The sequence below is a fragment of the Panthera pardus genome, unplaced genomic scaffold, assembly GCF_024362965.1.
Source record: "Panthera pardus isolate Hobbes unplaced genomic scaffold, ASM2436296v1 HiC_scaffold_26, whole genome shotgun sequence".
NCBI classification, from domain to species: Eukaryota; Metazoa; Chordata; class Mammalia; order Carnivora; family Felidae; genus Panthera; species Panthera pardus.
In genome coordinates this window covers 21216459-21345993 of record NW_026526832.1, presented here as the reverse complement: position 1 = coordinate 21345993, position 129535 = coordinate 21216459, and the positions used below count along the sequence as shown (strand labels likewise).

The 129535-nt window shown below is 47.2% G+C and overlaps 2 protein-coding genes across 4 annotated transcripts; one reads left to right on the top strand and one right to left on the bottom strand.

The window, feature by feature from the left end:
• The first annotated feature begins 33923 nt into the window (after positions 1-33923).
• EFR3B (EFR3 homolog B) lies at positions 33924-116904 on the top strand. Of its 3 annotated transcripts, none has more exons than XM_019450316.2 (23): positions 33924-34200; positions 69620-69696; positions 70698-70825; positions 78046-78196; positions 91837-91958; positions 92771-92920; positions 94183-94317; positions 94799-94877; positions 95631-95736; positions 95994-96155; positions 96912-97023; positions 97415-97466; positions 99449-99621; positions 99737-99812; positions 100449-100610; positions 101803-101934; positions 104142-104209; positions 104971-105098; positions 105863-105954; positions 108912-108960; positions 110480-110586; positions 111904-111953; positions 112350-116904. In XM_019450316.2, the coding sequence occupies exons 1-23, from the start codon at positions 34116-34118 to the stop codon at positions 112453-112455; spliced, it is 2502 nt and encodes an 833-aa protein (XP_019305861.1). In that variant the 5' UTR covers positions 33924-34115; the 3' UTR covers positions 112456-116904. The 3 variants fall into 3 exon arrangements, with proteins under 3 accessions (XP_019305861.1, XP_019305851.1, XP_019305842.1); XM_019450306.2 differs by having other exon boundaries at positions 95628-95736; XM_019450297.2 differs by having other exon boundaries at positions 95601-95736.
• A 2792-nt stretch (positions 116905-119696) lies between these two features.
• POMC (proopiomelanocortin) lies at positions 119697-122840 on the bottom strand. Its single transcript, XM_019441881.2, has 2 exons — positions 122720-122840; positions 119697-120623 (listed from the first exon to the last, which is right to left on the bottom strand). The coding sequence occupies exons 1-2, from the start codon at positions 122838-122840 to the stop codon at positions 119881-119883; spliced, it is 864 nt and encodes a 287-aa protein (XP_019297426.1). The 3' UTR covers positions 119697-119880.
• Positions 122841-129535: the final 6695 nt, after the last annotated feature.

The following is a 129535-nucleotide window of genomic DNA, read 5'->3' as shown; positions in this document are numbered from 1 at the left end:
TTCATGTCATACTTGCTTCATAAAAAACATTTGGAAATTTTGTCTCATTTTCCATGCTCTGGAATAATTTATGTGACAGAATTCATACACTTGCAATAGTAGAGAGAATAATGTAATCGGCGCTCCATGTATTCGCTTCCCAGCTTCAGCTACAGCAACAATATCAGTTGTTTTTAAGAAAGGGAGATTATCCTCCATGGGCCAGACCTAATCAAGTGAGTCCTTAAATGGACTGGCTTCTTCTGGCAAGAGATATTCAAAAGAGTAAGAGGGATTCAACATGAGGGGGGTTCTCCATTGCTGGCTTTGAAGACGGAAGGTGCCACACAGCAAGGACCTAAGAGTGGCCTCTCAGAGCTGAGAGTGACCCCTTAGCCAACAGCTAGCAAAAACATGGGCACCTCAATCCTAGGTAACTGAATTCAGCCAAAACCTACATGAGATGGGAAAGAGCTCCTGAGCCCCAGATGAGAACATAGCTCTCTGATATCTTGACGTGAGATTTCTGGCCTACGGAACCTGGCTATTCCACGCCTGGAACTGTGAGATGTTAAATGCCTGTTGTTTGAAGCTGTTAAATGTGTGGCAATTTGTTATATGGCAATAGAAAACTAATAATGAAAAATGAAACACTTTTATCTCCAGATTCCATTTCTTGAGAAGTTCTGCTCTGGTACGGCAACACAAGTCCTTATAGACCGACACTCCCACTGATAACTATAAACTCTGGGAAAAATGCAAAACAACTATCTGGAGCTTCTGAAGAGTGATAAAAATCAGATAGATGGTTGAGGGGGGAAGTAACAACCTTGGAAAAATGACTGGCATGGGATGAGTTTCTCCTGAGCAATATAAGGACCTGAGAACACACCAACTCTGATTGGCCCTTTCTGTCTTACCCATTAGTGTATAGGATTTTAGTTCTGAGCCTGCACTAGACCGTATCAAAGGACGTGGATATTAGGATACTACAAAGACTTCTACACGCTCATTCTACTACCATCCCGAGGACTGTGTGGCAGTTTGCATTTTCCAAATATGACTGAAACACTATCTACCATCCCATAGGATTTTTTTTTTACTTTGGTAAAATTAAAACATACATAGAATTTACCATTCTCACCATTTTTATGTGTACAGTTTGGTGGCATTAAGTATGTTCACACTGTCGTACAACCATTAGCACCATCCATCTCCAGAACCTTTTCATCTTCTCAAACTGAAACTCCATACTCATTCTAATTCCCCACCTTTCCTCCCCCTAGCTCATGGCAACTGCCATTTCACTTCTGTCTCTGTGTCTCATATGAGTGGAATCATACAGCTGTTTGTCCTCTTGTGACTGGCTTATTTCACTTAGCATGATGACTTCAAGGTTCCCACATGACATTCTTAACAATGGGACTGACATTCTTCCCCTTGATGGGGGTGTAAGGTCTATGTTCCCTCTCCCTTGAACCTGGGCAGTCCTGGAACTGGTGTAAGTGACATTACGACGCTTTGAAAACTAATACAAGATGATGCACATTCTAATTTTCTTGGAATGCTCACATTTCGAATTGAGACATCAACTGTAAAGAAGCCCCAGCAGTTCATAGAGAGGCCCGCATAGAGAGGAGCAGAGGCCCTCCACACCCACCCACAAGCACAGCTGAGTTCCCATATGCCAACCAGCACCAACTTGCCAGCCATGGGATTGAGCCATCTTGAAAGTGCCAAGGCAATGAAACAAGGATGCCGGCAAGAAGTGGAACGTAGCAATTAAGAAATATATAGCAGGTGATACTCAGTAATATAGACAGGTAGAAAATTGCCATTCATCCCCCGAAGGAATCTGAGCTCAGAGCAAGGTGCCAATTTTGGGGGAGACGTCCTGGGATACCAGGTGAATTAAAGAAAGAGCTCAAATGCCATCTTCCTTCCTTCTTGGAATGCCAAGTTCATTTGAACCCCCTTGGCCTTTATACTTAGTTTCCTTCTTCCTAAAATGTTCTTCCTCAGATCTCCAGGTGCTCTAGCCATACTGGTCTGGCTGCTCCCCAGGAAGGAGAGACTTTGGCACAAACCAATGTTTACACCTACATACCTAGATGCAGTTAATGGCACTCAATTGCCTAATAACAAGTTTAAGAAAGAAGGGAAGGGAATGACAAGAAATAGGAGCAAAGAAGGAAAGAAATCTCTAGGGCTATGCCATAGGACTCTGCTTTTTGCCGAGTTCTTGTTAGCAGTTCAGGTCAAGATATAGCAGAGAGGTTGACAAGACTTGTGGATAATCATAAAGAAATAGGAACTCTGCTGATTGTGTTGGAAAGGAAATCTTAAATGACCAATCTGCTACTGATTGGTCACGCATATCAGCAGCCTGATGTAATTTTAACATTTTGCAAAGTCCATCAAATTACTGATGTCCACATGTCTCTGGGACTGAATTGCTTTGTCACAGGGTAGATGTATTTTCAGCTTTGGTAGATGGTACCAAACAGTTTTTCAAAGTAGGCTTTATCAATTTATACTCACCAACAGTGAATGAGAGTTCCTGTTCTTCCAAATTCTCGTTGGCCTTCAATTTTATCAGTTCAAGTCTTGCCCCTCTTATAGGTTTGTATTAGTATCTAATTATAGTTGTAATTTGTCTATGCCTGATGACTAATGAGGTTGGGTGCCTTTTCAGCTGTTTACAGGCCATTTCCTTTTATATGAAGTGTCTGTTCAATCATCTTGTCCAATGTTTTATTGAGTTGTTTATTTTTTCTTATTGATTTTTAACTCTTTATATATTCTAGATATATATCCTCTATCAGGTATATACAGCTTGTACAAGAATATTTGTAGCAGTACCGTAAATAGTAGTTGAAACCTGGAAGCAACTCATTTGTCCAGCCATGGCAGAAAGGATACATAAATAGTGGTATATTCCTATAATGGAATGCTATACTATTGCTATGCAAACTATACTACTGGGAAACCTATACTATTACTATACAATACTACTGGTATGAATCTCGTAAATATAATATTGATTTCAAAAAGCTAAGCACAGGGGCGCTTGGGTGGCTTAGTCGGTGAAGCATCCAACTTCAGCTCAAGTCATGATCTCACGGTTCGTGTCAGCTGTGCTGACAGCTCAGAGCCTGGACCCTGCTTCAGATTCTGTGTCTCCCTCTCCCTCTGCCCCTCCCTCTGCTTGCACTCTCTCTCTCTCTTTCAAAAATAAATAAACATTAAAAAAAAAAACCTTTTCAAGAGGGTAAACACAAAAAAGTATTACTGGATGATCCATTTATATAAAATTCAAGAACAGATAAGACTTATCAGTGATACTAGGAGTCAGGATTCTGGTTATCTTTGGGCATAGTGAATGAAAAGGGGTGTAAAGAGGGTTTCTGGATGCTGGTCATGTTTCCTATCTTGATCTGGGTGGTAGTCACATAGGTGTGTACACATTGTGAAAATTCCCTGGGCTACACACTAGGCACTTTAGTATGTTACACTTCCATATAAAAAAAGTTTGCAAGAACAATTCTCGCCTAATTTTCAGAAGGGCCTAAGAGCTAAAAAAGCAGATCTGACCTGATGTTTTTCTCCGCTCAGAGTTTCTCATGGTGTTGCTGTGATAGATCTTGGTGTCCATGGAAACCAGAGTATGCAGTGGGGAACCAAGTAAGAAGGGATTTGAGCCTGGGGAAGAGGCACATGCGACAAAAGAACACTCTTGGCACCTCCCCCCACCCCCAACATACTTTCAAATCCCACTCAAGCTATGGCCAGTTCCCTGCTCATGCAACTATCTGTCTATGACAACTGTGACAAAGATTGCTTGTCTTAACTTACTGGGAATCCACCCCAGAACTAACTACGGCTCACCCTCTCCATGACCGGTTTCCATTTTACTTAACCCAGCAGGAGTGTTGGCCTGGCAGGGGCTTGAAATAGAAAAAGTCTTCTCTGGATGAGGCACATGCTAACACCTCCCTACTAGAGCTTGCTTATGGGGTGACCTCAGCTCCGAAGTGGAACAGAGTGTTGTTACAGAGTCAGTGCATTCACACATATGAAGTGTACTTACAGTAGAGTTCTTCTCTACTGCAAAGAGGTCTTTGCTCAGAGCTTATTAATTCTTATTTTAAACATAGTTCTATCACTTCATTATCTAAGTGTGTAAAAAGACAAATTAAAAGTGGGTGGGTGAAATTTTCCCCTAACGGTGCATGTGTATCTGGCTTTGTTAAGTTGGCAAATGATTGTGGATATATCTGGATATGCGTAAGTGTATCTGTGGAAGTCTATGTGTATACCAATGCGTTGGTTATGATGAACGTGTGTGAGAGAGCATGTGTAGATTTACACCGCGTGCGTCTGTCGGTTTTGTGTGTGTGTAGCGGGTGTGTGGTATGTGAGGACATTTGTGAATGAGCTTGTCACTTCGTGTTTTTATATACGTACATGTGATCAGATGTGGAATATGTAAATGAAAATTTACACTTATGGAAATCTGTAGGATGGATAAGAGAGCATTTGTGGGGCTGCTTTACAAGTTTGTGTCTTTGAGCTAAACTGTAAGTGTATATGATGGATTCGTGTAGGGATAGCTCTGGGCAAAGTTTTCAAGTCATATGGTTGGACCATAAGGAATTGCCATTTTTGTGGGTTTAAAAATGGTTAAATATTCAGTGATTTTTGTGTGATTCAACCTGATGTATGTATGCATTCCATACATACATAAATTCAAGCTAGCATGGCCTCTGTGCCACCTTAGTATTGCTATCAGAGCTAAGAAGAAGACGGCATCCATGGGTGTGAGACCTGGGGAAAAAATTAACATGCATCTTGAAGGAAAGAGAATATATAGAAGGAGTGATGACGAATGCACAGAAAGTTGCAATAGAGGTATATCAAGAAATGAGATTAAAAGTTCTTTACTCTGGGAAGCCTTCTCCAACACTTGTTCTTTTTTTCCCCCCCCCAACACTTGTTTTTTACCTACCCTCCCCAATTTCTCTGCCACGGACTTCTGCACCAGCTGTGAACTTCCTCTATGATAACGCTTGTCAACCTGAACTGTAATTGTTATCTGAAGTGGCTATCTTCCCTTCTAGACAGGAAGTTTGCTGAGGGCAAGAACTAGGTCTCTGTTGTTTGCTTATTTCCTAACACTTAGCACAAAGCTTGGTACAGAATAGAAACCCAATTAGTATTTGTTGAGGAATTGGAACACCAAAAGAGATAGGTATTCTGAGAAAGCTGTGAGTGTGTGACTTCTGTGTGGGCCAAGGTGCTTGCTTGGCTTTTGTTCTGTGCAACTGATAGACATTTTGGAGAGGGGATTCACATGCACAGATTACCATTTCAGAAATATTAATTTAGGAGTGGTGGAAAGCATAAAGAGAAGTAGGGATGGTCAGCAATTAGAAGCCCAGTAGTTACCCAGGTCTGTAGTAATAAAAAACCTAGACTCTAGTGACAGTGGGATGGACAGCAAGGGACAGATGGAAGAAGAGAAGTAGAAGAAGACGCAGTTTTAGAGCTGGAGTACTGAGATAATGATGATCATACTGTTAGAAAAAAGGGTAAGCAGTGTAGACATTGGGGAGCTCTGTTCTGAACATGTTGTAGATTTTCGATGTGTTGAGCATGAATTGAGGGTAACAAACAAAAGAACATCCTAATAAAGATGACCAACAGACAGTTGGATATGTAAGAGCCCAGGCAGGAGACCTAGGGTATAGATATTCAGTCATTTCCTCAACAACTGTTCAATCAGTACTTGTTAGGCGCCAGGCAATGGTCCAGGGCCTGGCCATTGAACAATGAACAAAACCAAATTTCTGCTACTTTTATAGCTCCCTTACCCCTGCAGATATTTCTCAGCCATTCCTTTATGCATTTAAATATGGTAAGCATATTATAATTATAGTAAGCATATTATATATAAATATATATAATTATAGTAAGCATATTATAACCTCTATCTAAAAGTTCTATGTCTGAAGTCCCTGCTGGTCTGTTTCCATTGTCTGCTGTTTCTGCTGGCCTCCCCTCATGCTGTCTTATTTCCCTTCATGTTTCATTATCTTTGACTTTGACTTGGAAACGTATTTGTAGAGATCTCCTGAGAATTAAAATGAAATCTCCTAAGAATTAAAAAAAAATTAAAAATATAAAGATGTCAGTTCTTCTTAATCTATAAAGTCAATGCCATTATTAGTACAATCCCAAAAGGAACCTGACAAGATCATTCTAAATTTTATAGGGAAAAGCAAAGGACCAATAACTGTGAAACTTGTTCTGCCAGATAGCAAGACATATTTTAGAGGCTCCAACATTAAGTATAAACTTACCATCCATGAATTCAGATTGTCCATAATTATGCCCCACATTATGAAACCTATCTCATAGTCCATCGCTCCTCAACATGAAATGTTCGTTCCAGTCTGTTTGATCTTCTCCCTATCTTCTAAGTTTGGGCTATTACCTCCCCTCTCTCTGCCTTTGCTCTTTCTGTTTTCCTTGCCTTTATTTTCTTTTTAGTTTTTATTTTTAAGTAATCTCTACACCCAGTGTGGGGCTTGAACTCACAACCTTGAGATCAAAAGTCAACCTGCACCACCAACAGAGCCAGCCAGGTGTCCTTGTTTTTCTTGCCGTTAATTCACAAATCCATCCTTATTACCAGCCCCTGGCCTGGCCCTGCTCAAATACTGTCTCCAAAATCTTCTTTTTTGTTTTTCTCTAGCTCATGTAAATTTCTTTCCTCCAAACTCTCATGCCCCCTATTGTTTCTGTCATTTATTTTGCTATTTTATCACATATAGCATAAAAACTATATGTGGGAAAAGGGGAGAAAAGGGAGAAAGGAACCTAGAGATGGGTATTCAGACTTGGCCATATGTAAGCCTGCTATCCCCCATCAGAAGGCGTACAGTCTCCTTGAGCAGGGATCCAAGATCTGACAGAAAGCCTGCCAAGAGTCATTAAACACTCACCAGCTGATCTGTGTGGGAGATGTCATAAAGGCCAATAAAACCTTACAGGATTGGTTGCAACCTTGGGGATGTTGTTGGTATTCAAGAGCTATTTTCACCTCTCTTCATCTGGCTAACAGTTTTGATCATGAAAACAAAGACTAAAAGATCAGAAACAATCCATATGTCCATTGGGAGGGGCTTCAGTTCTATTATGGTATGACCACAGGAAGCTAGGAAAAAGAACGAGGCAGCTTTGTGTCAGTGATATAAAATTCTCTCCAAGAGATAGATAAGGAAAAAGGTGCAAAGCAGTGCCACCATATATGTAGGTTTCCTGTTGGTCTGTTTGTTTGTATTAAGAATATGCACACCCAAGGTTTTGAACATGCAGAGAGACTGGCAGTTGTGGGGGCTGCGGGGAGGGGCTGAGGGTTGGGAAGTAAGAGCAGGAGACCTCACTGAATATCCCTTGGTATTTTTGTATTTGGTACCATGTGCATCTATTGACTATTCAAAAAATAAATGTTCAGGAGAAAATAATAAGAAGCAAGATATTGGAAACAAACAGCAAATTCGGTGGTGCCAAAGAAGAGAATTTGGGTTTTTTGTGTGCTACATCTTAGGAGGCCAAAAGGAATGTTAGCAAGAAACAGGATGCTCCTCATTAAGATGGAGATAGATGTGTTCAGGGCAGACCTTCTAACCTGAGCAAAACCTTTTGAAGTATGAAGCAGAGGAAGGACAGAGTCAAGCTGCAGATGCAAAATTAAATACCTCTGAAAAGATACTAGCATCAGAATTATGATTGGGAGAATGGGCTGCTTAGCACTGGCTATTTGGTTCCAGAAAGAGAACCACGTTAATAATCACACTAACTTGAGGAAACTGAGAAATGCCCCTGTGTAGTTGCAGACTGGATGCTAGTTTTTCACCTGCCTTCTGCTGCAAAGGGAGAGGAGATCTGTGACAGTTCAAGGCTTCTGCCCGACTCCACCCATGAAGACCAGATACCAGGTGTGGAATTTGCTCTCAAGTGGGCTTTGGAACTACTGGCTCAGGCTAATGATTACCAGAGATCCAAGAAATTTACAGGAGGGGCAAGGTCAGGGATCTGAGAAAAGTACTTGAGTCGTGGTCAACACATGCCAGGACACTGGTACTGGAGTGAAAAGCCCTGGGGGCTGAGAAATGCCACCAGCCAAGTGGCAATCTCCAGAGTCCCCTCCTGAGAAGGTGCTCATGGACTTCAAAAAACAGAAAAACTGAAATTTTGGTGTAAAGCTTCTTTATTCTCTAAAGAAAGAACAGCAAGGTGGATCAATAAATTTGGGGATCAAACTGTTAAATTTATGACCAGAAAGAAGAGGAAAACAGATTTACAATGTGTTCCTGCTGGAGTGGCATGAAATTCTCAAGAGTCCATGGAACAAGGTCTGGCAGATCAGGGCACTTGAATCAAGATAACGTAAGGATGATTGTATACTAGAAAATATGTAATCAAGATGTATCACAACCTCAAGGGTCACATTGAATTCTCAGTATTGGTGAATGGCTCAGGGCTGAATAAGCAAAAAAGCAACCAGGATCTCTCCTAGAAAAAGACAATGGATGAGGGTTTAGGGCCTCGAGCAGCAAAGGAAGTGGTGTAGCTGGGCCTCTGTCCCTTAAGTCAGAATCTGGCCAGTAAGTCTCAGTGCTTGTCAGTCAGCTGCCCTCCAAACCCAGTCAAGGGGCTCTGAGAGCCAACTGAACTCAGATAGGAGACTTCATGGCCTGATTTGTTTTCAGTGTGGTAGAGTGTGTCACAAGCAGTATCACTGTGAATACTTGGTCACTGATCCCTTGGTATTTTTTCGACCCCAAGTTATTGACCACAGTTGGAAGTTAGGCTGATGGGAGATGGGTCCATATTTGTTCCAGCTATGGCAAAGAGGAACAGCTAGTGGGAGCCTGCAATCTTGAGGGTTTTTACCCAGTGGACATATCCTTTCTTGCATATGATGAGGCAACTCCTCCTAGAGAAATTCTACATTCCTTAACCTTAAGGATCTCAGGCAGAAACTATGAATAACCAAGAATCTGGCAGCAGCTCTAGAAGCCTCCATTAAGATTTCACTCCCCCAACAGGGGGTTGGAGTATAAATTCAAAGAACGGTGGATGGCCTAAAAATGCTATGTATCACTCTGTGGGAAGCACAAATGTTGGGCTGGAGGGAAAGAAAAAGAATGGACAGTGGGGAAGGAGAGACATGAAGATCAGAGGAATGATAGAGAAGGAAATTTTTATGAAATATTACTGTAAGTTATGAATAAATGTTTACAAGTAGTCTTTAAAGGAGGCAAATAGAGATCGCAATTTCTTTTAAATACTTTTTGCTGCTAGACTCTGTTTGTTTGACTGTGACACCCTGCAGAGACTGGGGACTGTGGAGCTCAGGCTAACTTTTGGGTTACCCCAGTCTCCACCTTTCTTAGAAGCAGGGAGGAATATAAGTAAGAGACAGTATTTTATGCTTCACAAATATTTGTTGTTGAATAAATAAATGAGTCAATTAATGTGAAATTGCAGGTAGCAAAAAGAAGGGATGAAATATAAGAGGAATAAGCTGAAGAAGAGGTAAGGTTGTTACATAACAGTAGTGCAATAAATGGGCCAGTGGGGTCATTGTTCTTGGAGGAGGAGAGGCTGGACGAGAATTGAAATAAATAATAGGAGTGGTTGTGTGACTTAGAAAAGCTAAGTCCAGGCAGATGGAACTGGACATGGTTTTACACAGACACCAGGAAGGATGTTATTAAGACATTCACTAAAGGCATGGAAGTTCCATGTTGTTCTTGAATTCATTTACTCAGCAAACATGTGTCAAATGCTTACTTGTTTGGCAAGTATCATACTAAGTCCTGGAGGTTAATCATAAACAAGGCACAGCTCTGATTATATGAATCTTGCAGTCTAGTGTAAAGATCAGCAAACTACAGCCACATCCAGACTGTTTTTGTAAATAAAGTTTTATCGGCACACAGCCACACCCATTTGTCTACATGTTGTCTATGACTTTTTTTTTTCATTTTTATTTATCTTATTTTTTTTTAATGTTCATTTATTTTTTGAGAGAGAGATACAGTGTGAGCAGGGGAGGGGCAGAGAGAGAGGGAGACACAGAATCTGAAACAGGCTCCAGGCTCTGAGCTGTCGGCACAGCTGATGTGGGGCTCGAACTCCCAAACTGTGAGATCATGACCTGAGCTGAAGTCGGACACTTAACCGACTGAGCCACCCAGGCACCCCTATGACTGTTGTTGTTTTTTTTTTAAATAGCTTTATTGAGATATAATTTGCATACTGTAAGACTCACCTTTCAAAGTTTACAATTTAGTGGGTTTTGGTATATTCACAGAGTTGCAACCATCACCGTTATCTAATTTTAGAACATTTTCATTACTGCCCCTCCCCCCAAAAAACACATAGTCATTAACAGTCACTCCCCGTTCTCCCTCCCACCCAGCTCCTGGAAGCCACTAATCTACTTTCTGTCTTTATTGATTTACCTATTCTGAACATTTCATCTAAATGGAATCATACAGCCTCTCGTGTCTGTTTCTAGTGTGATGTTTCCAAGGTTCATCCTTGTGGCATGTGTCAGTGCTTCTTTATATTGCTCTGTGGAGGCTTTTGCACTATATTGGCAGAGTTACATAGTTGTGACAGACTGTATGGCCAGTGCAGCCTAAAATATTTACTAATATTTATTAAGCATTATAAAAAAAAGTTTTTGACACATGGTCTAAGGAGGAAAAAAGAGATCTTAGAATCCTGGTGTTGGTGAAAAGTGTGTAAGTCAGCAATTTCAATTTCTCACCTAATTCTGGAAACTCCTCGTTAGCATTCCTGCTGGAAGTCTTAGTCTGTGGAGAGGACATCTGATAGATTGTTGACTTGCCTTGCCAACAATCTATCAGGAAATACTGAGAAAGAACTGACTCCTAAGTCACGAGAAAGTGGAAGGAATGGGTGGGAATTTGGGACGTGGTAAGACCAGTACCTTAGATGTAAGAAAGCCAGATCCTTACAAAGAAAAGAGAATTTGATCCAATAGTTAAAAATTCACAAAGGGCATGGGACAAATGAGTGGAAAGACATCTGGTGTTCATGGATTGGAAGATTGAATATCATTACGAGATCAATACTACCCAAAGCGATCTACGGATTCGATGCAATTCCTGTCAAAATCCCAGTGACCTTTTTTTTGGAAGAAATAGAAAGACCCATCCTAAAATTCATATGGAATCTCAAGGAACTCTAAATAGCCAAAACAATCTTGAAAAAGAACAGTCTCCCTGGGAGGTGTTTGGAAATCCGTGGGTGCCATTTTGTTTGCGGCAACAATTGGAGAACCCCAGTGGCTTGCCATGCAGGGGCCGGAGATACACCCTGCAATGCATGGACAGGCCCACACAATGAAGGACTGTCCCGCAGCCCACACAAATTTCCAACGCTGCCAGAAATTCATGCAGGAGAAAACCTTCTTATACTTATCCAAACCTAGAGGCAGACTCCATTTTACATATGAAAACGCTCACACACAGACACACACACACTTTACATGGCTTTCCTATATAGTTTAACCAGTGCCGGTGCTGGTTAAATTGAGGGAATATTGCCTTTTGTTTTGTCGGGAACTTTACCAAGAGTTGCTCAAACGCTCAGAAAATCGTATCATTTATGGTAATGTTGCTCGTGGTATTTGAGTCAACACACCTGTATCAGCTTGCATTTGTGTCTGTCTAATCTATGGTGTTTTTATGGATACGTAGAAGCGTATTTGTTTAATCTTTACTTCTAAATGTTAACTAGAAAGATAAAAGATCAACAGTATTCAGATGAATGTCATCTTACTTAAATCCAAACTTATTCATTGCAAGCAGATGCCTGTTTTATAGTATTTTCTGGCTTAGCCGTGCCTGAGTACTTATGTATTAAAACACAAAGTGTTTCATTATAAATTACTTTCCTTTATTTCTCTTTACATCACAGGAATATGTCAATTTTAGGAAATGATGTGATTTTGTAGTCTATATTTCCTGTGAATTTCATTTCAAGACGTTACAAATATTTTTAATAAAAAGCTAATGTTAGGTCTTGTAGGATTGGAACAGTTAGGCTGCAATATAAAATGGACTTTTAAATATAGCTGTAGGGATGCCTGGATGGCTCAGTCGGTTGAGCCTCCAACTTCACCTCAGGTCATGATCTCACAGCTGGTGATTCGAGCCCCATGTCGGGCTCTGTGCTGGCAGCCCAGAGCCTGGAGCCTGCTTCAGATTCTGTCTCTCTCTCTCTCTCTCTCTCTCTCTCTCTCTCTCTCTGCCCCTCTCGCATTTGCTCTGTCTGTCTCTCAAAACTAAATAAAAACATTTAAAAATTAAAAAAAATAAATATAGCTGTAAAACTAGTTGACACACACACACACACACCCATGTGTCCATATATACTACACAAACATAGCAAATCCCTTCTTATAACATAGCTTGTTATTATTACAAGCATCAGATATAACACATGTCAAATGATATACCCCAGGACATAACAACTTCCTGTGGAAAAACTGAACCTAATTTGTCTTTAAATATACTTCCTGGCCAGACTTGCATCCTTGGAATGAGACCAAAGTAAAACAGTTTTAGTGTATGTTATTACTTTTCTAGCTTAAAAGGAGCTGTGGTTCTTGTCCTTAAGATTTCACAGTTGGTAGAACACTGTATTTGCCTATGCAGTATACATTATATATTTGCAAGTTACAGTTATTTCAATTATAGTAATATCTTTTCTAACATTAGTCCCCTCTTTCTTCCTAAGTGACATCGAACTGGACCTCTGGACTGTTGTGTGAAGATATTTTGTCTCACCATTTTGTACGTTAATGATCGCAGAGGCCATGGGGTAGAGCATCATTATAGATTCAGAGTTCCAAGGCCTTTGTTCCTTTGCTTTTTCTCTCCTTCCTCCCCGCCCTGCCTCTGTGTTTTCTTCCCTGTCCCTTCTCTCCCTCCCACTCTTTCTTCCATTTGCTGTGCCTCCACACAGTTTGAGTCACTGCCTCCCCTCCTGAAGGCGTGATCATTAGTCAGGGATGCAGGCACAGCTCTCCCCTGGTTTTCCCTTGCCAGGAGAGTCATGTGCAGCCGCTCTGTCTCTCTGCAGGCATCTGGGGAGACTACAGCTTGCACAGCCCTGGTTCCTCAGGAGTTGTGGCAGTGACGGCCACGGTGGCAACAGTGACCACGGGAGAATCAGTGCTGCGAGCTGATGGAGACTGCGCAGGGGAGGCCAGAGGGGCCGTGTGGCCAGAGACCCGGCAGGTGCACAGGTGGAATGGCAGATCGGGGCTCTCACCTGGCTGCCTGGAGAAACCTCCTCTGAATGTGATGCACGGTGCAGATATTAAGTGAATCATTGGCCTGTGGTGTCATTGTGCCCTGTGATAGGCACCCAGAGGAATAAGAGGCTACCCTCTGGTGTGCCAGCCCTTGGCCTTCCCTCTGCTTCCTCTGTGTCTCACTTCTGGTCCTTCTCTCACTCCCTCTGGGGAGACAGTGCTCATGGTGCTTCTGCATAGATGCTATGAGGTCATGCTTGGGAATCCTCGGGTACTTGAATTATATATATCAGAGGACCCTAAGGAAGTAAGTGTGCTCTCAGAATCCAGTCTTCTTTTCCTTCCTTTCCCTGAGCTCACCAAGTTGTTTTAGGGTTTGCTTTTTAAATTGGGTGCTGTTCTTTTGAAGCTTATGGTCATCACCCTTTAATGTCTTCTTCAGCTTAGAGTCCAGGGCAGAACGGGGTCCCCTGCTTTGTTGAGTAAAGGGGGACACAAATGCTGAAAATGCCTGGGGGTGTGGCTTCCGGCACCTCCAGGTCAGAGACGCACCTCCTGGGGGCCCAAGGGTCTCCCCACCCCATTGCTGGGGGATCACAGCAGCAGGTGTGAAGACATAAGCCCTGCTCCTCCCCATCCACCTTTCTTGTTCCAAGCAAGGTTTCTGCCTCTTGCCCCAGCATGAAATTTAGTAGCAATGGTCAGAAAAACTAAAGTCCATGATTGGAATAGATTCTTAGGGGATGAAGGTGGGGACGGCCATCTCCCTTTCCGCCATACCAAACTCAGGGACATAGCATCATGGACTCTTTTGCCATTTTTCACCCCTGCAAAATATGGGGTAGCCCAGCAGCTCTATTCTTAAGTGAAATTGCAGAGAAATTGTAGTTTATTGTTGGGTGTCCTCATTTTTTTTTTCCCTGTGCCTTTGTCTTTACATTGTTCTTTCCTCCCAATTTGCTTCTGTCCAGGGAATTATGTTCCCCATACTGCTCTATCCAGAAATGCCCCAGCCAGACCTCCTGGGGCAGCCATGCACACTGACTTCTCCTTTTCTCCTCTTCCACACTTCATCACAACTCTGGTCCCTTGAGGTGGTTTATCTTAGCCAGTAGTTAGGAGAAAAACATCTAATTAAGCTAATTCAAATTAAAGTCATGTAAATGCTCTTCTTAAAGAACTTGGCTATTTCTCTTACTCAGTAAAATAACTGCACAGGATACCCATTCGGGCTGATGTGAGGGGGTCTTCTTCAAACCAAGACTCTCCTCTTTCCCCCTTTGTAGTCAACAAGCTCTGCAGGCCACTTTCTAGAAGCCTTGCCTCTCTTATCTCCTCTCCTGCCTCACTGAGGAATTTTCCAGAAATGTAAGGTGGAAGCTAGAAAATATCCCCAGTGATGGTTTCCTCAAATGCATTTGACATTTTTAACTCAACAGGTCCTTGAGTGGATGTCAACAGCTCTGTGTCCAGGGGTAACCCTGATCCCTGCCCCTTTACCCTGGACTCCTTAAATCCCTCAGAAATCAAGAGCTTCCAGAAGCAGAATAGAGTGCTGTTGACCTCAAAAGCAAATTGATGCAATGCACCAATTATGACGAGGAAGAATTGAATAATCTGGAGCAGAAAATATGAAGATACCGGCCAACCTTTACTATTTGTGACATGTTTTCTTGGTCTGTTTTGCTTTTCTTGGAAGTGACTTAGAGGACAGGAACATGAGAATGAGGCTCCCCAATACATCTCAAATTCTTCTGAGGCAGGTGAGAAGCAACCTAGATAAAAGCTTTCTTCCTGGTTGTCATCGGCTATAGAAATGGTGCTGATCCAGAGATTTGTGGTAGTTAACTTTATGTGTCAGTGTGACTGGGCTAAAGGATGCCCAGAGAGCTGGTAAACTATTTTTTCTGGGTACATCTGCGAGGGTGTTTCTGAAAGAGATTAGCATTTGAATTGGTGGACTGAGTAAAGATCTGCCCTCCCCAATGTAGATAGGCATCATCCAATCCATCGAGGGCCCTAATAGGACATAAAAGCAGAGCAAGGGTGATTTACTGTCTTTGCTTGAGCTGAGACATCTATTTTTTCCTGCTTTTCCACATCCACACTCCTGGTTCTTAATGCCATTGACCCCTGATTCTCTAATTGGCCTTTGGACTCAGATTTACACCATTAGCTCCTATAGTTCACAGATCTTTCTTTCAACTAGGACTGACTTACACCACTGGCTGTCCAGGTTCTGTAGCATACAGTAGATCATGGGACTTCTCATGAGCCAATTCCTATAATAAATCTCCTTTCATAGATAACTATATAACTGTCTATCCTTTTGAGTTTTGTTTGTTTGTTTGTTTCTCTGGAGAAGCCTCATTAATACAGTATCTCTACATAATCTCCCCCAAATCAAGAAAGGATTAAATGGATGCTAGATTCTCATTCTTTATTTCAGTTTACCTGCTTGACCAAATGTGGGATGTCGTGGAATCAGCTCTTGTATATTTGTCATGATTTTGTCAACTTAAAAGGCAAAAAGAAGAGATTTGTTGATTCATGTACCAGGAAGTCCTAAATATAATTCTTCAGATCAGACTGGGTTTCGAGGTTTAAATAATGTCATTAGTTTTGTCTTCCCATCATTGACTTGTTTGCCTTGGAGTTAGCTTCCTAGCCAGGTAGGCTCTCCCCACCTGGTAGCAAAGATGGCCTCTGGAAGCAATAGCTATTACATTATTTTTCCTTCGTGTCTTCCTTGCTAGCTCCTTCAAAAGTCCCAAGGATGACTCTGATAGACTTGGCTTAGACCAAGAGAACCAATCATTGCAATCAGGAGAAGGAAGTCCTTTAATGGTTAGCTTACCTTATGAGCTCACCATGTGTGGGAAGACCAGGCAAGAGACTGGCCATCCTGTTGGGTAGAGGAGGAAAAATTCTCAAAAGGAACATAAAGTGGACAGGTAAAAGTAATGTATCAATACACTTTTATAAGTGTCAACCTACTTGCAAAATCCTAATTCAAATTAGCAGGGAATAGGGTGGGAGATGTGAACAATACAAAGATTTAGAAGATATGCTTTTTGTCCTTAAATAGCATATAATCTAGTTTGTTGTGAAGCTTATCACATTCCTTATTTAATAATTTGAGGAAATACGAATTACTTCATTGGAAAACATTTTCTGAGTGCTTACTTAATACCAGACATCATGCTAGATTTCTGTCATACAAAGGCTATTCTCACAAGGACCTTACAATCAGGTAGGCAAGACAAGCAAACCAGTAAAATTTTCCATGCGGGGCCACAAGAGCAATGATAGACAGGGACACAGGTGCCATCAGAGCCCTCAAAAGGCACCTATTTAACTCTAGGGTCAGAGGAGCTGATGCATGAGCCAAAGCTTGAAAAACAGGTGGGGGTCAGATGATGTTGGGGGGTGTGGAAGAGTCTTGCAGGCAGAGGGGCTCGTGGTGCAGGGGTTCAGGGGCATGAAACAAGGTACTATATTTGAAGAAGTATAGATAATTCGAATGGAGCACAGGAGGGGTGCAGGGAGAGAAAAGCTGAAGAAAGCCAGATCACAGAGCTCCACGCCAAGCTCACAGAATGGAGTTTACCCCTGAAGGATTCTAAACAGGGCAGGGATGTGTCCAGATTTGCAATTGAGCGTATGTTGCTCCTGGCAGCAGATGGAGTGAAGTGAGCCAGACTGGAGGCAGGAGGAGCAGTCAGAACACTGCCATGGGAGACACACAAGATATGAAGAAGACTTCTTTACCAAGAATGCCAGCTAATAAAATAGGAGAAGTGGCAAAATCACTATTTTGCGATCCCAGTTCAGGCAAGGACTATGATTATCCACAGATGCTAGGATAGCATGTTTCCAATGGAAAGATAGATCTTTCCAATGGAAAGATCTAGTGGCCATCACATGAACCTCGAGGTCAAACTTAGCACAAGGAAACAATTCAGTGTTCTTGCCTTCTGTTGTGATGCAGGAAGACACATAACACCTCTTATCCAGTATTCTTTCCAAAGATATTTAATCTGAATTTAATCATGAAAAACAGACAAATCCAGAATGTGGAAGATTGTCTAAGAAAAATGGTTGGAACTCTTAGAAAATGTGGCATATAGAAAACAGAAATACAAAACGTGAGGGGAATATTCTAAGTTGAAGGAGGTTATGGAGACCCAACAACCACGTACATATGGAATCCTTAATGAGATCTTTGATAAAAACCTTGAAACACCCATAAAAAACATTTTGGGGACAATTGGGGAAATTTGAGTATGAACCAAATATTAGATATTAGTTTTCTTAGTGTGATAATGACGTCATTCCTACATAGAATATCTTTATTCTTAGTTGATCTGGAGAATTGAAGAGTGAAGTGTCTTGATATTTTCAATCTACTTTCAAGTGGCTCCATAGAATGTGTGATGTATATATATGTACATATGTGTTATATATGAATGTTTAGGCATATATGATATATGTGTGATATGCATGGGTGCTCTTTCATATCTATGTCATATGTGTGTGTGTGAGAGAGAGAGAGTGCAATATGGCAAAATGTTAATAATTTATGTTTAGGTGGAGAATATATGAGTTCTTACACTATTCTTTCAAGGCTTTTGTAGGTTTAAACACTATGAGAAAGAATAAAAAGGAGAAGAAGAAGACCTAACGAGGGCTTGATCCAAGACAATGACGGCAGGTTTGGGGAGGAAGGTTGGAGTCCAGAGAAACACAGAACTCCCAGGAATCAGTTCCAATCTGGAATAATGGTAGGGGATTCACTTGGAGTGAAGTTATGGGAGTAGGCCCGGTCAGGAGTCCCAGCCCTGGCTAAAGGTTTAATGACGTACTGTCTTTTTTTTTTTTTTTTTTTAAGTTTTAAAACAGATTTTACTTTTTTTAAGAGCCATTTTAGATTTACAGCAAAGTTAAGTGGAAAGTACAGACAGTTCCCATAGATCTCCTCTCCCCGCCCTCCACAAAGCCTCCCCCACCATCACATTCCCCACAGGAGTGGGACATGTATTGCAACCCATGAACGTACATTGACACATCGTTCTCACCCAGAGTCTACAATAGGCTTAATGAGGTACTGTCATAATGCAAACAGTGGCAGCACCACAATAACAGCAACACTTAACTTACCCCACGGGGAAGCGGAGGGCAGTGACTAGGCATCGGGATCCTGGGTTCTAATCCCAGCTCTACCACTAAGCAGCTATGTGTGGATGAGTGTAGCTCTTCTGGGGCTCTTCCTGACAAGGAGAAGATTGGACCAGACATCCTCCGAGGTCCCCTTTAAGCTTCTGCAAGTACATAGTTGTACTTAGCCTTCCTTATTGATGTTACTCAGAGCCATCTGAGCTAAGCATTAGTGAAATTTTGTCATGCCTGCCATTTCATTCTTTCAGGCTTGATTTATTTCTCCAACCCTTTTGGCCACCCTCCTTTGAGAGCCTGCCCTTGGCTAGATGAGGTTCTCACTGAATACTGGTCCTGAAGAAAGCTTTCAGGAGCTGCCAGCTCCTGACCCCATCTGCCCCCTGACTTCACAGCAGGACTCCTTCCCAGACTCCTGGATATGGCTTTCTATTGACAGCTCTTCTGATTTTGTCTTTGTTACAAAGCTAATACACACTTATGATAGAAAATGCAGAAAATTTGGGAAACTATGTAGAAGAATATTTAAATTGTCCACAATTACATCATTTCACTGATAGTACTATTAATTGTTTTCTGAATGGATAGGAGTGGGTTTATATACGTGTGTTGCATAGCTGATCTCTTATATACGTATTTTTGTATTCTTATTTTTAACTGAATTGTATACATAATTTTTTTTATTTTTAAAGTTTTTATTTATTTTCATTTTAATTATTTTGATTATTTAAAAGTTGTATTTATTTTGAGAGAGAGAGAGAGAGAATGAGCAGGGGAGGGGCAGAGAGAAACAGAGAGATAGAATCCCAAGCAGGCTCCACACTGTTTAGCACAGAGCTCAGTGCGGAGCTCGAACTCACAACCTGAGCCTTTGTGGAGGGCGGGGGGAAGGGATCTATGGGAACTCTCTGTACCTTCCACTTAACTTTGCTGTAAATCTAAAATGGCTCATGACCTGAGCCAAAACCAAGAGTTGGATGCTCAACTGACTGAACCACCCAGGCATCCCTGATTTTTTCAAACTTAACATATCTTGGGCACTTTCCTGTGAGCAAATGACAGATTTCTTTTTCAGAATTTTACAAGCATGGGAGATCATTTTGGATCCTTATTATAATGAAACATATTGTATACTCAAGAATGAAATAAATGAAACATTTAAATGTTTCTTTATCCTTATTTGTATCTCTGTGTATAATAAAAAGATTCAACTGTTTTCATATAAGATATTTTCCAAATGATTTGACAACTCTTGGATGCTTTCTTCTTGTTCTGATATAAGGCTGGCCTGTTACATCATCAATGCAATACCAGGGAATACCAGGATAGAGAAAGGACAAGGAGAAAAAAAAGAATTTCTCAGTTTATGATACTCTATCATTAATGGTAGCCCCATATAACCACTTCTGGATAACAGTGGTGGGATTTGTAGGGGGTGTGTGTATAGTGAGTGAGTAGTCAGGGACAACCAGCTGAAGGGAATAAGGAAATGAATTAAATAGGATAGGGATAGGTGTGGGGACACATACAATAAGTACTTGGGAGATTTCTTCTCTTCTTTTCTTACTAATGCTAAATAATAAAGTTTAATTTTAATGTATTGTGTGTGTGTGTGTGATTGTGTGTGTGTGTGTGTGAGAGAGAGAGAGAGAGAGGAGTGGGAAAGACATTGAGGGGGGATGCATTCTAGAACTTTTTTTTAAAAAAAAACAGCACTGGGGCACCTGGGTGGCTCAGTTGGTTGAACATCCTACTCTTGATTTCAGCTCAGGTCATGATCCTAATGTCGTGGGATTGAGCCCCACGTCGGGTTGTGCACTGAGTGTAGAGCCTGCTTGGGATTCTCTCCCTCTCTCCCTTTTCCCCTCTCCCCCACTTGTACTCTCTTTTTTTAAAGTAAAACCTTTAAAAAAATCACTAATCATGAGCACTTTATAATGTCATTAAATTAATTTTAAAACATTCTAACAGTTGACAGATGGATATTGCTTACTATTTCCAAGGAAGAACCTGAACCATTCAACAGCCAAGCACTTAATATTTTGAGTCAAGAAGTTCAAACCACTTAATTTGTCTTCATGGCTTCCCTGGGAAACAAGGAAAAATAAGAAATTATTCTATACCCCCTCTTTTATATGCTATTTGTCTATAAATGCAGAAATTGTCATTATGTACTTCACAAAAAAGGAAATTCCATAAACAAGTGCATCTCTCTGAAATCACTTCTGACTCTCATAGAATATGTACATTGACCTGGCATTGTTTCCTACACACTCCCTGTAATCCTGCAACTTTCCAAATATATACATTTCTATGACCATCATGCTTATTATTTTAATGGCTATATAATATTCCATTTTATTGATTATGCCACAGTTTACTCAATTATCTTTATTGTGACATCTTTAGGGTCATTTCTAAATTATTTTAAGTATCATCAGTAGTGCTATGAATGCATCATTGTGCAAATGGTTTTTTTCCTTTTAGATTCTTGTCTCATTGATGTTGACTTTTATTATTTCATTTTTTCTAGGCTTGCAAGTATAATAGAACCTCTAAGATGTTTGATTTGTATTTATCTAATTCCTATTGGTGGTATAGGCCATAGTTTATATTTTCCTGTTTATGAAATTGTCTATTCTCATCCTTCTATACTCTGACCAGTTGCCACAGAGAAGCTAAAGATTAGCCATAAAAATTGTTATTAGATCTAGATTTTTTAGGAATCTAAGCTCCCACAAGTTATATTTGTCGTAAATCGTTTTTACATTCTGTGGTCTTTCTTTTTTAAACTTTGTTCAGTTACATTATTTAATTTGATGCATGAATAGATGTTAAGAAGAAACTGTAACAGGATTTGCTTACAGATTCGTTTCCGATGACTTCCCTTGCCCTTGGAGACCTGCGATTCCTAACACCTGAATCCTCTGGTCTCAGAGCAAGAAGAGAAACCAGCATTGGCTCAAGGTTGAAGTGGGGTCTGGGACATCCTAGGAACACGGCCTCCTCCATGTGGAACGTGCCTGAGAGCTGGGCTGTCCGTCCCCAGGGACATTACTATCAGCACTCTACTTTTTCCACTTCACTATTTGTTCCAGATGATCGTGATATCTCAGAATCAAACCTCTGACTGTCCCTTAAACCATGTAGTTAGGGACCAGAACTTATTATTCCCAGAGTTGCCTGTGGGTCCCAGGGGGAGATGAAGAGGGTGGTGTGTTTGTTTTGGCTCTGACATGCTTGCTCCAGGTCACTGTGATAACACAGCTGTCTCCCTTCCCTTATCCTGGGCCCGAACCAGGCACTGCACACTTCCCTGGCTTGGGGCTAGAGGTGTGAGACAGATCCCAGCTCCACACAGAAGATGATCTTTATGGCTATTTCAGGCAGAACACACTATGTGCGTGTTGCCTGCCTCTATTCTCTGTTGTGCATTATACCTGCGTGGCAGCGCCTCGTGCCCAGGGAGCCGTGATGTTTGGCTGCACGCTTGGCCGCAGCAGCTATGAAGTGAGAGGTGCTCACATGGCTGCTGAGCCATATCCACAGACGCAGTCATTCTGCGCGGCTCTGGGCACTTTGACCACAGTGGGTCATCACACCGGAACTAAGCTCGCCTCTCTGATTCTGCTGAGGTGTAAATGATATGACCTGGGGTGAGAATCCACGAGATGCCGGAGAGGCTGGGGAACATGATGGTTTGCGAATGGGAGTGCGAAAGGGGGAGAGGAGTATACCAATTGTCTACCACTGTATTTCAAAGAAGGCTTATTCTAAAACTTTAAGATAAAAGGATATATGTTTGTTTGAAAAGTCCTATTAAGAGCTCTGAAAGGCATATCAACAGCCTGAATTAGGGAACTGCAAAAGCCAGTATGATATTCCTTGACTTACAGTGGGGTTACATCTTGAGAAATCCCTCATAGGTTGAAAATACCATAAGATAAAAATGTATTTCGTACTCTTGACCTGCAGAACATCATCGCAGCTCAGCCTCACCCACTTTCCACGTGCTCAGAACACTTCCATTAGCCTAGAGTTGAGCCAAATCATCTACCACAAGGCCTGTTTTATACTAAAGTGTTGAGTATCTTGGGGCAGCTGGGTGGCTCAGTCAGTTGAGTGCCTCACTTTGGCTCAGGTCATGATCTCACAGTTTGCGGGTTCAAGCCCTGCATGGGACTCTGTGCTGACAGCTCAGAGCCTGGAGCCTGCTTCGGATTCTGTGTCTCCCTCCCACTCTGCTCCTCCCCCACTCACACTCTGTCTCTCTCTCTCTCTCTCTCTCTCTCTCAAATAAATAAACATTAAAATAAATAAACATATAAAGTGTTGACTATCTCACGTAATTTATCGGAGACTGCACTGAGAACAAAGAACATAATGTATGGGTGCAGATGGGTTGTCATTGTGTTAGCTGTTTACCCTTGGATCACGTGACTGGGTGCTGTGCACACTGCCACCTCCCAGTCTCACAAGAGAGGGTCGTCCACATATCGCAGTCCAGGGAAAAGATCCAAATTCAAAATTGGAAGTATGATTCCTACTGAATGTACATTGCTTTTGCACCATCAGAAAGTCGGAAATTTATAAGTTGAACCATCAGAAGTCAGGGAATGCCTATATTGAGGACATGGTTAGAGAGAGCTGTTCACACATGGGCAGAGAGAGAAATTCCAAGAATAAGACAAAGAAGGATAAGACTCAGGGCAAACACTGTGTAAAGAAAGGGTCCAGAGTGGGTAAAGGGAAGGGCAGGACAGGGCTGTTCTTGGGAGGGCTGACCCAGGGCAATGTGGCACACCAGCAATTTTGCAACCCTGTTCCCCACTAATAAACAGCTCTCTGAGTACAATGCCACGAGTACCATTATTTGCCTAATATTTATCACTGACATTCTTTTTAAAATTTAAGTATCTAGCTTCATCTAATATAATATTATCCGGGAAATCAGGTTTGATATGCTAGTTATATATAAATTTCTTATATATATTAAAACAAACACATAATTATTATATATATTATATATTAAAGGATAAATATCGGGGAAGCGCCTAAAAAATCTCGGGTACTGATCAGTAGTATGTGCGCCATTCTCTGGAAAATCCATCCACCCTTCAACCCACAGCCCATACCTAAGCCGTCATCATGTCTTACTGGAATTATCTGAACTTTGCTCAGAAAACTCTCTTCCTTCTCTCCATCTCCTACTGTAGGCAAAGTCAGGCTCACTCATCAAATTTCAACCTGGCCTTCACTTCCCGAGGAAATGCACCCTCCCCCCAACTGCTACCCCTCTAGACTGGGGAAGGGCTCTTACCGTATGATTCCATATTGCTCCCTCTTTCCTTATTTACTGACTACACTTGTTACTATCACTGATTTCATTATAGCTGCCCTGTGAACAACACAAGGGTTGGGGGCACTGACCCCTGCACAGTAGAAAATCCACATGTAACTTTTGACTCCCCCAAACTTAACTACAAATGGCTTACCATTTTCCAGAAGCCTTACTGGTAACATCAACATTTGATTAACATGTTTCGTATGTTAGATGTATTCTATACTGTATTCATGCAATAAAGTAAAGCTAGAGAAAAGAAAATGTTATTAAAATCATAAGGAAAAGACATTTACAGCCCTGTACTGTATTTATTGAAAAATATCTGCATATAAGTGGATCCACACAGTTCAAACCCGTGCTGTTCAAGGGTCAACTGTACTTCCAACCCTCCATTGAAGGTGAACTCTGCCGGGGCAAAGAAACATTCATCTTTTTCATCATTATATTAGCAGGCCGAGCTCATTGCCAAGTACGTTGTAGCACTCAACTAGTTGTTGAATGAATGAATTCCACTGTTTGGCACCCCTAAACAATTCTCCCTTTTATCAAAATCTTTTCTTAGCTGACTTTCAATTTTCAAAATATTCAGACCTCTGGATTTAAAGGCCAAGTGCATAACTGGCTTATTTGTGCGATCCAGCTAGCCAGTGAGATGTTTCCTGGCAGACAACCTACTTGAAGTTCTTCAAATCACGCTATGTTGCGGGGTCCTCTATGTGTGGTGGCTGTCAGCAGCCTCCAGGGTTAGACTCCAGGGTTCCAGCCTCCAATTTCTCACTTATTGTGTGACCTTGAGCAAGTTATTGAGCATCCCATGACTCGATTTCCCCAACTGTAAAATCATACCCACTTCATAATAAGTTTTTTAAAAATGTTTTTAGCATGGTGCTTGGCACACGTAAGCACTCAGTAAATTATCATTATAGCTACTAGATGCCTTTCTCTCAACACACTCCAGTTCATTACCATCTCTTTTTAAAAGTGTAACCAGTCAAAATTAAGCCCAACCACTCTAGTCTGACTAGAGTAAAAGGTGCAGGAGGCTAGCAACACCCAAGTTTTAGATATTTTACTTATTTTAATGCACTGTAAGATCACACTGGTTTCGGTTTTGGTTTTAGTAGCCAAATCATACTGTTGAGCCATATTGACCTTGCATTTACTATGGGGCACCTGGGTGGCTTAGTCGGTTAAGCATCCAACTTTGGCTCAGGTCACGATCTTGCAGTTCGTGAGTTCGAGCCCCACGTCAGGCTCTGTGCTGACGGCTCTGAGCCTGGAGCCTGCTTCTGATTCTGTGTCTCCTTCATCTCTGCCCCTCCCCTGCTCATGCTGTCTCTCTTTCAAAAATAAATAAACTTAAAAAAAATTAATAAAACCTTCAGACCTTTTTGTGTGAATTTCTGTCCAAATAGCACTCACTCTTCCTGTCTCTTAACAATTAATTGATTTTTTTTAATGCAGAGCTTTTGCATTTGTTCTTGTGAGTTTTCATTTTATTGTCTTAGACATGGTATTTCAGTTCATAATGATCATTTTGAAGTTTGATGACATTCTATCATATTTGTTATCATTCTTAGATTGATGGCATCTGCAAATTTAAGTACATTTTAAAATGGTATATATAAATCATCCATAAAGTTGTTGAACAGAAAGAATCCAAGGGAAAAATCCACATAACTTTAGTAAAGTCTCTGCAACTCAACATCGATGGACCAGCAGCATTCTTCATATGAAATCACCCAGCCTAGAAATCATCCATCTTGTCCATTAGGATTCTAGATTCCACTTCTCAATTAAGATGCCTGCAAAAGTTGGGGTCCAAGGATGTTTGTTGAGGTACTATTTATAAAAGCAAAAAATAGAAAACAATCTCAATGTCCCATAAGCGGTAATTGATTGAATACATTTTCGTACATACTTTCAATGGACTATTCTTTGTCATTGCAAAAAAAATTAAAATTCTGCAGATTCATGGTTTCCAAACTTATTTTTAGCCATAGATATTATAGAAATTTGCTGGGTTTGCTCCCTAGTTTTTATTCCCTCTTCTAATAATATCACTCTGACATTCCAAGGGGGAAAGTTCCCTTTCCCACTGGTGTATTGTTAGTGAAACTAAAAATAAATAATAGAGTGACTTTTGCTTTCCTAGCCAGAGGGTGTACCCCTGACCCAACCTAGACAAGTGGACTCTCTCTTCTAGCACTTTAAAAATAAAAACTTGGAAGTGATGCATCATAGCAGCCATGCCCTCATCCAACTGGATATTAATCCTTGCTGCCGGGAGCCCAGAGCTGCCCTGGCTCCTGCCCTTTCTGATTCTAACTTTTCACCTATGCCTTTGGTTCGATGAACTACGCATAACCTTCTAATGAATTGCGTTTTTGTTTAAGCTACCTAGTGTTAATTTCTGTTGCTTAAATCAAAAACTCTATGTATGGTGACAGACGGTAGCTACACTTGTGGGAAGCATAGCATAATGTATAAAGTTGTGGAATCATTACGTTGTACACCTGAAACTAAGGTAACATTGTATGTCAAGTATACTTCAATAACAAATAAATTTTAAAATTAATTTAAAAACTCTAACTCTAGAGCCCTTTAAAATCTTGTTAAACCATTTTAAAAATTCCAATATATAAAACAAACAAACAAGCAAAAACAGAGTGTCTGTGTTAATGGGAGGTCTAGCCACTTGGCTACCTCTTGCCCTGTACAGCAAACGGACAAGGCTCTCCAAATACAGTGTAAAATACAACAAATACAGTGTAAAATACAACAAATACAGTGTAAAATACAAGTCGCCTTTCACGGATGTAATATCTTCCCTTCCCTTGCTGGTGATGCTAATGCAAAGTTTTCTTCGATTACCTGCATTGTCTCTATTTTCTGCAAGTCTTCTTCTACTGTTTGTTTTATGTTTTGTTCTCTATCTTTCATCTTAGATGCTTTTCTTAAATGTCTGATTATCTTTGGCTTTCAGTTCATATTTAAAACAACTCACTAAAATATGATCAGAAATGTAGATGGACAGGAATGGTATCCAATTCTCCTGTTTTCAGCTCCACTCTTTACATCTGGTTCTTAGTGCCTTTGATTCCTGAGAATTCCTGGAGCTCTGCTGTCCAAATTGCCTTGTTTTCATTGGCATCTTCTTTGTAGGCACTTGCTTTCCCCTTTCTTTGTCCTGCCAAGTGAGTTCCATGCATTCACTTATTTTCCATCTTCCAAAAATGTGTTGTCATCAATGGTCCTGTTATCTCCTCTCCTAATCTTTTTATCCTTGTGGGTTCTTCTCTTTCTTATTCCCTTAATGTAATTCTAAGGTTTGTTTGTTTGTTTGTTTGTTTGTTTGTTTGTTTTTAGTTGAAGCAGGGATAACGGTTGGAGTTCATTTCACTAGAAAATTCTATCTACCTTTTCTATAATAACCATGGTTTCTTTTTATAGTAAAAGCAAAGAATGGTATTTTTAACTTTTTTACATGTTTTTTAACGTGTTTTTTTTCTTTTTTACACGTTTTAACATGCAGTACCTGTGACATTCTCATTTTGCCTATCAATAGTCAAAAACCGATTAACTAATTGACTAACAAATTGATTCAAAAAGGCAATAAAGATGGTTACTATGACTGGTCCTTGATAAATTCATATTGGTTCCAAGTGTTCATTTAATTATTTTCTAGGTATTCACAACAAGCAACCCTGTTTAACCAAGTGATTCTATTAATTATCAACATTTAACACCAAGCTGGTAATTAGCAAAACCCACAATTTTCCTTCATACAAGGTCAATCCAATTTCAATTCCTCTCTAGTTTCTCATGAATTTTTAAGGTTTATTGATAGTTACTTTGCAATCCTTTCTCCAAGACTTCTTAGCATCTTAGAAAGTAATTTATCTAGACGTGGAGGTTTTGTTTGTTAAAATAATTAATTCTAATAAATTACATCACCTACCTTAGGCTTTAATTGTCTTGTTGCTGTTTGTTCTAAATGTTTTCAGTTTAAAGACCATAGTAGACTTTTTCTGAGGGGAGTGGAATGAAACCACCTAGTAACCAAACTCTTCCTATGTGAGGGGATCCAAGATATGTAGGAGACAAGGCTCCACCTTCCACTATGGAAACCAAGGGAAGCAGGTCTCCATGTTCTCTACTAAAGATATTAGCATGTGATCTACAATCAGTGACTCAGCTGCTACTATACAGGATTTTGAATATCGGTGGAGTACTGTGAAGATACAGAAGGTGGGAGTTCTTTGTTTGTGCAGTGGTGAAGGAGTTGAAAGAACGGATGCAGAGGAATGGGCATTATTTGCCAGTGACACCAAAAGTAGCAACAGCAAGTAGCCAATGGTAGTGGTGTCGGTGATGGTGGTCTTATTTTGGTGGCATGATCTTGATGGTATTTGGATACCCAGTCACTCTTGGTTCCTGGCTGGGTTTTGATCTTGGGCTTCCTATTGACTGTATACTATTCTAGTGAATTTCTTTCCTGCTTAAGGTAGCCATAGTTAGCTTATGTTATCTGGACCAAGAACCTTGACTAGTATAGAGAAACTGGTGCTGGGAAATGGTTGCTGGCAATAGAACCTTGGGGGAAATGGGTGGAATAGAGAATCTGCTACCTGACCTTCTCTCTTCTAAGACAATGGGGCATGTGGCCCCATTGAAGTCCTAGGGCTCTTCCTCTGCTGGTGTCAGTACTTTTAAGCCTTGACATGTCAGTAATCAATGTCACAAACTTCACTCACTCTCTGGTTACTTAAGACCAAGAGCAGCAAATATCATTCATATAGAGGGATGATATGTCCATGGCATACAATGATTGAAAAAAAGTTAAAAGATAAATAATGCCTCTGATCACTGTTCATTAAAAGCAACTATTTGCTCCTGCCAAACTACAGGAAAGTCAAAAAGAATGAAATCAGTGTGGAATGGTATCACTTCTTCTTTTGGATGTAGTTTGCCTAAAAGAAAACAGGTTACAAGCTCAAATCCTTAAGTTCTCAGATTGTAATACAAATTTTCTAAGACTGAAAAAGACAAAGGACAGAGGTAACTGAAAGCTAAACTCCATGAGTTGCCAAATTACAAAGTCAGCTGAATTCACAGCCTCACTAGGTCTCTGACGTCAAAGTTAAAGCATTGATCAGGAAAGTGTCGTACCTCAAACACTAGAAACGGAATATATGCAAAAGTTTGAAGAACTGAGAAAACCCCATTCCCCTAAACCTCACTGAGCCTCCACCAGCCCAGACAGGATCTGCTCCTATGTCTAATGAGGTTATTATTGCTTTACATGAAGATATATCTTGCAAAGAGAAGCCAATTATCCTTTCCTACTCTACCCCCTTCACTCCTCATTATCTCCAAGCATAAAACTAGAATTAGGTACCAGCATGCCCAGGGGGGCCAATTAGAAAGGAAAACCTATGAGTTAATGATTAGCACACACTGTGACAAGTTGCATACACACACACACACACACACACACACACACACACACACACACTAACACATATACACCAAGTTTTGTTAATTTATATGATTATGGGGAAAACACACATGGGAATAGATTTTTTAAGAAAGAAAAACAAAATTTTAGATTCAGACTGAATTTATAGACATGGATGTATTTTCTAGAAATTTGAATTTAACATACTAATTTGTGTAGCTGGAAATGTTTCCACATATTTTCTTGGTGGGCTTTCTAAAATCTAGTCACAGTAGAGAACAGTGCTAAATAAGGCTGAGATACAATGTAGTGTAATGTTGAGGAAGGAGTTCAAAGACACTGGAAGGTAGAAATATCAGAGGACATTTATCTAATGTCCTCTTTCTATGTCCCCAAAGCAGTCCAGAAAATGCTCATGAAAGAAATCTTTGAGAGTGCTTTGGTGGCTATTCTAAGTCATCCAGGAATAGCTGTGATATGCTACAGCTGAAATGGACTCCCCCCCCCACCCCAATTCAATTATGGTGGACAGGGAAATGGGCCTGGCCAAGGATTCCTAACTATAGGGCTGCCAAGGGTTGAGCGTCTTTTGGGAGAAAAGGAGGGAGTGGTTTTCCAAAGCCAATGCGAGGCCATGAATAGAAAGGCTGGAGAGCCTGGGTTTGGCTCAGGCAGGACAGGGTAACTTCCTTAGAGATTTGGCATCTGGCCCCATTGAAGTCCTAGGGCTCTTCCTCTGCTGGTGCCACTTTTCAGGTCTTAGAGTTCAGCATTTCACAGGTCCTTTCTGTATTCTTCCTTAGTGGTCAGGTTTGTAATTTTCTGAAGGTGTTTTTCCCCCTTCTCCAATTTCATTTAAACCATGCTCTGACCAGGTTAGCCAGACTCTGGGCAAACCTGTTCCTCCTGGCTATGGTGCAATGCAGGTCTCCTTAGCCAAGGTCTGGAAAGCCAGATCTGACCTTCAGAAATCAACTGTCTGACTAGCGAGCCACTTCCCATGTTCTCTTCTCTCTTCTAAGCCATGCTGGTCAATGGATGAAAATGATGCCATGGGTCTTCAAGTCCTTCAGTGTGTCCCAGTGGAAGCAAGCATCAGGCAGGCTGGAGATGGGAGGTGATGGGTGGGGAACCGGTGGCTCCTGACAGTTGGGAGCAAGGACAGAACAAAAGGACGGAAGAGTGCGGGGCAAAGGGCATGGTAATGTCTGAGCTGTTTACTAGAAGCAAATGGATATGGATTTGAACTTCTCATAGGAAAGGAGTCTCTTCTCCAGGGACCACAGGCAATAGCAGCTAACGAAAGGAACCTGACTGTGCTCTGGAGGGTGAACATAGGGGAACCAAAGGCAGCAAAGAGGGCAGGCCAGGAGAATTTGCTTAGTACTTTTAAGCCTTGACATGTCAGTAATCAATATCACAAACTTCACTCACTCTCTGGCAAAATCTGGTTTAGTGGAGGTGAAATCTGTCTGCAGCAGTCGTCTCCACCCCAGATGCTCAGGCCCTGATCTCATGGCAGCAGGCAGCTCTGTCCCCCTGTGTCCCTCCGGCCACCCAAGGCAGCTTCCAGGAACCTGGCCAAGAGCACGTCCTACTGACCCGGCCCGTGAGCTGTTTCCTGTGTTGTGGAGAGGCATTCTTTAGCCCTTGGATACCCACCTGCTCCTATACTTGGGTATTGTTTTTATAAGCTATTCTTTCCCTGCGGCTTCTGAGAAGTAGGTCAAAGTACCTGCTTCAAGGGAGAAGTGCCAGGGGTTCAAGTCACCAGGCCTGGAGTCTGGAATCCTGAGTCCTATTTCAGGCTTCACAGCTAATCAGCTACGTGACAATCTTAGGGGCGCATTCTCCCCTCTGTTTCTCCCTGGACCCTTCTCTAGGCCTCATAATTTTTTTTTCCCCTCTGAAGCTGAATCCCCTGGCGCTGTCATCTTCTTCCCTTTTCCCTCTTTCTGGAAGGCCCTATAAAGCTGTTGGCTGCTTAAGGCTGGTGCCCAGAGCAAGAGCTGCTGTAGCTGTTTGGCCGATGGGGTGATTAGAGGCTTCTGGGCAGACACAGTGCAGCTGGGGCAGCTGTGTGAGGCTGGAACACTGCAAGCCAGGCTCCTGGACTAAAGGACAGGCCTGGTGGCAGGCTGTGGATGCTGAGGCCCCAAATGCGAGTGAGGCTCCTGGTTTTTACGCAACAGTTGTGGATTACCTCCCACTTCTGAGCCCCCCTTTCTCTGTAACACAGGGAAATTCAGCCTCTGGTTCATATGGAAACTCTGCCTTCCAAATCCAGGTAATAGGGGAGTGAAATACAGATGAGGAAGGGGAGCCAATATGTAGGTAAAAGGAAAGGAAGGGGGCATGGCCTTTGGACTTTTAGGAAGAACTACCCAGTTTAATATGCAATTGTTTTGGGGCACCTGAGTGGCTCAGTCGGTTAAGCATCCGACTTTGGCTCAGATCACGATCTCATGGTTCATGAGTTCGAGCCCCACATCGAGCCTCTCTACTGTCAGCACAAAGCCCACCTCAGATCCTCTGTCCCCCTCTGCCTCTGCCCCTCCCCCACTTGCACTCTTTCTCTCTCTCAAAACTAAAAATGAATAAATAAAATGCAGTTTTTCTGTGTACATGAGTGTGGACTACAAGGCATCAGTGTGTGGTGGGAAGAAAATGCATCCTGGGCAGAGTGTCCTGGGCTTGAATCCCCGCTTGATATTCACTAGAGTCCTCTCACGTTTCTGGGCTTTAGCTTCCCAGCTGTAAAATGGGAGTAACACTATTGATCTTGCAAGGTTGCCGAGAGCCTTAGCTGAGATTACCTGTGCAAAGCGCCTGACCCAGAACCTGGCACCTAGTGCGCACGCAGTAAGTGTTATTTCTTCTCCACTTTCCTTCCTGCCATACTTGCCACCATGTTTTGAGTTTCTGCAGATGCGGGAAAAGCCTAGTTAGGCTAGAAATCCCAACTCTGACTTTTCGTCTTCACCACAGTTCACCTAAATAGTTGATATCTGCTTGATGTTTTTTTCATGGGCACACCATTCTGGATATTGGGACCCTTGGATTTTGCTCTTTTGTTTACACCGTGAGCCAGAAGACTGTGTCCTACCCCCACCCCGCAACTTCCTCATGGGGGTAACACCTGCCAGACATTTCAGTCCATGAAGACAGTGTATTTCCCACTGTGCTGCAGACACTGGTGGTTAATGAGTCTCTTTTGTATTGAACAGAATTGTCGACTGGGAGTATCTCCCTGTGTCCAGACCAAGCTTGACTCCAAATTCTCCCTTCCCTGGTGTGATTGTCAGCAGATCTCAAAGCCACCATACTAAAACTGGAGAATACAGACGAGCTTCTTTGAGTCATCTGGGGGTCTAGACTAAATGTGAGATCTGAGAACCCTCCCGGGATTTCCTGGGTGGCGGGGGGGGGGGGGAGGGGGGGGGGAGAAAACCTGGAAACAGCAAGGGAGTAGGAGGGGATGATGAAGACAGAAATAGGAAACATGGGTTTGGGGTACACAGAGAGAGCCCTGTTCCAAGAGTCCAGCAACCAGGATTATCCTTCCAGTTCTGTTTCTGCCCTGGGTGAGGAAAGAAAGAAAGAAAATAACTGTGAGTTCCCACCGTATACTTTCATGTAGGTTTTTATATAAACTTCCCAATAGTCCTGCGGGAAGCTGAGATTCAGAGAGGGTAGATGACTGGCCTGCAGACACACAGCTCAGTATCTAGGAAAAAGCACACACAAATTAACCACCTCAGGTTGTTACCTCTCTCACTTCCCCTTGTGGGACAAAAAACCTCAAGCTTGGGGCAAGAGGAGAAACTAAGGAATAGGGTACTTGAAAGGCCAGGTGAATGTGCGAGACGCAGAGGAGGCTGGTTGGAGAAACCTTTAGGAAGCCCTGGGCTGGGCCAGAAGTCATTAGGGTGTGGGGCGTGAGCGTTCTGCCTGGGGTCTGTTTCTCACGCGGTCACAGAGGGTGAAGTAGGCCTGGGGCACAGGCGAAGGATCCTGCATGCAAATCGTACGATTTACACGTATAATCCGGGAGAGGTTTACAAGCAAGCGGGCTTCCTGCAGCAACTAGGGGGTGCGGTGGGGTGGGGTGCGCTTCCCGCGTCCCAGGCCCAGGAAGGAAGCTCTTTGGTAGCAAGCACCCAGCCAGAGATTGGCTGGAAGGCGGAGTTCTTAGTTCGGGAATGGGGCTTCGCTAAGGGAGCCAAGGAAGAGAGGAGAGTTATTCCTCAATTCCTCTTCCTTGCGCCCTCTGGCTTAGCCTACGCATCCTGGACAAATCTGCGGGAGGGTTGCACCTGCAGCTTCGGGCGCCCCTGCTGACCCTCGGGGCCCATTGGTTAGGGGTGATGTCTGTTGTCGTCCTGCGCATTCCGACACGAACGGGGAATTTGAGTGGGTGACTCCCCCAGGAACGCCGCATCTAGAAAACACGCCGCCCTGGACCTGGGGGCGACAGGCTGGGAAAGGCGCGTCTGGGGGCTCTGGTTTCTGGCTGGGCTGCCGCTGCAGGCGGTGGGCGGGAATTTGCCAGGGGCGGGGCGGGGCGGGGGTCGGGGCGGCCTGGCAGTGGCCGAGCCGAGGGGGAGGGACGTTCATTAGCATAGCCTCCTCCCCTCCCGGCGCGGCCCTGCCCAGCAACCCGAGCGGAGGCCGGCGGCTGAATGGGCGCTCGGCTCCGGGCCCCGGCCCTCCCGCGTCCCACCCTCGCTCCCGCTCCCGCCCCCGCCCCGGCCTCCGCCGGCGGCCGCCATCCGCCGCCCCGGCTGTGAATGAAAGGCAGGCGCCGCCGGCTCTGGCTGCAGGCGACTCGGCGACGCGGCCTCCCAGGAGGCGCTCGCCCCGCAGAGATGTACGGTAAGGAGGGCTCTGCCTCCGGGCTCGCAAACTTGCAGGGCGCGGACCATTGTCCTCCTGCGGGGCCCGGCGAGGCCAGGGGACGCGGTCTCGGTGCCCGGCTGCGCTCTTTCTGTCTCTCTGTGCGCGCGCGCGGGTGCGCTGAGAGGACAAAGATGCTTAAGCCCGGAGACCCTGGGGTCCTCGGAAGTCCTTCGGGCCGGTCATTTGCTGCGTGGGGCGGGTGGGCGGTGGTCCGTCAGGGGGCTGGGGGCTGGGGTGATCCCGAGCGGCTGCGTCCTGGGGAAAGCGGGTCTCCCTTGGAGCCGAGCTGGCAGAGAGCGTTGGTGGAGGTGATCGTGTGACAGCATTTGCAGAATTAACAAAAGCGTGTTGTGCTGGGGAGTTTTATGCGGGAAGCCGGTCTGGAATTGCGGTGAGAGCTCGCTGCCTTACGCTCGCCTCTGAGGATTTGGGGGGCGGCGCCGGTGCAGAGGGCTGGGGCACCAGCCAGTTCTGGGAGCCTCGTGTCGCCGCCCCTGGGTGGACGTGGCCTCTGCCTGTTCCTACCGCCCGTGGGTCCCAGGTTCCCTAACTTCCAGCTGTGCCCTCCGCAGTGGTGAGGGGAGGAGACGCTGCTGAGGGTGCAGCGCAGCTCTGGGTCGTTAGCCACCTTCTGGCTGCCCCAACCTCTCTGCCTTCTTTCCCCAGCCATCCCCTCAGCTGACATGCAACAGTTAGCCAGACCCTCCTGATGCACTGTTCTGCTTCAAAATTTGCCCGGCATTTCTCTGGTTTGGAGGCAGTGTGGATGAAGAAAAGAAAGCGCTTTGGGTCTCCCATTGCACCTGTAATGAATGGAACACTGGAAACCCAGAGCAGTTTTGAAATCAACTGCGTTGCAAAGCCTCCAGACGCTCTGAGCTGCGGTGTGGGGGGGGGGGGGGGGAGGGGGGGGGAGAGGAAGAGAGAGATGTGATCCCAATGGACATAAGTCCATCAGCCACCAGAACTCAGGTTCTGGCAGCTATTTAGGGCCAGAGAAAGAACTGGAGCTGTGCTCATCTCCCATCCCCACCATCCCCTCTGCCAGGCTGGGCACCGGCTCAGGTGGCACCTGAGAGGTGAGTGTTGTGAGAAGAGCAAGTTCCCCATTTAACCCACCACCGAGGCCGGCTCAGCTGCCTCACTCTGCACACAGACTGTGAGTCACAAAGTTTGATGGAGGCAGAGGAGGACGCTGAGCATGGTACGAATGCTCAGCGACTGGTGGGCCTCACTATTTAGAGAGAGAGAGAGAGAGAGACATTCAGCCTTGTCATGAGTGTCCTTTCCTGCCCCGTTGGTCCCACATCTGCATTTCTGAACCAGGTTGAGACATCAGCAGATCCTCTCCGCATGTGTTATTTCTCTTGGATGCACCAAAGGGAGGGAGCTCGACCCGAGAGTGTGTTCTGCTGGCCAGTGGGGACTCTGTAGGAAAGTAACAGGATGGCTGTTTTATAAGCTAGGAGGTTGTGAGGCTCCCAGAATAGAGGTATAGTTTCTTTCTTTCTGTTTCCCTCCCTATTCTTCCCTGCAGACTATGCAGCCAGAAGCTGCAGATCACTTGACAAAAGCATGTGACCGACTGCAGGGCACCTGCAGTGGGGAAGGAGTTAGGATAAGGCCCATCAGAATGGGTAAGAATTAGGAACCCTGGTTCTGCTGGGCCACCTCCCTCCATTTAGCCTGAGACAATTTTGAAAACTGATCCCAGATGTCTGGACCTTGGGGGTCCCACCCTGCCTCTGTTGTATGAAGCAGATCAAGGGAGCGTTGGTTGGTACAGAAAGGTGAACTGGGAGGCCAACATATCTGGATGTTATTTTTGGACGCGCCACAGATTTTCATTTCTCTGTTATGTTTTTATTCCTCCAGATGCAAAGAGAGATGGTACTTCCTCCTAAATCATTCATAGAAAGATTGGAAGGAAGGGATCCTCTGTGCAGTTGCCTGCAGCAAGGGAAAATCACGGCAATGCTGGTTGGGAGATTATTCCCGAGTCTTGCTTAGCGCAAAGCCTTGTCTTGGAAGGTGTAAAAGGGAGCCCACTCTCCAAGGGGAGGGCTCGTTGGCCTGGATTTTAGTCCTGTCTTGGTTTTTGTGAAAAGAAAGGGTCCATGTGATACTTACAATCATTCTCTCTCCAGAAGTCAAGAGCGTGATGCAAAAAGGAGGGGACAGGGAGGCTGGAAAGGCAGAGAGTCACAGAATTCTTATAGTTGGTTCTTATCTTCCCATATTTTCCAAGTGATTTGTCCAAGGTGACACAGTTAGGTGGAATGGGGGAAAATGAAAGCCGTTCAGTGCACCCCCCCTCCCATGCCTTGGGTAAATGCTTACTAGGAAAATGCCACTAGGAATTTTATTGGCTAATGGGCCGCGAGTCCCCTATGTATGGCCAAAAGTCACCTAAGCTTTGGATAAAGGTGTCTCTTGACCACTCACCTTGATGACTTGATCCGCTATGAATTCGTAAAACCTGATTCCTGTTGCCACCTCTCAGCTGCTTGGCGATCCTGAGCAGATCTCCCTCACCTCTCCTCTTCTCCCCTCCTCACCTTACCTTGGACCCCAGCAACTCAGTCTTCCTGTGTCGTCAGTCTCTTCCATCCCCTTCCTTGTGTCTGTGGGAGAATAAGGGCCCCTTGTCTTGGCTGTAGGATACAGTGCCGTCTGGGACAGAAAGACTCCTAGAACTAGGGTCAGACTTTCTCAGTCTAAGAGCCAGTTCATGGCTATGTAACTGCAGACAAGTGGGGCCATCTCTCAGAATTACATCTCCGTATGAAGTGGTGGAATGTCTCCCAGGTCTGTGGTGAGCCTCAAAGCTGGGCAATGGATGTCACGGTGCGTCAAGAGGTTCTGCGCTCACAAGACCGGTTGCTCGAGAGCCTCGCCCCTCCAGGTCCTCTTGGCCCTTTACGCTTCTCTCTTCCTCACTGCCAACCCCTGAAGATGGCTGTTTGCATCTCCTCCCACCCCGGCTTAACCACATAGGCCATCTTCCCTCGCTAGCCATTCAAGCCCCTTCTGCTTTCCCTTCACCAAACTCAACCTCAGCTGCCTTCTCGCCACTCACTCATTCCTAAAGCCCAGTTGCTTTCTGGAAATGGCTCTCCTAAGGGACACAGGTGACTTCCCACAGTCTTGTGTATCTCCATGAACACAGATTGATAAGGAATCTGGAAAAATAAAAGCACTTTGTACTGAGGTAGAAAGGGTGTAGGCAAATTCTGTGAAAAAATGGGTTCCCCGTAGTGTTTCTTTGTGTCAGTTTCCCTATTCCTCTCTTTTGGGATTGGAGCCATGGCGGTCCTGTCCAGGAGTGTCCCACTTACCCACTGAGGGGAGACAGAGCTCTCTGAGAAATGCTACGAGGGCAGTGGGCCGTGGAGAGCAATTGGACAGGATGTCCCCAGAACCACAGTCCAGACAGCCCGATCCCGCCAGAGCAGAAGCTGTTCCAACAGCTCGACTCCCATCCTCTAGGTGCTGCCTCATCCTCGACATCTGCCCTTCTTCAGGCTTTGTGATTGAGAACGCTGACTGCAGGGAAGTGAGCAACGGTGCACAACTTTCTGTGAAGATGCCTTACAGAGCACACACATGTGGCACCCATGTGGGTGGTGTGGAGAGGCTGCAGGGTGGAGCTGAGTCCCCCGGAGGTGCAAGGCTCACTGCTGCAGAAAAGCTCCGTACCTCCTGCCGCTCCGTGTGGTAGGCAGCTCCCACAACACGCACGCACGCACGCACACACACACACCTGCACACGCATGTGCAACCTCCTCCCCCAAATCTTGAGTGTCCCGCAGCCCTGTGGTGTCGCGTTTGGCTTGGGACGGGAGCTGGGTGGCCCGCCTCCCCTCATGCCCGCCCCCACTCCTCTGGTCCCCTCAGGAGAACAGGATCTCTCTTGCAGCTCACTGTTCAGCGAATCCGAAAGCAGTTTTCTTTTTGCACATGTATAAAAGTAGAAAGTTAATATTACCTTATAGGCAGTCCAGAAAAAGGAGGAGGGAAAAGACTGTCCTCAATCCTACACACTAAAACCAACCTTTAAAAAATTACTATTACATAAATTACCACTAAGAGTTTGTACTCACCTGCTTTTGCCCATTGCTTGAGGTTTCTTGCCCCATCCTGGCTGTGTTACCCTGGGCATGATGGTGAGGGAGCACCCGAGAGCCTCATAGCCTGGGTCTGAACTCTGACTCTGCCCTTCAGGCGACCTAGGACCTGAGCCTTCCTGAATCTGTTTCCTGGCTCTACGATGATGACAACGGCCACCCACCTCACTTCGGAGATTAATCAGGATAAGAGAGCTGCCCCCACTTTTTCCTTCCTTTCCCTCAATTCTCTCTCCTCTCTGTTTCTTAAGAAAAAGGTTGCAGGGAAACAAAAATATATGTCCCATAAGCTTAATGTTAGTGCTTGTGAGACCTGTTCCTTATATATATTTAAAAAAAAAAAGAAAGAAAATCTAATTTGAAAGGCTTCTTGTTTTTCCTGGTAGTCATCCAATCTTTCTAGAAAATCTGGAAAACACAGTAAACCATAAACAAGTATAATTGCTTTTACTGTTTTGATAGATTTCCTTCATGCATTTGTTTATGTGGTTGGAATTATTCATTTTACATATTTTTATATTGTATTTTTTTCTACTTAACATTAGAATATAAACATCCCTGCCGCTCCAAGTTAATGGCCACCATTTTTAATGTCGGTGTAACTGTCCACTGAGCGCAAGTGTGATTTCCTTATTGCACATTTAGGTTGTACTTACAGTATTATAAGCCTGGGAAAGGTACCTGGTACCCAAAGCTTTCTCTGAATTTTGGGATATTTCCCTAGGCTATTGCCCTCCAAATGGGTTGATCAAGATATATAAACATTTAAAATATTTGTTACATATTGTCAAATTGTTTTCAAATTGTATCAGTTATAATCCCACCAGCAGTCTTGAGAGGACCTATCTTCCTGTACTCTCAAAAATATTAAATATTGAGATTTTTTTTTACCCCTAATCTTTGCCAATTTGATGGAAGAGTTGTATCATTTTAACTTGTATTCTTTATTTCTAGTGAAGTTAAACACCTGCTGTGTTTTTTAACCATTTGCATTTTGGTGAACTTTCATAAGTGAGTGTTTGATTTATTGAGGATATTAACTACTTGCCTGTCATTTGCTTTATGCTTTGCGTTTTGAAGGGAAATAGGTATAATTTGTCAAGTATTTGTGGAGTGTCAGCTACATATGATATTCCATAGAGCATCAAGGGGGATACAGAAACATATAGAAGTTTTTTCCATCAAGAAAATTGCAATTTCAGTAGGTAACCAAGTGGTAAAACATGCAAAATTGTGAATGATACAAAGGTAGATTCAGTGTTGCAGGTAGAATGGAGTTACTCATTAGACGTTCAGCCAGCAGAATCTCAAGGTGGAAGAGAGCACTGCGAGGTGGAGCCTTTTGGGAGGACTTCAGCGGGAGTCCGAGGGCTGGATGGAGAAGAGGGTAAGGGTGTGCCAGGTAGAGGCCCCAATGTGAGAAAGTGCACTGGGGTGGGGAGAGAGCAAACTTATCCAGAGAGAACCTGGGGGAGGTACTAACGAGGTGAGGTGGAGAATGACTCGACGGATGAGATTTTGTCAGGATAAGGGCTGTTCACTTATCCCTACGGGCGATGGGAGCTGTTGAAGATTTTAAACTGCCAAAAGGCTGATTTGCTCAATTGATCTTTTAGGGAAATAAAGCTGGGGGCACTGCACAGAATGGACAGGGAGATGAGGTGAAAATGAAAAGGAACAGAGGTAGCTGTTGCAACCACAGGTGGTAGCCAAAGGAGTGAGAAAACTTTGGACCAGTTACAATTGTGTATTTTCAATGGAAATGTTTGCCCCTTAAAAAAATAAAATAAAATAAAGGCAGTAGGACTAGGGGCGGGGGGTAGGGGGATAAGGGAATTGAAACTTTTATTTTTGTTAAAGTTTATTTATATATTTTGAGAGAGAGACAGCACGAGTGGGGGTGGGCAGAGAGAGAGAGAGAGAGAGAGAGAGAGAGAATCCCAAGCAGGCTCCGTGCTGCCAGCGCAGAGATCAATGTGGGGCTCAAACTCCTGAAACCGTGAGATCACAACCTGAACTTAAACCAAGAGTTGGACACTTAACCAACAGAGCCCCCCCCAGGGGCCCTGGGAATTGAAACTTAAAAAAAACAAAAGCATTCCCATGCTTCATAAAATGTGGGTTATGTAAGCACACATAGAAAATAGTTTATTTTTGGGAACAAACTGAGGGTTGATGGGGGGTGGGAGGGAGGGGAGGGTGGGTGATGGGTATTGAGGAGGGCACCTTTTGGGATGAGCACTGGGTGTTGTATGGAAACCAATTTGACAATAAATTTCATATATATATAAAAAAAAAGAAAATAGTTTATTTTGAAATAGGTGCTAAATCACTTAGGGCTATAAAGTTATTATAATTTAACTTGTTCTAAAGATGATTTGGAACATATAATTTATACACATACATACACACATATAGATATACCTGTTCTCCAATAAATAAAGAGATCAAAGCAAAGAAAATCTAAGAATTATACAGAAAAAAGTAGAGCCAAGTATAAAGTTATTTCAGGAAAAAAAAAAACACATACCAACAGGCCCTGTTGTAAATTCAGTTTTGAGTTTCCTACAGGAAATTCAGTTCTGAGCTTCCTGTAGGCCAAAATAGAGGGGAAAAGTCATTTGTAAGACTCATAGCATCTGTAGGTATTTTTATTGTTGTTCAATTGTCTAGGCCAAAACCAGCTTTTTGAAATGCTGAGATGTGAGAGAAAATCCTCCCTGAGCTCCTCCTAAAAGAAGAGATGTTTCATAAATATTGGTCTAAATTAGATTTTTCTGTTGCAAATATAGTTCCCTTAATCTGCTCTATACCAGTTTGGAGAGTATTAGGACCTGTCCAAATACAAGTTTATGATTCTGGTTCCTCACCTTGAAATTGCTCCCGGCTCTGTCCTCGACTTCCTTCCTGGTTTGACACAAGCCAAGACTTGCTGAGGTTCTTGACCCACTTCACGGCTGCAGATATGAGTTCTCCTTCCATGGATGAATGTGAGTCTTCTAAGGGTTTTCTCCCTGGAGAAGCCATTCTTGTCTTTCCAGCTAGAGAAGCCGTCTGGTCACTCTCGTTCACGATCCTTAGCTTAACTCCCTGCACAGCTGTTTATCACCATCTAGTATCTCTCTTGTCTGTGCTCCCCTAGACCATCAGCTCCATGAAAGCAAGGAACTCATTTCTCTCTTTCCCTCCTGCCTTTTTAGGGCATAAGTCACTGCCTGGTACAGAGTAGAGCACTCAGAAACCTCACTGAATGAATGAATCCTAAGTTAAGTGTCATCTTTTTTATTTACCTCTTTGTAACTTTTGATCCATGTTTCAGCCTTAAATGTGTTTTGAATAGCAATACAATTACTATTACTTCAGTTCCCATTCATTGGGCACTACTGTGTACCAAGCAGTAGTCTAAGCACTTTTTATGTATTAACTGATTTAATCTTCCCCAAACCCTATGGGTCAGGGATTATTATTTTCATTTTAGAAATGAGAACATGGAGGCATTGAGAGCTTTAGTAACCTGCCCATGGCTACACAGTCATGTGATGAGGCTGGGATTTCAACCTAGGCAGAGTGTGGACTCCCCCTCCCTGACACAGTGCTGTCTCCATAATACTCTGAATGTTTCAGAGAATACAGGCCTTTCCTTTGCAGAGCTCACTCTACCTCACAGACTCACCCATGTGAGTGCAGAGCAGTGCTGGGGAGTGCAGAAGACACAGATGAACCCCTGAGGAGGGTGTGCCTTGTCTTTGGTCCCAGGCCAATCAACACAGATGCTGAGAGCTCTCACTTCTGAGTCTGATCCTCTGCCTCTGGGTACCCTTCTCACTTCCTTTATCATTGTTTTGCTTTGTGGGAGAGAAAGGGCCCCAGGAAAGCCCTAGGTGTGGATAAGTAAGTAAGAAAGGAACCAGGAGAACAGATTGGTGAGGGCAGAAGGTGGATACAGGAGCCGGTGATGGCATGAGAATCAAAGAGGCCTGGGCACTCATCTCAGAGAGAGGGGCAGGTAGAGGAGTGGAGTGGGGCTCTCACAACCACCACTGAGTCACACAGTGGTGTGGTCTAGAGAACAGAGACTGGGGACCTTCTTTAGCAGGAGTACCTCCTGCTTCTCTGACAGTTTAGCTGGGAATTAAAACTCCTGGGGCACCTGGATGGCTCAATCAGTTACGCATCCGACTTCAGCTCAGATTATGATCTCATAGTTCATGGGTCCAAGCTCCATAGCAGGCTCTGCGCTGACAGCTCAGAGCCTGGAGCCTGCTTCAGATTCTGTGTCTCCCTCTGTCTCTGCCCCTCCCCTGCTCACACTCTGTGTCTCTCTGTGTCTCAAAAATGAATAAACATTAAAAAAAAAAAAACAAAAAAAAACCCCTCCTTCCCTGTATCTTCAGGACCAGCCAATCTGGATGCAGTAATCACTGCCTCTGAGGGGTGGGTTAGGACTGAGCTGTGTGTGTGAGAGGACAGTGGCCCCAGTCTCACAGGGCCACTTTCTAGCCATAGGACCCTGGACAGTTCCCCTCTCTCTGAGCCCATTTCCTCCCATGTAAAATAGGGATAATCAGTCTGCTTGATGCAGTGAGGGTGAATTTGGGGGGGGGGGGTCAAATGAGATAAGTCTAGGTGCATGTATTTACATTATTGGACATTATGCCCATTAAAGGTGATATTATCCCCACCCAAGCAATTCTAATGGATGCTTCTGGGGCATGTCCACTACCTCTCCGAAACAGTGAGCATCCCTGTGTACAAGGATGGAAATGTCATGTTTAGACTGTATTTGTTAAATGCCTTAGATGGAAGGGTCTGATACAAACAGTGTACAACCAGAGAACTGCTTCCTTATTGTGAGCTAGACACCTGTCTCTGAAATCTACCTGCCAGATTGGTCCCCCAAGACGCAGCAGCGGTAACACTGTTCATATTGAGCATTTTCCTGTCTCCTAGAGGACCATCCATGGATTGGACCACCCATGTCACACTGGTCATGGTCCATGACCATGTCCCTCTCATTCTAGCACCAGAAAGATGAGAAAATCTCTTAGACCACAAAGAGGATAGACACAGAACCTTTAGCTAAGTCTTACACTATGCTAAGTTCTTGTGCATTACTGACATTTAGGAATGAGTATTCCATGTCATTCTATTCATTACCTCAACTCAGAATAGCCCTTTGGTAGTGGATGCCATTTTCCTGGGGTTGAGCTGACACAGAGATTCAGAAGTCCAACAATTTGCTTAAGCTCATGCAGCTGGTGGAAGTCATTTCTCTCCATTGTCTCCTAAGCAGGCCCTCATAGAGCTTCGTGGGAGATCAAACACTGCCTTTGTACCTGGTGGCAACTAATGTGCCTTATGCCAAACAGCAAATTTCACTATAAGGAAGAATTCCAAACTGAACATTTTAGTAGATTTGGCACAGTTTCGTTGTAGCTTTACATCTAGGACTTTTAAGCTCAGTGCCCTAATGCACCTCTTGTGGTCTGACTATACATCTGAGAATTAGGGCTTCTGGGTTCAAATGCTGACTTTGTCATCACCGTACAGAAGGACCCAGATACATTCAAGCACCCAGGAAGCAGGAGTCTTAGATTCTTAACTTGGCAGAGCTCTACGCTTCATCTCATGCTTAGTGAGAAAGACTTTGCTCTGTGTCCCAACTTTCTTTTTAGGTGGATAATGCTTTAAATAACATTTATAAATCATGTGAAGCAGAATCCCCAAATTACAGGAACATTTATAAAGATCTTGGCAGAGATCCCTTAGAAAGGAAATACCTGTAATAAAGTGACGTCTTCTCATTACTTTGTACAGGAGGGATGCTTCTAGGGAAGAAGCATACAGGATAATGCTGAAAAAATCCAAAGCCGTGCACCCTCCTGCCACATCTTCACTGTATCTTTGCTGTTATTTTTGTTATTTATTTGTCACACTGAATGTCATTTATTTCTTCCTCCACTAGATCTGTGAACCTCTTGAAGACACAAACTGTACCTTAATTTTCTTTATTTTTCTTAGCATCCAGAAGAGATCTTTGGGATATACTATACTAAGAGCTCAAATGTTTGCATTGAACTATAAAATCATTGGATGTTTCATCCATCCATCCATCCATCTAGCCAGCCAGCCAGCCAGCCAAACCAAGCAGCCTATGTTTCTAGGGTACGAATGGTAGTGGGTGGGGGCAAGGTGGGGGGGATTCAGAAAGAATCCTGTAGTGACAGCAACAACATTTCATCATCTTACTTTGTCTTCCCCCATTGGTCATAAGAATATACCAGAATATAGCCATTTGACTTTTCCTCTAGACTTTGATGGTGTTTAGTCATGAGAAACAGCCACTTGACCTGCCTGCTGAAACGGTGAAGGGCAGTGAGAGATACATTCTCACACGTTTCCTCCTTGGTTTGTGGAGCTCAGAAAAAATGCCACAGTCTTTTTCTTCAAAAAATGAAGGTCACTTCGTAGTATAATTATGGGTAAATCTTTATTTTGATTTCCATTCATATCTTTTGTGCATTATACTTTCACAAACCAAGGAAGATGAAAAGACCCTTTAAAAAATTTTTTTTTAATGTTTATTCATTTTTGAGAGAGAGAGAGAGCATGAGCAGGGGGGGTGCAGAGAGAGGAAGGCACAGAATCTGAAGCAGGCTCCAGGCTCTGAGCTGTCGGCACAGAGCCCGATGCGGGGCTTGAACTCATGAATTGCGAGATCATAACCTGAGCTAAAGTCGGATGCTTAACCAACTGAGCCACCCAGGCACCCCGAAAAGGCCCTTTGAGGCAGAGGCAATGAAATGTCTGTTTCTCATTGCTTGGAAGCACCTGGCCTGAATGTTCCCGGGTAAAGCACTACACGGCCTTGTGCACCTTCAGTCTCAGAGCTGGAGTGTGGAGGCACCGAGTGGAATAGCGGGGATGCGAACCTTGGCTGAGGGTCATCGACAGAATAGAAGGGGAACAAACACCAGGGTCTTCCCATTGTTTCCATCAAACTCATGAAAGTGCCTGGTCCTATTAGCAGCCTGGCCCAGCCCCTGACAAATACAGTAAACACGTCCGACTGTCTTGAGAAGTTTTGTCCCAAAGCTATTCCACAGCACTGCTAGGAATGTCCTCTTCTCCCCCAGACAACACCATCAGAGAAGAACAAGGGTGAGTGTTCTGGAGAGGAGTGGGTGGTGCTGGACGTCGTACAACGCTTTCCTTCTGCTTGATCAAGGACGTTCACTTCTGTGTCGGGAGGGAGAGCTGCCCATCAGGGCTGATTCTGGCTCTGTGAATTTGAGCAAAATTCTCAACCTCCCTCAGATTTAGTTTCGCCATCTACAAATTGGGAGAGCTGGCCTGGATGGTCTTTAAGGGTCTCCCAGTTCTTAGATCTGCTAATGGCTTGAAGGAGCTGTCTGTCCCAAGGGCGAGGGAGCAGGGGCTGAGGGTATACCCACAGCAAGAATCTTCAAAAGATCTGGATGGCAGTATAGACACCTGTCTCTGAAATCTACCTGCCAGATTGATCTCAGGTCCTCTATGTAAACTGGCTATGCATCCATTTCCTCATTGATAAGATGAGGATAATGATCTCTTTGTTAATCCAAACAGTGTCTGTCTTGGGGTCCTGTTGACTGGGGCGATGCAAGCTGACGAGTATGTTGGGGTGGGTGTGGGTGAGAGCTGTGTGGCTTCCAAGTGCTGGGCGCTACAATTTTGGCTTTATGTACATTCCAATTTCACACAAATCCTGTGTGGGGTGTATTCCTTTCCCCTGGCCCATTGTCAGATAATAATAAGAAAGGTCAGAAAAGGGGATGCCCGATAGTCAGTTGGAAGGGCATGGGACCCTTGATCTCAGGGTTGTAAGTTTGAGCCCCACGTTGGGTATAGAGATTGCTTAAAAATAAAATCTTTAAAAAAAAAAGTTCAGAAAATTCAAATGACTTGTTGGAGGTCAACCAGCTCATAAAGTGGCATAGCCAAGAAAAGAACCAGATCTATTTCATTGCAATGTTATTTTCTTCTATTCTGCCTGGATTCTTATTGAAAACACCATCATTAATTGCATTACATCAAAATTTAAAACTTCTGGTACCAAAGGGCTTTCAATTGCCTGCTCTGAGATGAGCAACAGAGTACAAAGGCAGTCCGTGGAACGGGAGAAAATATTTGCAAATCATACATCTGATAAGAGATTACTATCCAGCATATACAGGCAGTGCCTAGAGTTCAACAACCACCACAGCAAACTTGTTAGAGAATGGACAAAGGACTTGAACAGACATTTCTTGAAAGATATATAAATGGCAACAAGCCCATGGAAAGGTGTTCAGTGTCACTAATTACTAGGGATTTGCAAAACCACAATGCCATAGCACTTCAGCTCCTTAGGATGGCTCTGGTGAGAATGTGGAGTGATTGGAACGTCCAGGCACTGCTGGGAGAATGCAAAATGGTGCAGCCGTTCTGGAAAGCAGCATGGCGGTTCCTCAAAGAATTAAAAATAGGATTACCATACGATCCAACAATTCCACTTCTGGAGATATACCAGAAGAAGTGAAAACAGGGCCTCAAAAAGGTATTTGTACACCCACGGTCATAGCAACATCATTCAAAATAGCCAAGAGTGAAGGCAACCCAAGTGCTCATCCACAGATAAAATAAGGAAAATGTGATGTATACATACAGGGGAATATTATTCGGCCTCAGGCATGGTTGATGACCTGGCATTAGTCACCTGATCGCTCATGGGGCGTAGAGAAAAGGAGACTGGAAACTGACGTCATCATGTTCTTTGGATCACTGAAAAACTCCTCCAACTTCAACGACGAATGTTAACTTGTTTTTTTTTTTTTTTTTTTTAAAGAAAAAAGATCTATATAAATAAAACTGAGGGCAGGTCTGTTACTGCATTTGGTGAAAGGGGCTGGAATGGGGACGACGTTTGGCGGACGCGGCAGGGGCGGTCTGCGTGGAGCAAATGTGCATTCACCCGGGTTGGGGGTGGGGGGGGTGTCCCATGGAGCTAGCCCCCGTGCTTCTGAGCGGTGAGACTGAAGCTCCGCAGGAGGTCTGGCGGGAAAGGCACGCAAGACATATTCCACAACGGAAAATAAACAGTGGATTCAGATGTTGACCTCAACTGACCCACAGGGGCTGGCATCTCAAATCGCAGGTTGATTTTTGCCGCAGCCGCCTCTCACACAGGCAGCTCTAAATGGCCTGCTCTGAGGTGAGCGGCAACAATTTTTATTTATTTACAAAAAAGCTTCGGCTCCTCGAGGGAGCCAGCCTATAGTCAATGCGCGTGTACTGGCCCTGAAAGAAACCTGCTGGGATACTGACAGTGGTTATTTCTAGTGTGCTAGGATCAGGGATGATTTTTGAATCTTCTTTAAAAAAAATTTTTGCATTTTACACATTTTGTATAGTCAGTGTGTATTTTAATCGCAGGACACAAATATAATTAAAAGCATTTTTCGGGGCGCCTGGGTGGCTCAGTCGGTTAAGCATCTGACTTCAGCTCAGGTCATGATCTCACGGTCTGTGAGTTCGAGCCCCGCATCGGGCTCTGTGCTGACAGCGTGGAGCCTGGAGCCTGCTTCAGATTCTTTGTCTCCCTCTCTCTCTCTTCCCCATCCCTGCTCTCATTCTGTCTCTTTCTCAAAAGTAGATTTAAAAAAAAAAAAAAACATAAAAAAAGCATTTTTCATCATCAAAGACCTGTGGATAGTTATCTAGAATCTTCTAAGTATGTTTTAGAAATGATTATGCAAGAATGCACGCAAAAATGATAGAAATTAGAAATCAGATAGTGGTTGGGTGAGGGGCTTGACTAGAAAGGGGAACACTGAGGGATCTGAAATGTTTTCTCTCTTGTTTCAGTGGTGGTTACACAAGTGTATAAACAGTTGTCAAAACTCAAGGCCGTGAACTCTTAAGATCTGAGCATCTCTTGCACGTTAATTATATTGCAACAAGACCATAGGAAACCCAGGAAAAGAAAACACGCATGCAAACAATAGCAGGTCTGTTTTGCATCTCTGGCAGTCGGGTGTGCCAGGAGACAGCCAAGGACCTGTGCCAGCCGGCACCGGGGATCTTACCCGCAGCCCAAGATGGTCCCCAGCACCCCAGTAAAAGCGGTCATTGAGAGCTGCTGGGCAGGGGCGTGTGCTGCTAGACAAAGTACGTGCTGAGCAGAGGGTGCAGGAAGCTGCTCCAGGAAGTCGAGCTCCTCGCTGGCAGCCAGGGAGCTGATGGTGCTGGCGGGGCCGTGGGCAGAGAGCCCACAGAGCAGGGCCAGCTGGTGTAAGGCCTCTCGAGCACTGCCACTGCCATTGCCGACTCTCTGGGACTTTAAACGACAAAACAAAGCCTGGCTTTACCAGCCCTGCAGCACGTCTCAGCGCTGACATAGGCACGGCTGATGGCTGGGCAGGGCCAGGCGTGTGTACAGGATTGATTTTTCCATTTCCTCCGTGGGGCTTCTGTGACCTCACAGCCCACAGGGATGTCTTTTGTCTAAGAATGCTGAGCCTTTAATGGCCTAATTATTCACCTGTTCTTAATAATTCTTAATAATGTGCTGGCTTGTGCCATTTCTGCACAGAGACCTATATCTTCCTGGCTAAAAAAAAAAAAAAAAAAAAAAAAAAAAAATTCTTTGTCTAATGACACATTGAAAGGGATAAACTTCAGTGTCTCCTTTGCAGGCCGAGGTCAGCTGTGAACAGTCAGACAGGCCTGGGTTTGAATTCCACCTATTTCACGTAACAGTTAAATGACTTTGGATAAGTCCCTTAACTGCTCTAAGCCTCAATTTTCCTCATCTATAAAATGGGGACAGTAGACCACACCTCAATGTTGTCGGGAGGATTACATAAAATAATGCATTCGAACCTCTTAACGGTTCCTGACACATAATGGGAGCTTACATGTTAGCTGCTGTTAGTGTTAACAGGAGAGCTCGTAATAGATATTTTACTATGAACCTCCTCTTTAGTGACAAGATAGCAGTAACAGGGCCCAGGGATATGCTTCCAAGGAGGCATTCCGCGCTCCTCATTGACAGCTTTCTAAGGAGCTGTTCCTTTCCAGCTGGGTTTCTGCTTTCAGAGACGCACCGCACTCTGCTCACCTGCCTTCTTAGCCCACTTGCTTTTTGCTTCATGCGGAGGGCAGAACCTTCTGGAGGGACTGTCTTCCTCGTGCAGGTACGTCCGGAACACCCATGCGCACTGGAACCGCTTCATTAAAAATGGGTCTTGGCTGTGCTTGGCCTGCTGCTTACTTGGCATTTTTAGTATGACTCAACCTAGTACTTGTTTTGCATTTTTGCAGAATTCTGGTGCTTGCTCCTGATTCTGTTTTGCATTTCAAAAGTGTTGCTTCTGAAATTTCCCTCTGGCAGCGAGACCACCCTGGTCCCGGCTTTATTTTTTTAGCAGCTCTGGGCATGGTGCCTGTTTTGTGTTCTGGCACCAACAGCTCATGCTGTGACAGACTCTCTGATTATATATTTGGACTTTTAAATGATTGATCTTGGATTCATAGCCTTTGAGAGTCTGCATCTTAAATCTGCTAGTTCTTCTATATATTTAGAGCACTCACACTTGCTCTCAATCAGTTTGGCTCCATAACAATGAAGCTTCCTCTGGTTTCTATATTTGGTACTGTGTGTTCATTTGGAAAGCTGGAGGTGAGTAGCCCTGCTTTTTATAGGCTGCCTGGTGACCGCAGTAGGAAGCTGGACACATTATGGGAATGGGGAAGGCATACATGTGCCGTAAATCCTAACTCCTAATTTCTAGTTCTTAGCTCCAACCTTAAACCAAACTGCCAGGGAAATTTCTAATATTGTATTGTTTTCATGTAATGGATTCTACTGACTATGTCGCAAGCTTGTTGAGGGCCGGTCTTACTTACCAGAAGGCTTCTTCTCCTCCATAGTTCACGTGGTCTTAAAAAAAAGAATCAAAGGGTGCCGGGTGGCTCAGTCGTTTCAGCATCCGACTTTAGCTGAGGTCATGATTCGTGGTTCAGGAGTTCGAGCCCCGCGTTGGGCTCAGTGCTGACAGCTCAGAGCCTGAAGCCTGCTTTGGGTTCTGTGTCTCCCTCTCTCTCTGCCCCTCCCTGCTGTCTCTCTCTCTCTCAAAAATAAACATAAAAAAAAAAAGAATCAAATGATCAGTGTGCTGAGTAGTAGGTATTGAGAAGAATACATTTCAGATGAATGAATTCCCACAGTGAGCTCAGAACACCGTGCAGACAGCTATACACATAAGCAGTAACTTTTTTTCCCCTTTGCTCTCATTCATGAAGATTCCCTGGGCTTAAAACCGCCACAAAATACTTCCTTCCACAAATGTAACCAGTACACTACTTATACTGATAAACAATGCTAATGAAGTAATATTAAGTACATTGGAAAATAGCAACAATGCTCTGTTAACAGCAATTCTATCATCAAAACTACAAAATATGTCTAGGGTCCTGAGGCCACTTTCAAAGCACAAGGTGTGAGGGTCACCTCAGACGTTGGCCACCTGCCCCCCCCCCCCACCGCCCCGGGGCCTGTACTGCTGATACTGGAGACGGCCTATGGGTCCTCAAGTATGCACACCTGGCAGCCGGGTGGGGGGTTGGGAGGTCATGGCCGGGGGCAGGGGATGGGGGTAAGCTGCCAAAGCAACGCGTCGGCCATGATGGACGCACAGATAGACCAAACATTACTTTTGCTGTTAAGTAAATGACTCATGTAATATTCTAGGTGCTTCTAAATTAGAAGTGATGGAAGCTGACATTACACCCTACACCTCTTCCTCCCTTCATGGTGGCTGTCCACTTACCCATTGTATTTGAGATTCCACTGTCACCGCTCTACTGAAAACCTGTCCGGAAAGCCGCCAGCAGAGGCCTGACTGCCAAGCCCCATGCCTTTGCTGCCCACTTAACTCTCAGGTTTTTCCTTTCTTGACCGTTTGCACTTCTTGAAACTCTCTTCACCCCCAAACTGGGTGCTCACCTCCGTCTGGTAACAGATGTCCTTGCCTGTCACTGTGCAGATGCTGTGAGGCTCTGTCCTTGCTTGTCTCCAAGGGTCCCCCTGAAAGCCCCTCCACCCCCCGCCCCCGCAGCTGTCAACTCCCCTTGGTGACCTCCACGGGAAAAGGGAGGGAGAGAGGCTAAGGGGAGCCCGCATTTTGCTCATCTCATCTCTGGTCCTCCACAACCGCCCCAAATGTCATCACTCGCTCTGGGGCAGGTGAGCCACCAAGCAGAAGCCCTTCCTTCCTCCTGATTCCCTTTTTACCTGCTCACCACTCCACTGGCAGCGAGAGACTGAATTTGCACACCCGCCCAGTGTGACTCCCCACGTTTGTCACACCTTCAAGTGGGCACCGCTAGTTCACAGCTTGTCTCAATCCTCTGCCTGGGAAGCCTCATTCCGCGGCCGATGGGAGAGGCAGACCGCACTCCAACCCCCTAGGCACTGGAAGTAGACTCCTTACACATTCTACAGCACAATGAAAAGAGGTCGAGAGGTGCTTGGCTGGCTCACAGTCCATGGAGCGTGCGACTCTTGATCTTGGGGTCGTGTGTTTAAGCCCCACGTTGGGTGGAGAGATTACCTAAAAAATGTACTAGTAATGATAATTCTCCCCTTGGCCTGCCATCCGAGGGCACTTCACCATCTGGCCCCTCCCCACCACTCCAGCCTCACCAACGCTGCCCTAGATAGACTGGCCATCCCTCTCCCGGAGTGCTCCCTTGGACTCGGCTCCTCTGAGCTTTTGCTGATGCTGTTCCCCCTGCCTGGAATGCCCTCGCTTCTTGTCAATACACTATCTGTGCCTCGTTTCTATTGGGAAGCATCTAAACTGAAGCGACATCTCCACCCTCGGAAGTCTCAGCACGCTGTCTCTCTGGCTCCAGTGACACTTGTACTTCCTTTTGTTATGGCTGTTTGCATACATGCTTTCACTCCGGGGGGATGGTGCCCGTGCATTCTATTTCTTTTCATCTTCCACCACGTCTAATGTACTCGATGTGTTTGCGTTGCATGCATGGGTGTGTGCCTGCGTGAGTAAATGAAATAACTTGTGTCCTTCATACCAACATTGTGTCAAAATTCTAGCAAGAACCAAGCCGCGCAAGTGCAGAAAAGAGCCCGTGTGTGTGTGTGTGTGTGTGTGTGTGTGTGCGCGTGTGTATCTAAACTCTTAGATTCCAAATATTTGAACAGAAAATTGTTCTTACCAGATTTGAAAAGAAAATGGAAAAACATGAAAATCATGTACGTTTATGTATTGCCCATGCATAATACATTTTTGTATTATTATCATCAACATTGTTATTGGGAGAGGAAACTGAAATAAAAACTAAAACTCTAAGTCAGAGCTGTCCGGGAGAACTTTCTGCGAGTACGTAAATGTTTTATATCTGCGTTGTTTGGTAACAGTAGCCACTAGCCACGTGTGGCTATCGGACACATAAAATGTCCCCGCTGTGCCCGAGGAACTGAGCTTTAAATTTTATTTGATTTAAGTAACCACAGGTGGCTAATGGCTTCCATACCGGGCGCTTTGTTCCCTCAGCCCCAGGCACCGAGCGCCAGCCCCCGTGCTGGAGGGAACCACTGCCAACCTGGCCCTGCCTATCCTTACCGGCCCTTCTTTGCATTTGCAGTCTTTTCTATACATATATTTATGTACATGCTGAGTGTGCTCGGCCTGCACGTGTGTCACACAAACGATGTGATGCCATATGTGTCCTTGTTAATTGGCAGTATGTTTGGAGAGTTGCTGGGGCAGCGCGCATAGCCCTGCTTTATTAATTTCAGCTGCTGCGTAGTGCCCACTGCCTGGAAGTTCCCTGGTTTAGTTGGCCGGTTCCCTATCGGTGAACATTTAGGCTGTTTCCAGACAAAGCCACCAACCCATTCTTATCTGCTCCCCTGTGCATGTGGGCAGATGCAGAGACTGAGAATGGAATTCTGAACCAAGAAGACGAAAAGTGTCCGCATTCCCCCCGTGGTTCTCCCAGCCCTGGCTCTCCTGGACCATGTGAGCAGGGTCAGGGCCAACAGACGGTGCCTAGGTGCCGTTATTAGTATTACTATTATTATTATTATTATTGTTATTTTGTAGGAAGCTAGCAGCCGTGTACTACTGTGATCTTTGTTTTCACTGCTCACACCAAGAAGCTGAAACCTAGATTTTATCTAACAGGTTGTGATGAGCTCTGAAAATATTGAGACATTAATAACAATTTGAAGATGCCACAGACAGCATTCAGCAATATAAGCAAGCTGAGTTCCATGCAGAATTTGAGAAAGATCTGGACTGTTCAGGGCCTCCTTTTTTGAGTTAGATTTCTAAACGAGGCAAAGGAGGCCCAGGCTGTGGGAATAGCCAAGAGTCCACGTGAATTAGAATGAGGAGAGAGGCCTTTGTCTGTTCTGGTGGCCACGGTGTATCTTATCTTGTGCTTTTTTTGTTTTTGTTTTCTGTCCGCCCCAATTGGGAAGCATGTTGCAATAAAAAATTGTTTAAGATTCCATGCTAGCTTTTTTTCCCCACTGGTTACCAGGGCTACGGGTGATTTTAAAGTTTAACCCCGGAGGAGGAACGTGGTGAATAGCAGGTAGCATTCTTTGAATTAGAAACGACCCTCCGCAGCCAGGAGAGGGAATGGGCCGTCCTCCAACCAAGAAGGGAGAAAGGAAAGAAAGTGAGAACAGGGAAGGGAGCAGCAGCTCCGAGGGAACAGAGCCTGCTAGTCAGACTCACAGACCAGCGGAATTGGGGGAAAGAATGCAAACGTCCAGCGTTCATGGCCATGAAAACAGAAGAAAATTCACTGTGGTTTGACACCCCCAACAGGTCAGTCACGTGGTTTCCTTTCCTGAACATCTCCTGTCCTAATTTAATCATAATTTCCATAGTTTGGGCCATACCGGGGACACACTTTAGTAGGTACCTTTCTCACTAAACACCCCATCCTAAAATGTTTCCATGTTGTCACCTAGTCTTGCAAATTATGCCAGAGAGGTTTGCACTTAAATTACTTATTCAAATACATTTCAGCCCGCTGGCTGGGTTTCACTCCGAGTTCCTTTGTTTACAAACATCGTGGTGAGCGTGTATCCTGTGCCCCTGATCGGCGGACATCTGGAAAATCGGAGTTCCGGTGCCGAGAGGCTTCCCTCCATTGTTTTCCCTCCAGATTTTTATCAACTTTTAGTGTATTGATTTTACTGGATAGTTTTGAGACTCTGGCCTCGATTCACCTTCTTTTTCATGGCTGATCCCAAACATCGTGCGTCACTCCGATGCAGTGCTCCTGAAGCTGTCGTGCCACAGTGGTGGCTGAGTTTCTCACCCTGTTTCCAGGGCCAGTGTGGCTAGTGACGCGCTGCTGGGGATGGGGAGTCCCCACTTTGGTCACGGGTTCCGAGCGCTCGACTTCCACCTCCACTTCTGTGCTGCTGTCAGCCTTGGCCTTGGGCTTTTCTTGTTGAGGGCGTGGCCCATGGGGCCCTTCCTTTCTCTTCTCATTGCCCTCACCCTGACTCTGGCCCTTATTGTCCTACACCTTGGTTCCTGCTCCTCTTGATGGCCTCCCTTCTTCTGTTCTCCCTAAACTCAAATTCAACTGTCCGCATTACTGTTGTCGGTCTTCCTAATACACGATCCTCACCCTCTCACACCTGCTTTTCAACAAACCCTCAGATAACTCCTCACCTACGAGATACTTTCTCAATATCTGGAAAACTGTCCTAAGGAAATAATCCAGAAAAGGAAAAAAGCTGCAATGTACACGGACTTGTTTTTAACATTTCTAATAGCATGAAAGTGGCAAGAAGATCAATGTCAAATAATACGGAAAAGGTTCAGCAAATGATTTATTAGATCTTCTCACTGGGATTTTAAGCCACGTTAAAAATGATGATTATGGAGGCGCCTGGGTGGCTTAGTCAGTTTAGCATCAGCTCTTGATTTCGGCTCAGGTCATGATCTCACAGTTTGTGGGTTCAAGCCCCACACTGGGCTCCTCGCTGACAGTGTGGAGCCTGCTTGGGATTCTCTCTCTCCCTCTCTCTCTCTACCCCTCTTTGGCTCATGCTCACTCGCCCACTCTCTCTCTCTCTCTTAAAATACATTTTTAAAAAATGATTATTATGATGACAGTTCGGCAACAGGAAAAATGCTTATGAAATAAGTAGACCAGAGAGCTCACATTTATGGAGCACCTACTGTGTGCCAGCTCCCGCTAGGTGTTCGGTTCATCTCTCACCAATGAGGAAACCAACATACGGGCTTCGATGATCTGTGTGAGGTCACATAGTTCCAAGTCTGCGTTTTGCTTAATTTCAAAGTTCCTTGTTTCTATGCTATAAAATATGAAACCGTAGCTCTGTCATGACACAGTTTCTATTTGCAGTGTGCACCTGCTAGGCCCACATTCTTCCAGGCTCTGCCTAAATCCTACCTCCCCCAAGCAATCTTCCTTAACCACTCAGCCTAAGGAGCGTGAACTCTTCTCTGAAGTGCTGTAACATGTGAAACTTCTTTTGAGAAACATCAGTCCACCCAGGCTGGCTTACATTTTCTTTATTGGTTGTACCTTTCTCTCCAGCTAGACTGTCAGAGTTCCAAAAACCAGACTGGTGTCTTGTTAGCACCCAGGCAGCCTTTGGCAAGGGGGCGGGGCATAGTAGGTGCTCAGTGTATATGTCGACAAGCCTATTTCTCCCTCCAGTTGTAGCCAACCTAGTGCCGGGCTGGCTGGTCGCTCAGACGGGCAGGGAGAGAGGCTCTGGCATGACGATGGAGCAGATCAGAGTCCTAGGTCAAGGTCCTCTGCAGGTTACCACCTTCATTATATGCCAACTTTTAAAAAACTGCTTTAAAAAAAATTTTTAACATTTATTTATTTGAGAGAGAGAGAGAGAGAGAGAGAGATCACAAGCAGGGGAGGGGCAGAGAGAGAGGGAGACACAGGATCTGAAGCAGGCTCCAGGCTCTGAGCCATCAGCACAGAGCCCGATGCAGGGCTCGAACTCCTGAACTGTGAGTACATGACCTGAGCTGAAGTCTGACGCTCAACCGACTGAGCCACCCAGGCGCCCCAGTCTGGATTTGGATTTAAATCTCTAAACACTTGTTTGTGCTTCATTTAGCACTCCAAGTATAAAATAAAACCAAAGGACTGTAAGGGTCAATCTTGCTCTGAAATTCCATTTTAGGGGCACCTTCATGAGTTTGAGCCCTGCATCCAGTTCTACACTCCAGTGCAGAGCCTGCTTGGGATTCTCTCTCTCTCTCTCTCTTTCTCTCTCTGTCTCTCTGTCTCTGTCTCTCTCTCTGCTCCTTCCCTGCTCTCTCTCTCTCTCTCTCAATATAAGTAAACTTAAAAAAGAAAAAAGAAATTCCATTTTATTCTGTCTTGCCTTCTCTCTCCTAAGCTAGGAAAGAGATTTTAATAATGATTAGAGTAATGTTGATGATGATAATACCTAAGAGTTTCTGAGTGCTGTCATATGCCAGAAAGAGTTCTTAGAACTTCACCTGTGTTGGCTAAGCCCGTCTTCACCACAACCCTATGAGGTGGGGTTGTTATGCCCATTGTGCAGATGAGTAGCCAGAGACACAGAGAGCTTAAACCCCTTGCCTAAGCGTGCACCGCTGGTGAGAACCTGGAACTGGGGTCAGAAACTGGGCTGTCTGGTTCCGGAAAATAGTCAGGATACATTTTCCCGGCCATCAGTGGTTCCACGAGACAAGGAATGGAAAAACATTCTGTTTATTTTTAATGAATTTCTCACTTGAAGAGCAATACTAAAGCCCAGGGAAGCTTACAGTTAGTAAAGAATGGAAGCCTGACATGAAATCAATTGGACACATTTCTTTTTTCTTTTCTTTCTTTCTTCTTTTTTTTTTTTTTTAATTCCCATCCTCAATTAAGGTGGTAATCAGATTAACCAAGATTGGCCGGAAAGCAGTGAGCACGTTGGAGATGCAGGGCGCTCCGAAAGGTCAGGCTGCTGACAGCTATTGGTTTGCTAGACATGGTCTGGCCCAAACTGTCTCCCCAGGGAGAATTCAGCTGCTATTTAATTCTATTTCCAATAAGATCCGTCCTGAAACTTGGACCCTGCCTGCTTTCTTAAGCCCGTTTTTGTCAGCACATCCTCTTGGTCTGTTTACTCCCGAATCTTCCTGAAAGCAAGAAGACAGCTCCAGGCCCCTGCAGACCACTCTCCACTGCACCACTAACTAGTCCGGCAGCCACATGTCGCCACTTGATTTCCTTATCGCCAATGAAACCAAACCAGGCTCTCCCTGTGCGATTCCCTGCTTTCATTACCAAGGGCGTATTGCTGCATCATTCAGAATGATGAAAACTTAGGGACAGCAATGAGAAATGATTAAATAAATCAGAGTCTGGTCAAAAGGCGCAGTAGTGAGTAGCTTAAAATGAGGTTCTGAAAAATATTTACTAAGAAGGTAGATACAATACAAAGAGAAGAAAATAGATTTTAACACTACATAGGATGATCCCAATTTCATGCATATATTTAAAAGTATGCCCTGGGGCGCCTGGGTGGCTCAGCCGGTTAAGCATCTGACTTCGGCTCGGGTCACCATCTTTCGGTTCGTGAGTTTGAGCCCCACATTGGGCTCTGTGCTGACAGCTCAGAGCCTCAAGCCTGCTCTGGATTCTGTGTCTCCCTCTCTGTCTCTGCCCCTCCCCACGCTCCCTCTGTCTCTGTCTCTGTCTCTCTCTCTCAAAAATAAATAAACATTTAAAATAATTAAAAAAAATAAAAATTAAAATATGCACAAACACCAAAGCAAAAACTAAAACACACTAAATTTTAGTCGGGGCGGGGCGGGGGGAACCACAAACCTAACAGGAAACTGAACAAGAAATAAGAGTGAGAATTACTTGCGAAAAATAAAAACATGCAATTGTATCTGCAAGAATTTTTATGCGGAGAGGGGGCGCCTAGGTGTCTCAGTCAGTTAAGTGCCATGATCTCGATGTCATGATCTCGAGGTTCTCGAGTTCGAGCCCCACGTCAGGCTCTCTGTTATCAGCGTGGAGCCCACTTCAGATCCTCTGTCCCTCGCTCTCTCTCTATATGCCCCTCCCCCACTTGCACACAGTCTCAAAAATAAACTTTAAAAAAAAAGAATTTTCATGGAACGTTACAACCTATCAAATTAAGATGTCCACATTCTCTAACACAAATGAACGGATCTGAGAAAAGGCAGTATGAACACACCCTAATACAGTGCCACCCAACAGAACTTTCTGTGATGATGGAAATGTCCCGTTATCTCTGTGCTACCTAATACAGAATCTACCAGCCACATGAACACTTAAAACAAATACACTAAAATGTTAATAATCACAAATAGTGTGATTGTAGGTGATATTTCCATTCATTTTTACGTTTTCCTATTTTACACATGTATACACATGAGCACGTATTCCTTTTAAAATCAGAAACAAGAATAAAAAGGAAAAAGAGAAGATAGAACCTTTTTGGTTTTCTTACATGTTTCCCCTTTGGGAAGCTGCTGATTTTTGTCTCTGTGGATTCACCTATACTTACCAGCTGTCTCTGCCTCTAGAGATCCAGTTCAGATCTTGCCTCTTCCAGGAAGCCTTCCTGGACTCATTAAACTGCCAGAGATTTCTTCAGGCTTATGGACTCCTTTGTTTCATTGTGACACACCATGACCTTTAAATGTGTGTGGTCTCAACTGGAGAGTAAATTCCTCGATGGCAGAAACTATATATTTTAAACTTCCTTCTCTTTCCCCACCGCACCCAGCAAACACAAGTACTGTGCAATGTGCTGGGTCAGTTAGCATCAGCTGGACACAGGCCTGGCCCTCTCCGGAGGCCCTTCAGTCTACACCCCTTTCTCTCCGAACTTTGTTCTGTTTCCTCCAATTCATCTGGAAGGGGTGTCTATGCTATCAGCCCTGGGTGAAATTTTATTGTAGATTGCTTAAATAGAATTAGTTTGTTTTGGTAAGGACGATCCAGGTCAGGCCTTGCCTTTACAAGGGGATTATAAAGCTAAGAAAATAAATATGAACTATTTTGAGCCGAAAGGCATTTTTCTTGGTGAATGGGGAGAATACAGTGGATGTTTCTAAAAAGGAAGCCAAGGGCCGGGAGAGGAGGTGACTTCTCTGGGTCTCACGCTGATCAAAGGCATTATACGTCACACCAGCTTTCCTCCAGGCCTGCTGGGCTCAAGATACTGTACTGCAGTCAGAGGAAAGAGACCTGAGGAATTTACAGTTTATCCGGGGGGAAGAAAATATGAGTCACTGGAATGACTTAGGCTGAGCAAGCGGTGGTAAGAAGAATGTGAGATGGTACAATAAAGCAGCTGACAGCGGGGACGGTAATGCCCGGAGCTGGGGTGCTATTAATGGAGGTCATTCAAGGAGGACCTAGCAGGTGTCAGTCTGTGCCTCTCCTGCCTCTTCACCATCTCCAGCTTCTGCCCAGTCCTCGTCACCCCAGCCCCCTCTCATCTGCAGCCGTGGGGCTGTCCATAACCGGGGGGCTCCCCCTGTCTGCTCCTCTGCAGACCCCCCACCCCTTCTTACAGCTGGCATGGCCTCTGGCATCTGGGCTAAGCAGTCGCAGGAGTAAAGCCTGGGGGAGAGGCCTGCCTACTGCCCCCCGGGGGGGCATGCAGACCAGAGCACGCACCCCCCCCCCTTTATGGGCCATCCCCTGTTGAATACAAAGTGGAAGTGATGATATCTAATGTAGTGGCTAGCCACACTCACTGCTTGGCTGTGAAACTAAACCCAGCAACAATTTGCCTCAAAAGTATACAGAGAATGACGTGAAGCAAGGAGACCGGCCAAGTGGCATTTACAAGGACTGGATATCAGATGCCAAGGAGGCATCCTAGCACAGTGGCTGTGGCAAAAGAAAGCACGGGATGAACCTGAGAAATTGCTGAGGATATATTTTAGGGAAAGTGATGGGAGAATTAGAGAAGCCTTATGGCAGAATGTCATGTGCTGTGTTACCTTGGGCAGGGCACTTAACCTCTCTGATCCTGCTTCTTTATAAAATGAGGATAACAGTACTACATACTTTATTGCATTGTTAGGAGTATTATAGTAAATATTTGTAAAGTGCTTGTTGTGGTGCTAAGCACAGAGAAGTTAGTAAACCCTGGTGTTTTTGTGTTTGTGTGTGTGTGTGTGTGTGTTGTGTTTGTTTTTTAATATTAAAGATCAGCACATGAGAAGCTGGGGCAGTGACGAAGGACAGGAAGGACTCCAAGGGAATGAAAATGAACACTGTATCTCAGGGGGCCTGGCAGATGATTCTGTGTTAATGGGACCCTAGATGTTTTAAAGAATGATGTATTTAGTGTTTGAGGTTTTCTGTTTGTTTCAGACTCCCAATTGCCCTGGTTAGTGGGTGGCCCCTATCAAGGGGACAGATCAGTAGAGGAGACAGGATCAGGCAAACAGAGCAAAGGAGAAACAGGGCTGCAGAGCGTAGGAGTTGCAGGGACACAGATGCTGCTGGCAGGGAGGTGAGAGGTCCAGAGTCCCCAGAGGCTGCCAGCAGCACTGAGATCTGCCCACACATGCTGGGCAGCAAGGAGCTGGGCCGGTGCTTCTGCCCCTGGCTGTGTGCCCGAATCACAGAGCGACCCCTCTGGCCCCTCCTGAGATTCAAAGGTGATTCTGATGAGCAGTCAGGGCTGCAGCCACAGGTCAAGGTGGGGCGGGGGGGAGGGGCAGTGTGTGGCAGGGGCAGGGCACGAGGAACCCTGACTCCAGGCTGCCCGCCCCCCCCCCCTCCCCCCCCCCCCCCCCCCCCCCCCCCCCCCCCGGTCTGGAGGGAGATTGGCTCTGCGAGCCTACCCTCAAGAGGCACAGCGGGTGACAACCCCAGAAGATGGGCTGGAGCCAGTGGTTCTCCAACACGCCCATTTCCCTGGGCCCTGCTAGGGAACAGAGGTCTTTTGCTAAATGCCTTGTCCTCCCCTTACTGACTCTGAAATTCATGATTCCTTTTCTGCCCAGTCGCACACTCAATCTTCATTCAGCAAATATGTACGATATGTACGATCATCAGCCCCCGGCCCCAAAAGATTAGACCCTGTCCAGGCTCTGGGATTCAGCAGGAACAAACAGGCAAGGTTCCTGCTCTCCAGAAACTTACCTGCAAGTGGGGGAGACAGAGTGCAGACACATAGAAAGTGTGTCAATTGGTAACAAGTGTTGTGAAGAGGAATGAAGCAGGGGTAAAAAATCTGTACAATATGGCTCGTACAGTTAGGGCAGAATCAGTCACAGGGAGATGGCAGGAAGGGAGGGGTAGAGCCACTGGGGCAGATCTAACTATTCTTAGAGTTTTCAAGTTCGAGGAAGCCACTGAAATCCTGTCATCGGACACTGTTAATCCCTACTGATGTGATTTCTCAGTAACCAGAGCAGCTATGTTCTAGTGAAGTTGGCCATATCATTTGTCCTTCTCTTTCTTAAAATAGGTATAAAAATATTAGGCAAGACAGGTCCCAGAGACAGAGGAGGACCCTTAATAAATTTATGTTTAGCTTCGTGTGGTTGGATCTGCTAGACGTGATCCCTGGAGAGTACGAGAGAGCCCTAAGGGAAAGTACTTCTGCCTTAAAAATAAAATGGCTCAGAATGTAAAAGGTTCTTTTACAGGCACATGGCGGTGCGTTAAACCCCACCTACTTCTATGTACTAACATTAAGAATAAGTATTATCAGTAGCGGGACTAAAAATATATATATAAATGTGTCACTGAATCTCTCGTGGCAATGAATTGTTTTCACATTCTTTTAAACGTCTTCTGTTCTTTCGTTTATTTCCCCAGCTGGGTTGTGGCTACTTTGAATCCATTGTCTTCTGGTTGGAAGCTTTCTAGCGGTGCCTGTGGGTTCCCATCACCCCCTGAGCTGCTTTGGCACCTAGAGGCCAGGGCTCCTGACCAAGCCCTGCCAGCTCTCTCCCTTATGAGAGAGGCGACTTTCATCTCCTGCATTCGGCTCTGATTACTTACCCAGGAAGTGCAGACTGCTGCTCAAGGCTTTCTGCCCTCTCGCTGAGATTCCAAAAAATCTCTTTAGTTATATGACTGGTCCCTTTCTAACCCTGAGCAGATAAGACGGTACATAAATAACATTATGTTTCTTTTCCTCAGTGATTCTTTCTTGCGTTTCCTCCAATCAGGATAGGGTCAGCTATATGGCTTCAGAGTTGTCCACCCCTCCTCTTTTGAAAGTTACCTCTGGTTGCTTAAAAACAAACAAAAAAGCAATTAACTTTTTCTATACCTCCTCTCTGCCCCAAAAGAGCAAGGCTATTAATTTTGCTTCTCCACCTAATTTTCCTTAAAACCGGGTATGTAAAGGGTTAAAAAAAGGCAACAAAAAACTCCAAGTCCAGCATAGCAGATCAGTTTACAGACACTTGTATACTGGTTTCCTCATATAAACACTCTACCCCTGCGCCATGCCTCCAAGATTCTACTGTTAGAGATTATTTTGTTTAGCTTTTAGGGCTTTTTAAAAAGATGCATATGCCCTCTGGAAGACTGTTCATCAGCTGTTAGCATCTTGTGAATTAGATAATCAGATCACTGAAGCAGACAATTTTGATTTTCAGCAGGGTGCTAATAAGGGCATGTTCCCGGGACCGATGTGAGCAGCCTGAAGGTCCCAAATGCCTTAGTTGGAGAGCTTTAGGGAAGGTGAGAGAAATGAGGAAAAGGTGAAATGCTTTACAGCGAAGTAGAGGGAGGGGAAATAGGAAGAAAGCGTCAGAGGGAAAAGACAAGGCAGCCGTCTTCGGGGGGGCCCTGACTTTTGCTCCTCCTGCCCATTTGCCCTGAGCCATCGGATCCTGTCTGAAAGCACTCGTGGTCATGTCTGGGCTGACAAGGCTCCGAGCTCCAGCCTTGGTGTCTCTCATAAGCCCTTGGCCTCCTTACCAACTGCCTGCTAGACGCTGACCCACCTGATGTCCCCCCTTCCCTGGCCACAGCCACCCGTGTCTTCTCCGGTTCGGTGGAGGGTGTTGCTGGCCTTCCGTCATTGTACCTGAAAGCCTGTGGTCCCACGTGGTACCATCCACCTCTCCCCCCCACCCCCCCCCACAGAGCCCCTCCAGTCCTGCTGATTCTGCCCCTCCCTCTCCCATCCGGATAGCATCCCTCACTGCAGGCATTTGCCCTCCAACCTGGGGCGATCCACTCACTCATCTCTGCCTTAAATCTCCGTGTCCAGTCCTGCTTGCCACCTCCAGGTTGACGGTCACTGTCACCCACTGCTCACTGCTCCCAGAGCTCCCTGGTAACGCAGGCAAAACCTAAACTTGTCGGCCTGTTGCTTAAAGCTGTCCTCAGTCTGGCCCAGCCTGGTCCCCTGTGTCTTTCCCTCAAGGGAGTTGAAGAGAGAGGATGTCGAGGGCCGAGGTATCCCTTAACCCCCACCCCAGCCCCCTGGGAGGGAACCATGACCGTCTTCATTTTTCATGTGAGGAGACTTGGCTTTAGGTGAGATAACTTATTCAAGGTCAAACAGTAGGAAGTGGGGAGAGCTGGGACTTCAGCCTAAGCCTGTCTGACCCGTGAGCCCAAATTCTTAACCACTGTGCCCGGGTGCCTCGAAGACTCAAAGTGCGGTCCCTGGTCCAGCAGCACCGGGGAGCCGTGTGGTGATGCAGCCTTTCAAGCCCCGGCCCTGGGGGCTCAACCAGGATCTGCACGTCTGTAAGTTCCCCACTGGCGTGCACTTCACAGTTGGAGATTTTAGGGAAGAAAAAAAAGCGTTCCTTACCCTCTGAGGCCTGGGTCTGAAAATTAAACTGACAAAGACAGGGGCACTTGGGTGGCTCAGTTGGTTAGGCATCCGACTCTTGATTTCGGCTCAGGTCGTGATCTCACGGTTTCGTGAGTTCAAGCCCCGTGTGGGGCTCTGCTTGGGATTCTTCTCTCTCCTCCCAGTTTCTGTCTGCCTCTCCCCCACTCATGCTGTCTCTGTCTCTCTCAAAATAAATAAATAAATAAACAAAAATAAACTGACAAAGATTAGCGGGACAAAAGCGCATACATTTGAAATTTTACACGGACGTGGGGGCCTTCACTAGAGAATGCGACCCCAAGATCTGAGAAGAGCAGGAGGCTTTCATACCTTTTAGGCAAAAAAAAAAAAAAAAAAAAAAAAAAAAATCGAACCCAAGAAATTTGTGAAGAATTGACAAGACAAACGGGTTGGGGCTGAAAGTGATGAAAATGGTAAATGGTGAAGAAGTAACTAGGGAGATATGGGTTAGCTTAACAAAGTTTGTTTGCAGATTCCTCGGGTGCCTTCTCTGCCTGCAAAAGGAGATTCTCCTGCCTTTATGCAGAAAAGGGGGAGTTTTTTTCTACATTTATTGCTTCTTGATTACCTTCAGGTCAAAATACGTTTTATGTCAAAGAGGCATATTTGGGGGTGATGTATTGTGCTTTCCTCCAGGGCACAATGCCTTGGTGGTTCTTCTCTTTCCGTCTAAGCCTCTGGCTCTCCCAGCTCCGTGGCAGTGCTAACCCATCCCCTCCCTGGTATGGTAGTTAAGAACATCGTGGCCTCTGGAAGTAGATTTTGGGGGTTCAAATCCTGGGCTGCCACTTATCAGCTGTGTCGCTCTAGGCAAGTAACTTAACCCTTTGCTGCCTCAGTTTCCACATCTGTAAAATGGGGATAAAATAGTGCCATCTATGGGTTGTTGTAAAGATTTAAGGAGCTAACACTTGTAAAGTGTTTTAGCACACTGTGCCTGACATGTGAGGAATAAAGCACCCACTGTGTGTTTCACCCCACATCTTGCTTGTCCCTCTTTTGAGAAGCCCTTCCCCTGACCGTCAAAGCTCTAGGTGATCTCACCTTTTCTAAATTCTGTGGCAAATTCCCTAAGAATTGTATCTTAGGGAAAATCTTTTCCTCTTATTATATTGATGAGGAAACAGTCTCACAGATAAAACGGCAGAATCAGGACTTGAACCCAGTACTTTTCAAATCTAAAATTAACTCTTTCCAATGTGCTACGTTAATACACTTTCTATCCCATTGTGGTATGCCGTGCATGTGCCTTGGAAAAAGAATGTTAAAAGTATTCATCAAGGTGATATTTGTAATTGCAAAAAAAAAAAAAAAAATGAGAGGTTGGCTTGAACATATCTCCACAGATTTCTTTACTTTATGACTTTCCAGAGGCTGTAACAGGCTGATTTGCACTGTGAATCTGGAATAGGGAGATTTGGTATGCACACTTTCACATTTCATATATTTGCTCAGTTTCATATATTTATTTGTCCTTACACCCTTTTTCTGGGGGATTCTTGCTAGCGTCTCACAACCAGTGTGTCACAGAACATGGTTTGGGGAAGGCAGCTCTGTTCTCCCTCCACCCCATGTGCTTGTCAGTTCACTGAAGTCTGTCTATCTTCACTTCCACCAGAGTGATGCCGGCAAGTTGGGTGTGAGGACCGAGGGGGAAGTCCCGCAGGACCAGGCAAGAGGGTCTTTGGCTTCACGCTGATGAGCCAGCAGGAGGCGAAAACAGGCATCTTTATTGAAGATGTAGAGAGAGCAGATATAGATGGACCATCCATGAGAGTCGGAAAGAAAAGGGGCCCGAGTCTCGTCTCTCTTTGGGGTCTGGGGGTTTTTACTGAGGGCAATGGTCTGGTGTATGTGTCCTCTCAGGCATCCAGGAACCAGTTAGAACGAAGACGAGAACCCAGGTGTCATTCCTTGGCGGGGGGGGGGGGGGGGGGGGTGCTTGGCATCGAGATATCCAGCACCTGTGTTCTGGAACACGCATATGATGGCTTCCTCGGTCACCTGGTCCTTCCTTAGATGTTATCTATTCCAGAGAAATCATTAACTCTTTGCAGCACAAGAAGGACATTACCTTTGCCTTACAAGGCATGTGTGGAGTAGGGTACGATGCAGGTCCTAGCAAGACTAGAAGCCCAAAAAGAAGCCAAGCAAAACCCCAGCCTTTTCTCTCACTTCCCTTCTGTCTTCCTGTCTCAATGCATGACAGTGGCTGTGCTAGTGACAGACCTTCTGAGGCCCAGTCCTGTGGATTCTCTCCAGTGACCCCCTTGCTTGATCTCGGCTGCACCCGACTCTGCTCTGTCGCGTGAGCCTCTGGCATGTCACATCTGCATTGGGGTTTGCAGAGTTAGTGCTGAGGCAAGAAGGTTCTCGGGGACGCTGGCTTTGGGAGGGTGCTGGCAGTCACTAGAGGCGGAGGTCAAGTTACTGTGACCGGCAAATACATAGAGCTGCCTTGGGCAGGTGGTACACGTTTCAGACCCACAGGTCAGTGCGGTTTGCTCTGAAGGAACGTGCCTCGAGTCTCACTTCTCAGGCCTTTGGATGTCCGCTGGCCTTGGTCGCTGTTGCTGAGCAAGTGCTCAGCGGGGAAAGCGTGGCGGAAAGCCCCGCTCGGCAAGGGCTCAGCGGTTCTAGGCCCGGGGATGCAGAGGGAAGGACCCTACTGGTGAGCCTGCTGTAAGGGCTTGCAGCCATCAACTCACAACAGCCTTTTGACATTCTCGCCCAGTGTCCTTCCTTGCTCAGGGTCACACATCTGGGAAGCGGCAGGCAGTGCTGGGATTTAACTGGAAAAGCCATGCTGTTGACCACTTTGCCTCTTACGCTCTCAAGGAGTCTGAGGAGGTTGGAAAGAAAAAACAGACTAGGAAGAAGCACTAGGGCGCAAGTCAGGAAGCATCCCCGGAGCAAAAGCGGCTTTGCTGATAAGGGGGTATCTGCTCTCCTCTCTTGTTCTCCAGGCCTCCTTACCTCTCCCTGTCTGGTGGGAAAGTGCCCTGGGGCCTTGAATATGACTGGCTCCCAGCGGGGCCCTATCCTGCTGGCTCCTCCAGGCCTTTGTGCATTCCAGGGAGAGGCCCATCAGAGAAGGAGGCACTGATGCATCCTGAGGTGCACCCCTTCTAGAACACAAAAGAGCAGGAGATCAGCAGGCTGCCTGGTTTCTACTGGGAAGAAACTGAGCCAGCGGGCCTGGCCATGCTGCTGTAGTCAAGACCCCCAAACCCCCTTGGTGCCCCTGCACAGAGGTCTCTACCCTGAGTACCCAAAATGGGTATTTTCTCGACAAGTCAGAGTTTCTAACAACCGTGAGCTTGGCCTCTGTCCTGTGCAGGCCCTGCCTCATCGGTCTTCCAAAAATGTTTGGGGAAGGGACTGACACTGGGGCTTTTCAGTTCTAAGTTCTCTGTGTTGCTATTTTCCCACTCCCTTAAGACACAAAGGGCCCGTGTTCCTGTGTTCCCAGTTTGGGGGGTTTGGGGACGGTGAGGAAGGAGGCTGCCCAGAGAGCAGAGGGCACATCCTGGGGGCATCTTAGGAAGAAGCCTGCTGACAGCTGCACCTGGCAGAGGGCAGGGTGGCCTAAGGGGGGAAGGAGGACGGATTTAAATCCCGGGCTTGGAGGCTCAAGATGGAGAACACCACCCCCGGAGCTGCTCCGTCGTGAGAACTGGCCCTGGATGCCAGCCAGCCAGACCCCTAACGCCTCCTCCCAGGCGTGGGCAGAGAGGGGATGAGGAGATGCCAGGCCAGCCCAGTGAGCCTGACCGGGGAGGGCCTGGCTCTGCAGCCGTGGACCAGTTCTGCTGTCCTCCTGTCCCCTAGCAGGTGGGAGGCGGGGGCACACAGCTACCCGTGGAGTGGGCGAGGGGTGTCATGAATCAGTCCTTCTTCAGGGTGCCCCTTGGCGTCTCCAAGATAGCACCCATTCCCTTGTATCCCAATCACCCCTATGGCCCAAATCTCTGCTCCTTCCTCCTCCTGGCACTGCCGCCCTGCACCCCCTCCCAATCAAAATTCCCAGAGAGCCTCTTTTCTTCACAGCTGTAAAGCTCTTTGTGTGATTAAAGTAATTCCCACTAAAGTAAGTCATTCTTTTCTGAATGACCCATAGGCTTGATCCTTCCAGGGTGCATTTGCATTTCAACTGGAGAGTTTGTACAAGCAGAATTAAGCATTAATTAGTAGAATGAGGGAGCAATTATTTTGGGGGGGGGTGGTGGACTTTCCCAGGCCCTTCCCTTCCCTCCGCTCCGCTCCTCCCCAGAGTGCCCACTCCCCCCACCGGGCAGTGAGGGTTGCGGCTGGGATGCCGAAGGAGAGATCCCTGCAGCCAGAGGAAGGCTAGACAGCATCGGTTCCCAGATGGTTCAATTTCCTTTTCACTGAAAACTTTTTATGACCTTAAAAGAGTCAGTTTTTCATTTTCCCAAGGTTTGTTCTATTATTGCTGATTTCCTAACACCATCATTTGACAGCAGCAAACGACAAAAAGGTCATATCAAACAGTCTTCTAAATGGAATAGATTCAGCTTTCTAAAAATGCACCACATTGTTCTTAGTCTCTCGTTTTGCCACAGACTGGTGGACTCTTCATGGGGTGGGGGGCCGGCCTGCAGGACCACCACCCGGCCGGCCCCTGAGGCCCCGCCCCCCTCCCCGCCCCCCGAAACACCATGGTTTTCAAACACTACCGCACACTGCATTAAAGATGCATTTTCAAATGTTAATAATTAATGGTAATGTTAATTTATCATAGTTTCATCTAACATTCTGTAATGGAAATGGCCCCAGGGGACAGGATAGTAGAGGGGATTGAGGAGCAGAGAATAAAAGAAGTAGGGAGTCCATGAGGGGCATTGGGAGAAACGAATTCCACCTTCCCAGGACACTGGCGAGATTCTTGGGCTGCGGGAGGAGGTTTATAGTCCTGCCCGAGAGAGGGAAAGAGAGAGAGAGAGTCCACGTGTGCACGCCTGCCTGCATGTCAGGGAACCGGGGAAATATATGTAGGGTAGCACCTGACCTTTGAGGAAGCTCCCACCCCTCCAAATGCTCCTCCACGGCCTGGCTTCGTGAACAAGAGCTGGTGTGCTAGCATCACGCTCCCATATGCCACTGTCCTTGACCCCCAAGCAAAAGACACGAAGCGGAAAGGGCAAAGGTTTGGAATGTGTGCCAGTCGTGGGAGACGCCCAGCGCAGGGGCCCTGGCACTCTGGGGGAGGGACCTTTCTGTTTTCCACCTGGGTTTGGCTCCTTACGAGCCGCCTTGGCCTGGTCGCCAGGTCCCCTCAGCCTGCCTGGGAGGCTCCGCTCATGGGTGTTTCTTGCCATTACAGGTGTGTGTGGCTGCTGCGGTGCTCTACGCCCCAGGTACAAAAGGCTGGTTGACAACATCTTCCCTGAGGATCCCGAGGTGGGTCCCACCTCCACCTGGCTTCACCCCGCACTGTCTCACCCCATCCAGGGCTGCGAGGGGGAGGCGGGTCTCCCGGGCCTCCTGCCGCTGGGCCTGTTCAGACCCTGGTCAGTGGGGAGAGGCGGCCGGGGGCCTGCAAGCAGAGGAGGTCTGGATCTTTCTGAAGTCAGGATCTGCAGAGGGCTCTGGAAGCTTGTTTTGGCACGCTTTGGGCCTTTGCTATACAATTGAGACGTCTTTCCCACCCATGTCTATCTGAGTGATGGTTCCTTGAACTGCTAACTCCCTTGATGGTTCTATGTCCCTGCCATTTAGCGTGAGTACTTCCATTCTCGGGTTTTGGGTCAGGAGCCCATGTCTTCTCTGCGGCTCCCTCTGGTACCTGTCAGGTGGTTTGGGTGTATGCACGCCGGGGGCCTGGCTTACTGGCTTCCAAGCTGCCACTCCCCACTCAGGCTGCATTATGGGTCGTGTGGTTTTGGGAATGTCAGGATGTGACATATTCTCGACTTGCTCTCTGGAAATCAATGACAGCTTCTTGATAGACAGTTGAAGGGTCACATTTCCAGCATCCTCTGGAGAATTCCCTAATTGCTGCTAAGCTGCCCCCTCTTCCCATTCATGCCTTGGTGCTGGATATCCAGCATATTTTAATTCTGAGTTGCTTTCAATGAAGCCTTATTATTCATACACACATGCATATTTATACATTCATGTATACATATACACATGCACACACATACACATACATATGTACACTTATACCACTATTCTCATTTATAGCTGGCATATTGTGGGCTAAGTTGTGCGTTCCTGGAAGGCAGGAACCATGCCTTGATCGTCCCTGTATCCCTGAAACCCAGGGCATGGGGGGTTTGTCACATACATAATGGCACTCTGCTAAATGATGATTAAGTTGGCATATTATTTACTTTTAGACTTGAGCCCTTCTAGCCATGGAACGGCCACAGTGACACATGAGGGCCTGTGTTTTGCAGGATGGCTTGGTGAAGACCAACATGGAGAAGCTGACCTTCTACGCCCTTTCAGCTCCAGAAAAACTGGATCGAATTGGCGCCTACCTCTCCGAGAGGCTCATCCGCGATGTGGGTCGTCATCGATATGGGTAAGAAGTGTGAGAAAGTGAGACAGATACTTTCAGAAGTGGTATTACGTTTTTAAGGCAAAACACAGGGTCCTTTTATGAAAATGACGGTAGACTGGGTTATTGAACAGACTGAGAAAAAGGGGCCTGGGACTGAGGGATGGGCTGCATGGGTTCTTCCAATGGCAGGGTAAAATCTGATGCTGTTGCCAAGATGCGGGAAGAAGGAGATGTAGACTTCCTAGGAGCACCTCTTTTAGCATCCATGTACCCCTTGGGTCTCCATCTAGAAGCCCTCACGTGCAGTCTGGGACCTTGAAAAGTTAGTCTAGTCCAGAAAGTGCCATTATTCTCATTCAACCGATCAACCTACTGTCTTAAAAACCATCTATGGATGAGCCCTGTTGTATGGAAACCAATTTGACAATAAATTTCATATTAAAAAAAATAAGCATTTGTAAAAAAAGAAAGAAAGAAAGAAAGAAAGAAAGAAAGAAAGAAAGAAAGAAAGACCATTTACATTCTAGTGAAAAGACAAGGTTAGGGGTAACTTGTCCATTAAAAATACACTTAAATGAAATATTTATCAATCTTCTGAGAGGGAAGACTTGCTATGTTTAAAAGAGAGAAGAAATCTTAAATGCAAATGATCAATGGATTTAACTGTTTAAAAATTTAAATATTTTGATGTCAGCAAAGAAACCATCGAAATTTAAAAGACAAACAACAAAAAGATGTGTTTTGAAAGAGGTGGGGAAGCTGAGAGGCTCAAAAATGTGAAGCAAGGGCCCCCAAAAACCAACCCACAGAAGAGGAAATAGGAATAATAATATTCAATAAATTTATAATCAAGGATGTGCCTTGAAATACTAAGATACCATTTTCACTTATAAACTGACAAAGTATTTCCAGTATTAACCAAGGAATGGCGACATGAGACGCACTTTCATACTTTTTCTAGAATGAGTGTGAATTGATTGAAACTCTTTAGAAGGTAGTTTTGAAACATAGGTCAAATCTTCAAGAACATTTATGCCCTTTGATCCAGTAAATTCGTTTTCTATTCATCTATCCCAAGAAATCAATCTTAAGTTATAAACTAGCTTTACACAGAGAGAGATTCATTATGGTGTTTTTTACAAGAAAGAAATAGTGGAAATTAATGTCCAATAAAAGGAAAATAGTTTAGTAAATAATGATGTTTATCATTTGGTGAAATATTATCTATCCAACAAAAATGATGTTTATAAACATGTTTTCCGTATAGTAATGAAAATGCCATAAGTACATGAAAAATAGAATACATAATTATGTATACAGTGCTTTATAATCAATTTAAAAAATAAACAACAACAAATCTCAATGCCTAGAAAATATAGTAAAAACAAATATGCCATAAAAGTGAAGAGTGTTCATTTTTTGAGCAGTGTGGCTGGGTGTGTGTGTGTGTGTGTGTGTGCGCACGCGCATTTTGTTTTGTTTTCTATCTACCCTTTTTGTGTGTTTCCTAAATGTTCTCTGTTGAGCATGTGTTACTTTCCAATGAAAAAAGTGAACAGCAGGACCTGCCCTTCCCACACCACAGTTTAGAGCAAAGCTGAATGTAAGAGAACCCAAAGATGTCCCTGGTGATGGGGCGAGGGATGGGGTAGATCCACGGGGCACCTGGGTGGCTCAGTTGGTTAAGCATCCAACTTTGGCTCAGATCATGATCTCGAGGTTCATGAGTTCGAGCCCCACACCGGGCTCTGTGCTGACAACTCAGAGCCTGGAGCCTACTTCGGATTCTGTGTCTCCCTCTCTCTCTGCCCCTCCCCCACTTGCTCTCTCTCTCTCTCTCTCTCTCTCTCTCTCTGGCATAAATAAGCATAAAAAAAAAAAAAAAAAAAAGGATGGGGTAGATCCAGAGCAGTTGTTCCTAAGTTCCATTGCTTCTATTCTCCACAAAGTCCATCCTGTACTTTCCTCTGCTTCTACCTTTCTTCTGTTGCAGACTCCAGATTACGGACGGCAGCATTAGAAATTGTCTCCCTGCCCCGTCTTTCCTGTTCTGGTCCTTCCAGTCGAGAACTGCTAGCTCTGATCTCCAAAATACAGACCTGAAGCTATCCTTTCCTGGCTCCTTTAGAATAAAATCCAAGCTCCTCAGCTTGACCTCTGGAGGCTTCTAAACCTGCCCCTAACTCGCCACTCGCCAGCCATGCTCACCACACCTGCCCTGCCTGCTCTAGACCCACTCCACGTGGACTGGCTGACACTCCTCCCTGGGTCTCTGGGCCTCACACCTCTGGGTGCAGCGCTGTCTCCCCTCGACCCCCGTCATGGGCCCCCACCGCTACCCATCAGCCCTACCACCTGCCAAGGCCCCTTCTTCCTGGTGAAGCGGAGCAAGAGCTGGAGTAAAAAGGTTTACATTGTGCTTATAGGGTGTAGACGTCCCACCTCTGCAGGACCCACCAACAAATCTGAAAGCAAGCTATCCCGAGGATAAAAGCAAGACCAAAAACAGTACATCCCTATCATCATTTTATAAAATAAAAGTAGGCTACATGCTCAATAAAAAGGGCACAAATACACTGTACATGCTGATTATATAAATCGCCTTGACATATTATAAAGCATATTCAGGCAAGTAAAAATGACTTTATCCTAGACTGAATCTAAAACTAATATGCTAGCAATAACATTAAGCATTTAATACTAATTTTATCTGCCCTCTCTGCAGTGACGGTTCTCTTGGTAAAAATGTGCTGTAGCCCGCACAGCCACTTAGAATCATTCCACTGCCCTCAGAACTACAATTCAAAATTGGTATCGTTCTGTTAAAAATAGGCATTGCAGCATCTAAGTAAAGCCTTGAACGCCTCGTTGGAAGCTTTAATCATAAACATTTGGAGAAGAATCTGTTAGATCTGATCTCCTATTCTCTCTCCTTGCCCGCCCCGTCTTTCCCTACCCAGTGCCGCACTCATCATTATTCTCTTCCTTGTCATTAGTATCTTCCTGATGGCAGCTTTGGAAGGACAAAATATTCACATGCAGACAGTCTGAGGGGTTGTGTCTCCCTGTCATCATGCACGTGTCTGTGTTTGCTGTTTGATTTTACGGACGTGAACCTTGGGTGTTCGACCCAAGTCACAGAACCATCTTCTACCCCACGGCCTCCCCGCTTTATCACCCCGCTCCAGTTGTGTGTGAACTCTGCCTTAATATGCGCTTAGCATCAGGGGTGATAACGAAATGTGGGCAGAGAGGGAATAAGGTGTGAATTCTAAGGTGCTGCTCACTGACGTGAACGATGATGGGCAGAGATGTCTGCCTTTCCTCTCAGACCACACCTGGTTCCCAGGCTCTGTGTACCTACTCCTTCTTGGTTGAGCACAAGGTGTTCATGCAGAACGAGCTACCCCTTCTGGAATTCATTAGGAGATACTTCTTGCCTCATTCCCTGTATATTTTCCTCAGGTGTTGTAACTCACCTCCTGCCATGGGCCTTGCCCCGGAGTTCCTGTTATTATAACCCCCAAGTGTCCTCTCTTGGTGTTGGTTGCTGTCCATGAACCCAGTTCTAGCCCAGACTCCTTGGGCTCTGCTTTACTCACCTGCCTTACTCACCTGACAGCTCTGAAGCCCTCCCAGTACATCCAGAACCCTTGCTGCTGTTGTCTGTACCTCGGGCTCCTGCAGCAGGCTAGTCTTCACCAGCACCTTTCTGCCTTGACCCACTCCTAGTACTCAGACCGGTTCAGTTTCCTGGACCTATTACTTCCCTGGATTCCTTCCAGGACACTGAGTCCAGATCACCCAGGCTGACTGGCCCTGGTCCTGTTGAGCAGACATCACCCTGAGAAGGCCACACTTTATTCTCTTGGAGACTATAGGCCCAGCTACAGGAGATTCCTAGGGAGGTTACGGTAAGGTAGGACCAATGCAGAGAGCCTTGGACTAGGAGGTTCCAAGGTCCCTTTGCCTTCTAATCTTCTAAGATGCTTTGAAAAGCTCAAGTTCATCGTTATAATCCTTCCATCCTTAGTATGGGGGCCCAAGATGGGGAACAAAGAATAGTATATTCAAAGAACTAGGCCTTAAACTTCTTGACTTTTCAGTTTCTCTTCTACCATTAATTTCCAGTTTCCATCAATATCTCCACTCCTGGTTAGTAGCCAATTTTTTTTTAATTTATATTTTTTAATCCATTCATTCATTCATTTTGCTAGCAAAGGATGGCTTTTCCTTTTTAGGATTTTCTGGGAATTTTTTTTTTATAGGAAAAGGAAAAGCAGCAATCTAAACTCAGGAATTTGGGAAGTCTTCTAGTTTCTTCTCTTGCCAAACCCCACTCCACCCCTTCCTTTCCCTCATTTGAACTCTGTGAGCTAATGGTGAAGCCTTTCCTACATAGGATGCTGGGATGATTCATAGGAGAATAGAGTTCTACACTGCTTGCCCCCGTTTTCCCACCTGCCATGTTTGGTTGCTCAAATGTGGCCAGGTTTGTCTGCAAGGAAAGCCTGTTTCTTTTGGAAGGGCCCCAGCCAGGCTGCTTCGCTGACCAGGACAGCCAACCTGAAACATGCCAGGACTTCTGCAAGGCATGGCAGCTTTCCTGGACTGTGACTACGATGGCCTCTAAAGAGCCAGGAATGGCCAGCACCGCCCCCCACCCCCACGCCCAGCAGGACATGGTGGTTCTGATTCACCCGAAGGAGCTCAAAGACCCAATGCCGGCTTTGTCTTTGAAAGACATCCTGTAAATAAGAGCATGGCCTGATCCATTTGTAAACGTGCCCAGAGATAACCATGTAATAGCATTTAATGATATTAAGTAATAATTTAATAAGAGTGGACTCAATTCACCTAACATTTTAAAAAAGTGGACAGGATAATGTCAGAGAGGCTGTTTTTCTTATGATTGCTCAACATAGAAGTTAGCTCAGAGGTACCTAAGAAATGGTATCTGATGTCTTTAAAAAAATTAGGAGACACCATGACTGCTGTTACTTTATATATTTGGATTTGCAAAGCTGGCTCGCTCACCGTGAGGCAGTTTGGACACACAATGTCTGAAACTGAACGACTGCCAGGAGAAGCATTGTGCGCCTTGTGTCCTGTCCTCCTGGCACCTCCAGAATTCACCTTGTCGTCATGCTTCCTGTGCTTTCTTTTTATTTAACCAGACTTTGTTTTAAAAAGAAGACAAATGGGGAAAGGAAGGAAAAATAAAATAAAAACAGAGAGTGAGGCAAACCATAAGAGACTCTTTTTTAAATATTTTTTTAATGTTTTTTATTTATTTTTGAGAGAGACAGAGACAGAGTATGAGCAGGCAAGGGGCAGAGAGAGAGGCAGACGCAGAATCCGAAGGAGGCTCCTGGCTCTGAGCTGTCAGCACAGAGCCCGACGCAGGGCTCCAACCCACAAACCTCGAGATCGTGACCTGAGCCAAAGACAGACGCCCAACAAACTGAGCCACCCAGGCACCCCTTAATGGGAACATTTTAATCATGTGGCCTGACCTAGCAGCAGAAGGGGCTGGGAGGTGGTCTTGATGAACAGCCACGAGCTCAGTTAAAATTCTAAATTTCTAGGGAAAAAGAGGGGAAAGAGATTCCGGGGGAAACTCACAGCATTCTGTCTCAGATACCTAACTCCCTAAAGAAAACTACAAAGATTTGAACTGGAATAATTTTGGACAGATTTGCAGCAGCTTCCTCAATAGAATTCAGATGATAACCTATTCCAGTAAATGTCTACTCTGTTTTCTTTAGTATGCAAGGGCCTTGCAAGTGGGGCATGCACCCCTTCATGCTGTGTCTTACCTGACCGTAGGCTCCTGTCGCCACTGTGGAACAAATGTTGGGTTTGGGCTCAGACGTGCCCTCCTAATTCTCAGCAGGAATTTGATTCGTGGCACTTTTCTGGGGATTCAAGAGAGGGGTTGAAGAAGACAACCACCAGGATAATCAGGGGTTGTCCTGCAAAGGCTAGTTTGGAGAGGATTGGGTATTTTGAGCATAGAGAAGAGCAAGAAACAGGAGATTGCTGCATTCAGGTGGTTGAAGGGCTTAGCCCTCTTTTTTAACTGCTCCCAAAAGTAGAATTATAAATACAGGATAAAGGTATTAAGGTTTAGCTTAAAATATAAAGAAGTTTTAATTTAGTTGTCAAAAAACAGGATGGACTGACTTACTAGTAAGCCCGTTCGCCGTTAGATGGTGAGTATTTCTGGTTTCAGAAGATGTTCACTCAGGTTTTAGACCTTAGAAGAATTTCTAAAGTGCCTGGGTGGCTCAGTTTGTTGGGCGTCTGTCTTTGGCTCAGGTCACGATCTCGAGGTTTCTGGGTTGGAGCCCTGCGTCGGGCTCTGTGCTGACAGCTCAGAGCCAGGAGCCTCCTTCGGATTCTGTGTCTGCCTTTCTCTCTGCCCCTTGCCTGCTCATACTCTGTCTTAGAGTTGGTATAGAACATCGTCTTCATTAGGTACAGTATGCATTACCTAAATATGGTAATACCATGAACCATATTGTGTGACAACCCTAGGACTTCTGAGGTCTTTAAACACAATACGTGCAGATTTTATATTCCTTAACCTTTGCAGTTGACTGGTCCTCAGGCCCATCTCAGATTCTTCATAAACATTCTTCCGAAAGTTCTTCTCTTCCTCCCACTAGAGCTATCCCTCTCCTTCTTTGGAACCCTTGTGAGATGTCCTGCATGATTTTCTTGTAGCGTTTCTTTTTAGAGGAGGTATCTGTGTGTTTATCTTGTCCATCCAACTCCAGGCCCCGTAAGTTGAAGGACTTCCTCCTTACACCCCTGCACTGACTAAGACAGAGCTTTTCTCCCGCGGGTGCTCAACAAACACTTCCTGACCTTGGATCAAATGATTCTCTGATCTCATTGGGTTTGGGTTCAGAATTTGCTCTTCTGAGCATCAATCCTTTCTGGTTGTATCTACTCACGAACTGGTACACCTCACCTGTCCTCGTGTTCTTCATCTGTGGAGGGAGGGGCTGGGGGGCCGGTGTCTGGGCTCCCTTCTGGCTCCGTTTCCTTCTGACTCTTGCACTGGGCTGGAGTGGGCACTGGTTGGAATGGCTGTGCAGATGCTGGCCACCTACGGAAGAGCCTCATTCCCCAGATGCTGCCCAGGTGGCCACTACGCTGCCATCTAGATTGTCCCAGTCACGTGGTGAGGGTGGAATGGGTGTGAGGCCAAGTGACGGTGTTGCTTTCCCCAGGTACGTGTGCATCGCCATGGAGGCACTGGACCAGCTGCTCATGGCCTGCCACTGCCAGAGCATCAACCTCTTTGTGGAGAGTTTCCTTAAGATGGTGGCCAAGCTGCTGGAGTCGGAGAAGCCCAACCTGCAGATCCTCGGCACCAACTCGGTAAGGAGCTGCCCAGGCGCTCTGGAGTGGGGAGTGGGGAGCATGGCGGTGGGGCACGGAGGACGTCTGGGTCAGCATTGTTATCATCCAGTCCCGTTTGGTTTCCGATCCTAAGTACAACTCACCTCTTATCTTAGTGTCTGTCCCTCTGAATAAAGGGACTTGTCTGAATAAAGGAGCATTTGGGGGTTTTCTTTTATTTAAACAAATATATGAGAAATAAAGTAAATTTTAAAAATAAAATTCACCATAGTAAAGCATATGATTCAATGGTTTTTAATACGTTCACAAGGTTTTGCAACTATCACCATCTACTATATTTATCTTTAGATCTGTGATCTTGAAGCTTTTTTTCTAGTAATAGATTTTTCTCTTAAATAATTTTAAGTGGAGCCCCAGTAGATATAAAAATAGATGGAAAAGGAGTCATTCCTTTGAGGGCACGGCGTGCCCTATGCTTGGCCCCTGACTCCATAGGGCATACTTTGAAAGCTGTCCAGCTTGTACTTCTTTCAAAGAAGCATAGCACAGAGGCATCAGTAAGTGGAAAGATCATGCAGAAACAGGAAACAGGGCTTCTGGCTTAGTTCTGCCCTTACCTGGCTGGGTAACTTTGACTGGGCTGTCTTTTATGGACCTGTCTTTTCATCCATATCGTGAGCTGATTGAACTTGGTCCGAACACAGTGATGCTGGTCTCCGTACAAGAGGCTGCTATCTTGATAGTTACGGCTTGGGGAGAGAAGGGCTATTAGGTGTGTCAAGAACTCCCTGCTTCATATTTATCTATATATACTTGAATATCCTGGTGGCTTTCTTCAATGTCTTGCCCTCTGCCTTATTCCTCCCCCTTCAGGGCATACTTTCAGCTCCAGGTCTATAGGCAGCTTGGTGTTAAAAGCCCTGATAGGCACCTATTTTACAGACATCACAAAAGAAAAGCTAAAGGTTCGCTCTTAGCATTCCCAGCCTGACATTTCTGAATTTTTATTGCATGGATCACAACTGCTTTCCCGTTCTACCTAAGTTGATTTACCCAGAAGAAGATAGTCTTTAAATTTTAATTTTAAGGAGCAAAAGTGGCAACTATTCCCTTCTCTTTCCTCTCCCTGTGAGCCAGCTGCCTTTGACAAATTTCATATACGGTAGCTGAGGGTGAAGTCTTTTGTCAAGTTGCCCTGGCAACAGCTTCAGATACTGTTTCGTTTGCCCTGTTAAGATAACTCTAGTCTAGGAGAGAACATCTGAATGGAAAATAAACCAGTCATCAGGCATCCAGAGGGCCTCTCCCCATGGGGGACCACAGAAACAGGTGGCTGCCAGGGCTACCTTTCCCCATAGCAAGCCCTGGCCCGGGGTAGGCGATTGGTTAGTTCCTGCCTTGTAAATTCCCAGATTCCCATCACAGCCCATCAGTGCGTCAGCAACAGATGAGAGTCGGCTAATGATTCCTGTATTGCAGACAATGAAGGTTATATAAGGACAAGCAATTATGAGTAAATTAAGTCGAATAACTAGTAGATCCAGAGTCCAACTTTGGAGGCAGCTTTTGCTAGTGCTGTCCCTCATCCACGTGCTCTTGCCAGCTCTCAAAGCCCGGGGACGTCCACAAGCCTCCCTAAGAATCATGTTCTAATGCTCCTCATTGTCTTAGAGCTGCCAACATGCTAATACTCGATGTAGTCCTAGAGAGTCTAGCCTAGGAGTTTCAACTGGTTTTCATGGGGGTTCGAGGCCTTGTGGGGGCAAAGGAGGACCTGGAAGGAGGACTAGAAAGATCCTATGTGGAGGTTTGCAACCTTTCATTTGGATGAAGGGTTTGGCTGCTAGGAAGTTAACAGAAAGACAAGGAAGGAGGGGGAAAGAGAATATAAGAGGAAAGGAAAAGGAAAAAAAAAACCCACTGAGCTCATTTAAAACCTTCATTTTCCTGGATTTCTCCGCTTGGAAAAAGAAGCCCCAAAAGTCAGATAGCTTGTCTGCTCGCACAGCTGAAGCGCTGGCTTTAGACGGTGATTTATTTAGCCCTGTGCCGTGTTCTGTCCCTAGAGTGCACTCCTGTCCCTAGAGCTCTGCTGTGCCACCAGCCTCCCTGTGGCCAGGCCAACTCCGTGACAGGTGGCCCACTGCCTTGTGGCTGAGAAGTTGAGAGAAACCTTCCCCCTGAGCCAGCTCTGCCTCCCTGTACCTTTTCCCTCAGAACTGGCTTTACTGCCTGAATCCACTCAACAAACCTCCGCCTTCTGCAGAGCGTCTCTTCAGAAACCCTAGACACTTCAAGGTCCCAAACCTGGCCAATGACAGAGTCTCCTGCAGAGTTTGGAAACCTACAGATTCCCAGGTTTCAACCAGACTCGCTGACCAGCATCTCTGGAGGGAGCACGTGGTCACCTGGGAATCTGCATGTTTTCACCTCCCATGTGATGCTAGCAGTGGATTTGGGGACCACTGACACACTGTAGTCTTCAACCTGTACAGGGTTTCTCTCTCCCTCCCCACCTCCATTCCTTTCTTCATCCCTAATAGATGTTTATCTAGCTTGTAAGAATGACCTTGGGTTGACACTTGTCACAAAATCCAAATTTGCTAATACTGCTCCTGCACATTGCATGCAGTAAAGTGTAATTTTTAAAAATCTTCCCTCAATGAGAATAGCTGAGTTTTGGAAGCTGATAAGTGACCAGGAAAGTCTGGAGAAGACAGGGAGCCAGGGCCAGCTAAGCTCGCTTTATTTGTTTGGGGATTTGCATTTGTGCCTCTGCCTCATTGCCCGTGGGGTCTAAATGTGTGTCTCAGGGACAGCACAGTGACCATGTGTCCTGACCTTTAAGATTAGTCATGAATGATGGGCACCTGGGTGGCTCAGTCGGTTAAGGGTCCGACTCTTGGTTTTGGCTCAGATCATAATCTCATGGTTCTTGAGTTTAAGCCCCAAACTCTGCCCTGACAATGTGGAGCCTGTTTCAGATCCTCTGTCTTCCCCGTCCCCCACCTCTCTCTGCTCCTCCCCCCAAACAAAATAAACATTTTTTAAAAAAAGATCACTCACTAATGATAAACTGAAAATGTTAAATCTGAAAATGCCAAGTTCCCCTACATAACCAATCTACTCTATTAGCCTAATGTATACAAATAGTAAACTCTTATGACGATTCATGGATTACAGTTTGCACTTTTATCCCTGCCTCACAACATATAGAAAAATTAACTCAAAATAGACCAAAGACCTAAATGTAAGAGCTGAAACTATAGAACTCTTAAAAGAAACTAGAGAATTATGTGTTCATGATCTTGGATTTGGCAATGGATTCTTAGGCGCAACATGAAAAGTAGAAACAACAAAAGAAAAAATAGACAAATGGACTTCATCAAATTTAAGCCTTTTGTGCATTCAAGGACATTACCAAGGAAGTGAAAAGACAACCACAGAATTGGAGACAATATCTACAACTCATGTATCTGATAAGTGTCCGGCAACCAGAATGTATGAAAAATATTTACAACTCAACAACAAAAAGACAACCCAATTAAAAAATGGTTAAAGGACTCGAATAGGCATTTCTCCAAAGATATACAAATGGCCAAGAAGCACATTAAAAGATGGTCAACATCACTAATCATTAGGGAAATACAAGTCAAAACCACAAGGAGATTTCACCCCACACTCACTAGGATGGCTATTAAAAAAAAAACAACCTATAAATGACAAGTGTTGGCAAGAATGCATAGAAATTGAAACCCTCATATGTTGCTAGTGGAAACGTGAAATGGCATTGGCCCTGTGGAAAACAGTTTAGTGGTTCTCCAGAAAGTTAAACATATAGAATTACCATATGACTGAGCAATTCTTCCTAGGTATATACCCCAAAGAGCTGAAAACAGATACTCAAACAAATACTTGCGCACAAATGTTCACAGAAGCACGATTCACGATAGCCAAAAGATGGAAACGACCCAAAAGATCACATAGTGTGTAATTTCTATGAGCTGTCCAGTCTAGGTAAGTGCATAGATACAGAAACCAGAATAGTGGTTGCCCAGGGCTGGGGAAGAGGGGCAGGAGAATGATTGCTTAGTGGGTACAGGGTTTCCTTTGGGGATGACGAGATGCTTTAGCTGCACAATATGAATGTATTCAATGCCACTGAATTGTGCACTGTAAGAGGGTTCACTTTATGTTTTGTAAATTTTACCTGAATTCTTTTTCTTTAAAAAAAATTTTTTTTTAATGTTTATTTATTTTTGAGACAGAGAGAGAGAGACAGAGTGCGAGCAGGGGAGGGGCAGAGAGAGAGGGAGACACGGAATCTGAAGCAGGCTCCAGGCTCCAGGCTCTGAGCTGTCACAGAGCCCGACACGGGGCTCAGACCCACAAACCATGAGATCATGACCTGAGCTGAAGTTGGTCGCTTACCTGACTGAGCCACCCAGGCGCCCTGAGTGTCTGACTCTTGATTTCAGCTCAGGTCACAACCTGACAGTTCATGAGACTGAACTGCACGTCAGGCTCTGTGCTGACAGTATGGAACCTGCTTGGGATTCTCTCTCTCTCTCTCTCTCTCTCCCTCTCTCTCTTGCCCCATCCCAGCTCATGCGAGTGTGTACCCACATGCACTGTCTCCAAAAAATAAATAAACATAAAACAAAATATTTAAAGTACATTTTTGTCTTTGCTATGAGAAATCTGGGGAAACCAGGCAAGCAACCCATTCCCCACCCATCTCTCAGCTGATGTTTTATCTCAGGTAGCATTTCTCCCTGTTGACCACTCTTCCTTCAGCCCCCCTTGACATCCTGGTCCCATCACCTCAGCTCTTCCCACCTGGTTCATCCTTCTTAGTTTCTGTGGTTGGCTGAGTAACGGTCCCCCAAGGATTTCCATGCTCTAGACCCGTGAACATTACCTGAAATGGCAAAAGGGACTTTGCAGATAGAAGTCAGGCTGAGGATCTTGAGATCGGGATTATCCAGGTGGATCTGAGGTAATCACAGGGATGCTTATGGGAGGCAGGAGGGTCAGAGTCAGACAGAAGGTGCAATTTTTATGGAAGCAGAGGGACAGAGGGAAAGATTTGAAATGCTACTCCACTGGCTTTGAAGATGGAGGAAGGCGGCCATGAGCCAAAGGATGTAGGTGGCTTCTGGAAGCTAAAAAAGGCAAGGAAACGCTCTCGTGGAGCCTCCAGAAAGCACACAGCCTGGCAGACCTGTTTTAGGCTTCTGATCCCCAGAGCCATAGATAATAAATTTGTATTGTTGTAGACCACTAAATTGTGGTAATTTATTACAGCAGCAATCGGAAATGAATATACTTTCCGGCAATGATTCTCTTCCTCCACACGCCCCTGAAATGTTTGTGGTCTCCACGGTTGCTGCCCCATCTTCTCAACCCGTGTGCTCCCCCTGGACAATTCATCAACTTTTGCGGTTTTGGCTGTCATCTCTAGACTAGAAACGCTCCCGTATCCAACACCAGTACAGAAACCACTGCTGGAGGTGGGCTCCCCGAAGGCGGATTGAGTCTGAACGGCAAGGCCAGTGTGCAGCTTAGGTCACGGGGGTCAGCACCAGCAAATGCTGGGGATCCCTCTAGAGCAAAGGCAGCTGGTGCTTTCCTGGGTCTGTGTTTGCCCGGCCGGCACGCGGGGGCTGCTCAGGGCCGGAGAGATCACCTTCCCGGGCAGCAGGGACTGGGCTTTCCCAAGAGACCTTAAAACCGACTCAGTTTTGCAAAGAATCTTGAAAAAGAGAGGGCATAACGTGGGTGGACAAGAGAGGATGTCCTAGGTCTAGGGAATGACGGAGCCTCCTCTGGCCTCAGTAGGACATGATCGATCACATCACAGTGGGGCCATTTCTCTCTGGCTTTACTGAAAAGTGCTCTGGGAATTTGTTGTCAGCATGAGCAGCTGGCCGTCGGGGCAGGGGGTGTTACAGTCAAACCCGTGTGGTTTACAAGGTCTGCTTCCCAGCGAGGATTTGTCTCGGTGAAGCTAAGAAGCAGTTCCCGTCTCTCCTGGTGGAACAGCCTGCAGGCCTAGACCCCTGAGAGAGGTGGGCTCCTCTCTGTGCCCAGCGTTCCAGACTGAGGTTCTGTTGTTGATGGCAGGAAGCCGCGAGGCTCACAAGCCTCTTCTGCACAAGAGGGAAAGGCTCACTTCTGCTTGGAGACACTCTGTTAGCACAGACGTGAGGCCAACCAGCTCAGCTTCCATTTTCCACATGGGGTGGGGTGGAGGGGAAGAGCTGTTTTTACAATGTCAATATTTGGAGATTACTTTCCCTTTATTAACTCAGGCCCTTAGTAACTCTCAGTATTTGCATAATTGTGGCTCCCCCCCTGCCTGTGCGGAGGGTCGTGATCTGCTCGGGCAAGCGCGCCCTTTGTTGTGTATAAAGAGCTGAAACTTTGATCTTGAAAGGGTGGCCCTAGCCGTGCCTGGAGCCTTTGAAGTGTCACGTGCTCAGAATCTTCCGATTGTTGCTATGGAGACCTTCCTCATCATTACTATATCTTAGAAAAATAAAACCAAAAGCAAACCCAGCTTTATTATTTCACAATCTTATTCATTAGGCAAGCAGCATTCTAACAAAAGCCACTTGTAAGGTATGAATTAGCAATACTGGGAATGAAGCAGACAGGAAGTCCCTGCTGTCTCATGCTTTATAAAAAAGAGCCACGGCCTCACAGGTAAATGGGCCCAGTGGGAATCCAGGGAGTGTTCAGAGCGAGCCGAAAGTGTGCTGAGGGGAAAACGAGGCTGCACTGTCAACTGGGGTGGGTTGGTCATACCAAGTTGAAGAGGCAACTGCTCTCCTTAGCCCCATTTTACAGATGGGGCAACTGAGGCACAGGAAGCTTAATTAACTTGCCCCAGATAAGCTTCATAAGTAGAGGAGGTGAGATTCAGAAATGCAGCCTGGGGGTGCTTGAGTGGCTCTGTCGGTTAAATGTCCAACTCTTGATTTTGGCTCAGATCATGATCTCACAGTTCATGAGTTTGAGTCCCGCAGCAGGCTCTGCGCTGACAGCATGGAGCCTACTTGGGATTTTCTCTCTCTCTCCCTCTCAAAATAAAGAAATAAAAGTTTAAAAACTAAAAAAAAAAAGAAAAGAAAAGAAAAGAAATGCAGACTGTCTCCAGACCCCTTCTTATCACCATAACGCTGTGCTGTCTCTCATTAGAGGGGCGAAGGCCTTACTCACTCTAAAGCCCTAACGTTCCAAACGCACGTCTGCTGGGCCTTGGCATTGCCCAGGCGGACTTCCACAGTGGGTGTGGTGCCTCGACCAGGGACCCCACAAAATACCCCGATTTGACCTTCTGAACCACGGTTACAGAAGGTTCCTGTCAGCCCCTGGAAGACTCAGGAGCAGCTTAGGGTGGGCAATCCCCAAGGGACAGCATAGGCCAACCTTCCCCGACCGGGCAGCCATACTTTCAGACTTGAGAGAGGGAAGCTCTTATCAAGCCATCACACCAAGGGTTCCTAGGGATGTTCAGAAATCTTGGTACCAAAAAGTTACCTATTTTACATTTATAATGCAATAAGCAGGGCACACACCCTCTGCGTGGGAGGTTCAGGATGGGCATTAAGTGCATTCTCATCATCAGACCTCTTAGCGGGGCGAGAGTCCTGGCACACATGGGAATGGAATGGTTGACAGCCTAAGTCTCAAAGCTGTAGCCCCCAGGCCATTCTGGGCCCCAGAGACGGAGCCAAGGGGAGCCAAGGCTGGGTCACCTATCCAACCCTTGGTTTCACCCCAATGACTCCAGTTCGAAGGAGATGGTCTTCGAAGGAGACGGCCATCTATCCAGCCTTGCCTGACCTCCATTACCAAGGACATGCTTCTCTACATTTCCCAGCATCCTGCATAAGCGGGCTCCCTCCCAGCCTGACTGGGAACATTTCCAGATCTACGGGTCCAGCTTGCCAGTAAAGGGACAAAGGACACAGGGTTCATAAATCCCCTGCCCCAGAATTTCCAGGGGGAGAAGTCGGCTGAGGGATGGCTCTTCAGAATGCAGATACCCGGGCCCTCCTCCCCAGGTAGTCTTGTTTACCAGGCTTGGGGTGGCTTAGAAGTCTGCATTTTCTACAAGCTCCCCAGGTCATGCCAATGCACATCAAAATTTAAAAACCACAGGTGGGGATGCCTGGGTGGCTCAGTCAGTTGACTGTCTGACATCGGCTCAGGTCATGATCTCATGGTCCTGAGTTCAAACCCCACCTTAGGCTCACTGCTGTCAGCACAGAACCCGCTTCAGATCCTCTGTCCTCCTCTCTCTGCCCCTCCCCCATTTGCACGCTCTCAAAAATAAATAAACATTAAAAAATAAAATAAATAGGGGTGCCTGGGTGGCTCAGTCGGTTGACCGTCCGACTTCGGCTCAGGTCATGATCTCACAGTTTGTGGGTTTGAGCCCCTCATCAGGCTCTGTGCTGACCGCTTGCTCAGAGCCTGGAGCCTGCTTCAGATTCTGTGTCTCCTTCTCTCTCTGCCCCTCCCCCACTCATGCTTTGTCTCACTCTGTTTCTCAAAAATGAATAAATGTAAAAAAAAAAATTAAAAAAAAATAAAATAAATAAAATAAAAGCCACTGGTAGAGGGTGAAGAACATCAAAGTATCAGAATTCCCAAGTATGGAGCTTGGTGGCCCAGCTCCACCTGTCACAAGCTGGTTGACCTGAAATAATTCCCTTGCTCCCTTAGAGCTTCAGTTTCCTCATCTTCACAATGGGAGCAATATAATCCTGCAAAACTCACTGGTTTGCCAAAAGTTACATTAGATGATGCATGTTTTGATAGACTGAAAAATGCCCACTGAAGGATGTCCACGTGCCCGTCCCTGGGACCTGTGAACATCACAGGTTTATAAGGAAACAGGTTCTCTGCAGATGTGATTAAGCTAAGGATAGTGAAATGGGGAGATTATCCTAGATTAGCCCAATAGGCTCTAAATGCAGGCACGAGGGTCTTATAAGAGAGAGGCAGAGGGAGATTTGACCCAGAGGAGAAAATAATATGAAGATGAAGGCAGAGATCAGAGTGACGCAGCCCCAGAAAACTAATACGATGCGTAAGTGGCGGGTGCCATGGCAATATTTAATGTGGTTAACTAACTAAAATTGAAATTAAAAAAAGAAAAAGAAAAAAAAAGATAGAGAATAAACTGAGAGCTGACGGAGGGGGTGGAGTGGGGGGTGTGCTAGATGGGTGATGGGCATTGAGGAGGGCACTTGTGATGAGCCCTGGGGGTTTTATGCAAGTGATGCATCACTGAATTCTACTCTTGAGACCAATATTGCACTGTATCTTAACTAACTAGAATTTAAATACAAGTGTGGGGCGGGTGCGGGGGGGGGGGGGGGGGAAGGAAGCATTTAACGTTGTCATGACTTAGATCAGAGGTGTTAGCTGCTTCTTTTGCATACCATTGCCATCCACACCCCACGGGAAAGATGGCACGCTGGGCCCGGTGTGACCCCACCTGATACGAATGCCTACCTACCAATAGCTTTTACTGGGGCCCGTGCCTTTTGAATATTTGGAGGACCTCCGACAGAACAAGGTATGAGTTAAACCAGAGTTCCTGTTAGGCCAGGCACTCAGGGAGCTTTTCTTAATTATCTCTACTTTATTCACATCCCTAAGAGATGACGTGTGCATTTGCAAGAGAAGAAAAACAACGTTTGGCCGATTTGTTCCTGGTCTTGCAGTGATGGCTGCTGGATGTCCCATGCCAGCCCCACCCTCCTGCCCCTGGGAGCTGTGCTCTGTCCCACCTTATTGCACTAAATGACCTCAGTCCCTGAATGGTGCTTCAGGGGGCCTGGCCTGGGGGTGGCTACGACTAGGTTTCTTCTCTCCACATCCCTAGACATCACATTCGAGGAGTGTTGCCTGCACGGTCCATGCTGCCCATCTGAGCTCCTCCTCTGTGATTGCCTGGCTGGGCCTGTGTTGGTGACACGAAAAGGACAAGGGTCACACTGCCTAGTCCTGGGGCTGATGGACCAGACCGTACTCAGCCGCTGTCACCATGGTCACTGCAGCACTGTTTCCCGTGCCAGGCACTGTGCTGGTCACTCGGCATACACCCCCTCATTTAATCCCAGTGTCCGCCCCATGACATAGGTCCCAGTGTCTCTACTTTACAGATGAGGAACCCGTGGCTCAGAACTTACACAACTTGTCCACAGTCACACAGATGACAAGAGGCAGAGCAAGGAGATGGCCGTCCAACAGCGGCCCCAGCAGCGTAGGGGGGACCGTTGTCTACTCAAATGGGAGAACTGTTATGTCAAAAGCAAGATTTGAGAAGAAGACTCAAAACTAAGTTTTGGGGAAGAAGAGTGCAGAAGAGTAAACATCCAGGAATGCAGACAGCCCCAGAAGGGAAGAGTGAGGGACGTTAAAAGAAATTGTTCAGAAGAAACTGTTAGCCCGGTCTAGAAGGCCACCCATGGTTGTAGAAAAGGAATCTCCATGCGTGTTTTCTATCCTGTGTTGTCTCAGCAGCTATCATGGAATTTTCCATTTTTTTTTAAGTTTATTTCTTTATTTTGAGAGAGAGAGAGAGTGTGAGTGTGCGTGGGGAGGTGCAAGGAGAGAGAGAATCCCAAGCAGGCTCCACGCTGCCAACACAGAGCCCGAGGTGGGGCTTGAACCCACGCACCTTAAGATTATGACCTGAGCCGAAATCAAGAATTGAACACTTAACCGACCAAGCCACCCGGGTGCTCCTCAATTTAAACAAATTGATTGCAATCTCAATTCTCACCTTACAGCCAGTGAGTACTAGTCAAAATATTTAGCAGCCTGTACAGGATGGATAACAGCCCGTTCTCAACAGACTCTGGGTGTGAACAAGTGCTCAGGCCGTGCCCTTGACCCGCCGGCTGTCAGTCCTGCTCCTGGCTTCATGGCGCTTTGAAGAAGAGGAAGGTCAAAGTTGGAAGTGAAGGGGAACTGGCTGTCACGTCCCACAGAGGTCAGGAACGGCTCCAGAGCAGAGTCAGTGTCAGGAAACGGGGCTGGTGTGCTTAGAAGACACCCAGGTGGTCTGTCAGTGACCCTGCTGTATTTCTCAAATGGGGACTGTCCCGTCAGGTTTCCTGGGTGGGACCCTGCTCAAAGGTAAACCCCTGGGGCTCCTGCCAGAGTGACTCAGCACGTCTGGAGCTGGTGGCAGAAATCCGTGTGGTTACCGAGCCCTGTGACTCTGTCACACAGGAATCTCTCTAACTTCGAGTCATTCTGAAAAGTGAAAGAGGTGATGTGTGTAAGATGCTTCGGGGGGTACGGACATGCCTGAGCTTCTACACGCTCATCACCACTGGCCCCCAAACTCCCAAACCAGTGGACGTGAAGTCTGGGTATCCATCCTCCTGACATACATTTGAGTCTCCGCAGTCAGTAAATGTCGGAGAAAAAATCTTTGACTATTTCTCCCTCTACAGTATGGTCTCTTTTTTTTCAGTTTTGCTTTAATTATTTTAAATGCGTTTGCTCTTGCATACACTCAGGTTATGTTGTTTGCAGCTGCCTCATCATATGTGAAGTAGATACAGTATGCACTGAAAAATAAAGAATCTTAGTGAATGAAGACCGTGGGAAAACCAGAACATGAGGGAAACGAAATGTCCCACTTGAAAGCCACACCGCCAGTGAGAGGTCGATCGGCAGTTAGAACTCCCCATGGTTGCGTGTCCCCTTTGAGTAGATGAACATTTAAGAACTGTCTTGAGAAGTTCACATAGACAGGGGTGCCTTGAGTGGCTCAGTCGGTTGAGCATCCAACTGTGGCTCAGGTCTTGATCTCACAGGTCGTGGGTTCAAGCCCCACGACAGGCTCTGTGCTGACAGCTCAGAGCCTGGAGCCTGGTTCAGATTCTGTGTCTCCCTCTCTCCCTTTCTGCCTCTCCCCTGCTTGTGCTCTCTTTCTCTCTCAAGAATAAGTAAATAAACATTTAAAAGGTGGGGGGCACCTGGGTGGCTCAGTGGGTTGAGCGTCTGACTTCAGCTCAGGTCATGATCTCACAGTTTGTGAGTTCGAGCCCCACATCGGGCTTGCTACTGTCTGTGCAGAGCCCTCTTTGGATCCTCTGTCCCCCTCTCTCTGCCCCTTCCCTGCTCATGCTCTTTCCCAAAAATAAATAAACATTAAAAAAAAAAAAGTTCATGTAGCCAAAGGCTGACTTGATTGTTGTTTCTAGACTTCCCGAACTCCTGTCTAATCGGTGACCACGACACCTCTTGTGCAGAACCACATCGATAATGCAAGCAGTGTCATTTGGATTTATTGCTAATATCAGAATATTCACTTTCAAATAGATGTAAACGTTTTAGATGTTAACTTGGCAAGAAAGATCTCCTTATCTGCCTTGTATGTTGAGATTCTCTCAGTCAGCAGAAAATAAATGCATATTTATTAGTGAAAGAATAACTAATGATTTTATGGAAGTTACTAATTGTCATCCAGGAAAAGGTAACAGATTTTTCGTAGTTAAATAGAGAAATAGACTGGCAATCGATAATGAATATTATGAGCGCACTAACTGGGTAATTTTAGAAATAATAGCATATCCTTTTAGAACCAACAAATGATGGCAAAAATTAAATAACAACACAAGACAGAATAATGGAGAATAGATTTTATTATAAGCGTAACCTTTTGAGTCGTTCGCAGCACTAAATTTATAACATTAAACGAAATAACCTGTAAGAATTATACTTAATTTTTAGCAATTTAACTCCACTTAGTCCATGATCCTTGCTTCTCCGTGGGATTCCCTTGAAATTAAGTCCCTATTTAGAATTGGAAATGTGCAGCCCGGGTGACGGCAGGAATCTAGCGGCTGATAACCCTGAGCAAGACTTAACAGAACTGAACGGGCAAACTTTAAAAATGTGCTCAAATTTTAAGCAATAAAACGGAATGACATTTTTAACATTTATTTATTTTTGAGAGACAGAGAGAGACAAAGCATGAGCAGGGGAGGGGCAGAGAGAGAGGGAGACACAGAATCCGAAGCAGGCTCCAGGCTCCGAGGCATCAGCACAGAGCCTGACGCAGGGCTCAAACTCACGAACCGCGAGATCATGACCTGAGCCAAAGTCAGACACTTAACCGACTGAGCCACCCAGGCGCCCCAGTGGAATGACATTTTTAAATCACATTTCAGATTTGTTCTTGATTCCCCAGAATTCGCTCTAAAGGGTTGAGGTATGGTTTGACCGTTGGCTTTGGCTGTTTCAGTGACTCCCTAACTGCTTTCCGGCCTCTGTGTGTTTGGTGCAGCTCTGGATGCGGTTGGGGGCAGGAGCTTAAGGGAGACGCCTTCACGTCCTCACCTCTTCCATCCTCTGCTCACCTCAGCAGGGAAGGGCCATGAAGGGCCATGGGGTCCAGTCTTATAGTGTAGGCAGGAAGAGCGAGCAGGATTTGGAACCCATAGAGGTGTGCAGACCGTGTGTGCTCTGGGAAGTGGACCAGAGCCAATTCCTGGAATGCATGTGTCCTTTACTAGGGGCAGGGGGCCAGGGGACAGCAAGTCCCAGAGCCTAGAGCCCGAAGTGCAGAGCGCACTGGGTCACCTCTCACCTGTACTTCTCTCTCTCCTCCCGGATAGTTTGTGAAGTTTGCCAACATCGAGGAGGACACCCCATCCTATCACCGGAGCTATGACTTCTTTGTGTCCCGCTTCAGTGAAATGTGCCACTCCAGCCACGATGACATGGAAATCAAGACTAAGTGAGTAGGGGAAGTGAGGGGACCCCTCAGCTAATGACAAAGGCATCGATGGGTCTTATAGAGTTCCCAGCCCGGAGTGCGCGGTCTGATTTCATCAGTATTTACCTCTGCTCTGACATTTCTGGGGAGGAAGGGAGCACCTGGCAGGGCTTAGTGGGCAAGTGGACAGAGATGGGCTCCCAAAACAGGCTTTCAAAGGAAAACCTTCTGGGGCACAAAAGAAGAGCAGATGGAAAGTAATGGTCCCGGGAGCCAAATTGGAGAGCCAGCAACAGCACACACATATACACGTGCACATACCTGTGTTCTTTCGTTCAGAAGTACATGCATTTATACACCCAGAAACACACCCACTCACCACTCTCGATCACAGTATATACTCTGTGCCCAGAGTCTGGCAGCTCTGTGCCTCTCCTTCCAAACCCCCTCCTCCCCCGTCAGTTGCTCATATCCCTGCATTCTGCTTCATCAGTTCTTGACATACTTTGAGCCTTTATATCCCGGGCTCAAGCTGGAACAAACCCAGAGGGGTGCTAACGAGGAGGAGATGAAGCCCAAGTGGTACTGGGCAAGGGCAGTCTGACAATCTCCAGGATAGGCCAGGGGTCGTGGCTTCCTGGGTTCACGCCCACCAGCACAGGAAGCCAGCCAGCCAGGGACTGGGTCACATGAAGGGTAGAAGGTGAGCTCCGTCCTGCCTTTGGGTGGACGAATGCATCCCACCCCCCATGCCCTCTCCTCTCCTTACCACAGACACTGGGCTTCTCGGGGCCCGGGAACTACCTGGCTGCATTTTGCCCCTTTCCTTACAGAATCAGAATGTCAGGCATCAAAGGTCTGCAAGGGGTGGTGAGGAAGACGGTGAACGATGAATTGCAGGCCAATATCTGGGACCCGCAGCACATGGACAAAATTGTCCCATCACTGCTTTTCAATCTGCAGCACGTAGAGGAGGCAGAGAGGTAAGCAGGGGAGGCTGGAGCTTGGGCAGTGACACACGCAGCCCTCCCAGGCTGCCTTTCCCATCTGCTTGGGAACCACACGGCTCGGGCTGGTCGTTAAAAGCCTAGCTAAAAGGCCAGTGATCTTGGCTTCCGTGGCTTGTTCTGCAGTGAGTCCAAGGCTGGCTCCCTAGGAGTCTTGGGTCTGGCCTTCTGCCAGCTTGCTGCACCCCCCCCCCTAAAATCTGCATTCATGAAGGAAGGCTAGTACCTGTGCTGGGCTCTCTGGGGGTAAGTGTTTCCTGGTAGGAACACAAAGGACCAAGAGTCGGGTTACCTCTGTGTCTCTGAAAGCAGCAGGCCAAGGAGGTTTTTAAATGCTTTTCATGGCTCTAATTACTGAGGACTTTCCCTTCCTGACCTTCCTTCCTCCCTCACTTCCTAATGCTATTTCGGGCCCTTAAAACATGCTTCACCAGCCAGCAGCCACTGGACACAAGTGGCAGATACTGGGTTTTAATCTGGGAGCCCTCAGACATGGGGTTCATTCTGTCCCCGCCCCTCGCTCTTCCCATCTGTAAAACGGGATGCAGGGAAAGACTCCTGTTGCTGTGCATCCGGGCGGTGCATGAGGCTGTTTGAGGGCCTCTGTCCTTTGAGCCTGTGGCAGGAGACAGAGGGGAGGGAAATAACGTGCCCCCTGGTGGCTGTTCCTGGAATCGCACCTCACCGACAAGCTCCCTCTGTGGTCTCTGGTGGTCTCAGGGCCCAGAGGCCTGGGGCTCCTTCTTCTGTCCAGATCTGGGCCCAGCCCCTGTGACTTCGGTACCACTGAGTCACATCTGAGGTAACCACCATGCCTCTCTTTTTCCTCCCTCCTCTCGCCCGCTTTCTTTTGCTTTCTCTTACTCTGTGTGCCTCATCTTTTTCCTTTCCAAGCTTGGGGGCATGGAGACACTCGTGTTCTGTGCCTCACCAGGCCCATGGTGCGCAGGGTATCTGTCCTTCCCACAGGGGCACATCAAGCCTGTCCTCATGGATTTCCAGAAAGAGAATCTGACCCCTTCTCTCATGATCTTCCTCCACCCTGGGCTTCTTTACCCTATTTAATCTCCGACAGCCATGAAGTCTCCCTCATGGAGCTACCTCATGTAGCCCACGTCAAATCCCTGCCTGTCCTCCTGCCACCGCTTGCCAGGATGCAGTGCAGATACTCAGGCTGCGCCAAACCCGACTCCGGCTTTGCCTTCTGTCCCTTACCCACACACCGCGTGTTTCCGCAGCCGCTCCCCCTCGCCCCTCCAAGCGCCAGAGAAGGAGAAGGAGAACCCGGCAGAGCTGGCCGAGAGGTGCCTTCGGGAACTGCTGGGCCGGGCCGCCTTTGGCAACATCAAAAATGCCATCAAGCCTGTCCTCATGTGAGTGACCCCTGCCCCCAGCCCCAGCCCTCAGAGAACCGGTCGGGGTCCTGGCATCTTGCTGACTTGGAGACAGGGGAAAGAGGTGTTACGGTTGTGGTGCCGTGGCTAAGTCGGTCCCTTGTCTGTGCCTGCGTTCCCTGCGCCGTGACAGCAGAAGCCACCACACGGTGGCCGTGTGCAGTGTCGGGGACAAGAGTTGGTAGGAGGCCCCCAAAACTGAAGCTGGGTGCCTGGCTTCATTCCTGAGTCCACAGCGGTGGAACTCTGTTCCTCGGCTTGCCTCCAGCTCTTGCTGTGGGACTGCCCGGGGGTCCCTCATTCCTTCCGCTCACTGCCACCTACAAGCCCTTCCTCACTTACCGGGGAGCCCTGCGAGGGGCTGGGTCTCTCGGGAGGCCGCTCTGCCGGCAAGTTTGTCTGTCCTCCCCAACATTGCTTTGCATTTCATAGTCGTCCCCCCATGTTTTCTCCTGCACAGCCATCTGGACAACCATTCTCTTTGGGAACCCAAGGTGTTCGCCATCCGTTGCTTTAAAATCATCATGTACTCGATTCAGGTACGGTGGCTCCCTGTCCAGCCTGTCCTCCTGGCCGAGCGCGCCTCTGGGAGCAGGACAGTGCACCAAAGGAGAAAGCCAGCTGTCCTCTGTGACTTCTCCTGAGCCCCTAGGTGTCTACACGTGCTGCTCGATCTAGCTGAGAGGAAGGGCAGTTTTCGTTTTCTTTCTGATACAGCACAGATCAATACTGTCTAAAATACAATTAGTGAGAATTCTTAGAAAAAGTAAATGAAAAACTCATGCAAAATACAAGCCCACAGACCACACTTGGCTGCCATGCATGGCCTTGTCACATTGCTTACTAAACACTTACTCTCAATTTCTGTACTATCCCCCTGTAATTGGGCTACGCTTCGTGCAGCACCGGACTAAATAAACCCTGTGGCCTACGGTGGCCCTTATCAATATAACCTGGGACCCGGGAACGAGGAAAAGGAAGACAATATTTTAAAACTGACTTTTGACCCACTTGAGGCGGAAGGGCCCAGGACAACCGTGGAAATCCAGGTGGCCACCGGGACTGGGCTCTGCTCCTGTTGGACCAAGGGAGAGGGACTGAGGAGAAGGAACCAGGGTATCTGGGCACCACCTCCAGTGCCCGCCCGCCTCAGGACCTCACTTCTGTCCACCCCGGCCTTTGGGTCCCAGTCGAGGGCTGCCCTGGCGCAGAGGCCGCGTGGGGGGTTGCTGTTTGGGGCCAGCACGTCTTCCTCCCCCCAGCCGCAGCACTCCCACCTGGTTATCCAGCAGCTCCTGAGCCACCTGGATGCCAACAGCCGCAGCGCGGCCACGGTGCGGGCGGGCATCGTGGAGGTCCTGTCGGAAGCTGCCGTCATCGCCGCCACCGGCTCTGTCGGTAAGGAGGCCCTGGGTGACAGCGTGTGGGGGCCGGGAAGCCTCCAAGGACAAAGAGCCGCCCTTGGCAGGAGGCTGCCTCCCCTTCCAGAAAAGGGCAAGGGAGCGCAGGGAGGCGTCAGAGCTGGTTTTCTTAGAAAGCAGTCAGCCGGGGCGGGGTGCAGAGGAAGAGGAAGCCCCTGGCTGGAAAGCAGGGCAGGGGAGAACGGGCCGAGGGTTCCAGCCCTGGATCTCGGGTCTCCCATCCACTGTGCTCAGGGCCCACGGTGCTGGAGATGTTCAACACTCTACTGAGGCAGCTGCGGCTCAGCATCGACTACGCCCTGACCGGGAGCTACGACGGGGCCATCAGCCTGGGCACCAAGATCATCAAGGAGCACGAAGAGCGCATGTTCCAGGAGGCTGTCATCAAGACCATAGGTGGGCCCCGGGACGGGGCCTGAGTGGGCGGGGCCCGGCGAGGGGCGGGGCCTGGTGGGCGGGACAGGGCGCCGCTGCGGGGTCCGACCCGAGTTGGGTGGGACGGGCGGCGGCCTCCACCAGCGGCGCGCTGGGGCGCTGGGAAGAGGGTCACCCGCTCCTCCGGCCAAATCGCGTTATTCGCGGACGTTGGAGAAAATGGAGTCGGTCAGCGGCGCGCACGGCTCACGGCCTGGCCCGGTTCTGGCCTGAGGGAGAGCACAGAGCGATGTCCGTGGTTTGCTGGGCTGGACTTCAGATCAGAGGCTGAGAGCGGCGAACTCTTCTGCACCCCAGTCCCGGCCGGCATCTCTGATGCTTCCCGGTTGGAGCGATGGGAGGGGAGGCGAGAAGGAAGAGAAAAGGCAGGAAGGAGAAAAGGGGAAAGGCCAAGGATGTGCACGTGGTTGCCAAGGGGAGAACCGTAGAGTCACCCCTCCGGCTCGTAGGGCCCATCACTTCAGAGCCTTGCTGGCTTAGCACCGTTGGCTCCCCTCTCCTTCCCAGGGACGCTAGCCAACCGCAGCCTGGGCGACAAGTGAAGGAGCTGGAGTTAGGAAGAGCCCCCTGGAGTCACTACGTTTCTCCCTCTGCTTGTCTTACTTCTCTTCCTTAGACACACAGCCGCTGCACCCCGGGCGGTAGTTTCCTCATCTGAGACCCTGGCAGCTGTGGGCCTCACCTGGGCCAACCCCCTCCGCCATCTCTTTCCTGCAGGCTCCTTTGCCAGCACGTTGCCCACTTATCAGCGCTCCGAGGTGATACTCTTCATCATGAGCAAGGTCCCACTGCCTTCCCTGCATCATCCCATGGAGACGGGGAAGACCGGGTAAGCCTACCAGCAGTCCTCCCCTTTTCCTCTCTTGCCCATTCCACCCCAGCTGCCCTTCCAGTGTTTTCTGGCTGACCCCTTTCTCCACTTTGACTTTCCTGGTTATGCCCTCACTTCTCTCCTTCTACTCTCAAATCCCTCAGTAGCCCTTAGTGGGATCCTTGGACCCCACAACAGTTCCTCAGGCTGCCCCACCACTAACTGCCTCCCACCTTTGGGGCAAGCCATTAATTCTCTGGTCTGCTTCCTGGCTCTGCAAGTCAACTGTCCTGAGTAACTCAACAAGATAAGCCTCATGGAGAATCTAATCACAAGGGGAACTGGGCAGGCAAGTGTGGGGTCTCTGCCCACATCACCATCCTGGTGAGTATTTGTGTCTGGTCTACAGAGAGAACAGGAACCGGCTGACCCAGATTATGCTGCTGAAATCCCTCCTTCAGGTGAGCCTCTCCCGTCCCCGTTCCTACTCAGCCTCTACAGGAGGGACCTGTGGAGGGACCAAGAGAAGGCTACCACATACAGCTGTGCAGGTTGCACACTGCACAAATGTGCCCAATCAAAAGGGTGAATAGGGGGCTGAAATTCAGCCTGTGTTAAACTCACTAGCAGTCTGGGCATCCACAGACCTGGGTCATCCAAGGCAGGCAGGGCATGTGTTCCAAATTTTCACAAAGGTTCCTTATCAGCTACGGATCTCCTTGTCACTCAAACATTGTCTCTGTACTGGGTTAGAATCTATTGGTTCCTGCCTTTTTTTTCCCTTCCAAATATCTGCCTAGGTCCCTTCCACCTATTTCCCCCTCAGCACTTGTGCCCATTCCAGTCTCCCAGCCACTATCTTTCCTTTCATCAGTGTTTTACATTCCTCTTCTCTACATCCTTGCAGCCATCACTGGAGTCCAGATTCATTGTTCTCAAATGCCATCTCCGTGACCAACTTGTTAAAGTATATAGAGCTTCCCTAGAAACTTTGGGCCTTCAGTCTGAGTGGGGTCCTGGAATCTGTATTTGTAACAGGCCCCCCAGGTGTTCTCATGCACAGTCCTGCCTAAGCTCTGGACATCTCACAACTAGATTATTCTCATCAGTGCCCTTATCTCCATCTGTCCTCACCAATCATAAATACACAACCACAACAAGAATTTTCTAGAAATACTGTTCCCCACATGTTGCTCCTTTTCAAATAGTAGGTCTCGGCTTACAACTGATGTGCCTCTAGGTTTCAAACTTCTCAGACTAAAGGTAGAAAATCCCCAGTCGCCGGGGTGCCTGGGTGGCTCAGTCGGTTAAGCATCTGACCTCCGCCCAGGTCATGATCTCACAGCTCGTGAATTCAAGCCATGCGTCAGGCTCTGTGCTGAGCCTGCTTTGGATTCTGTGTCTTCCTCTCTCTGTGCCCCTCTCCTGCTCCTGCTCTGTCTCTCTGTCTCTCAAAAATAGATAAACACTAAAAAAAAAAAAAATTAAAAAAAAAAATCCGCAGTCACCTTTCCCTCCCTTGACTCGTCATCTCATCCCTAGCCCCAGTTTCTGTTCCAGCCACGCCAATCTGCACAGCCCAATTACTCTCATTCATGCCTTGCCTTCCCTCTCCCTAGCCCATGCTGTTCATTTCACTAGGTTTTTATAAAGGCTTTTCATGCCAACACCGCCCACATCTGGTTACCTCCTCGGTCTGTGTGCTCCTGCCATTCCTGCTGACTTTACTCTCATTATCCTCATTGTACCCAGCACCTTATCAAGGTGACGATTTGCACTCACACACACCCCGCTTCAGTGAATGTTTACTGTTGATGCCACCAGGCTCTGCTAAATCCTCAAGGGCCTGCTGAGTCATCAAAGGCATCATTTTCCAATATGGACTTAACAGTAAATATGTTTTGCGGCTTTTGAATGCTTTGACAACATCATGTGTGGTGTGTCTACTGATGCCCCCTGCTTTCATCAGAAGACCCCCAGTATGGCCACATAGAAAAGATGGAATGGAATGGTTGTTGCCCTTGTGTGGGTTCTGGTTCCTCAGCCCAGCTGTGAGTTCTTCCACTGTCTCGCCATGTCTCTGCAACTGTCCTTGCTCTTAATGCAACGCTGTGTTCCTGGCGGGTGTTCATCAGCTGAGCCCTGACGGCTGGAACATTAGGTTCTGAGGCTCCCTGTTCCCCGCGCCCCCCCCTCCCCCCACCAAGTGCTTAGCCCTTGCTTGCTTTTAACAACTTAAAACTTGTCTAGGTGGTTGTTGGCATGTTCAGAAAAGTTGCCACAGGCATTCAGGGCCTAGGGTGGAGGCCAAGGGGAGCTGGGCTGCGTGATGGCTAGAGAGGTTGGGTGCTTTAAACCCCACTTCTGCTGGCTGCTCCCCATCTCCTCACAGCATGGAAAGGGCCAGCGTTCCTTAGCGCAGCCGTGCTGGGCTCCCTTGCAGGTGTCCACAGGTTTCCAGTGCAACAACATGATGTCAGCCTTGCCCAGCAACTTCCTCGACCGCCTTCTGTCCACCGCCCTCATGGAGGACGCGGAGATCCGTCTCTTCGTTCTGGAGATTCTCATCAGTTTCATTGATCGTCATGGCAACCGCCACAAGTTCTCTACCATCAGGTGAACTTGGGGGTCTCCCCTCCAGTTGGTGTGTGATGGGGCAGAAGGCTCCCGATAGGTGTCACACCCAGGTGAGAGGACAATTCCCATAGTAGCCGCTTGTGTCCCCTCCCAGTACCCTTAGCGACATCTCTGTCCTGAAGCTGAAAGTGGACAAGTGCTCCCGACAGGACACCGTCTTCATGAAGAAGGTTAGCAAGTGTGACCGTAAGGCCCGAGGAACCCCAGGTGGGCCAGGCTCTGTGGACTCCCACCTCCCAAACCCCAAGTCAGTGCTGACCCCTGTCCCTAGGCCGGCTCTCTCCCTCTTTGAGTTTGCTTAGTGGGGATGACCAGTTGACCTCTCGGGGGGTCAAGCCCCCAGGGTCATGCTCAACACTGAGGCCGGAGTGAGGAGCACTGCTGGTGAGCCAGTCCCGGGCTGGGCTGTGGACCTCTGCACACAGCTGGATTTGGGCAGCAGCTTCTGTTGCTGGTTTCACTGCACTCACCCTTCCTTAGACGTGTCCTCCTGCACAGTGGCTTCCACTGGGGTCTGCTCTAAAGCCGTGCTCTCCCTGGGGTGCCTGGCTGGCTCAGTTGGAAGAATGACTCTTGATCTTGGGGTCATGAGTTCGAGCTCCACGTTGGGCGTAAAGATTACTTAGATAAATAAAACTTAAAAGAGGGAGAGAGAGAGAGAGAAGGCATCCTTTCCCGGAGGGTGGAGGTGGGAGGGGCACCCAGCTGTGGCACCGCCTGCAGATTAGTCCTCCTCCCCGATCTCCTTGCCCCTCCTTTCTCCCCCCACCCACTGTGCCCTTGCCCCCACCCTTCCCCCCACCCAGCACTCCCAGCAGCTCTACAGACACATCTACCTGAGCTGTAAGGAGGAGACAAACATACAGAAGCACTACGAGGCGCTCTACGGCTTGCTGGCCCTCATCAGCATTGAGCTGGCCAATGAGGAGGTGGTGGTGGACCTCATCCGCCTGGTGCTGGCTGTTCAGGTGAGACCTGGTGTGGGCAGCGCATAGGGGTTGGGATCAGGGCAGGGGACCGGTTTGGGCCAAGCACTCATGAGAGCACCAAGTAGAAGTGGCTCAACAGCGATCCCCGAGCCCGGGAATACGGCACCCTTGGTTGGCCCTTCCTCCAGAGACCACAAGCCATGGTTCTGTTTGGGAAACCACCAAACAGTGCTTCAGTCATGGCTCAGGCTAAAGGAGACCCAGGGAACGGGGTCTTTCAAAAACACCCTTTAGCCCCTAGTGTTTCGAGTCTCGCAAGGTCTGAATGAGACCCCAAGGACTATCAAGAGGGCGCTCATATAAGCTCCGCGTGATCCCAAAACAAACTTTGTCTAAAGATCGTCTGATCCCCAAGCCTGGCTGTGCCTCAGAATTACCATAGCGTTTATTAAAAATACATGTTCCTAGTTCTACCCCCAAGCCCTGGGACCTGGAGACTCAACAAGCCTCCGTCACGACTCTTAAGAGAGCCATGCTTCACCACAGAGGGCTCCAGACTTGCAGAGTCTTTCTGGGTGGAAGTATACTGTCAACGATGCTGGGATCTGGGGTGGGTCCCAGACCTCAAAAGACCAGGGTCTCCGAGGTTCTGCAGCTAGGTGGGCATCGTATCCCACCCTAGGAGCACGAATTATGGCAAATCTGGGAGTTGAGTGGTGGCCACCAGTGCTGCCTTGAATCCTGCAAGGCCAACCCAGCTGCTATGATGGTGTTCAGCCTAGAATTTGAGATTCCTTTGTGTCCCAATCCCTAGTAACTGTTGCTTCTTTTTCAACTTAACATATGGACCCAGTTTAGCAATCCAGTCCGGTCCCCCAAGAATCATTCAAGGTCTATATTGAAGGACACAGCATCCTAGAGGTAGGATTAATGATGAAGGTTTGGACCGTCAAGGTCACCAAAGCTGGAACTGCAAAGTGGAGAGTGAAGTCAATACCCCTCTACTCAAGTACTTATGAGCCTCCAGCTCATGGATCGTTCTAGGGATGATTCACTTCAGCTGTAATGAGGATGACTTCTGTCTCCCAGCAAGTTATGGGGCAAATGCTGGAAGAGGCTTAGTCTAGAGAAATGGGCCATCTCTAAAGAAGGTTGGGGGAGGTTGGGGGAAGGGGGTCACCGGTATAATTTGTCAGTTAAGAAACTCCAGGGCCCCTCTGTGTTGCCACAGGATGTGGCCCAGGTCAATGAAGAGAACCTGCCTGTATACAACCGCTGTGCCCTCTACGCGCTGGGTGCAGCCTACCTGAACCTCATCAGCCAGCTCACAACAGTACCTGCCTTCTGCCAGCACATCCATGAGGTTGGTGTCCTTGTGACCCTGACGGCTCAGGAGCCCCTCAACCCTGGGTTTCCCCAGAATAACTTTTCCTTAATTGTGTAAGCCCTGTGCTCAGTCCAGGCCTTGAGGAAGGGTTGACGGAAGAACTAGGGACAGTGAGGAGTTACTAGAAGTAGCATTTCCTCCTGGGTAACATGACATAGCATGGTGGGGTTGGCCACAGGCAAGAACCTATACCCCTTCCTCACCTGCTGCTACCTGCCCGCCTTGACTTCCTGTCCCTCTGTGCTGCCCTCACTCCCAGAGACATAGGTACACATGCCTCTCATGTGATTTGGGACTAAAACTACTTTAAAAAAAATTTTTTTTAACATTTCTTTATTTTTGAGAGATGGAGAGAGACAAGGCATGAGCGGGGAAGGGGCAGAGAGCCAGGGAGACACAAAATCTGAAGCAGGCTCCAGGCTCTGAGCTGTCAGCACAGAGCCCGACACGGGGCTCGAACTCACAGACTGTGAGATCACGACCTGAGCTGAAGTTGGTCACTTAACCGACTGAGCTACCCAGGTGCCCCTGAAACTACTTTTTAGAAAAGTTTTATTCTGAAAGTTTTCAAATATCCCAAAAGCAGTGTGAGTAGAACCATGCAGATTAAAGAGTTATGAAGGTTTTCCCATGTTTGCTTCATCTATCTTGTTTTCTTTTTCTTATTTTAAAGCAAATCTCAGCTATCATGTCCTTTCACCCCTACATATATCAGCATCGTGCCTCAAGAAAATATGGACACCTTCCAACATCATTGCCATGCTATTAACATACGTGATTAAGTTATCGGAAATGCCTTGGTGCTATCTAATACCCAATCTATAATCACATGTCCTCATTTGTCCCCAAAAGACATTTTAAAACACACTGAAGTGTTGGGGCACCTGGGTGGCTCAGTCAGTTGAGCATCTGACTCTTGATCACAGCCCAGGTCTTGATCTCAGGATCGTGAGTTTAAACCCTGCATTGGAGCCTACTTAACAACAACAACAACAACAACAACAACAACAACAAGAGGTGCCTGTGTGGCTCAGTTCAGCGCCCGACTTGATTTCAGCTAAGGTCATGATCCCAGGGTTGTGAGTTTGAGCCCCACATCGGACTCCACACTGAGTGTGGCACCTGCTTGGGATTTTCTGCCCCCCCCCCACCCCTTTCTCTCCCTCCCCTACTCATGGGCTTTCTCTCTAAAAAAATAAAATAAAATAAAAATTTAAAAACAAACCAACAGGGATGCCTGGGTGGCTCAGCTGTTTAAGCGTTGAACTCTTGATTTCAGCTCAGGTCATGATCTCACAGTTTGTGAGATCGAGCCCCACATCGGGCTCTGTGCTGACGGTGTGGAGCCTGCTTGGGATTCTCTCTCTCCCCTCTCTCTCTGCCCCTACCTTGCTTTCTCTCTCAAAATAAACTTAAAAAAAAAAAAAAAACCAAATAAGGAAAACAAACCACAATAATAAAAACCACTGTAGTATTTACAGGTGGAATGGGATAGTGTCTACGATTAACTTTAAAATACACTAGCAAAATGAAAGAAAATGGGAAACCTCCAGTTTCAGCTGGCTTGGGGGTGCTGGGGGGATGGGGGAGGGTGCTGTGTCACTGTGCCCCCCAGCATGGACCAGTGAAGGGGTGCAGGAAAAGCAATGCCCTGACATCCTCTTTATTAAAATAGCAGCATCGTGGCTTCCTCACCTCCTGCACAGACTTGTGCCCCTGCTATCCTCCCCTGCTTGCGTCTTGGTAACTTCCACCTTTCCCGTCAAAAATTTGCAGAGGGTACTGAGGGAAACTCCTTCTGTGACTGTCCCTCAGGATGTTTTTGCAGTGCACCTGGGTTGGGGGGGAAGGTATGACTTATCCTCCCTTTTCCTGTTCACATAGAAAACGGAAGTAGGGCACAGGAGCCAGAAACCGCAGTCCCTTGGGGGGCTAAGCACCTGCATTTGCAAGACACTTAATGCATATGTGTCATGTGTCATTGGGGATAGCCTGAGCAGTCTGCCTGCCCTGAGGACCCCTGTGGATCTGAGTTTATCCCTCAGGAGCCTATCGGTAAAGGGCTCCGCCAGGGAGTTTGCTGGAGGAAGCAACTGCTTGGAGGGAGAGCGCTGTCATTCGCCTATGCAGAGCTCCCCCTCCCTGGCAAACCTAGCTCTCATGTGATTTCCTCCCAACTCCAGGTGATAGAGACCAGGAAGAAAGAGGCTCCGTACATGCTCCCTGAGGACGTGTTTGTGGAGAGGCCTAGGTGAGGAGCATACTTGGGACATGATCAAGGACACCCAAGGTAGCTGAGTAGAGGGTAAGGGGTCTGAAGCCAGGAGCTGAGGCCTCTATGGGCTCAAGGGCTGAAAGTGGACCCTGCCTGTGGCCCAGAAGTCCTGGGTCAAGTGTGGCCTTCCTCACATGGCCGTAATCCATGCCTCGAGCCATGTCGGTGCGTTGTGCTATAGAGTATGTGACATGCCCTCTGGGAGCCTCACCCAAGCCCATGGGACGTGCATCTTGGAGGAGCCGTTCCTACAAGACACTGGATTGATCCAGGTGGCATTCTGGGACTGAAGCCTGTGGGCCAGTGTCACTTGAGCCTCAGAGGAACTCAAGGAAAATACTGGGAAAAAACAAAATGTCCAACAATAGGGGTTTATGATATTATTAATATAGCTTTATGGACCGTGGCCTTTCCACCGCAATGTTTTGGAAGAAAAGTTAATGGGAAACAGGTGCTGTGTAATCGGTGGATAAAATCGATCACAGAACAGGAACTTAGGGGGTGGGGTGGTGTCTGTGTGTGTGTGTGTGTGTGTGTGTGTGTGTGTGTGTGCATACAAGTATGTGGCTGAGGGATTCTGCACAACATGTAATGATGTTGTCTCTGAAGGGTGGGACTATGGGTGGTTTTCTTTTCCTTCTGCTTCCCTGTCATTTTGTATGATGGATGTTCCTTGTGTAACAAGGAGAGTCATTAGGAAATCACTCTGGTTGCCTCTTTCCTTCTTTGGCTCCCAGGTTGTCTCAAAATCTTGATGGAGTAGTGATTGAGCTCCTCTTCCGCCAGAGCAAGATCAGTGAAGTCCTGGGGGGCAGCGGCTACAATTCAGACAGGCTTTGCCTGCCCTACATCCCTCAGCTGACAGGTAGGAGCCCCGTGCGAGGACTTCCAAGCCTGCGTCTGCCTCTTCCCCACCAGGAAGGGTCCTGAGAGTGAGGGACTTGTGTGTCCGTAGGTCGCCTCCCCGGCACCTTGCGTGTCACCCAAGAGCTGAAAGACACAGTGAGATGCTCTTGATTCCCCAGCCTCTTCTCCTCAGGGCAGGATCCCTGGGGAATGTGGCCCACGAGATAGGCTGGCCTGTGGCTGGGAGAGGCCCCATTGAGCCAGAAAGTACCCACATGGGCTGTGGTGTAGAATCAGAGACCCAGTTCTCCGCAGCTCACTTCCTGAAAAATCTTAGACAAGTCTCCTGGCATCTCTGGGTTTCAGGTTCCTTGACTATAAAATTGGGATTAACCACACCTGCCTTAGAGGGTTGGTGTGAGACGTGCATGAAACAATAAAGGCAAATGCACTTTAGCAAGTGCTTCACCAGTGACAGCTAGCTACTTGCACTGTGAGTGGATGACACTTACTCCAGGTGACATGTGCTCTCTGGTCATGAGCAGCTTCTTTGTGCTCATTGATGATTTCAAAATCTTAGCCACGAAGAACTAAACCCACCACCCTAAGATGAGCAGAGGAGGCCGGCAGCCTTCGATAAACCAGCTGTCGCCTTGGTGTATACTGAGCCCTCAGAGGACTGTGGGCCAGGCAAAGGTGGGGGCGGGAGAGATGGTGCTAGAGGTGTGATCCTGGCTCACTCTGAGCCCTGGGAACTCTAGCATCTGGGCTTCCTTTTCCCAGATGAGGATCGCTTATCCAAGAGGAAGAGCATTGGAGAAACCATTTCCCTGCAGGTGGAGGTGGAATCTAGGAACAGCCCAGAGAAGGAGGAGGTGAGTGTCCTTAATATATTGTCCTGCATCCCAAGGGGAGGGGACCTGCTCTTGCTTCCTATGCAATCAGATGCTCCATATTCCAGGCTTCCTTAACTGCATAACCCATTTAAAGTCGCAGGGAAAGCAAATTTCTCAAATATCCCATTTTCTTACTGACTCATCATATATGTCATAGACCTTTCCATCTGGAAAAATTACATGTGCGCCCCCCTCCCCCCTAAGCCCCCACCCCCCCGCCGCACACTCCCATGACAATGTCATACAAATCACTCTTGAAAGGCTTGCTGGTAGTTATTCCCCATTTCCAATGGAGGCAGACATCCACCATGTTGGATACTGGAAGGCCTAATAGGAGAGATGGGGGTGAGAATAGTTTTCATGGTGTTTCTTCCAGATCGATCAATAGAGGTGCTTTTTTAAAGACCAAGTTGCAGCTTCAAGATGTCATTGTCACTCCACCATCTCTTGGGGGCTGTGAATATCTAACTTCTGTTCGAAATAACTTGTGGCATCTCCCCTGCCCTTACTTCCTATACCTGAGAAAATAAAGCAGATGTGCCCATGAGTCAGCGAGAGGAAGGAATCACAATGAAAATAACCAACTTCTGCAGAAGAGACGAAAATAGGAGAGGGGCAGAGGGGGAGAGAAAGGGGTCATGAGGGAGGTGAAGCTGTAAGACAAAATACACTTGTGTTTAATGGTGTCTCCTGCCATTAAGGGAATTGACGGAGACATGGGGAAGCTTCAGTGAGAAGTGAGGAGGATTTTCATTGGGGGTGGGGTAGGCCAGGACAGTTTGGGTTGGGGGGGTGGTATGCCTTCTGCTCCTTGGGGCTGGTGTAGCCATGGAGGACAATGTCAACCCTGAGCCTTTCCTCAGATGCACTGGAGCAAGGAGAAGTCACTGGGGCCCGGACCGAGCCTCTCTCTATGCCCTCAGCTGCTTTCTCAACTCTTCTCTCATTGGGGCACTCGTCTGGAACTTTCCTATGGAAGGAAGGAGGCTCTGACTCACACTAATTGGAAGAGGGGAATGAGGCTGAACCAAGTGTCCTCCAAGGCCTTCTGGCTCTGCAGGACAGGGAACCTCAAATGTGTCAGGACCACAGCATGAGCTGGCTGCTGTTTCCTCCAGAGTTGTGGTTCTCCCTTCCAGAAGTTAAGAAAGCCTCGGGAATCGAGGAGTAAAGCGAGGTGGAAGGAGAAATGCTGGCATGTGTACAGAGCTTCCTACTCTCTAATGTCGCCTGGGCCACCAGAATGGGTCCCTTTCCCTCCTGGAGAGTCCACCTAGCTCGGGGGGTGACTTGGTAGCTGAAGCAGGAGTGTGGGGGCTTCCACCCCATGACCTTCTGCCAGGCTACCCTTCTTTCCACCTTCAGCGCACCATGCCCCACCTGAATCCTGTGCTGGCTCCCTGTAGCCTTCTATGCCAAGTTCATAGCAGTTGATCAATAAATGCAGGTTTAGTCAAGCCCCAAACCCAGTACCTGGCATTCAGAGCCGTTTATAGTCTGGACTGGTCCTACTGGATCATGTTACTTCCCTCTCCTCTCTGGCAGAAGCCACTGTGCCCCTGGGGCTGGTCTGCTCGGTCTCCCCCACGTGGTCCCCTTCAGCTGCCGGTCTTTGCTGTAATCCCCTGTGTGAGTCCCTTCCTCCGCACCTTTGTTCTCATGAGCCACCCACTCCTCCGTGCCCAGCTTGTGTCCTGTTTTCTCCATAAGCCTCTCTCTACCTGCCCTTAACCAGCGACCTTCCTTTTCTCTGTTGCCACCACCCAGTTCCCTAGCACCTCACACGTTGGTCAGTGCTGAGTGGCTGCGTGGATGGATGTGCAGAGAGGATGACTCCTGAGAGTGACCGATGGCACAGCTGTCTCAGGCTCATAATTCCTGAGCTAACAGATTGTGCCATTTCTACTGAGGGACCAGCCAAGAGTCCTGCACAGACTCAGTGTTCACTGAATATTTCCTAAATGACTGTATCCCAATACGTACATCTCTGGCTTTTCCAGCCTCCATTAAACACTAAACAAATCAGAAAAATACAGTAGCTCAGTGAATTTTCACACAAGGAATGTACCTGTGCAATCACACCCAGATCAGGGAATAGAACATTGTCATTGCCCAAGAGACCCCCTTCGCAAAGGGAGCCACTAGCCTGTCTCAGGTCACTTCCTGACCTCTGTGTCAGTGAAGTCATTCTCTTCTGTGTCTATTTCTTCCACTTAATGTTATGTTTAAGTGATGGGAGATGAGTGAATCGTGGGGCCCGCCTCGAGCAGCTCAGAGTCTACTGGGGACTACCTGGGACTTAGTACAAACGTTTCATGACTTTCAGCCTCTGGCCTGAGGCGACGATCCATGGGGTAATCCTTCTTTGGGTTCATTATTTGCCACCTCCTTTAATAGGCTCTTTGAGGACTGAGATCCTGGGACCCAGGTCCTTGGACCAGCCCCAGCATGTCTTACCTTTAGTAAATACTCATATCACCTCGGAAGATAATTTTATATCCTAAGCCTTCAAAAGTGTTATCCAGTTCTTGAAATTTACATTTGAGATATTTGCCAACTGCTTCCTCTCGCTGCCAATATTTTCTGTTATGTTCTCAGATTTTTTTGAGTTTGGCAGTGTTTTCTTCCCACGGGGCTTAATGCGACCAGCTAGGGGTGAGGGCGGCGAGTTCTTTTAGGTGATTCTCAGCACTCTGAGGAGGAAGGGACCTTCCCCCTCCATCTCACTGCAGCTCTGTTCTTCAGTGGGGAGCTCTGCGCCTGCCTGCGTGGGGAGCTTCGGGGACCCTGGTGAGAAGGTGGTGTCCTGGGGGCGTTTCCCCCCATCGGGACGGTCTTTTGAGAAGCAAAGGGGCTGCCAGATAACTGAGGAAGCCAAGGCTGCCTCCCATACCTCCATCCCCCTTTTCTGAACACTTCTGTTCCTTCTCCCTCAGCGAGTGCCTGCCGAGGAGATCACCTATGAGACGCTAAAGAAGGCCATCGGTAAGTTGGAGGGGATGCCGGGGCTGGGTCCTGGGGGGAGGCGTGGGTGTGGGCAGCCTGATGCAGGATTCAGCCCAGAGGTAAAGGGAGGCCGGCGGCTTCCCCTAAACTCCCAACAACTACAAAGCTGCAATGATCAATTCTGCTTTCCGGATGGGGATCGGTAGTGCTGCCCAGCATATCCATGTCAAGCCACCCTTTCTCTACTGACAGCTCGCTGCCTGTAAAAGTAATCAGTGGAGGGGCGCCTGGGTGGCCCAGTCAGTTAAGCATCCCACTCTTGGTTTCGGCTCAGGCCACGATCTTGTGGTTTGTAAGACTGAGTCCTGCCACAGGGCTTTGCGCTAACAGCTCAGAGCCCGCTTGGGATTCTCTCTCCCTCTCTCTCTGCCCCTCCCTTGCTTGCTCGCTCGCTCTCTCTCAAAATAAATAAACTTAAAAAAAAAAAAAGGAATCAACTGAGGGTTGCAGACAGTTAGGGAAAAAACAATTTTGTATAAACACTTTGGCTATTTTTTGGTGGGTTGTGTTACAGAAGAACGAGCGGACCAATGAAAGATATTAAAAGCAAATCAAGGGGCCCCTGGGTGGCTCAGTCGGTTAAGTATCTGACTTCAGCTCAGGTCATGATCTCACGGTTCGTGAGTTCGAGCCCCGCGTCAGGCTCTGTACTGATGGCTCAGAGCCTGGAGCCTGTTTCAGATTCTGTGTCTCCCTCTCTCCCTGACCCTCCCCCGTTCATGCTGTCTCTCTCTGTCTCAAAAATAAATAAACGTTAAAAAAAATTTTTTTTAATTAAAAAAAAAAAGCAAATCAATTGATATTTATTGGCAATAGATCTTAAAATGTAGTACCTCATTTATCTGGATTATTGGGCAATGCAGTATTCCAAATAAGAGAATTTTTCCCAGAACTGATAACAAATTACTCTCAAATGCCAAACGGTTTTAATTTTTGTTGTCTTTGAGGGTATTCTTTCTGAACGTGCATAAAGTGTGAACGTACTTGACCATCTTCATTTTTGCCGACTCATTTTGGATACTAAAAGGAATATGTAGAAGCCTCGAACTAGACAGCCTCGGACTGCTGGGCCATAGGGACCTAACTTTGTATTGCCTCTTGTGACCTGTCTGGCTTTTCCATCGTTGATGTCCCTTTCAAATTAGCACCAGAGTACTTCTTGTTCCAGGAACTCCCTTTGAGAGTCCAAGTGGTAATGCCACTCAGGGCTTTAAAAGCCCAGCTTAAGGATCCACTTACCTAGTTCTCAAACTCTTTCTTGAGGAAAGTGGCTGAGCTCTCAGGCTGAATCAGGAAAAGATCTAGACCCCGTGGGCCAAATAATGGCACCCACCCTCCATGCCCCGCTATCACCCTGCCCACCAGCAGAAGGCAGAGCCTGAACCACAATCACAGACAGTGCTCCCCTGGAGGGGTCCTCCCATCTTCCCATCTCCAGCCCTTGCCCCCACATCAGCGGAGCAGGACCTAGGGGCTGACTCGGCTCTCTGTACCACAGTGGACAGTGTGGCGGTTGAGGAGCAGGAACGTGAACGACGGCGACAAGTGGTGGAAAAGTTCCAGAAGGCACCCTTTGAGGAGATTGCAGCACATTGCGGGGCCCGGGTGAGTGAGGCACAACAGGGGTAAGTCTTTGGGGAAAGAACAGATACTGGACTTAGGCCCAGGATGGAACTGAGTTTCTAGGAGACTTGGCACTTTTGTTACCCAGAAATTAGAGATTCGGTCCCCCCAACAATGCCCTGGCACTACATTGTTTCCCCCCAAACCAAAAGGCTTGGCTATTAGCCCTACACTCCTTTAAACCTCACAATCTCCATGTAGGGAAGAAGTCCTGACCTCGGGAGCTCCGGTGTCAAACAGACTGTAAAACTTATAATAGCAAGTAGGCAACTGGCACTTAGGCACACACCCGAGCATCTTCCATTTATTCGCTTATGTCATTCTCATGACAACTCTGTGAGGCTGGTGCCTTTATGCTCACCTCGTCATGGAGTGGTGGGGAAAGGAGCCATGGCTTAAGAGAGATGGCCAACATTTGCAACACAGGGTTCCACTTCCAACCAGGGGACCCCAGCAGGGGAAGTGGAACAGCCTGGCCCTGGAAAAGAGATTGGAAAGAGAAGATGCCAGATAAGTAAAAAGAAGGACTCATGTCTACGTCTGTACTTAAGGGAAGAGCACAGACTTTTCTTGAAATTGACTATAGGCCAGGATTTGTTACTCACAGTGGCCATCTTAGTGACAGTGAAACAACTGTAAGCATCCAGAATCCACAAATAACTTCTATTTTATTGTAATTTTTCCTCTCGGTAAAAATACATGTTATTTTCTTTTCCGTTACATATGATGTGTCATATATTTCTAGTATATCATAATACATAATAATAACATAATCGTTTATGTAGATACATATAGATTTTTCTGGGCCTATGTTATTCTAACCTCAGGCCCGTCTCCAGAGGCAGGTGCTGCTGGTTTCATGAGCTCAGGGTTGAGGTCCATCCCTGAACACGTACACAGCCTCACTGTCTGTGCACGTGGCCTTAGTTGGAGCCAGAAGGGACCGGAGACAGCATCCTCCCTAATCCAACTGTGCACAGCTGCTCCTTGGAGTTAAGGGAAAGTCTGAAACCAGCTCTGAGCCTCCTGACAATATGCCCGCCAAGCCTTACTGCCCCGCTCGGAGAAACTCGGCCCCTTAAGGGACTGCCTGCTGAGGTCCTTCTGGTGGTCCTGGCCTCTGTGCTTTTGTTGGGTGGCCCTCCCTGATCTGAACCCGCGGCCAGGATCCGCAGATAAGTGCTGTCGATGAGCTCACACCAGTTCCCTTCCTAAGACGGGACTCTGGACGGGTGGGCTCCCAAGAGCCAGCACAGGTGCGAGGGAGCCCCCAGCTCACTTCCTTCTGTTTGTGTCTAGGCATCACTGCTGCAGAGCAAACTCAATCAGATCTTTGAAATCACCATCCGGTAAGTGGCAGCCCTGGGCAGGGCCCCCTGCTCCCAAGTCCTCCCTCTCACCCCTGTCTCCAGGCCTCCCTGTCTGCAGCCTCTGTCTCCAGGGCTGCAGTCAGCCGCCAGCTCTCCCGGACAAGGAAATCGAGACAGCTCAGTGAACCCCACAAAGAGCCAGGGGCCCCAGGGTCCAGGGCTGGTACTTCCTAAAACAATGATGTCGCTGTAAAAAAGCCTTCAGTAAAACTAGACTTCAAGCTAGATCCTAGAACTTGAAACCTAGGAACCTATGGCGTGACAGTCTCTGGTTCCTGTGCGAAGAAAAACCCAAATCAGCTACTTTTTGACTGCATGGGTTGGGACCCAGAACCCGCTTCTCATGCCTTTGTCCTCCGTGTGTCCCTGCCTCAGCCCCCCGCCGAGCCCGTCAGGCACCATCACTGCAGCCTATGGCCAGCCTCAGAACCACTCCATCCCTGTCTACGAGATGAAGTTTCCGGATCTGTGCGTATACTGAATGCCAAAAGACAGAGCTCCTCGGAGGGGTGGGGTCTGAGGGAGGGGTTCGCCCTCACAACCCACCCCTGGGACATGGGAATCGAACTGGGATCTCAGAGAAAATGCACCTTGGTTGGCAAGCACCTCCCCAGCTAAGCAAAATGGAGTGGCGGAGGGGGGCGGGGGGCCCTCCCGGCCCTCCCACTTCCTCCTTGTCTTCCCTGAGGGAGATCAGCCTCCTGCTCCTCTGGGGCCAATAAGCATCCCACCTGCCCTTTGTTTCCTCCTTTGTGTCAGCCTGGAGCCGGGCGCCATGGTGGTCTTTTCAGAGGGAGGCTGGAGTCTCCAGAAGCTCCTCCAGAAGCATGGCGAGGGCTCTCATGGGGACGGGTCGGGGAGCAGAGCCGCCAGTCCCCCGGGAGGGAACTAGACAGAGCCAGGGTCAGGCAGAGGAAGGCACAGACTGCAGTCCAGAGGAAGCGGGGGCAAGGCTCCCAGCTCCTCCTGGAAAGTGGTGGCATACGAGGCTGGAAGATGGCTGCGCTCTTCCAGAGTATTCCCTCCCCTCAGTCCGGAGGCCTCCGGCCTCTGGGTGTCCCTTCCACTCTCCTGCTCATGCCGCCAGTTGTGTCCTTGTGAATCTTTCTAGTATTCATATCGAGCCCTTCCAACAGGAGTCCTTCCAACAGGAGCCCTTCCACGCGGGGCAGGAAAGGATGAAAATGAAGGGCGGCAGCCTGGCCACAGAGAGGGCTGCCCCTCCCCAGGCTCGGCCTGCCTCCTGTAGAGGAGCGGGCGGGCTGAAGTGGGCGCAGTCACGTCCTCTGTGGCATCTTCTTACTTCCTTCGTTCAGAGGGAGCTTGTTGGGTCCACCTGTGGCCCTCTCCCTTCCAGATGTTTCTCTGAGTGGAGCTTTCTCTCTCTGATGCCTTTCTTCCTAAGGATCCTAGCATGTTTCTACAGCCTCTGGGTTGCGGGAGGGCAGAACGAGAGAATCTGGTTCAAGAAGATCTGGTTCTGCATGGCATGAGAGGAGCCGCAAGGGCCCGCAGGCCTGCCCACATCACTTTCTTTGGGAGAAGCTCCCAGCCTGGTCTGGGGAAGGGGCGGGGGAGGGGGTTATGGGGAGTAGCACTTTGCATCTCAAGGATGTCAGGAGTCAACCTAGTGGATATTTCGTTCAAGGAAAGAAGGATCCAGCACCTAATACTGGAATGATCTCTTCACTCTTTGGGTGAAGTCAGGACATCATCACTGCCAGTTGGCAAAGCTTGAGGCTTGGGGAGAGGCAGTGGAGACCCCTTTGGGTTCTGGGTTTCCATTTTCCCTGAGTGCCATCCGTGTGCAGAGGAGGGGCTGCTGCAGAGCTGGTAGGCCGCTGTGCTCCCCGCCCCCCCCCCCACCTCCCCCACCCATCCTCCCTCCAGGGGCCTTTGTGCCTCCAGAGTCTCCTGGGCCCCCTCCAGCAGCAGAACCCCATGGTCCAAAATAGCCCTTTTCTTCTCTTCCAGGCAAACATCCCCTAACTTTTCTGAGCCGATGTAACTCACAGTAAGGTGTGAATGGTCAGATGATCCCTCCCTGGAGAATTTGTTTTTTAAAAGAGGGAGGGTGAGTAGATTTCTTGACCCAAAGGAAACCCTTTTGAGGGTACAATTTTAGGCAGTGTGGGGAAGGGTCAGAAGCAGGATGTTTCTGCTAAGGGGAGGGCAAGCTTCTCAGGCCACTCTCCGGTCACACCCGTGCACACAGCCCTGTGCAGACACACGATGAAAGCCTGATTAGTAGGACAAATCTGTATTTTCCCAAACTGGGAAAACCTTAACATATGCACTTTCCCATTACATGTGCAATAAATGGTTTGGGTGGAGGGGGCTATCTGACTCTCGTTTCCGTAGTTTCTACCCGTGGTCGGTGCCCCTGTGCTGTGGGCCTGTGGCTTCCAGACAGTCTGCATGATTACAAGGCCCAAGGAGCCTGGCTCCTGTGCCCCACCCGCACCCCACCCCCACAGCTTTCGGCTGGGTTCTATGGCTCTTGGCTAATGCTCAACCCAAATTTATAAGCATGAACTTAGATTTCTCTTTACCTTACTATCTCTTTATTAGGAAACAAAGTTTAAAATAAAATGTGAAGGCAAATAACCTTTGGAAAAAACTTGAGAGAAAAATCTCAATCTTGAGCCACAAACATGTCTTCCCTTACTGGATCTTTCCATCTTTATCCCCTACTTGACTTTGATGAGAAACCTGGTTTCTTTCTCGTGTCTACTTGACTTTAGGGTCTACCCCATGACAGCTGCACCCTGAGCACTGCCCTTTGGGGTCCTGGTCCTGGGGCTTGGGCGTCACGACCCCAGAGCCTCTTTCTAGAGCCAGCCCCAGAACCAGAGATCAGTAGTCCCACTCAGATGCCTCCCCCTCTCCCCCACCCTGGGAATAGAGTGAAGAAAAAGGTACAGGGCTCTCATTCTTCCTACACTCAACCCTGTATCTGTCTGAAGCAGGTCTTTCTTTACATCACGGCTGCTTAGCAGAGATGTGCTTCTTTTGGAGAACTAGCCATTTCTCGAGTGCTCTCTTCTCAGTTTCAGTTTAAAAACTTACACTCACTGGAATATTGGATTGCCTGCTGACATGAAGCAGAACCTAGATTCTAGCCAAATATGCCTCAGAGTCAGAAAGTGTAAGGTGACTGTTAACTCAGACAATTACTTGGTCAACACAGCAGCGTCCTACACACACACACACACACACACACACACCCTTCCCGCAGGCTCAAGGAGAGAGGCAAAGCAGAGTGTGGGGGGCGCTCAGACCCTTGGCTTAGAACCACTGCTTACTGCCTTCCAAGCCCTCTGGCGTCTGGCAGTCCTTTGTCACATGACCGACCCTTTTGGCCACCTGTCTCTGTTCTGATTGTAAGCCAGCAAGCCCATCCAAACCAGCTGCTCCCCAGAGCTGCTGAGGACTCTTGCTTCATGCCCAAGGGGTAGGTTTGGTTAGCACTCAAGGCATGAATGTATTTGAGATTTGAAGTTCTATTAATTTGGTTGAGTCATGTAAGTGGATAAGAAGCCGGTCAGCAGAAAGTACCAATATGATGCTGGAGGCTCCTTGTTTCCCTTGCAGGGGGGTCCCCAGTGCCCTGTGCCTGTTCCCATTTTCCTCTCTCTGAAAAGCAGAGATAAGTGGTTTCTTGACTCCTAGATGCCTCCTCACCAAAGAAAGAGCCCAAACAGGTGAGAAGAATTAGAAAAGCCCTCACTCAGAGGCTGTCTTCTGTCCAGCCTCCTATACAAGTATAAACAGATGAGAAGTGAAAAGGTGGGACTGGAACCATCTACAGTACTTGAGAAGTATGAGGGACATATACATGCTGCCCTTTGCCCTGGGTGTTCTGGGTCCCATAGGATGTGTTTCAGTCTGCCTAAGAGTCACAGCAGTCTTGGGGTACCGTTGAACAGTTCAAAGACCAGACTTGTGGGCTTCCCTGGGGGGCCCCTGGGTCATGATAGCTTCCAGTTGCTATTACGTGGTCCCCAGGCCTTCTGTCCTGGGCACAGAGAGTGTCACCGAGAAGCGAGACCATTTCTCCCAATCCTTCTCTGTGACCATAAAATGGCAGCTGGCCTATGGGGGTCTGTGGGAAAGGACTAGACCTGTGTGTAAGGTTGAGCGTTAAGCTTAAAGGTAGACAGGAAGGACAACTCATCAGAGAGGTCATGCCTGCTTCCCTTAACCCACAGACCCTGGAAGGCACATCCTCCTGAAACAAGGTGTCTTCCTGGTGTCTGAGGAGGTTTAGGGCCCTGTGCTGCCTCTTCATTCCCTAGAAATCTTCTGGTTAGAGGGACCCTAGGTCTGAAGATTGGGCCTGGCCAGCTGGGGAAGTGGGGAGGAGACGGGGACTGTGAGCAGGGCTCTGTGGCCTGTTGGAGTCAGAAGGCAGTTTTCTGTGCTCTCCTTTAGCATTGGCCGGGTTGGCCGGGTTTTTTCTCCTTCAGAGGACCTTGGGGCCTCAGGCGGTCACCTTCCCCTTCTGAGCTCTTCCTCCGTGAATGTCGATTCTGGCCCGTGGAGTGCAGAGCGGCAAATCCACGAATGCTGCAGCATTGCACAGATTGTAACGTGTCTGTGTCCACTTGGACCTTCGTGACCTGGCTGAGAGTGTTATGTGCCCACCTGCACACATGTGTGTGTAGTGTAGTTCATAGTTGGCAATATATGTACATAACAGCTGAATTATTTACATGGGAGTGCAGAATTAGTGCCTGTGGCAGTGTTCTGTATTTTAAACTCATTGAATCAAATTAGTTTTATTTTAAGGAAGGGGAAAGAGGCTAGGGGTTGGGGGGGATTGTAGGAAGAAGAACTCTTAGCAAGATCATTCTTTAGGATTATTAGTCATGGTTTCCCAATGAGTCTTCATGATGCCCTTTGCAAATAAATGTTAATGTTGTCACCACACAGTTGTCTATTTGATTTCTTTAAAGTAAATGGTTTTGGGGGGATGCAAACAGAATCTGAAAATACCAACATTAACAACTGACATTTAGCCACCTCCGCCTACCATCCTTTACTCACCTAACAAGGAAGGAGAAGAGGAAAGGATGCTAGCAAGATGTAAACATAAAGCTCAGGATTCCCAGCATGGGAGCAGCATCTTCAGATGGGAAAGCCTGGGCCATTTCTTCATCACCGTGACTAGACCCTAGCCCCATAATATAACCCACAGTGGGGGAGACTTTATCTTAAGAATCTGGCTTTCTGGGGCACCTGGGTGGCTCAGTCGGTTAAGCGGCCAACTTCGGCTCAGGTCATGATCTCGCGGTCCGTGAGTTCGAGCCCTGCGTCGGACTCTGTGCTGACAGCTCAGAGCCTGGAGCCTGCTTCAGATTCTGTGTCTCCCTCTCTCTGACCCTCCCCCATTCATGCTCTGTCTCTCTCTGTCTCAAAAATAAATAAAACGTTAAAAAAATTTAAAAAAAAAAAAGAATCTGGCTTTCTGATTCCCTTTACACAGGGTTTCCTGGGAAGCATTCAGTTTTCTTTAATCATGAACTCTTAGAGCATCAAAATATGGGGTTTTATGTGCAAGTGCCCTACACAAATGTTTCCCAGCTGGACTTGATCTATGCTGCCCACTGGTAGGTCTAGAGCAATTGACACGTATGTGTATCTCTGTGTGTATATAAGCATTTGGGGGTTTCTTGTGAATTGTAAATGTGTGTGGCTGTAAATCCATGGCCTCAGCGTTGTACAAACACCATGGGGACATATAAAAGAAGCATAACTCCTGGCCTCTGCCCTTTGGAGCTTAGAGTTTCCCTAAGGAGAACACAAGACATACACGCAGCTAGAAACTTGCCACTCGAGCTGGTCTGCGTGCCCTCCTATGCTGAGAATGAGGAGGCTCGGCTGGAAGAGATCACAACTTTCCCAGCAGAATTGGACTCAAGTCCAGGCTCGTGTTGTAAAAAGAGTTTCAAAATGGTGGGGGAAGGTGGAGAGTTCGGGCAAAGAGTGAAGGAGGAAAGGAAAAGAGAAGATCAGTAGGCGGAAACATGGGAAATGGGGTTTGGTAAGGAGAGTGAAGCTAAAGGACAAGGGTCCTGCATGCCATGTCCCAGAATTGGACATCGATGGAATTGACTCTTGTACCAGGGAATGTGAGGAAAGAGAGATTTTATATACATTAATATGAAGAACTTGTGTGTAATGGGTTGGGGAGGAGAGGGACTGAAGACAAGGACACCAGTTGGTTAGGAAACTGCTGGATGATCAAGGCTGAGCACTGAGAATAACGAGAAAGGCTGCAGCTAGGCAATATGGGGGGGGGGGGGGTGCAGTTTGGGAGTAGCTAGAGGAAAAAGAAAAAGACATGAAGGCTTGAGCCTGAGGGACTGGAAGAAGCATCTGTGTATATTGTGTTGTATTTATGCAGATGTGTCTCTGTGGCTGTGTGTGTGTGTAGGTGAGAACAAGTGTTTGAGAATATCTGTGAGTAGCCTGGACGGGCAGTGAAATCTGAATTACCAACCCTCAGCTGTCACACGTGGCTTCTCGGTGATAAAAAGACCACATCCATATTCTCATTAGTCCTACAATAGCCCCCACACTAGGAAGGGAGGGGTGGCTGGATGAGAGAACTAAATCTTGGGAGAAGTTTAGTGACTCGCCTAAGGTCACACAGATAGCTCGATCCGGGGAAGCGTTACCATAGCTTCCCACCCACAGCCCACAGGGGCCCCCCCAGTTGCAGCGAGCTTCAACCAATGGGCTCGTTTCAACCAATGTTGGGCTTGCTCTCGGAGGTGTTAAAAAGAAAACCACAGGCTCAAAATGGCACCATTTAGGCCATGTCACCAGGGCTTAATACCCTACCTACCTGCGGTTTCAACCTCCCTGAGAACTATAAGTCTAATTCCTTAATCAGGCATTTCCTGATAAGCACCAATCAGGTCATCTATCACACAGGCCCTTTCCATTTGCGCACAGGTCAAACGCAGGCCTGTGCAGGCGCATGTGTGGACACCCTCCCACCCCCAAAGGTCAGGTGATCAGCATAAGACTTCCTGCTTTTCCAAGGGCAAGACCTTGCCTGGAACAAGCCTTTCTTTTCTTTTGCCGGTAACTTTCTTGCCCAACCCTCCTTCCTATAAAAATCTTCCATCTTGGGGCACTTGGGTGGCTCAGTCAGTCAAGCGTCCAACTCTTGATTTCTGCTCAGATCATAATCTCCCTGTTTGTGAGATCTCCCTGTTGTGAGTCTAGTCGGGCTCTGTGCAGATAGTGGGAACCTGGTTGGGATTCTCTCTCTCCCTCTCTCTCTCTGCCCTTCCTTGGCTCACACTCTCTCAAAATTAATAAAACTAAAAAACCAAAAATTTTAAAAACCTTCCGTCTTATATAACTCCCCTAAGTCTCCCTCTACTTACTAGATGGGATGCTACTGGACTCATGAAGTCACTTAATAAGACCAATTAGATCTTCAGATTTACTCGGTTGAGTTTTTGTTCTTTAACAGAGGGGTGGTGGGGAGACCCTGCACCCTTCCCTTTAAGACCCACCCACGGAGGGGTGGGCATTTTCATTCCCACGATGACCTATAAAACGTACTACCATGACCTATAAAACGTACTACCACGTGGCCACACGGCAACCACTGTCTCTCCAATATATGCTGCTCTTTTTTTTTTTTTTTTGGTATATGGATTATGTATTTTTATTTCATTCACCCAACGGACAAAGTCGGAGTCAGGTGCGAAATTTGAAAGGTTTTATTTCCTAACTACAGGCAGCTTTAAGAGGCTGACTATCTGGGGCTATCACGGCCTGAGCGAGTAGCACACCCAGGCTGGGAGGTGGCAGGAGGGCAGGGGAGGAGAACGGGCCTTAGGGTCGACTTCCTGGGAAGAGAAGCCTCTGGCCCCGCTGCACATCACTGGCCCTTCTTGTGGGCGTTCTTGATGATGGCGTTTTTGAACAGCGTCACCAGAGGCGTCTGGCTCTTCTCCGAGGTCATGAAGCCGCCGTAGCGCTTGTCCTTGGGCGGGCTGCCCCAGCGGAAATGCTCCATCTTATAGGGCCCTTCGTCCTTCTTCTCGGCCACCTCGGCCTCTGCCACCAGGCCATACTCCAGGTCGGGCAGGGCCGCGGCGCCGTCGGCCGGGCCCTCGGGGCCGAGCGCCGGCTCCGGCCGCTCCCCGGCCAGCTCCCTCTTGAACTCGAGGGGGAAGGTCTCGACCGACTCGTCCTCGGCGCCGTTGGGGTACACCTTCACGGGGCGTCGCTTCTTGCCCACGGGCTTGCCCCAGCGGAAGTGCTCCATGGAGTAGGAGCGCTTGCCCTCGCGCAGGCCCAGCTCCCCGCCATCGCCGCGGGGCCCGGGGCCGCCGTCGCCCGCCGCGACCTCTTCCTCTTCGCGCTTCTGGCCCGCGCTGCCATTCCGGCGGCCGAACCGGTCCCAGCGGAAGTGGCCCATGACGTACTTCCGGGGGTTCTCGGTCAGCGGCTGCTCGTCGCCGTTGCCGGGGAGCACGGGCGTCTCGGCCGAGAGGTCCGGCTTGCACGCCCGGATGCACGCCTGCGGGAAAGGCGGTGAGCGCGGGGTTAGGGCCGCCCCGTCCTGCAGCCCCGCCCCCGCGCGGCGCCTGCGCGCTCCGCCCCTGCGCGCCCCAGACCCTGGGCACGTGTGGGCGGGTAATAGGATAGGGCTTTGGCGGCCGTGGCCTCCTTGCCGAGGACCTGCCCTCATGGCGTCCGCGAACATCCGACTCGGCTGAGGCAGTCGCCTCTTTTGTCCCCTGGGCCCCTTGGTTCTTCTGCCTCGCAGCCACTAGAGATACCCCATCCCATTCGGTGGTTTACTTATCCCAGGGCTTTTGTGAATAGGGTCAGTTCCTTACCGTTATATGCATGATATATAGGAATTGATCAATAAATGGTAAATCGGAGATAGTTGTTGGCATTTAATGAATATTGAATAAATTGAATAAATAAATATGGTTCAGTTCACGTCTGGGAAGGGCATTGGGCTGGAAGTGGGGGCAGAATCTATTCAGGTGGGAGGAATCTGGCCTCCAGAGCCTATATTTTCAATAATGCCTCAACCTGACCCCAGTGATCTGCAAACCTAACTCATGCCCTACCCCAGCCATCTCCCTGTACATGCCTCAAATGTTTTCCCATGCCATCTTGGACTTTTTTGCGTGGTTTTTTTTTTTTTTTTTTTTTTTTTTTTTTTTTTTTTTTTTTTTCCAAGTCTTTTGAGCTGATCCTGCACTTTCCCGGATCAGTGAGCTTTCAGAGGGAGTGGTTCACTTCCCTGTCACCTCATTCTGACTGGAGGGAGGCGTAAACAGCCAGGATTGTTTCCATTGCTTGGGTCATGGAGCCTATGTCTCTGCTCTCTGTAAGCAGACAACTAAGTACAGTGCACATTTGCTTGGGAAAATGACCTATAGGCTGCAGCCTGGAGTTCTCAGTGATGTGGGACTGCAAAGGAGGAAACAGAATGATCCCACCCCCTCTGTTGAGTTGGGAATTTCATACTCCAGAGATTTAGAATTATGAAACTGCAGAATATTAACCGTGGAAAGTAAAAACGATCTCATGCTCCTCCCCCCTGGACACATAACAAAGCAGGAGGCTCGGGGACATGAAAGGAGCTTGGCCAGTTCCCACGACTCTTCGGTGGCAGAGCTTAGAACCCATGGGTTCTGACCACGCTCGGAGCTCCTTCCCTGGTGGGCTCTCAGCAGGAGAGGCTGTGCGGTGGGTATCTCCCACCGAGAGTCTCTTGGGTCTCTCCCTGAACGAGAACTCAGAATTCCCTGGGCCCGTTCTTTCTATTTTATTGTTTACTATTTTTCTATTTTAATTTTTACTTTCTATTATCTTTCTATTTTGTATGCAACACATGCAGGTTGCCCTGTGTTTTTGAGTTCTCTCTCTCTCTCCACCTTAACTAGCTTCTCCACTGACAAAACACACTGAATGTAGTGACGTACAGTCCACCCTCACCAGGCAGGTGCTGGCAGCAGGATGGAGCTCAGTCACTGACACTGGCAGTGTGTCTTTTAGTCCTTGACTTGGTATAGCTTCTCATTTGTGCCTCCCAGTACACACACACACACACACACACACACACACACACAATTCCAGCCTGGCACAAAGGGCCTTTACATGCTTCTGGAAAGGCCGTGGAAGGTCAGTCCTCCAGAAGAATCATGAGACATTTGGCACCAGTTAGAGGAAAATGGCACCCGGGTTCTTCCTTCTCCCTCTAGAGATGATTTGTAGTACTACCTAGCTGCCTTTGTAATTGATAGTAGATAGAAGGGGAGTAAAAATGGAATGAAAATGGCATGGGACACGAGGTTATTTAAAAAGGAATAAAAAGGCTGAAAGGTTGAAAATACAGAATCAATAGAGCAATAATTATTATTACTGTTACTATCACTCTTATTATTTTAATGGTGATATCTCGAAATAGCTTAAACGGAGTGGGGTCTTCATACAAGAAGACAGGGCAGGAAGATAATCAAGTGGAAATTGTGGGCCAGACCCATCTCCCTAAAGCTGCTTCCTCCCCTCCTTGGCTCAATTCTGGCTTCACCCTAGAGATCTGTTTCTGCCCTGAGCTGAGTTACCCATATCTCTGGGAATGAATTTCCCCTTCCCCACTCCCCTTTCTTTTGTGCCTTCCCAGTTCCAGCCCCAGTCCCATCTGAGGCCCAACCAAGATGGCGGCCATAGCCCACATACCAGCAGGTTACTTTCCGTGGTGAGGTCCTGACACTGGCTGCTCTCCAGGCACCAGCCACTCACTTCCATGGAGGCCTGAAGCAGCAAGGCCAGCAGCAGGGCCCCTGGGCGGCTGCAGCACGATCTCGGCATCTTCCAGGCAGGCTGAGGCTCTGCAGAGGCAAATAAGATTGGTGGGACCCCTACAAGGAGCAGAACAATGTTGGCCACTGACCAGGAAGAACTGTGAGCCAATATTAACAACACATTCACTTGTGGAGCTCAAGGCTTTTTGAGGACAGGAGCAGTTCAAGGAGAAGTTTGGTGTGAGTTGTGGTGGAGAGGAGGGGAGCGGGACCTGGGAAATCTATGTGCAATTTCCCCTTTGTCTCCTATTAAAATCAGATCCCAAAGGAGGTTAGGGCTGGAAGCTATTTTAGAGATCATTTGGTCCGGCCCCTTATTTGAGAGATGAGGAAATTATTATCTCCTCTCAGAGAGAGATAATAATTTGGGTGTTCATGACAAGGCAAGGCTAAGTTGTCCTGTTTCCCTGAACTTTCCTATTTCACCATTTTCATGAAGCTCCAGTCCTAACATGCCAGATTGAAGGAATAACTTGGGAAAGACAAAGGATTCTGAAATTCCTGCTCAAGATGGTCTATTTCCCTCCTGCTCCACCAGGATCCTATCATTCTTCAGAAATTGTTTCCAGGGCACCTGGGTGGCTCAGTCGGTTAAGCGTCTGACTTCCGCTCAGGTCACGATCTCGCGGTCCGTGAGTTCGAGCCCCGTGTCGGGCTCTGGGCTGACGGCTCAGAGCCTGGAACCTGCTTCCGATTCTGTGTCTCCCTCTCTCTCTGCCCCTCCCCCGTTCATGCTCTGTCTCTCTCTGTCTCAAAAATAAATAAACATTTAAAAAAATTTTTAAAAAATGTTTCCTACAAATAGTAGGTTTGTATAAAGGCAAATAAAACCTCTGGTCAGTGTGGCCAAAACCTCAGCTAACCTAATTTGATGTCTTGTGCACAAATCACTCAGATGATCACTATTTCTCAGATTCCTGCAGCTTTGAGATTTATTTTAAAGCAGAACCCCATTGTTTTAAAACTGGCTCATCTTCTTGAATGTATATCAGACCTCCTCTTGTTCTCAGAGCCTCTCAGATGCAGTCTGAAATAGCTGGACTTAAAGACGCTATAAATGTAGAAGGGAAGAAGATGGACCTACAAAGCAGAAGGGCACTACCCACCCCCCATTGTGAGCACCCACCAAAGACACTTTCCGAGAAGCCAGAAAGTACCTGGGCAGATGCTGAAGGCAAGAGGTCAGGATGCAGTAAAGAGGAGAGCAGTGATGCTGCCTTTTGCCCCCTGTGCCCAACACTTTCCTCTAGCTCTCCCACTGCATTGTTCCCCCTCACCCAAGTCAGCTTCCAGAATTGACCCCAAGTTTATTCATTAGCTCACCACCAACCCACAATCATTTTGGATTTCAGAAGATCTCTTCAACCAGCTGTAGAAAGAAACCTCATGGAATGAGAAAAGTAATTCACATTAAGGGGTGGATGACTAATTTTCTTATCTCTCTTAATGGACATTTGCATTTTAAAATGGTTGCCTAAAAGAAACCTCTCATTTGTGGAAGGGTGGCCAAGGCTTTTTTATAGAGAAGGTTTTGGAAATGAAAGTTCTCTCTGGCTTTCGTTGTCTACTTTAGAAAGCCATTTCCTTTTCTTTGCCCCAGCCCCACTCCCCCCCGCCCCCACCCCAAAGCTGAGCTAGCTCATGGCTCCCTTCTTGAATGATTGCCAGGCACAATGGGAGTGTTTTCAGAGCAGCCATTAGATGGCGCTGGCAGCCAGTGAGCTGGCCCATCAGCACCTCAGGCTGAAGGGGCAACTGGGAGAGCATTGATCACCTTGGTGTCCAGTCTTGACCAGGGGCAGGCTGCTCCTGTTGTAGAATTTTGATGCTCTAGTTCAAGAATGGAGCCCTAAGTTGGTGGGCAAAGCAATTTAGATTAAAGCTCTGAGACCACACAACACATTTGGGCCATGACGATGCCAAGATTTACAAGAGAAGCAGAAAAATGGTAATTACAGGGGCACCTGGGTGGCTCAGTCAGTTGAGCATCTGACTTCAACTCAGGTTTTGATCTCACAGTTCGTGGGTTCGAGCCCCACGTTGGGCTGTGTGCTGACAGCTCCGAGCCTGGATCCTGCTTCAGATTCTGTCTCCCTCTCTCTCTGCCCCTCTCCCTGCTTGCGCTCTCTCTCTCTCTCTCTCTCTCTCTCTCAAAAATAAATAAACATTAAAAATTTTTAAAGAAAAATCATAATTACATATCACTATGGGCAAGTGTAAAATAACATATTCATAAAGAAAGAAGTAAAATCATACAGATCTGGCAGTCCCGTCAACTATACTTCAGTTCTCCTCAAGGTTGGTCATTCTGGGATGATGATTTCCATTTTCTAAAAACACACCTCATGATTTCAGGCCTACCTGAAAAGCCCCCAGAGAGCATTTCCTCTCTCTCTACCCCACTGACTGTCTGCGTTATACAACATGGTAACATTCTCACTGCCCACCCTGTCAGAGTTCCATTCTATTGCTAAAAAGTTAGTTTTCTGAAAGCAGTTTGTTTTCTTTTTACTTATGTGTATTTTCCATTTTCTACAATGAGCAAATATTACCTTGTGTTATTTTTTTTTTTTTACAAACAATAAAGCAATGGGGAGATGTCAAATATTGTGCTTTTTGTAGGTAGGGAGAGTGTTATATGTAATACAATAATTGAAAACCTTGGAAAAATAAATAGAAATTTGTAATTTACTAATCTTGATATTAACTTTATAATGGAACTATACTTATTAGAATTTCATATGCGTAGATGAACGCTCTTTGAGCTAAACAAAGCATTGTGTTTGTCAGTCTAAAGCTGTACACTGGCCATGCCCTTCTGTAAAGATCAGAGAAGCAGAGATGCAGAGTTTTCTCCTTTCACCATGATACACAGGCATCCAGTCCTAAAACAAAGTGCCAACGGCATATTAAACCATCAAATAAGGTGTAATCTGGGCATATCTTCACAATGGACAAAATAAGTGCACACTTGTACTTTCCTTGGCTTCTTCCAGCAATTCTGTGAGAACCACCACCTCCCCATTTATACACGAAGAATTTGGGGGATCCAAATGCCCTGCAGACTCTCCCTCTTTCCCGGGAAACCTCCTTTGCCTGAGACTCCATCAGCTCAAAGGGCTGCTTCCGCCCTGCAATCTAGGGTCTTGGGGCTGGAATATCCACTGTGCGGTCCCGTGGAGGGCACACACGAGGTGGTTCAGAACCTTGGACAGTTCCCACACAGGCCACCTCTTTTTAACCCCAGCTGGGTAGAGGAGACCCGTGTCTTGATGGGAGCTTAGCCACATCGGGTGCGCTAAGGTGGGCAGGGAAACGGAGACTCAGGGCTCCGAATCCAAAGACCTGAATGCAGGGAGTTTATTGTAACTTTTAGCCTTTACTCTCCTGCTCCCATACCCAACGTTCATCTGCGCTAGAGTATATGGTATCTTTTAAGAAGTGACATGTACCCAGGAAAATCGGGAGGAAGAGGAGCCAAAAGACCGGGCTTTCCCTAGATCTCCCCAGAAGTTTGTTGGAGACTCAGCGGTCCTAGCAGCCCAACTCCCCGGAGAAGGCGAGGCAGCAGGCTCCTGGAAGGCACTCACTGCTTTCAGCGTCGCAGCGTTCGCCCAGCAGCCGAAGCCTGGCCCTCTCTGCTCCTCTTTGGGCGGCTTCCCACGCCGCATTCAGGAAACAGAAAGTTTTCAAGAAACTCGGGACCGCCACGAACCTAAGGCTCCTCAAGTCAGCGATCGGAACCGGGAGAGAGCATCCCGAGGCCCCGGGGCCGGGGGTTCCGGGGTAAGAGCGAGGTTCTGCGCCGCTGCGCCCTTACCTGTGGTGGAGAGGCTGCGCTCTGGGCGAGTCCCGCTGCGCCGGGCGGGGATGCTCCTCGGCCTCGCTAGGTCACTTTTCTTCCTTCCTTACTCCCCGTTCGCCGCCGCCTGGTCCGGGTCGCTCTCCTCGGTCCTTATATACCTGCGGGGCTCGCCCGGGTGGGCAACCGACGTGAACTTCCCGGCAGCGTAACCAGCAACTCCCGCGACCATGAGAAGGGGGGGCCACGGGGAGTTCCAGGTAGGGGCTAGCGCGAGAGCAGATGTGCCCGGAAAGGGGGCTGGATCTCTGCCTCCGGAGGCTGGAATTAACACTGTTCCGCTGAAGGGTGCACCTGGCAGCCATCAGGAAAGAACTTAATTAAGGATGGTGTTGGGTCTCCAGGTAGGACGAGCAGGCGGCTTAGCACCCCGGTGTGGGGCAGGCCTAGGGCGCCTGCTGAGGTCGTTGAGGAGAGGGTGAAGTTACTTGTGTGCGTGCTTGGACGGGCATCTGCCTCCTTCGCATTTGGAGGTAAATATCACCGCAAAGGGGAGTTACGTCTGTAATGCCTCAGATTTCCCCATCGTTTGGAAACTGCGGTGAAGATGTCATGGGGAATCACAATCCCTCTGTTCCAGGTTAGGGGTGCGGTTGGGAGTTTGGGGGGTAGGGGAAAGGGGGGGTGTCCAGAGAAGGTCAGAAGTCACTCACCTGAGGCCCAGGGAAGGCCACCTCCTTGGGGGTGCAAAGTCAAGTTGCACTGCGCCTCCTGGGTCCCAGTCCAGAGCAGGCTCCCTCCCGCACCCCAAATCCCTGGGGGGAAAAGGTGCTGTTGCCTTTGAGTATTAATGAGGAGCGGGAAGAAGTTGCTCTGTGAAGAGCAGGCGAAATACTTTCCCTGTGGCCTCTACCTTAACCTGGAGTAAAGAAGCAGAAAAAACTGTGAGGAGTCATGGGAGTGGAAGGGAGTGTTGGAACTAAACAGAACTTCCAGTCAAGGCGCTTGTTTTATTTTTTTTAATTCTTTTATTTTTCAAGAAGCTTGCTTTAATCTGCCAATCGCAGGAGCTTTCTTTCTTCCCAGTCAGATGTTCTTTCGGATTCTCAAGACTCCCTTGAGAAATTCTGATCAGTGACCTTGGCTTTATATGATTCCACAAACCTTTCCTTTTGGGACCCAGGAAAAAAATCTAAGCTCCTAAACAGTAAACACTGTACTTTATCAGCTGGTCTCGCCCTCTTTCCAGGGTCGTCTCCCACCTGTCCATCTTGCTTCCTGGCATTTCAATCATCCACAACGTCCCCATTCTCATGAACACTACTTTCTCAAGCCGTCATCTCTTTGTCCGCGCCACTCCCACAACTGGGACCTCCTTCCTGTCTCCACCCACCCAGGAAAATTGGACTCTGCTGCATTAAGATTTACCTTGTCAATTATCACCTGTTGTCTGAAGCCTGACTTGGTTAATTGTGCTACCTGGGGCATGAAACACGGCTTTCTCTGCTCACCAGAGACTCCCATTCCCACCCCACCTGTACGCATAGCTTTTATTGCTAGAAAAAATTCCATGCTGTCTTCCGTCTCCCCTCCCACCTACTCCTGTCCCGCTACCACCAGGCTTGTGAGTACTCTAAATCAGATTGTGATTTTCTCTTATTGTTCTTTGTATTATTTCATAATACAATGAGAGGCAGCTGGTGGTAGCAGAAAAGCCAGACGAAGAAAAGTTCAGACTGACCCAGCTTCTGTCCTCCTTTGTTAGCTGAGTTCTTAATTCCCTGTAGCAGAACTGAAAGACCTCTGAATTGCATATAGAATCGCTGGGTGGGTTGGGGAACCAGGATCCAAAGGTGGGGCGGGGGGGGGGGGGGGAGGGGGGCAAAAGTTGGCTGGAATCAAGACCCAAAGCAGGCTGCTGATCAGATCCAATTAGAAAGAAAACCAGATCACTCCTGAAGTAGGCGGTTGCTGTTCCCACTTAAGCAGATGCCACCAGGAAGGACTGACCTGTTTCTTTAGCACCAGCTTCTCTTTGAAAGCCTAGAACAGGTCACTTTGATTGAGGTGGCAATGTGATTCTCCCCCTTTATTGTGACAATGTGGCGAATGACATCGCTGATTTTTAGTGTTACACCAACCGTCTACTCCTGGATTGAGCCTAATTTAATTATGCTCTGTTATCTTTATACAGCACTGGGTTCAATTTGCTAATATTTTATTTAAGATGTTTTATCCATGCTTATGAGCTTGGCGTGTAATTTTCCTTTCTTGCAGAATGCTTGTCAGATTTTGGTATCAAATTTAAGCTGTCCTCATAAAACAAGCTGGAAATCTCTACCCGCCACTCTTTTTTTATAGTTTGGTACAATTGGTAGTCAATGGTGTTTATCTCTTCCCGAAATGGTTGAGATAACTCATCAGTAATATCATGTTTGTTTGTTAAATGACTTCGAATTACAGATTCAATTACTTGAATAACACTATTCTAATAATCGATTTCTTCTTGTGTCAGTTTTAGCAGGATGCATGCTTCTAGAAATGTATCCATTTCATCTAAGTTTTCTAATTTATTGTCTTAAATTTGTTTTTTATATCTTCTTATTATCTTCTCAGCATCTGTGGACTCTCTAATTATGGTCCCCTTTTAACTCTAATGTTGGTAATTTATGACATCTCTCTTTTTGTCTTGACTAGTTTCTTAGGAGTTTATCAATTTATTAGTGTTTTTAAAGAATCAATTTTAGTTTCATTTATTTTCTCTATTGCATGTACACTTTTATCTATTTCTGAAATTTCTACTGTTATTACTTTTTTGCTTTCTAATTCCTAATTAGTTGTTCTTTTTACCCTCTTGAGTTGGACATTAAATGAATGCTTTTACTTACATAGTTGATATT

Bases quoted from the DNA above. Each gene is read 5' to 3' on its own strand.
- EFR3B (XM_019450297.2), top strand. From the start codon at position 34,116: ATGAAAGGCAGGCGCCGCCGGCTCTGGCTGCAGGCGACTCGGCGACGC. The intron at 105,099-105,862 runs GTAGGAGCCCCG...TCCTTTTCCCAG, and splicing joins CTACATCCCTCAGCTGACAG to ATGAGGATCGCTTATCCAAG. The intron at 108,961-110,479 runs GTAAGTTGGAGG...TCTGTACCACAG, and splicing joins GACGCTAAAGAAGGCCATCG to TGGACAGTGTGGCGGTTGAG.
- POMC (XM_019441881.2), bottom strand. From the start codon at position 122,840: ATGCCGAGATCGTGCTGCAGCCGCCCAGGGGCCCTGCTGCTGGCCTTG. The intron at 120,624-122,719 runs GTAACCTGCTGG...ACACGTGCCCAG, and splicing joins TCAGGACCTCACCACGGAAA to GGTCTGGGGCGCGCAGGGGC.